The sequence below is a fragment of the Eulemur rufifrons genome, chromosome 30 (assembly GCF_041146395.1).
Source record: "Eulemur rufifrons isolate Redbay chromosome 30, OSU_ERuf_1, whole genome shotgun sequence".
NCBI classification, from domain to species: domain Eukaryota; kingdom Metazoa; phylum Chordata; class Mammalia; order Primates; family Lemuridae; genus Eulemur; species Eulemur rufifrons.
The window spans coordinates 128,277,408-128,421,586 of NC_091012.1; the positions used below are offsets into that span (position 1 = coordinate 128,277,408).

A 144,179-nucleotide genomic window follows, 5' to 3' on the forward strand; every position below is an offset into this window, starting at 1 on the left:
TCATTTTGGGTGGCCATCTTCTCAACAAAAGGTATGGAGAATGGTTAATAGGAATACCTTGAAGGGAGAGACACATGCATGATCTAAAAGAATCAATGCTTCTAATAGTCTGCCCAGAAATCTCACTCAATATTTATCAGTGGAGTTATCCACATCCACAAGGAGTTAAGACCTTTGCTATTTCAATTCACTTCAACAAATATTTGGTTGTTTCTCCTTGTTATTCAGTGAGCCAGGCTCTGAGGATACAAAAATAAATAAGACAGGATTAGTCCCATTTCTCATGGTACTTACATTAGAATGGGGAAGATCATAAATAAGTAATTATAAGTGTGATGATTGTTACAAATGAGAAAGAACAGGGTGCTTTTATATTTGTGACAATTTATCTGCCAATTCCTATAGATTCTCTGGATATGGGAAGAACATGATATCTATTAGCCATATTTTGTCACAAGGGGATCAACAAGAAATTTTCTAGAACATTAACTAGTTCCTAGCTCCCCTATCTCCTTTCCTCCTCTTTCTAACAATGCTGGGAAGTGGTCTGCGTTCACAAATTTTCCATGGAGCTCTGATAAATTACTGGCCAGTTTTTACCCTGAGAGTCCAGCATGTTAAAATCTGTGTTCATCTGAACATCTAAGAAGTAGTGAGAGAATAGCACCAGAGAAATTTATGAATGGGTTTTCTTGAGTTTATATTTATGGGAGGAAGAAGCCTTGGGAGAGATTGAATCAAGAACTTTATAACTGATTGGACATATTTGGGGAAATTATATTGTATTGAGAATCATTCTTTGTTAAATGCTATCCAATCAGGATTTTCCATTTCTGTTTTTGCTTTCTTTTAATATCATTTTTTTGAAACCTCATCAAATGTATGTTTGCCATTAATCATTCACTATGAATCAAGCTGTCTTCCACCTACAGTATTCATGCAGAACTTCATATATGTATATATACATGAGCATGAGCATTATACAGAGATATGCTCAATACTTATAATATATTCAGAGAAAAGAAAAGTAGCCCTCCAGAAATAAAGTGGGTTTAACAGAATGGTATGTATAGAAATGTGTTAAACACTTAAGTATTGGAGTATAATTTTTTAATAATGAATGAAGTTCATTACAATGTTCTTCATATCACTTGCCTTCAGACAGGTGATTGACTTTCCTTTAAAACAATTCTTTCTTTCCCATTAAGTTGCCATGGTCAAATAGACCTAGAAAGCATTTAACCACTGTATTGGTTGGAGAGTATCCTCTCAAACTTTGTGTCTACCCAGACCTCAGAATGTGACCTTATTTGGAAATAGGGTCTTTGCAGATGTAATTAGTTAAGATGGCCATGCAAAGACACAGAGACAAAACGGGGAGAATACCAGTGAATACAGAAGCATAAATTGGAGGTATGCATGTACAAACCAAGGCATGCCACAGATTGCCAACAACCACCAGAAGTTAGGAGAGAGGCATGGAACAGATTCTCCCTTAGAACCTTCAGAAGGAACCAACCATGCTGACACTTGATTTTGGACTTCTAGTTAACAGAACTATTACAGAATCAATTTCTGTTGTTTTAAACCACTCAGCTTGTGGTACTTTGTTATGCCAACCCTAGGAAACTAATAATACAACCACTATGCAAGTGCAAAGGATTCTCGGGAATTGCTGAGTCTATATATCTGTAGGATAGAGTAGTCTCCATGATAGGTCAGTGTATTCTGATGTGATCATTTTCTAGATTTTCTGAGGGACCATTCATAAAACCGAATACAATCAACTGATTCTGTGCTTCAACAATTTACTTAGTGCCTAAGATTGTGCTAGGCACTGTGGGAGGTTGCCATCTGGTAGAGCTGGGTCATGACCCTATAGCCCTCTCTCTCCCCTGCTCACCCCACAAACACTCTATATTCCTTCTCTTACCAGCTGGCCTGTGTTCAGCATAGGTGCCCTTATTGGCATCTGCTCCTGTGGTCGACACTATTGATTGTCCACCCAACAAAGAATTGCCTGTCCCCATCTTCTTCCTTGCCCATAGAATACAACTTCATTAATTCATTCATCAACAAATATCTGTTGAGTACCTGCCATGTAGCTGGTACTGTTGTATGTGTTAGAGGTACAGTAATGAACAAAAGAAACATGCCACTTTGTTCCAGTGGAACTGACAATCTAGTGAGAAAGACAAGCTCTCTCTCTCAGTCTCAAAAGATAGATAGATATATAGATAGATAGACAGAAGCTAGTGTTAAGTGCTATGGAAAATTAAATCAGGAAAGGGGGATAGAAAACAATGGAGGATGGATGTGACGGCTGCTATGTTAGATAGAGTGGTCTCTGCTCCTATGTCACCTGAAGGAAATGTGGGAGTAAGTCATGCAGATATCTGGAGAAAGAGCTGTCCAAACACCGGGAATAGTGTGTGCAAAGGCCCTGAAGTATGCATGACCTGCTGAAAGAACAGCAAAGCTGAAAGTGTGGCTGAAGCAGAGAGAGCAAGGGAGAGAGTGGTAGGAGATGAAGCTACAGAAAAGGAGGACTATATAGGGCCTTGATGATGCTCTAGGCCTTGAAGTCTACAACTGACAAATATTTGCTTTCCCAGCCTCCCTTGCAATTAGTGCATGAACATGTACCCCAAACCTGGCCAATGGGGAATGAGGGAAAATATACAGGTTGTGGGACTTATAAGAGGAATTTTCTCCTGAAGAGGAGAAATATCCCTACTCTTCCTCAGGCTACTATTTTGTCTACATATGATAGCTGGAACTGTTGTGCACATCTTGCAGCCATGATGGGACAAGCCAGAGGACCAAACCAATTCTCTGGGAATGGCAGGACAAACATATGGAAAAAACTCAGGTTCTCAGTCACATTGTCAAGCCACTAAATTAACTAACCTTGTAATCGCCCTACCCTTAGTCCTTTTGTTATATAAGAAAACAAATGCTTTTACTTCTTAAGTTACTTTAAGTTGAGTATTCGGCTCTTTGCAGTCAAAAACATCCTAATTGAGAAGGCTCCCCTAACACAAACACAAAAGGACAATACTTTAGCTTCATTTTACATTAGCTTTCACACACTACTCTAAAAGTTTAATCATCAAGATAAAAAGATGAATAGAATTGAAATCTTGTATGAGAAAGGGAAGATCTTTTCTACCAAATAACTTGAAGAGAGAAAAGATTATTCATCTTCAGTCAAATGGATTTGTACAGATAGCAATGACATCAATGGTCTTGAATTATTTAATACTTTGTTTCACACTGTCACTTATGAACAATGTCTTTTGCAGTTCAAGATTAGAAACATCTTAACTTTGCATTTGATTTACCTTGGTCACATAGTTTTTAATCATTATTTTTCCATGTTGGCTATGCTTCAATCTATTTTCAATTTATTGAAATCTTCTGGGTTGAACCTGTGCAAAATACAGCAGAATATACATAAAATACAAAAGCAGAGAAAATGGAAATAAGTAGACAATCACCTCAAATAAATAATTCACAATCTAAAACACTGATCTTGTTATACAAAGAGTTAATAAAGCAAGTAAAAAAAAAACTACAAATGACCAGAAAACTATTGCAATATAACTTGTGAATAGTTCTACTAGATGAAAATATATTAAAAAGTATGTCTCTCTGAGGTGAAGCTGTTATGACATTAATGGGTTTGGTGAACAAGTTTAGATACTGAGTAGAAGCTTGAAATAGTACCAGGAAAAAAGCATAGTTCAGCAGCAAGGGCTGGAAAACTAGAAAGAATAAGCAAAACAAAGCTGAGAAGGAAGATGAGATCATAAAAAGCAGTCTATTTAAGGTTCAGGTCTGAGATTTGTGTAATTAAAGTGAAAAGTTTTCCTTTTTAGGGACTGGAATTATGTTTAAATGGATTTTGATAAAACTCACCATTCAAACTTTATGAGTATGACCCCATAATTGCTATCTATCCATTATATAGAATCTACCCACGTAATTCTGCTGGCTGAATTAGTCATGACTCATTGACATGTTTTTATAACATTTAGATATATTGATTGTAAGGAGGTAGGAGTGGGAGCAGGAACACTTCTCAGGAAGCTACTGAAAGAGTCCAGGTGAAAGATCATAGTGACTTAAATTCTAATGGTAGCTAAGGGGGTAGATAGATTTGAGACCTAGTGTGAAGCTAGAGGCAAAAGGACTTCCTGATGTGGGGAAGTTCAGGAATTTAGATGACTCCTATGCTTTTGGCCTATAAATGGTATAACATTTAGTGAAATTGTGAAAGCCTGAAGAAAGAGTGGATTTGAGAGAAGAGATAAACAAGAATTCCAATTTGACCATGTTAGGTTTGAGATGTCTGTTGGACATTCAAGTGGCAATTACATATACAAAGCTGGAGCTCAATGGAGGCATAAGGGCTGAGGATATAAGTTTGTGAGCTGTTGGCAGATAGCGTTTAAAGCCATGGACCTGAATAAGATCAATAGGGAGAAAGAACTGATGACCTAGGACCAAGCCCTGGGGCACTTGAAAGATACATAATATTTTGATAGGCAGAGATGGAAAGGACATTTAACAGAAAGGAACAGAGTGAGCAAAAGCTCAGAGATAGGAAAGTGCGTAGCATAAGTGGCGAAGCAAGGGCAGTCCATTTAGGAAGGGTGCATAATAGATATCAAGTCCTAGATTTGGTCCACAGATTTCAATGGAGAATCATGGAAGATTTTTAATTTGTGTGATTCTGCTTCTGATAATGTATGAGTAGCTTCTATATGTGACCACCCTTTTCTAGATAACAACTATAAACATTGGATAAAATTGAAAAAAAAACCCTACCAAAAGGCACTGGAGAACAAACAAAAGCAGGCAGATACTGGAGGAGGTCAATACTTGAAAGAAAATGCCAGATCTTTGTGAGTTTCCCGTACTTATTTCACAACTTTTTGCCTGAAGGCAAGTCCCAGTCTTCACTAAGCAGGATAGTTAAAACTGACGGTCATGTTGGCTTAAAGAACCAGAGGACAGAGTTTGGGGCAGGGGTAGAAATTTATGAAAGAAGAGAGCCTAAAGGGAGGTCTTTTAAGTTCTGCGTTTAAACTTTGCCTAAATCTCTGGCTGATCCTGGAAGTACACATGTACAAGGCAGACTCCAAGCAGCCTAAGGCTAAAAAATTTGGACTAAGATTTTAGCGGCTGCCTACCACAGGGGAGACAGAGTTTGGAATTCGAGCTCAGTCAAGTTCACTGCCTGTAAAAACAAACAAAAAGATCAATATTCCTTTGAAGGAACAGAACAGAATCCAGAACCCCTAAAATGTGTCATTTACAATATCCAGTATATAATCCAAAATTATTAGACATATGAAGAAATAGAAAAACATGACCCATGCTCAAAAGAAAAGATAATCAATGAAGAGAATCAATGGAGATGACCCAGATGTTGGAATAAGCAGACATAAAGAAAATATGCTTGTAGTAAATAAAGCTGAGGAGTAAACTCATCATTCTGTATCTTAGAAGAATGAATCTTTAATCAGTAGGTAAGACTAATTTGAGGATGCAGAGGCCAGAGGTGAGAAAACAGTAGGGAATCTATTGATAGGTCAGTAGTTCTACAGCTACAAAAAGAGGAAAGTTGACAAAAAAGATATTTTGAAAGATATCATCTAACTATGGGAAAAAGAGAGAGGGAACAGAGATGACACTGAGGTTTTGAGTATGGTTGACTGAAAAAATGATAGTACCACCAATGGAAGTAGAAATGCTAATGGAGGACATAAGGCTTGAGTATAGGATAACAAATACAGTTTTGGAAATAATTGAGTTTGAAATATTAACATGGTATCCAGATGCAGTGCCTAACATGGAATTCCAAATTCAAGATGGAGCTATGTGAAAGGTCAGAGTCAAGGCTGTGGAGAATAATTTGGAGTCACTCAATATAGAAGTGATCATTGAAGTCCCTGTGAAATTAGATTAGATCTCCAGAGAAGAATGTATATAGCTAAAACAGAAGTAACATGGATTAGTTATCTATTGTCATGTAGCAATCACAAATGCTAAAGGCAACAACCACTTCTTTGGCTCATAATTCCACAGATTGGCAATTTGGGTTGGGTTCAGCTGGACATTTGTCCTGGTCTCTTGTGGGCTCACTCACACATCTGCAGTCAGCAATCAGGTCAGCTTTGCTGATCTTGGCTGGGCACTCTCACATCTTTCAGGCCTCATCTAAGATGGCTCATCTCTGCTCCATATACCCTCTCATTCTTTAATAGTCTAACCAGGGCTTGTTCACATGGATTCCAAGAGACCAAACAGAACTGTGCAAGACCTCTGAAGGCTCAGGCTTAGAACCAGTACCACATTGCTTCCATCACATTGTGTTGGCTAAAGCTAGTCATCAGGCTGTCCCGGATTCATGTAGTAGGAAAATAAACTCTATAGTTTGATGCGAGAAACTGCACAGCCACATTGCAAAGAGGCATGGATACACGAAGAGGAATAAATTGTGGCTATTTTGCAATCTACCATATAATCAAGGATAGAAATTTGGATTTGCACATCCATGTTCACAGCAGAATTATTTGCAGTATCCAAGAGGTGTAAGCAACCCAAGTATCCATCGACAGATGAATGGATAAACAAATGTGGTATATACATCCTGTTTATTATAAAGGATATTACAAAGGCTACAGATGAACAGTCAGATAAAGAGGCACATAGGGTGAGGTCCAGAAGGGTCCAGAGCACAGGAGCTTCTGTCCCTGTGGAGTTGTGGTGCATCACTTTCTTGGCTAATCATGGCTTGGTCTTTTTGGTGACCATTCCCCATTCAGGAGTCCACCAAGAGTCACCTCATTAGAACAAAAGACACTCCTTATCACTCAGGAAATTACAAGGGTTTTAGAAGCTCTGTTAGGAACTGGGGGCAGAGACCAAATATATATTTCTGATTATATCACAACATGCAATGGAATATTATTCAGCTTTAAAAAGGAAGGAAATCCTGTCACATTCTACAATAACATGGAAGAACCTTGAGGACATTATGCTAAATGAAATAGCCAGTCACAAAAAAACAAATACCATATGATTCTACTTATGTGAGGTATCTAGAATAGTCAAACTCATAGAGACAGAAAGTAGAATGGTGGTTGCCAGGGCCGAGGGGAAGGGGGAATGGGGAGTTGTTTAATGGGTACAGAGTTTCAGTTCTGCAAGCTGAAAAAGTTCTGGAGATTGGTTATGCAACAATGTGAAAATACTACTGAACTGTACACTTCTAAATGGATAAGATGGCAATTTTTCTTATGTATTTGTTTCCACAATTAAAAATAAAATATTTTAAAAGATACAACTTTAGACATAACCCATATTTTGGGGAGAATAGGAAAAAGAGAACAAAAGAAAAGATTTTCTCTGTCTGGATTAATGGAAACCAATCTAGCAAGTAGGGTTTGAAAATGGTTCTCTACTCTTCTGTCTTCTTCTCTACCACGGTCAGATAAAGGGTTTCAGAAGTTCACCGCTTCCTCGGTGGAGGAAAAAGGAGAGCCATCTTCTCATCTGGCCCTCATCTCCTCAGGATTCAAGGGTTCACATGATTTCTCCTATTTTCCAGGCTGATAATATCCTGGTGGAAATTCCAAACCCAGACCTGCCTCCCTTTCTCATTTTTGCAAGCCCCATCTCCTGACCCTGGACCTCAATTCTGGTCTCACTTCACATCAAGTTGATTATCCCCTATTAATGATGTGGTCTGCCTCTAAGCCTTCACAGAACCACAGCCCTATCTTGCTCCCAGAGAGCAGACGTTCCTGGGAGCATGATAAGTGCCCAGAGTGGTTCTAAAGTTCTGTCACACTCAGGGATTTGTTTGCTGTGGGCTGTACTTTTGCTGCTAGGGAAGGGACAACCTTTCTGACATCCCAGATGCCCACATTTGCCTGGTTCTTCCTTGCTCTCTGCTTGCTCACTCATTACACTCAGGATGTATTGTGGTCAGACCTAGAAATCTCCTTCTCACTTGAAGCTGCCACAGATGTTAAAGTTGGGGAATTGGGCAAATCTCGAGAGCTGAATGGGATACCAAATTGCAGTGACATTTAAAAACAACCAAAATTTTGTCCATGATCATATCTTCATGATTGTCTCAAAAATGTATTTACAATTGGTTTGTTCAAATCAGGATCCAAACAAGGTCCACACATTGTATCTGGTTGTCTCTTTTAATTTAAAGAGTTACCCTCTCCTCCTTTTCATTCATTGCATTGACTTGTTGCAGAAATCGAGTCAACTAAACCTGTAGAATGTATCGTATTCTGTATTTGTCTATTTACTTCTTTGTGTGTCATTTAACTTCTTTTTCTAGCTCTCTTCCCCCTTCCCCCCCTCCCCAAAAACGTGGAAGTTAGCTCTAGAGCAATGCTGTTCAATAGAACTCTGCCATGGTGGAAATGTTCTATAATATGTGCTGACATTATACAACACACTATGGGACTATGATACCATAGCCACTAGCCACAGGTGAAAATTGATACTTGAAATGTGGCTAGTGTGACTGAGGAACTGAATTTCTAAATTTTATTTGATCTTAATTAATTTTAATTTAAATAGCCACATGTGATGAATGTCTATCATTATTGGACAGTGCAGCTCTAGAGCCTTAATTGAATTCAGCTTCAGGTTTTCAGAAATCATACTTCAGAAGTAGTACTATGCACTTCTTATTGCATGACATTAGAGGCTTATAGTTTCTGGTTGTCTCACTTTCATTGTTGCTAAGATTGATCAGTGGGTCAGGTAGTGATAGCCTGATCCTTCCAATTTCAAGTTCCCCATCCACCTTTCATCTAATGGCTTTATTCATTTATGATTGTTGCTTGAATCACTATAGGTTTCAAAGTGGTGCTTTTCTAAGTCTATCATTCCTTCTACATTTGTAAGCCAGAATTCTTCTGTAAAGACCATTCTTTCATCAACTAATGTTATATAGTTGGCCTGAAATTCAGTTTATACAAGAAAAAGCAAGATAAATCCTTAATTGTTTCTTTTGAATTGCCATTAATGGCTGACAAAAAAGGCAGGCATCTTGCATCTAGGCAAAGGTGCTGGGGTTTTATCCTGAGCTATGGAAACCCACTGTGGGTTTTAAGTGGGAAATAAAATGAGATTTTCATTTTAGGCTACACCCTTTAGCTATAGTGTGGAGAAAGGGTGAAAGTCAGGAAGGCTCTGAAGGGAGCTGTCATAATTCAGGCCAGAGGTGATGATGGCCTAAATTCAGGCAGGAGTGGTGGAATGGGAGAGAGTTTGACAGAATCCAGATTAGAAAGTAGAATCAACAAAATCTAGCTGTCAAATAATGTGGGGCATGGGAGAAGAAGGAGAGATGGATTAGGGTAGGATGATATGATGAACCCTATATTTCTAATTTGTTAAACTAAATAGATGGTGATGCCACTAAATACCTTGAGAAATATAGGAAGAGAAGTAGAGAGGAGTTAGTTTCTAAATAAAAAACTAAATTTGCCCAAACATGGACCTCCCAGACAGAAGGAAAGATTTAAGAAATTACAGTACAATTTTTTTCACTTCAGTCTCAGAAATAACTGAGTAAGTGCATACTATACCTTACTAGGGGAAAACTCCTCATATAGAGTCATCTGTATTCCTGAGATTTATAAAGAAAAATCAGGGATGATTTTGTTAGCATTAAGTGTTTAACCTGAAGAAATTAAATTCTCGGCTCTATTCCTAATCCATTTTTAAACATATTGCACATTCCTCTCTACTGTTATTTCTTCCTTATTACTTACAGAGATATACCTACTATTTTTAGGAAATCCTTGATAGTAGATATAGTGTTTTCAGAAGTGAAAAATGCTTCGCAAGTGTATGAGCAAAAGTCTTCCCAGTGGTTGTGTTAGTTTCCTAGGGCTGTCACAACAAAGAACCCAAAACCGAGTGGCTTAAAACAACAGAAATTTATTGTCCCAGAGTTCTAGAGGCTCTAAGTCCAAAATCAAGGTGTTGGCAGGGCCATGCTTCCTCTGAGCCTCTGTGTAGAATCCTTCCTTGCCTATTCTTAGCTCCTTGCCACTTCCTAGCTTCTGGTGGTTTGTCAGCAATCTTTGGCATTCATGGGCTTATAGATGCATCATTCCAATCTTCAGTCTTCACATGGCATTCTCTCAGTGTCTCTATCTTCACATGACTGTCTTCTTATGCCTTCTTATAAGGACACCAGTTAAATGGATTAGGGGCCCACCCTACTCAAGTATGACCTCACTTTAACCAATTACATCTGCAAAGACCCATTTCCAAATAAGGTCACATTCTAAAGTACTGGGTATTAGGACTTCAATGTATCTTTTTTGGAGGGACATAACTCAACCCATAAAAATGGTCTAAAGACCCATGATAAACTATAGGAAAGAAAGTTTTCATTTGAAAATTATCTACTTTAACATACTTTCAAAAGCCTTATATTGCTCTTTGGAGAAGCTGAAACTTGTTTTCATTTTTTTTTTAATGAAATTTCACAGAATCTGTTTCTACCAAAGTGAAATAAAGAATAAGAGAGCAATATGGCATGTGGATATATTTAATAAACATATTCTTTTAAATACTTATTTAATTGTATTTTATGATGCATTTTTCCAAGCATTTTCCTGAAATTTTTTGAAAGAATTAATTACAGTGAAAATATCCATTCTTTATCAGAATTAAACACTAACTTTTGCTAACAATATATATTGTTTAAAATGAAACAAGAGAATGTATGTAAACCATTTAACAGTTTGTAAGTACTCAACAACAGTTAGCTGCCATTAATATATATTTAGTTTTCTTAGGATTGTAATGATTAAATTACATGTGAAGTGCTTATACTCTACCTGACATATAGTTAAGTGCTCAACAAATGTCTAGCTATTACTATCATTGTAACCATCATTATATTAAGATGGTAAAGTGTCCAAAACTGCCAATGCTACTTCTAATTGGCTTATTCTTGCTTAAACGTGAACTTACTATTTGCATATAGTTTTATTAGGAGAGGTTACTTAAAAGTTTAAATAAAGCTATTTAATCTATAGAATTCATCCCTTATCTAGTAGGTATTATAAGTTATTTAAATTCAGATTTCTTTTATTAAAAAAGAATTCCTTAATACTTAACCCCCCCATGTATTTATTTTTATTTTCCTAGTTACCAAAAACATGACTTGAAAATAAGATACTGAAATCATAATTGATCTGTTGTTTGATGAAAATGTACTTCATTTACAAATATGGCATTATTAATCCACAACCAGTTTTCCCAACAACAGACCTGATTTGACACTGCCTCAGTCACACAACTTTTGTGATTAAAGCTGTAGATTTCCAAGCACAGAGATTTGGAATTCATTTGGTAGCCAAAGACTAGAGTTTCATTTAATTCAATAGTGTTCCCCAAAGTCACTTCCAGCTGAGGTCTGGCTGTGGGCTACTTTTAAATACAAGTCACTAAAACAAGTCAGAATGTTTTTAAAAAGCATCTTTTCTAGCTGCAGACTCAAATCTACATTCAAAAGCACAAATATAAAGTTTGAAAAAACATAACCACAAAAACAGCCATGTTCTAAAGCAATAGTTCCATAAAATTTTGGTGTTCTTTTTTTTTCATGGTGATGAGTAGGAACTGGTGGTCCTTGGGTTTTGGCTTCAAAATGGTCTGTGGACTGAAAAAAATCTGAGAACCACTGTTCTAACCAACCAAAGTAAATTGATAGTTATAAAACAGGAATGTTTATCCTCTGAAGGAATACTTTATGCTGTGATTTTTGCTTAATGTTAAAGCAGCCGTTTTTAATATCAGTTTGAAAATGAAATTTTAATGTATTATCTCCCTCTTATGAGTTAGTATTTATAAACAAGAACATTTAGAAGGTCTTTTCTGTTCTAGTAAAATGAAATCTGAAGGAAAACAGTAGCTTATTAAAGCTCCAAGAATGGCTTCTCAGTTCCTTGTCAAGTATCAAAGCCCCATAATTCTTTCCCTTCAAAGGACTCTGAAACAAAATGACACCTCTAAGGATTAAACATTTTGGAAACCTATAAAAGAAGAAAACATTAAAACATGTCTGACTCAGGCCTCTCCTCCATACTTCCCTGTTTCTCCCATCCTCCCCACATGAGTCAGGTAATGTTAACTTTGAATCATACATTTGTTAGTTTCTTTCCAGCATTATATAAACAACGTTTTGATCATAGCCTATGAGGCAACTGACCTGTAATCATTTGCATTTCAACATATGTAGCTCAAAACACAGAACAGTAAGTTACTCTACATGCTCTTTTAGTTGAACTCCACAGGAAGTTAGTCATCATATCCTTTTTTTTTTTTTTTTATGAATGCCCTAAAGAAATAGATCATACTACAATAAAATGCTCACACAACAAATGGAAAGAGATAATCCTGGCAGCCAATGGCTTTGATTAAAAAAAAATGGAAAGAGATAACTTTCAAGAGTGAGGCATTTGAATTACATTATGTATGCAGGGATACTCCCTTTCTGAAGATGATAACAATAACTAGTTCCATTTATTGAATGCTTCATGTGGCAGGCACTGTGCTTAATGCTTTACAGACGTTATCTCCATTTACTCTTCCCACCAGTCCTACAAGGTGGATATTATTATCCCTATTTTCAGATGAGGAAAGCAAAGCTTATTCTGCAAATATTTGTTGAATAACTAGTATGTGCCAGTTCCTATCCTATGTAAAGTTGAAGTTTAGAGAGATGAAGAAACCTGGAGTTTGGACACAGGCCTGTCTCTGTTCTTATCATGACCCCATCCTGCCTTACTGGAAAGAATGTTTAAAGAAAACATTTCATATATTTGTGTCATAGAATGTCTTCACCTTAGTTCCCTATAGATTTTATTAATGTCTTTCATCACATGCAACTCTAAAATCATTAAGCTTTATACCTGGAGGGAAACCTAGAGAAGACCCTTATATTTTCTAAAATTTGAATTTTCTCAAATAAAATATTCAAATTGATGTCAAATGCCTGTTCTTTCTTAAGCTGTGTGTCAATCAGGCAAATATTCTTAATACTTCTAAGTAATTTCAAAGAAAAAACAAAATTCACACACAAAAAACATGTCACCATGTATTTTGTTAAACTATTATATGAGATAAAATTTGAGCCTAAATCTTACCTTTCTCTCTGGAAAGAAATAGTTAAATAGTCTCTAGTGACCACTTTTTCTTTTCTGTAAAAAATAAATATGCTTTAGATAATGAAAAAGGAAAAAACTGTTTCCTAGAGGTGATGATGATTACACTTTATGGGTTTTCTATAGTAGTGACAGATCTATATGTATAGAGCTGTGAATTTTGGATGTATGTGAGGTAGAGGTTGCACCATGAGCCATCGTTAGTCATCTTGCAACTTTTCCAGAGTGATGTAACTCCATTTTTGAACAAATGTTGAGTTAAATAAATGCCTATTTAAACTTGTATACAAAGGTTATAATTATAGCAGGAAATTGTTGGGGGCAGAGGAGGTTAAATCTAGTTGTCCTGTCATACATTAGGAATGATTTCTTGGAAACCTAGTTCAGATTTTCTACTGAGGTTTGCTGTTTCCCTCTACTGTAGTTTCAAGTAATAACGTTCCAATATTTTGGTTCTGACAGAGATTTGTTGGGCAGGCAGAGAGGGATCAGTAGGTAACTGAATCAGCCCTTTCTCCTGATTTTGCACTGAGGAGGTCAAAAAGATAGTAGAATCTGAAGATGTCACTTAATATTATAAAACTTGCTGGAATACATAAAAGTCTCAGTGTTAAAAGAAAGTTCTAGAGCAGTGCTGTCCTGTAGAATTATAGTGTGAGTCTTGATGAGTAAGCCACATATGTAAATATACATTTATAGTAGCCACATAAAAAGTTTTTAAAAGGTGAAATTAATTGTAATGAAATATTTTCTTTAACCCAATATATTCAAAATATCATTTCAACATTTAGTCATATAAAAGTTATGAATGAGATACTTTACATTCTTTTTTTTACTAAGTGTTTGAAATCTGGTATGAACTTTACACTGACAGTACATCTAAATTTGGACCAGCCAACTTCATTCTAAGCGCTCAGTAGCCATGTGGCTAGTGGCTACCATATTAGCCTGCACAGGGCTGGAGATCTGAGGAAGCTATTCTTTGAATAGCTACACTTAGAATTTTCCTTTGTTAAACAAGAGGGAAAAGGTAATCCTGCTCGGGGCAATAGCAGCTTCTATGTTTAAATAACTTTTTTGCTGCCACCTGCAAGAAAAATCCTCCAGCCTCATTTGATCTTCCCAAATTCACCCAACCAAAGAGAGTGGTTGCATTGCTCTTGGGTTTAACAAAAGGAATAAAAGGAAAAAGCTATTGTTAACCCCACAAAAATCATTTTCTTTTGGTGGCAAAAGGAAGTATAGTATTTTTCTAAATCAATTCACAAATACTTATCAAGTCGATCCTATGTGCGAGACATCTGGGGTTTTTTTTTAACCCATTATTAACAATTCATTTAATGCTTAATTCCCGAAATGTGATCACTGCTCACATTACTTTTACAGATCAGTTAACTTTGTTTTCAAAGTTATTCCTCTGGTTCTTGGGGTAAACAGAAATGAATAAAAGTTGATACTGAAAATGGCATACAATGTTTCATTTTTAAAAGGTTGGTTCATCCTTTGCGTGGAGTAATTAGCACTGGACAGTGTTAGACACATAATAACTGTCTCTTCAACTGTGTATATTTTTACTAAAGCAAGAATATTAACAGGAATAATTGATCACGAGGGGCTAATTTACCTTAAACCAAATTGACGAACTTCTTTTTGCTATAAGGAGTGGCAATGTGGTTCTGCAGTGTAAATGAAAGATAAATTAAACGTTTTGTACATAAATGCAAAATAATACACAACTCTGTATCTTCAAACTTCTGCAAGCACTTTTATCATCGGAAATTACACAGACGGTGCTGCCAGATTAGCTGAGCTTGGGCCCAGGCTGGATTTGCAGCACCTGAATCAAGCGTGTTGAGGGAAGTGACAAAAGCACGAGCCAAGTGGCCTCATCTGCTCCTTCCCCCAGACCATGCTGAGCCTGCCCAGATGTTGCCCAACCTGAGCTGTCCCCCTGAATCCAAGGCTGCGGGAGAGGGCGCGCAGCAAGGATTTCCGGCCGACTTCTCAGGCTCCCTAAACAGTTGGAGCTTCCCCAGATGGCCACGAGGCTTCCCGGCCTCAAGCTGGTGCCAAGGGAAGCGCTGACGAAGGCAGCAGAAAGAGCCCAACACCTGCCTCTCGCCGGCCCAGAGAGAAACCTCGCGCCACCCCGGCAGACCTGGCCGGCTGGGTGTGGGGCTCTAATCTCATCTTCCCACCTGCGATAAGGAGGCAGGTGAGGGCTCTCCAGGTGTCTGGGTCCGGAGATAAAGAAGGAAGCTGTTAATAGGCGTGCACTGGGAGCGCAGCAGGGGACGCGCTGTGGTAGCCAGACGTGGGAGGCCCGGGATGCCTGGGCCGCGGCCTGAGGGACTGAAGGGACAGGCCAGCCCGGAGATTTCCCTTTGCTTTTTTCCTTCCCCTTGCAGGGCGGTTAGCCAGGGGCTGCAGTAGCTTTCCACTCAGCCCGGCGACTTTTTTACACATTTCTGCCCTGGCGCACTGAGCGCGCAGCAGCACCTGGCGCGGTGTACGCGGGGTCGAGTCCTACTGGGACTCACTCCGGACACCCAGGCCTTTTCCCCTAAGGTCTCCTGGTCCTCTAGGGTTCTGTCGCCGTCGGGGCATTGGGTTTCCTTAACCCAGGGCTTCCCCATATTGGGCAGGAGGAGGAGTCAGAACCCCTCCCCTCCCTCCTCCTCCTCCGCCCACGGCCAGCCTGATTTTTTAATCTAATCTCTTATTTAAAGTCAACAGAGGAGTAGGAACCCCGCGCTCCTGCCTACAATATATATTTTAATAACTCTCCAACCTCTGCCGAGAGTGACAGCCTTAAGAAATCTGTTTTCCCCTTCTTGAAGAGTTAGGGTAGCAGGGTTGGGGGGTTTCGAGGGTCGGGGCTGAAGGCCGAGGGCTCTGCGCACTTGGGGAGGGGAATTGAGGGGGGCAACTCATGCAAGACGGATGAATCCCAAATATCAAAAATTTAACACAAGAGCGTCAACTGGGAGAGCCCTGAATCAAACCGGTAGCCGATCCCCCAGGGGGCTCCCGGACACTAAGCCTCCCTTGTCCCCGTCGGGGAGATGGGGGGGGCAGGTGAATGCCCAGCCTGTGACCCAGGAAAGGGAGACTCTTGGGCCATTAGGGGACGTGCCCGTAAAGTAGGTGCGCCCGCACGCATCCCTGGAGGAGACAGGCCAAAAAGACACTCCATACCCCCTCCCTTGGTCCTTGACACGGGAGTGCGCCCCCAGCGCCTTGCACATCTTCCTCCCCAGGGCGGGGACCACTGTTCTCCCATTCCCAAGGAGCCTCCTCCGATCTGCTTGGACCCTTGGTAGTTAAAGACTCCCAGACTTTCGCCCCTCCCGCCTTGCCCATTTCTTTCTCCCGCCTCCCGCCGACACCCCCAGATCTCTTGGGCTCGCCCTTCCTGAAAGTAGGCGAGGCCCAGCAGCCGAGGCTGGGGCGCAGAAGGAGACGGGTGGGAAGAGGGAGGAGCGGCGCGCGGCGGCCCGGGGGCGTGCCTTCCGCTAGCCCAGCCCCTGGGTGCGCGCGGCGGTGGCGGCGGCGGCCGTGCCTCGCTCTGAGAGACAGGTATCGCTTAGGCGCCATGTTGTGAGCGGAAGTGGGGGAGCGCGCGGCGGTCGCTGTTCTGCTGGGAGCGGGCGCGGGAACCGGCAGGGGGGGGGTGGGGGCGGAGCTGTGATCCGGGCGGCGGAAGGAGGAGAGGAAGAAAGGGGCGAGACCCGGTGCCCGGCGGCGGCGCGAGGCTCTTGCTGAGCGCGCGGGTGTCTCTGGCTAGGCGCGCGGTGTTCAGGCGGTCGGTGTCGGCGTCGAGCCTTCTCCAGGGCCGTCGTCGCTGCTGCTGCTGCTGCTGCCGCCGCCGCTGCCGCCGCTGCCGTGGGGCTCGGGCGGCGACGGAGCGGGGCCGGCCGCGGGGCGGGCGGGGAGGGAGGAGGCGGTGAAGGCGGCGGGCCGGGGGGGAAGATGCCGCTGGCGCAGCTGGCGGACCCGTGGCAGAAGATGGCTGTGGAGAGCCCGTCCGACAGCGCTGAGGTGAGTGCAGCAGGACGGCCGGGGCCGGCGCGCCTCCTCTCCGCGCCCCCGCCGGCTCTCACTCCTCCCCGGAGCTGGCCACTGGGCCCCTTTTTCTCCCGCTAGCGTCTACCCCCGGTTCAGGATTTCGGTTTGGGGTATTGGGGTTGATCTGTTTGCCTGTTTGGCTGTTCCTCCCACCCGCACCCTCACCTCCCTCCCTCGCTCGGGGGGCTGCCGGTGTGGTGGCGCGTGGGGTTTGGAGTGGGCGCTGGGGCTTTGCAAGAAGCCAATTTTAATCAACTTTGCGTGGGGAAAGCGGGAGGCGGAGCGGGGGCCGGCGGGGAGTTGGGAAGTTTGGCCCTGCTGGGTTGGGGGCTTCCCCGGACCTTGGCGACTTTGGAGGCTGAAGGAGGGGTATGGATTGGCTTCACCCGGGAGCAGGGACGCTCGAGTCCGGCCGAGGGAGGGGGCTGCTGCGGGGAGATGGGCGCGCGGAGGCAGGGGTGGCGACCTGTGGGGGTTTTGGGTAAGGGGTGTAGGACAGCTGAGGGTTTTGTCTCCCCCCATCTGCCTGCCGCAGCGGTTTCTGCTGCTGCAAAGGAGAAAGTGGAAGCCTGAAGTCCCCCACCCCCTACCCTCTCGCTCCTGAGGTCTCTGAGCTCCAGGACCCCGTCCCTGCGAGTTTAACTTGAGTTTCCTGTCCGTGGAGGTGAGAGGGTGATCTTCAAGGAGATCAGCGGCTGCCGTAAAGGGCTTTCTGGTTTTTCTCGCCCAGGATCTGGTGACCGTCCCTGAGACACCCACCCGAGTGCCCAAAACCCAAACAGTACACCTAAACAGGGCAAAACAGAATTTCCCCGGACACATCACTGCACCGAGCTTTTCGCAGCCGCCCCTGTCCCAGAACCAACTCGGGGTCTGCGAAAATAATCCAGACAAGACCCATTCCAGGGTATCAGCGCTCCTCTCCGGAGTGGAAAATCAATTCCTGATGGTGGCGCGTCTGTGATTCTTCCTTCTTGACTTTTTGCTGTCTTCTATCCCCGCAGCGGACTTTGGGGGGTTACAGGATGATGGGCTGCGTGTGTGTAATAGTTACTGAGTGAGTGACCCCATTTCTGGAAAGCATGACTGAAACGCGGGGGTGGAATGGGGCAGGCTCTGATGAGTGGTGTACTTGGCGGCAGCCGCTGCCCTGCCGGCCTCCGCAGTGTGCGAGGTGGATAGGGTTACTGGTTACGTCAGTAAAGCCGAGGCTCAGTTTGATCTGAGATGCGGGACACTTGCATTCTCGGGTATAATGGAGGGGGAGGGGGGATCAGTTCAAATCGCTTTTCAATTTTTTCCCAGTCACCTCCACTGCTGTATAAAAATGTTTACTTGTTCTTCTTAACGCAAGCAGGGTTGTAATAGTGCTTACGATTGGTGCTTAGTATTTTGCGACTTGGATCATACTTGTAAAACCTAAACTAAATGCTGCTCTTCAATAGAAAAGACATTGATATATGTTAAAAAAAGGGAGAAAGAAAAGAAAGAAAATCATGTTTTTGAGACTGGCAGAATCACAAGAATTTTATTTTAAATTGTTATCCAGTCTATAGTATGAATCTTTTATAAGGAAGTCAAATTTAGAATGTTTAATAATCCTTTGGTAGGATAGGGTGAAAAACAGTATGCAACGGGGCTCTTTTCATTTTTTTTCCCTTCAGAGATTTTTTGCATTAAATAATATAGCTAAACGGTTAATAAAATGTTCTCAAAGTGCTGAACTTATGGAAAGCAATTGAATTTGCTTTGAGCCTGATTTGTAGATAGAAACATTAACAATTGCAACTAAGGATCAGTCCACTTTTCTGCGTGGCATGTATCAATATGTAGAAAAAATATTTAAAATTCCACCTTATCCTTTTTCTATATGGAATACATTTGGATAAGGAAGGCACAAAACTGGCATTTATTTAGCACCTACTATGTGTCAGGTACTTTGCTACATGCCGGGTAGGGTTATGGTCCCCATTGTTACAGATTAGGAAACCAAATCTCAGAAGTTAAAGGCACAAAGATTATAAATAGTAAATGGCAGAGCCATAATTCAAAGCCAGGTGGATACAATTTATGTGCTTTGCTTTTATATTACGGTAGCTGCTTCAAATCTTTTGTGGAAAAATTCAGAGTATGAATAAATAAGCCAGTAGTTAGAGGTTATGTATTTTTCAGAAACAAATAGAGTATTATAAGAGGTCTCATTTGGTAAAGCCGTGTTATTTCAGTTGCCATCATGTTGTCTAGAACTTGGCAGATAGGATTCCACAATTTGCCATTTTCAAAGAATTTTCTTGCTATTCTGGCATAAGGTATGTCAAACAGAGCCAGTGTTGCCTAGATTTATTAAAACTAGATTTTAACAAATTGCCTTTAGATAGTTTCTTTCCTTTGGTTGTTAAGCTGTTTCAAGTAAATTACTTCTGATACAATTTGGCAATATTGAAGCCAATGAGAAGAGGGTTGAGAAGTTCCACTCAGAGGTCTAATATTGATACTATTGTGCTATTTCTTGCCTAGTAGGCCCCTATCAGATAATAATTATATTTTACCAGAGTAACATTTTTTTATTTAAAAAACATCAAATTTTTTTTCTCCAGGCCGAAGGATTTCAGGATTGGTCCGTATAGGAATTTACATTTACAGTCTCATCCCTAGTAGACTGTGAACTCTTGAAAGCAGATACTTTTTCTCTCTCTCTCTCTCAATCCTCAGCATTCAACACAGTGCCTGGCACTTACCTATTATGGACTCAATAAATGTCTGTTGAATGAATCATGAAGGTCAGGAATAGGATGATTATGAATCTTATCTCTTTTTTAACATTTTAATCTTACACTGGAAAGGGAACAATTTTAAAAGACCTGAGTGCCTCACTAAAAACACAGGCAGTTTTTTCAATTACTCCTTTACACCGACCTTCCTGCTTTAAGACCTCACACGAGTTTCATGGTGCTCAAAACAAAAAAACCCTTGTGGTTGAACTCAAACGTGGGTCAGAACATGATAGGCTAGAACTAGGTTGAATGTTTAAAGAAGCAAATTTAGGATTATAAAGGAAGTACTATGTAAGCAAAGTAAGGGTTGGTACAAGATAAAAAACAAAATAACTTCCTAAGTGGTCTGGGTAAATTCAGAACCCTTTAATGAGTTATTTAAAGATGATAGTATGCTTTTGAATATTTCACTGTTTAGGAGATGGATAGTAAGGAATTGTGGTTCTTCTGTTCTACAAATTACTTGCCACTGCTGTCAGGGACAGCATTTACTGGATCATAACGCTGACCTAGAGTGATACTTTTTTCTCAGTTGCAGTTGAGTAGATATAACTGATAGTAAATTTAAATATGAACAGTTTAGATTTTTAAAATAATAAAATAGAGGTTATTTTTGCTTTGTAGAAATGTGTTATATAAAAATGGTCGCAATACAATGTGTTGTGTACGATAACGTATACAGTGTTTTATACAATGTATTGTATGAAAATAGCCACCTTGACTTCCTTTAAACAAGTACCCATAATGCATTGAAAAATATTAACTATATAGATATTTTATTATAAAAAAAGAGACCCTTGTGTTGGAGATCAAATTTAGTGAATGTGCAGCCATTTTTAACCTCAAAGTTTGTATAATATTCTATAGTATATATATTATAGTATATAGGTTCTATAGTATTTCTACTACATCAATATTACATAGGTTTCTTATATTTTATCTATAGGGAAAATGTTCTATTGAAGTATGATCATTGATTTTGGGAAAAAAATGTTTTATTAAGTTTCCTTTTCCTGTTTCATTTTTACCACCTTTCAGGTTTTTTTCTTTCCCTCAAGTGAAGATCTGAGGAGAGGACAGGTATTGTTACATGTCAACTGTCAAGTAACTGTGACACATTACTGAACACTTTGTTGTTTTCAGTGATTATGATATAGGATGTCAGTTTTTTAAAATCTAGGAAAGTTTGCTTTATTTTGGCAGCTTGATCCTGTACTGATCAGGTAGATCCAAAATGTGAAACTTCCTGGGTGCATTTAAATTTTAAGATAAAGAGATAAAATTTATCTAATTAAAGAAACAAGTATAGGCAGACTTTGCCTTTTCTTTAAGTACTTTTCTGGAAATCACAATATGTATATCCTATTTTTATATAAGAAGGGTGGCATAATTGGGCTGTGTACTCCTGACCGAGGACTCGATGTTCAGTAAGTTATAGAATGATCAAAAATGTAGCAGATCATTTATCTAGAATTCTGAATTGCAGAAGAATTGTTCTAAAATTTTTTTTTAATTTATCATCCACTAAAAAAATCATACCCTTGTGATAATTAACAAGATTTGCTCTACAGTTCCGTGCTCAGGGACATGTGATCTGCCAGGCTGTGTATTATGGGTGAGGTCAGAGTGGCCCAATTCACCCAGTGCAGAATGGATGCTTTAGACCCAGTGGTTCAGATTATAACGAATGACTAACATGTTGGTGATCTCTCTGGTAATGCATGAGTGTGATAGTGCTCAGTTTATATGTCTTGGTGGATAAGAAATTTAAAGCATTGGAATGCAATTATGCAAATACATGTTACACACCCTATTCCCCAATTGACACAACAGAAAAAGCAAATAACTCCATTTTAATACCTAGCATTAGATGTCTCCCCTCATCAGTGTGTCCTTTTGGAGTTAATACAGTGACCTGTATCATGAATCTGGAACAAATATCAGATCTCAGATATTCTGGTTTATAAATTCAGTACCAAAAAGCATTAAAACAAAAAACAGTTGTAAATCATAATCATTAAGTAAATGTGTCAAAATTTAACAAAACAAACACAAATATACTTATATACATTTTATAAAACAAATTCAGGGTAAAATGTATCCGTGTGGCACAATCATTTAATACATTTTGTCTTTTTATTTTTTTGACAATTTTATCAAGCTGTACAATTAGAAAGCCAGTATTTATTAATCCCTAATGTACAGACCCATAGGAGAAGGTCATCTCTTAGGTTAAGCAAACTGTAAAGGATAAACTTTGACACATCAAAAAAAATTTTTAAGTTTTTTATTGGTACATAATCTTTATACATATTAATGGAGTACATGTGATGTTTTGTTACATGCATAAAATGTGTAATGATCAAGTCAGGGTATTTGGGGATGTCCATCACCTCGAGTATTTATCATTTCTATGTGTTGGGAACATTTCAAGTTCTCTCTTCTAGCTATTTTGAAATATACATTGTTGCCAACTGTGGTCACCCTACTCTGCTATTGAACATTGGAACTTCTTCCTTCCTTCTATCTATGTTTACACTCATTAACCAATCTCTGTTCATCTCCCCCTTTCCTATCCTCTGGTATCTATCATTCTACTTTCTACCTTCATGAGATCAACTTTCTTAGCTCTCCCACATATGAGTAAGAACAGGTGATATTTGTCTTTCTGTCATTTGTCCTATTTTAAGCAAATACGTTAGTTACTAGTAAATAAGCATTTCAATTTTGCTTTTCCTTAATATTTAGAAGGAACTTTGTAGGATAATTGAGATTAATGGCAAAGTGTTAACATAAGCTTTGGAACCATAAAGACCTGTGTTTGAATCCTGGCTCTGCCACTTAATAACTTTGTAAGCTATACAAGTTATTTACTGTCTCTATGCTTCAACATCCTAATCTGTAAATTAGAAATGAAAAAATTATCTACCTCATAGGATTGTGGTAAGGATTAAATGAAATGGTAATATATGTAAAGTACTTGGCTCAGTACGTGGTTTAAATGTTTAATAAATAATGATTCTAATGAATCATCTCTCTAAAAGAACTGCCCGAGAAAGTTCTTTGTTTTTCCTCTGGGATATTTTTTTAGAATCCAGCAGAACAATTAAAAATGATTTATTTGATTGATCTGTTTAAACAGAGTCATTGTAATATCTGAATATAATTGTAAGGTTAAGGTGAACAGATATCTCTTGAATCTTGTCCTTTTTGTATTGTTCCTTCTTCAATATTGTCCCCAAAGGGGAAATATAAATAAAGAACATTGTGAAGAATATGTGTGGAAGATGGAAGAAAGGAAAGTTTGTTCTCATTTAACATTGCTCAAATTGGAAGGCATCTCACAATCCATGGCATGTCATAGTTTAATTAGCAGTGGGTTTTTTCTTTGATGATATATAAAATAATACTGTATCTTACACTTGATTGTGTCTTATAATCGACGAAATATAGTGTCTCCTGTATGTCAACCTCTTGAAGGTACTGTTTCCCTGAAGAAATGGTTAAAGTCAATATGTAGCATCAACAGGTAAAATTTTAACTTTCTTTCTAAAACATACAAAAATAAAATGTGCATACCTTTTTATATTTTAGGATCAATCAGTTCTAATTTCATTTTTAGGGACAGAAATTAATATGTTACACCTCCTTCCCCATTACTGTAAAATACATTTGTTTTGGTTATTTGAATATGCCATAAATAATGGAGTTTTCCTATCTAGAAATGTAATCCTTTGGATTTTGTCTGTTATGTGGTGTTAGTACTTAAGGAACTCTAAATAGGACACATGGTATTTTTCAAATCAAGAAGTCTCTGGAGATGTGATGTTAAAAAAAGGTATTATCGTACCCCAACCATCATCCCCCATCCAACAACAACCAAAAAAAAGAAAGAAAGAAAAGGGAGCATGGCATAATAAGTTTGGGAAATGTAGAGTTAAACTAGATTTAACCAGTGTCCTTAATGCATAACTTAGAACTTTTAAGATGTTGTATATGATAAATCTGCAAAACAGATTTATAGCCCACAGCTTTTGAGACTTGATATCAGAACCCCTTTTTTATGAACCACCGATTGAAGTCTCAAAGGACACAAGGTGCTTTGCAGAACACAGTTTTGGATAGTCTCATAACTACAGTAGCATGATTCAATATTGCCTGGAAATAAGCTGTTATATTTAATTGACTCTATCAAAGCCTTTTATTTAAACTTAAGTTTTTGTTTCATTTTGAATTGAAATCTTTCAAAATTGTACAAAACTTTCCCATCTTAATAGTGAACTAAAATTTAAATATGATTTAAATAAAAGTTAAAAATTAAACCTTTTGATTCATTGTTCTGAAACTTGATCATATTCTACCTTAATATGAAGCTAATTGCTCCTACTAAAAATGGCCCCTACATTGACTTGCTCTGTAACTTATGTCTAATATTTATAGTTTTAAAAATTCTCTTATCATATGCCACTTCGTGCTACTGTTAATCTGCCCACCTCTCCCATTCTCCTTTTTTAATTGCTTCTAATTTGCAGTTACTAGGTTAATAATAATAATTTGCAGATAGTTAGGTTAATAATATTTTGATGCAGCCATTTTTAACTTGGGAGTACTTTTACTTCATCCTTTTTGATGAAGTTACAGCTTATCGAATAATGTAAAATAGCATCCTCACCCCTTTTTATTGTCTCTGCCCATCATATACAAATACCTCTAGAGTCAGGGGTATTTGCTGGACATATTACCTAATAATAAATGGTGATTTTGTGTTTTGATATACCATAACAGAATGGCTCCATCACTAGCATTACCTGCTCTGCATATTTACCTTCCTCTCTTGAAGATGTCAGCTAGAAAGTAGAATGTGAATGAACTAAAGAACAGAACGGGCAGCTATAATATGGAAAGCTAGCCTACTGCCCCACCCAGAGTCAGGTTTCCACATTGTGAGTACTTTTTTGTTCTCATGAAATAGTGCTGGTTTCCTAAATATTAGATATTCTACACTTAGGTGTAAATTTAAAAGTACTTTTAAATCTCTTGTCATTCTTCTCCCCTATCAGTATAAGTAGAATTACAACCATAGCATAAGTTAAATCAAATTTCCCTGTCTTAACTAATGTATCCATAGTCTTTTACATACCTTAAAAAGTAATTATGTTTTGTCTACCATATAAATTTATTTTTATAATCTTACCTATGATGATGATGATCTCATCTTCAAATCTGACCTGGTCATCTAGATTTCTGTGAGCTTGGCTCTAATTCTTTGGCCCACAAAGCTTGTTATGAGAAACTTGGTTCAGTCATTTGATATGTTTTAGAAGCAGATGTCAAATGATAGCCTAAAGCAAAAGACCATTTTGACATTAATAGATTGAAGTGCATCTCAAGTGCAATGGTTTAGGAGAAATCTTCACTTCAGAAATCCTGTAAAACCTATAGTAAAAACCTCAGCTATGTAGAATGTTAAGTCAGTTCTTCACATTGAACAGAGGCATCTATCTGAAAACAATATAATAATAATAGAGATTTATGCTAAAAACAAAATTTCTAGATCAGCACTGTTCAGTACAGTAGCCACTAACCACGTTTGCCTGTTGAAATGTGGCTAGTGTGACTGAGGAACTGAATTTTTTATTTAATTTTAATTAATTTAAATTTAATAGTCACCAATGGCTATTGGCTACCATGTTGAACAGTATAGTTCTAGATTATAGGATTAGTACAAATTGAACCCTTTTTCTACATCAGTGTTTTTTCAACTCTACCTTCTATTATTTGTATTTTGAAATTAGTAGGCTAAAGCTATTCTAAGAACATATATTTAGTATTATTTTTCAAATTATTATTATTAGGTTTGTTTTGTCCCTTTCCTTCCCTGAAGATTTTGGTAAACCCTACTAGGTGATGCATACCCCTCAAATCACTATTCCACTCCTTCTATGACTTTAGTAGTTTTACAGTGACATTTCTCCTTCAGGTGATAACACTGAAGCACTGGGGGAAATTTAAATATCAAAAAATGTAATTATAAGCTTCCTCTTGTGGGCTGAGCTTATGAACAGAGATATAAACAATAAGAATAATGTCTCAGGGTAGAAAAATATATAATTATCTTGTATACTATTGGATGAATAAATTACCGCGTGGTAATTTTTTTTTAAATATTACATTATGTTCAGTATGTTGTGCTAATTAAAACTGGAAAAGTAGATTGATACATCTTGGAACATGAAAGCATTTTAAAAACTTTTTAGCATAGAATTTTAAGGCTGAGAACAATTTAGCCCTATTCTATTTATATAAGGAAATTGAGGCCAGGCAAGGTGGTTCACGCTTCTCATCCCAGCACTTTGGGAGGCTGAGGCGGGAAGATAGCTTGAGGCCAGGAGTTTGAGGCTGCAGTGAGCTATGATCACCCCACCGCACTCCAGCCTGGGTGACAGAGTGGGACCCTGTCTCAGAAAAAAAAAAAAAAAAAAAAGGACGGATGCTGTGGCTCACTTCTGCAATCCTAGTGTTCTGTGAGGCCAAGGCAGGAGGATCGCTTGAGGCCAGGAGTTCAATACCAGCCTGGGCAACATAGTGAGACTCTGTCTCTACAAAAAAAAAATTTAGAAAAGAAAATTGAGGCTTACTCAGGCAAGCCTGCCCCAGGTTATATATGGACATAGTCAGAGCTAGGGTGTGCAGCACATTTCATTTCACAAAAATTGATTTTGCTGTCCACAATGTGTTAATATAACTTTAATTTTATCAAAACTATCTTAAGTACAAATCCTGAAAGAGCCACAATGTGTAAAATTTCAAATATTACTTTGTCTCTACCCTCTGCTAATTTCAACTCCTTATTTACTGTGTCAGAGTACTTAAATCCAAAATAAACTAATGTACAGCCTTGCCTTAGCCTTAATTTATAAGTCTGGAAAATACAGTCAGTCCTTAGTTTACAAAAACTTCAGAACAGTCCTGCCTACAAACAAATGGTTGGGGACGGGGGTGTGGTATGTCAAGATCTCTGCTCTTTCTTTCCCAAGTGAAGATGGAAGGAAACTCACATTTACTGAACGCCCCCTTTGACTAGACACTGTGTATATCAACTTGAATGAGGTAGACATAATTATCCTCAGCTTACAGTTGAGAAAACTGAAGCCTAGAGAGAGGTTAAGTAACATACTCATGGTTGCACAGCTAGTAACTGAAGGAGCCAGGATTCAAACCCAAGTCTCCCAGATTGGAATTCCTTTGACTTTCCACTAGACTGCCCAGCTTGAATTGAGAACAACATCTAGGTGAGTGACTCAGTCTAGATGAAATCTGCTATAGGAGAAAAAGAATCCGGGTGGTTTGTATGAGTACCTATTTTTGTGGGAATGTAGAGGATAATGACCTAGAGGGAGAGGTGCTTTCATACATACACATATATGTATGTATGTGGGAGTGTGTATATGTGTGTGTGTATACACCCCACACTTATGTTAAATGAAGCTCTCCTCTCACCAAAGGGACCTACAGAGAAGATGTCATCCTGGCATGAACTAGGAATGCTGTTCATAATAGTGGCAATGTTTAGTCAATAGGCACAGTTACAAAAATTAGTAAAATTGTTAGTACTTTCCAGATACAGAGTGGGTTAAATAGGCTTTTGTGGGCTGGCCTGAGAAACAGCATTTATAACATTGTATAGGAAAATGATTTGAGATTTTTAGATAGCTGTCTTGCAAATGAAACAAAATGTTTTATATTTGAAACAAAAATTACAGTATTTGGAAAAGGGGGGCTGCCTTAAACATTACTTAACAACTGTCCTTACAGAAGCCCCTAGGTTGAATGTGCTCTGTTCTTTGACTATAGCTTATTAATCATTACCTCTTTACATTTGCATCCTCTTTTCAAAAAAATCTATTTGACACTTCCTCAAAGTGCCAGAAAACAGGATCTGGCTCAACCCAAAAAAGTTAATTATCTTGCCATAGTATAAGAAAAGGAAATTTTAAAGAAAAGTTATACAATCATTGAGTTTTTTTTTCTTTAGACTTTTTAACTATTAGGTTAAACAGCCCTAATTCTTTTTTAAAATTGAGCTATTTACATACCATAAAATTCACCCTTGTAAAGCATACAATTCACTTTTCAATATATTCACAAAGTTGTACAACCATCACCACTATCTAATTCTAGAACATTTTCATTACCCCAAAAAGAAATTCCATACTCATTAGCAGTCACTCCCCATTCCCCACTTCCCTTGGCAACCACTAATCTACTTTCTGTCTCTAGATTTGCCTATTCTGGACCATTTCATGTTAACGGAATTCTACAGCATGCAGCCTTTGCATCTGGCTTTTTTCACTTATTGTTTTCATGGTTCATCCATGCTATAGCATGTATCAATATTTCATTCTTTTTATGGCTGAATAATATTTCACTGTATGGATATGCCACATTTTGTTTATCTGTTTATCAGTTGATGGACATTTGGGTTGTTTCTACTTTTTGGCTATTATGAATAATGCTGCTAAGAACATTTATTATTAAGTCTTTATATGAACATATGTTTTCAGTTCTCTTGGATATATACCTAGGAGTGGAATTGCTGAGTCATGGTAAGTCTACACTTAACATTTTGAGGAATCGCCAAACTGTTTTCCAACTGGCCTGCACTATTTTACATTCCCACCAGCAGTGTATGAGAGTTCCAGTGTCTCTACATCTTTGTCAACATGTATTGTCTTTTTTACTATAGCTATCCTAGTGGGTGTGACATGGTATCTCACTGTGGTTTTGATTTGCATTTCCCTAAAGACTAGTGATCTTAAGGATCTTTTCATGTGCTTATTGTCTGTATACATAATTCTTGTGCTTATTCTGTTACTGATTTGGGGACTTAAATGGAGTTTTGCTCTAATGTTGAAATAGAAGTTTCTTATTTATGTTATATATGTACTTCTCAGAAAACTTAGTTTCAATATGTGCTGCTAAAAGATTTTCCTTATTTTTAAATGTGATAAATACAAAGCTTTTCCTAGAACAGTATAAAGTCCTAGGTTCTATGAAAGTGCTTTTGGATGCCTCATCACCTGGGGCACCCCTTGTCTCAGCCAGAGCAGAATTCCTAGAGGAACACAATATGGAGTTAAATATTAGTTATAGACGTTTACAGAAAGAAAGCTAAGATTGAGGCAGTGACATTTTCCCTTAGAGTCTCCTCAGTCTTGTTATGCTATTCTGCAGTTTCTTATTTAAAGCAAAAGTACAGGAATTAATTGAAGGTTAATCAAAATAGAAGGTCTAGAATCTCTGAAATTAAATGTCAACAGATAAATGAATTCTTTTCAAGACTCCATCACAAATAAAGTGGAATATACAGGTGTTTTATTTGAAGAAGTAAAAACAGAACCCTATTTGTCTCCTTTCCACGAAGTTCCTGCTGACTATTAGTATAATTCAAGAAGAATAATTATCACAATGGATGCTGATATCAATAAGGGGGGTTACTCAGGGAAATGTCATAGACAAGTTAAAAAAAATAAGATTTGCCATGGATTAATAGAAGAACTCATAAATGAGTTTTAAAGTAATCTTTTCCTCCTGGCTCTTTTGAGTATGTATAGTATAGTACTAGGTGAAAATGAATTAAATGGAATTCTTTCCTTTTGAAATATTACAGTTTAAGAGTACTGGGGTAGACAGGCAGTTTAATAGCATGAAACAAGCTAAATTAGTAAGGACTAATATAAATAAATGTAGTTGGATTTTTAGGGGGAATTATGTTTTAGCAGTTTTCCATAGTGCATTTTTAACCATAATGTGGAAAACCAGATGTTATTTTCAACATAAAAATTAATCACTTGGTGGATATTTGTGATTCTACCAAGATGAGGGAACCGTATTCCTCCTGGGTCCTCCCTTACAACTGAAACACCTTACACACATACACAATAGACAAACACAGGAATACTCTAAAGGTGGAAAAAGAAGATAGACTGCCTGCAGACCTTGGGACTCAAAGAATAACACAAGTAGTGAGTTCCCTGGGTTTTCCTGTTGCCTCCCTTATGTACTAGACAGGGTGCTATAAAAGCCTCCAAATGATGAAACCACCAACAGGCACAGACAAAAAGAGCTCCAAGAAAAGCTTTGTTCTCTTTAACCAGATAACTGGCAAATGAGTAGCCAAACAAGACTAGACCTTTTTGGCAACACCCCCCCCCCACTCTGGCCAAACACCAACAGAAAAACCCCACCGCACCCCACCCCAAAGAGGCCAATAGCAGTGCTCTGACTCCCCAACCCAGTGGTGTTGGCTGGAGAAATTAGGGACCTAATTGCCCATTCCCTACCTAGCAAAAGCAGGCAGCACTTTGGTTCCCCCTGCTGGGTGGTTTTGGCAGACCATGCAGGGAGCTGATCTTCCCTCATTGCACTCTGTGCAAAAGGAGGTTGTGCTCTCACCAGGATGGTGTCAGTGAGATCTAGCAGCAAGTTGAGCCTCCACCCCAACCCAGAAGCAATGAGACTCAACAAGGTGAGTGAGGCAGAGCGAATCCACACTAAGCCTCTACCTCCACCTGACATCAACAAGGCAGAGCAAGATTTTGGAGGTGGGATTCTCAACACTTCTTACCTCCACTGATGTCAGTGGAGCCCATTGGAGAACTGAAGCTTCACCCTCATCTGGAAAGTGATGGGTGTCAGGGCTAGTTGGCACTCTGCTTCCCCCTTTCTACTCCCCTGTTGTCAGCTGGGTCCTTTGGGGGAGCTGAGCTTTTGGCTCTATGGTACAGCAACAAAGAAGTATGAGTCAGCCCTCTGCCTTCCCCCTTCCTGTCACCAGTGTGCCCAGCAGGCAGCTTGAGCTTACACCCCTACTCAGAAGCAATGAGGTGATGCTGGTTGGTGCCCTACTTTTGCTGGGACTGAGAATGGAGCTGAACTTCCATCCTACGTATCTGCAACAAAACAGTGTGAGTCATTGCTCTACTTTTGCCTGGGTGGTATTGGTAGGGCCCAGAAGGAAGCTGAACATACACACTCAGCTTGCCCTCATACTACACCTCAACAGGAGGACTACCTGCTAAAAAAGAAGATTTAATAGCATCCAGAGTCTTATAATCTCCAAAATGTCTATTAGTAAAAAATCACTTATACCAAGAACCAGAAAACTTACAACATAAATGAGAAAAGACAACCAACATGACACCAAAGATGTGATAATTCAGATGCTGGAATTATCTGACTAGAATTTTAAAATAGCCATTGTAAAAATGCTTCGGTGAGCAATCACAAACACACTTGAAACAAATGAAAAATTAATCTCAGGAAAGCAAGGTATAAAGAAGAACCAAACAGAAATTTTAGAACTAAAAGACATAACTGAAATACTTACTACATAGGCTAAAGAGGAGTGGAGATGACAGGAAAGAGTAATCATTGAAGATGGAATAGAAATGACCCAATATGAACAACAGAGAAAGCATAGACTGGGGAAAAAAATGAACAGGGCTTGAGAAACATTAACAAGAGTTAACATCTATCTTATCAGAGTACCAGAAAGAGGAGAAAGAAAGTGGATTTGAAGAAATAATGGCTGAAATTTTGCAGAAGACATAATCCTACAGGTTCAAGAAGCTGACTTAATCCCAAATAGGGTAAACCCAAAGTAATCCACTCCCAAACAAATCAAAATAAAAGTTTTGGAAGTGGGGAGTTATTGTTTAATAGGCATAGAGTTGTTTGTTTGTTTGTTTGTTTGTTTTTTGAGACAGAGTCTTACTCTGTTGCCCGGGCTAGAGTGCCGTGGCATCAGCCTAGCTCACAGCAACCTCAAACTCCTAGGCTCAAGCAATCCCTCTGCCTGAGCCTCCCTAGTAGCAGGGACTACAGGCATGTGCCACCATGCCTGGCTAATTTTTTCTATATATATATTTTAGTTGTCCAGATCATTTCTTTCTATTTTTAGTAGAGACGGGATCTCGCTCTTGCTCAGGTGGTCTCGAACTGCTGAGCTCAAACAAACCACCGGCCTCGGCCTCCTAGAGTGCTAGGATTACAGGCGTGAGCCACTGCACCCGGCCAAGGCATAGAGTTTTAATTTTGCAAGATGAAAAGTTTTGAAGGTTGGTTGCAAAAAATGTGAATATATTTAACACTACTGAACTGTATGCTTAATAGTTCAGTGAATTTTATGTATATTTTATGGCAATTAAAAATTTTTGAAAATTAATGACAAAGAATCTTTAAAGCAGCTGGAGAGAACTGAACTATTACCTATAGGGAGCAATTCACATGACAGCAGATTTCCCATCAGAATCTATGGAAGCCATATGGCACAGCATTTTACAAGTGCCTAAAGAACTGTCAACCCAGAACTCCATGCCCAGTGAAATTATCCTTCAAGAATGAAGGTGGAATCAAAGCAGTCTCAGATGCAAGAAAACTAAAAGAATTTGTCAGTAGCAGACCCTGAAAGAATGGCTAAAAGTAGTACTTCAAGCATAAAGGAAATGATAAAAGAAGGAAACTTGGAACATCAGAAATAAAGAAAGAATAATATGAATTCTGCATGGTCTCTTCCAGAAAATAAAGGGAGAGGGAACACATCACAGCTCATTTTATGAGGTCAGTATTACCCTGATACCAAAACCCAAACATAGTACAGAAAACTACAGGACAATATCCCTCAAGAACATAGACACAGAATCCTCAACAAAATATTAGCAAAACAAATCTAGCAGCAGATAAGAAGAATTATATACCCTGACCAAGTTGAGTTTATTCCATGTAAAACTTTCATTATTCAAAAATTGTTCAAGGTAGTCCAACATATTAAAAGGATAAAGAAGAAAAATCACATTAATGTAGAAATTGCATTTTTCTTTTTTTTTCTTTTTTTTTTTTTGTTTTTTTGTTGAGACAGAGTCTCACTTTGTTGCCCAGGCTAGAGTGAGTGCCGTGGCGTCAGCTTAGCTCACAGCAACCTCAAACTCCTGGGCTTTAAGCGATCCTACTGCCTCAGCCTCCCGAGTAGCTGGGACTACAGGCATGCGCCACTATGCCCGGCTAATTTTTTTCTATATAGATTTTTAGGTGTCCATATAATGTCTTTCTATTTTTAGTAGAGACGGGGTCTCGCTCAGGCTGGTCTCGAACTCCTGAGCTCAAACGATCCACCCGCCTCGGCCTCCCAGAGTGCTAGGATTACAGGCGTGAGCCACCGCGCCCGGCCGAAATTGCATTTTTCTAAATTAAACATTCATAATAAAAACTCAGCAAAGTAAGACTAGAGGGGAACTTTCTCAACTTGACAAACAACACTTACAGAAACCCTGTAGCTAACATCCATACTTAATGGTGAAAGACTATGCTTTCCTCTTAATATAAGGAACAAGGCAAAGATGTCCACTCTCACCATTGCTATTCAACGTAGTCCTGGAAGTTCTTACCAGTGTAATAGGCAAAAAAGGGAAATACAAGCATACACATTTAAAAAGGAAGAAATAAAACTGTCCCTCTGCAGGTGACATGTGGTCTCCAATGAAAATCCCATGGAATCTACAAATAATTGGAACTAATGAGTTTAGCAAGATTGTAAGATACAAGATCAGCATACAAGAATAAATTGTATATATACTAGCAATAAATTTGTGGAAACAAACAGTATCATTTATTATATAATTGCTCAAAAATACTTGGGTATACATCTAACAAAACATGTATAGGATTTGTATGCTGAAAAAAATGCTGACAAAAGAAATAAAGATCTAAATGGAGAGATGTATCATGTTCATATATTGGAAAACTCAACATAATAAAGATGTAGGTTCTCCCCAAATTCATCTATAGGTTTAGCACAAGCTTATTCTAAAAGTTATATGGAAAGGCAAAGGAACTAAAACATCTAAAATAAAATAAAAATAAAATGTGAGGAATTATTCCACCTGATTTTAAGATACTATATAGCTTCAGTAATCAAAATACTGTAGTACTGGCAAAGAGGTAAACACATAGATCAATGTAACAAAATAGAGAACCCAGAAATAGACCCACACAAGTACAGCCAACTGATTTTTGTCAAAGCTACAAAAGCAATGTGATAGAGGATGGATAGATAGCTTTTTCAACAATGGTGCATGGAGCAGTTGCACATCTATGGGTCAAACAATGAACCTCAACCCAAACCTCATGCTTTATACAAAAATTAATTTAAAATGGATCACGGATTTAAATGTGAAATGTGCAACTAGAAAACTTTTAGAATTTAGACATAGGAGAAAATCTTTGGGACTGTAGGCTAAGTGAAGTGGTCTTAGACCTGATTCCAAAAACACTCCATAAAAGGGGAAAAAATAAATTGGACTTCGTCAAAATTCAAAATTTTTTCTCTATGAAAAAGACCCTATGAAGGGGATGAAAAGACAAGCTACAGCCTGAGTGAGAATATTTGCAAACTTTTATCTGAGACAGGACTTGTATTTATAATATGTAACTCTCAAAACTAAACAGTAACAAAGACAGACAATCCAATTAGAAATTGGACAAAAGAAATGAACAGACACTTCACTGCAGAGAATATATGCATATCAAATAAGGATATGAAAAGATGTTCAACATGGTTAGTTATCAGGGAAGTGAAAATTAAAACCATGATGAGTTATCACTACCCACCTATTAGAACAGCCAAAATAAAAAATAGTGGCAAGACCAAATATTGGTGAGGATGCAGACAAATGATCTCTCATACATTGCTGGTGAGGTTGTAAAATGATACAGCGCCTCAGGAAAATAGTTTGGCCATTTCTTAATACACTACATATATTATATGATCCAGCAGTTGTACTCCTGGGCATTTACCCCAGAGAAATGAAAACTCATGTCCACATAAAAGTCTGTGCACAAGCGTTCATAGCAGCTTTATTTATAATATCCCAAACTTAGAAACCAAAAGTCCTTCAATGGGTAAATGTTTAAACAATCTGTGGTGCATCCACATCATGGAATACTTCTACTCAGTAACTAAAAAGGAATGAATTGTCAATATATGCAACTTGGATGAATATCAGGGGAATTATGCTGAGTGAAAAAAGGTTACATGCTATATGATTTAATTTATGTAACATTCTCAAAATGATAGAATTATAGAACTGGAGAAGATATTAGTGGTTGCCAGGGATTAGGAAGAGGGGAGGGATTAGGAAAAGGGAGGTGTGTTCATAAAGGGACAACAAGAGGGATCCTGGTGGTGAGAAATAAACTGCTTAGTATCTTCACTATGGTGGTGGATGTAGGGAACCTACACATGTGATAAAATGGCATAGAACACACACAGACACAAATGAATGCCTATAAAACCAGTGAAATCTAAGTAAAATCTGTACATTGTACCAGTATCAATTTCCTGGCTTTGACAGAAAGTTATGTAAGATGTTACCACTGGGGTAAACTGGGTTAAGGGTGTATGAGACCTATCTGTATTATTTTTGCAACTTCCTGGGACTCTATGTCATTTCTAAATAAAAGGTATGAAAAAAAAATAAAAAAATATTGTATAAAATTAAATGTCTATTCTCTTAAAAATTTATTCCTAATGATTTTACTAATAGGAATAGAAGGGTGTGTCCTTAATATTAAAAACTCATCTCAAACCAATAGCCAGCATCATGCTTGATGGGGACATATTAAAAGCATTCTCATTAAAACTATGACTGGTATTTTAACTTCTATTTTAAATTCTAAAAGAACTTGCTAATGCAATTAGAGAAGAAAAATCAAAGAGTATTCAAAGGAAGGATAAAAGATTACTATTCATATGATATAATCATCTACTTAGATAATCTAAGAAAATAGACTAAAGAGGTTTGTTAGAACTAATGATAGTCTAGTAAAGTGGTAAACAAAATATATTCAGAAATCAATAAATAGCTTTCTTATTCATCAGCCACAACCAATTAGAAGCTATAATGGAAAACAATCTCATTCGAAATAGCAATAAAAATATTGAATGTCTGGAAATAAACATAACAAGCAAAGGACAGGACCTAAATGAAGAAAAATTACTGAATTATATTAAAGAATAATTTGAAAAAATATGAGAGAAAAGCTTTGGTTCTTTGATGTAATTTAAATTACTTTCAGTAGGATTTGAGTGGTTTTTTTTTTCCTTATTATTTTTTAAGAATTGAGGGTAACTTTTCCTTTTGTCTTGGTGTTCCCAGAGTTTTAGTTTTTTTAAATTTCTTTAGGTTTCTCTAAATTATTTTATAGTTTATGTGAACAGTTAAAACTGTTTTTAGTAAAATGTTCTTATTAATACTATTTATGCTTAATAAATACACAGCTGGAATTAATCATGGAGCTCTAATTAGAAAATACATCTGTGGTTATCTCTTCAGAAATAAGTCTTGGTGGCTTTACTGCTAGATTGTGTTTTATACCTAGGGTGACTTTTAAATATATATGTATATATTAGAGTGAGTAGTTTGGATTGTTTCTTCCTAAGTAAATTCAACTTAAAATGTGTCTAAAACACTTTGTTTTGAGATATAGTTGATACACAAACAGGAATTCTGTTAAACAGGTTCTGATTTATTGTGTATTTGAGGAAATCTGTCTTGTTTCACTTACTTAAAAGCTATTAATTCTGTCTTTTTGTACATAAGGATGTTTGTAAGACTGTATAAGTTTAATTATTTTAAGTGATTTTTGTTAATTAACAGTTATGTTATCAATAATATATATTAGGTTCAGTTCAGTAGACATTTAAACATCACTTTTTTTTTTTTTTTACAAATGAAAAAAAACAAGTTCAGGTGATTTTGCCATAGTCATAGCATATAAAAGTTTAGACTTTGAAGCCCAGCATAATGGTGTATATGTTTTGGATAGGAGGGCTTCATTAAGCCTCTGGAAACCAGAATAAATCGTTAGACTTGTTCCTGAGACTCGTGACTTAGTCAACCCAAGTAATGTATTAAAGGGTTATCAAGAACTCAGATTTTTAGCCCTAGAAACAGAAGTGGACCCATTAGGGCTCAAAATCCCCTCAAATATTAGTATTTGTCATTTCCCCTAGCAAAATGAGCAGGAGGAAAGAGAAGCTGATACTTATGGAGCACCCAATGTGGCTGGGCATACTGCACTGTACCACAACCTTTGGTATAACTAATATCTGAATCTTATGGATTAGAAAATTGAGGTTCATGTTAGGTCACTTGCCCAAAGTCACATCTATAATAAAGGGCAAAGCAAGGTTTTGAAACTTGATATGTCAGACTCCAAAGCTCATGATCTTTTTACTACACTGTGACTTCCCAGACTTGTCTAATCACAGGAGACCTCTAAGGTACTCATTTAAAAAATAAAATACTGAACCATGGGATTTCTGGAAATTCTGATTCAGTTTCAGTCTGGGGTGGGGCCAGGTAATGTTTCTTTAACAGGAATCTTAGGTGATTCTGATCATCAGGCAGGTTTGGGAAATAGTACAAACTCTTATTGTGTACTAAGAGGTAAGGTTTGAAGGTATTGGGGAGGCAGGAATAGGATTAGGAGTAGATACAGAAGTTTTTATTTAAAAGTTGACAGCCAGGAGCAGTGCCTCACACCTGTAAACCCAGCACTTTGGGAGGCTGAGGCAGGATAGCTTGAGGCCAAGAGTTCAAGACCAGCCTGGGCAACATAGCGAGACCCCATCTTTAACAAAAAAATTAAATAATTAGCTGGGTATGGTGGCACACCTGTAGTCTCAGCTACTCGAGAACCTGAAGTGGGAGGATCGCTTGAGCCCAGGAGTTGGAGGCTTCGGGAACTATCATCACACCACTGTACTCTAGCCTAAGGGACAGAGCAAGCTCTGTCTCTTAAAAAAAAAAAAAAAAAAAAGTTAACACTATTAGTTTTCTCTACTAGTAAAAATAGTAAGATTGGATTGTGGAAATTATAAAATTGCTTTAAGTTCCCTAATCTGCATAAAAAGCAATATTTTGTTCTGTTCTTATTTTTCTTTTCGGTGACAACATTTGTACAATCAGTTCTTTGACATTGTCTTCGTTTACACTAGGAAACAAATGTGCCGCTGCTAGGTATAGAAAAAACTTTTGAATGCAGAAGAGAGAAGAAATTATACTAAGAAATAACATAAAAACAGCTTTAAATATAGAATCAGTAATTTCCTGAGGTATAAAACCCCACAATTTTAAATAACCTTAACCTAAAAACTTCAATCCTTAAAGTTTTATAAAGGATTATAAAATTTTCAAGCTGGGAGAGCTGTTATAACTGGGAGAGTTATGGATGAAGAAACCACAACTCATACAGGCTTAGGGGCTGCCCACAGTTGGTGGTAGACTTTCAAATCCATGCAGGCCAAAGTTCCGTAGAACTCTTATGGATTGCAGATAAATACCAGAAAAAAAAGTGACTTTTCCAAGGTCATACTGGTTTTTAGAAATAAATTTAGTGACAAATAATGTTTACCTTATATTCTCTACTTTATCTAATTTTATGTTTTCTTCCTTTTTTCATTGCCCTATTGAGAATGAATATATTTAAAGGAATCCATTTTAGGAGATTATATAATTCAAAATATTATATCTGATCTATGATATGTTAGAAAAATAAAACTTAGAATAGTGTTATTTAACAAATGGCTACTTTCAGAACATGTCGTGCTAAAGAAGAACTCTAGTTTTCTCCACTTTTCTTACAAAATTTTATTTTATGGGTAGAGAAAAATGGGCATATCTAGATGCCTATACATGACTTCTAACAGCAGTATAACAGCGTTTCTGTGTAAGTAGTAGGAGCTTTAGATTTGGACTTGGGTTCAATTGTCTCATCTGCAAACTTAATTCTGCAATCTTGGACAAGTTATTAACTCTCAGCCTAACTTTTTCTCTACATAATAACATACCTCATGGTTTTTAATGATTAATTGGGACTAAATGGGAGAATATGTATAACAGAGCTAGCACTGTAGCTTGAACAAAAAAGGCAATGAATAAATGATAGTTATTTCCTCAATCCAGTAATTATTTAGAAGACTTAATTTCTGAGTGCTTAGTTTATTTCCTTATTCAATTTTTTATTATAATCAGAAAACATCTGTATGATTCCTGCTTTTAAAAAATTTTAAATTTACTTTATGGCCTAGGCCGGGCGCGGTGGCTCACGCCTGTAATCCTAGCACTCTGGGAGGCCGAGGTGGGCGGATCGTTTGAGCTCAGGAGTTCGAGACCAGCCTGAGCAAGAGCGAGACCCCATCTCTACTAAAAATAGAAAGAAATTATATGGACAGCTAAAAATATATATATAGAAAAAATTAGCCGGGCATGGTGGTGCATGCCTGTAGTCCCAACTACTCGGGAGGCTGAGACAGGAGGATCCCTTGAGCTCAGGAGTTTGAGGTTGCTGTGAGCTAGGCAGACGCCACGGCACTCACTCTAGTCTGGGCAACAAAGTGAGACTCTGTCTCAAAAAAAAAAAAAATTTACTTTATGGCCTAGAACATGGTCAGTTTTTATAACTTTTCATAGATACTTGAAAAGAACCCATATTCTTTTAACATTATAAAATTCAATATCTACCCATTCTAATATAAATTATTTGAAATACTTTGTCCTAATTTTGTTCATTATGCTAGTTGATATTAGTGTGCTAAAATTTCCCCATCCATTATGTTTCAATTTATTTTACCTTATAGTCTCCAAAGCATCTGCTTTTGTGTTTTGTGGTTACTTTAGTCTGTGGTTAAATGTTCAGTACTATTATGCATTTACTATTTTTAATGATATTTTTGTTTTAAAAAATAACACATACAAATTGTAGGAAATCTGAAAAATAGAGAAACATACACAGAAGGAAATAAACATCTGCACTCTTATTATGAAATATCATTATTAAAAGATTTTTATATGATAAAGCGTGGGAGCTTTAGAATTATATCTGAGTTTGAATTTGGGCTCTACTTATTAGCTTTAGGTAGTATATTAGACTTTTTCATGTATTCAACAAATATGTATTGAGAACCATACTGTGTGCCACCATTTTGCTAGGAGCTGGGGATACAGTGCTGAAAACGATTGACATACCCATATTGGCTTAATTTCCTCATTTGTTAATTAGTGGTAATACCTCACAAAGTTGTTTAGAAGTACCAAAGATGATTAATAGTGCTTAGCATTTGCCTGGTGTGCAGTAAGAACTCAGTAAATGATAGTGATTATTATTACTATGTGTATTCAATAATAATTGTATCTTTGTCCAAATAAAATGACCTTTTTAATCAGCTTACTGTTTTTGCCTTACATTTGGTATCAATGTTACAAACACCTGCTTTCTTTATACTTTTCTATACTTATCTGTTTGGTTTTGGTTTCTCTTGAAAGCAGTAAATAGTTGTTTACTTTTTTAAAAATATAACCTGATTCTTAAAGTTTTTATAATCAAACATTTCAAACACATACCAGAGTGGAAAGAATATAATGACCACCATATTCCCCTAACTAAGCATCAAGGATTATCAACTTATGACCGATCTTGTTTCATTTCTACTTCTTCCTCCCATCCCTCTCCCCCCTACACATGCAATCACTCTTCTCCTCCCCAGATCCGGTGGATTGTTTTGAAGCTAATCCTAGATACGTCAATCCAGACATAAATATTTGCATTAATATTTCTTAAAAGGTAGACTTTTTAAAACACGTTTAACTGCCATACCCTTATCACTCATAAAAACATTAGTATTTAATAATTCTATAATAGCATCTAATATCTAGTAAGTCACTTCCTTTTGATGAGACAGTTTAAACTTTACATTTCTTACATTATTACTTTTGGAATGATTTCTGTCATCTTATTTTACACTTTCTATTCTTTCCTTGGGGGTTTTTATTCTTCTGCCATGTGGATTGTTTTGTTTGAGGAAATTGTGAAATATAGAAGAAAGAATTATGGAGCTGGAAAGACCTGGGTTTGAATCCTGCTTCTGCCATTCACTAATTAACTTTGCTGAACCTTGGTTTCCTTAACTGTAAAATAGGGGTAATTATACCTGCTTCATGTTCTTAGGGTTGAACGTGATGCCTGCATAAAGTACTATTAATAGCCTGTGCCTGTTATTATCTTCTTTAGTGATTTGGACTGTAATAAACATCTATTGTTGGTTATTGTGTGGTTTTACAAAATATTCCAAATTTTATATTTATTAGATAAATATTAAAAATAGAGGTTTTAAAATATCCTTTTAGGAAAAACAGAATTTAGAGTCTTTGCTTCTCCCATTACCTCTTTTGAGTTCACATTAATTTAGCCTGGGGTTACAAATCTTACCTTTAACTTTCTAAAGTATTTTTCCTTTTATATTGTTTATATACTTATATCATTTATTCTTCATTGTTAACCCTTTTTCCTTTAGTGAGATGATTTTATTCAGTTATTTCTCGATATTAAATTGATGTCAGTGTATTTCACCAGTTCTTTCCTACCTCAATATTCTTGATCTCTTTTTTTAAATTCTCTTGATGGTCTAGGATGTACCTTTGAACAATTTATTTTAAAAAAAGATACTACCAGGATGGTGAAATTTTATAAGCGTTTGCAGATCTAAGCATAAGCAGCATGAACTTTGTACATGAAAAACTAGAATGAGGTATAAAATTCTTAGATCATAACTTTTCCCTTTCAACTCTCTGTAAGTCATTACTTCATTGTCTTCTGGCATTTTATTGTTGCAGAGGAGAAATCTGAGGTCAATCTGATTTTAGTTCCTTTGAAATAACCTATTTTTTTCTGCTTGTATGCTTGTAGGATTATATCTTTATCCTTGAAATTTAGAGACATTTGCCAGGACATGTCTTGGTGTTGATGATCTCTGTTGAACCTTCTCAGTCTCCAGTCTCAGGTATTTTTTTTCAGAAGTGGAAATTTTTCTTATACTTTTGATTGATTAAAATGCTCTGTTTTTTTTTCTTAGGAACACCTGTTATTCATAGATTATTTCTATGTCTGTCTTCCATAGTTTTTTAATCTTTCCTTTTTTTTTTTTTTCATTTACTCAAGTTTGTCCTCTGTGGCATGGATTCCGTTTTCTGCAGTGTCAATTCTAATACTTGCTATTCACAATGCAGATTTAATTTTGGCTACTGTGTTTTCATTTCTTTATTCTTATCTCAACATACTCTTGTTTCATAAGCAAAATTCCCCTTAGGGGTACACTTCAAAAAACATGAGATGGATTCAGGCCTAAGACTTAGCTATTTCCTGAGGCCACAACCACAGGACCAGAAAAGCTTCTAAAAGGGTCCTCTTAAACTTAAAAATGTAGATATAACCAGAGGTTGTTCTTACCCTCATCTAGAAAATAGAACAGTATTGAGTACTAACAGGCCTTTAGTAGCTAGAAAGCAGGCACCTTAACTAGAAATAAACTGATTTTTCTAATTACATGTATTGTTTTTCTCTTTATAAAACTAATACATAATAAGTGCATATAATTTTGAAAACACAGTACAAAGAAGAAAATCCTATGACCCAGGTAACTACTGATAAGATTTTATATATGTTTTGCCAGTTACATGCACACATGTTGGGGGGGTGCAAAATTGGGGTCATACTATATAGTTTGTATCCTTTTTAATTTAATATATTGCAAGCATATTTTTTGCATCATTAATTTTTCTTTGAGGCCCTGATTTTAATCATTGCATAGTATTCCTACATATGAATAGATGTATTATGATTTATTTAACCAGTCCCCTGTTGGTCATTTAGATTGTTTTCTATTTTTCAGTATAATGAGTATGATGAATATCACTGTACATAAGTCTTTATGCACATCTCTGATATTTCCTTAGGATAAATGAGGAGCTGATTCTTAATCCTGTCACATTGGTAAGGATTATATACATTCCTTATTAAGAATATAAAATGCTTGTTTCTTATTGTTTCAATGTGATTGCGTAGAAGATTCTTTGGATTCTGAACAATTTGATGGTACCTTAACCAAAATTTGAGAGAGGTTTCTAATGCCTCACACTCAGCACCTTCATGATGGAATTCCTACTGCATAAGCTTTGAGCAGGAAAACCACTGCTGATATCAGAGAGTTTGGAAGACAGATATACTTGTGGAAACTTGAGGGTGGTTAAAAAAAACATTGTGGTCCTTGCTTATTCCTACAACCTTGGTACACTAGGGCTCTGAACCCTTTTTTTTCCTCTTCCCTTCCTGTTATTTCAGACTGTTATTTTCTCTGAGGACGGCTTTTCTCCTAATGTCCATATGTACATTTCATTTCTAGGTAGGAGAATGTCAGTATAATTGGTGGTATGTCCTGCTAAGTGTAAGGTAGCACTTTATCAATCACAGATCATTTTTTAGTCCTAGTATGCTGGTGTACATGATCTCTTGCTGAACTCCAAGTATTTTTTAACTTATTTTATATTTTCTTCAGGGGTATCAAACAGCAGCCTGGAAATTTACATTGTTGTAGCATGCCATTACAACAAAACAATCTGTCTAATAGAGTTGCTTAAAATAAATTTTTTAATTAATAAAATGTTTTTAACATGTCAGAGTTTTCCTTAAAATACTTGGGAATACTCTAGTAGTCCTGAAACCTTGGTTCAGAAATAGTGATTTGAATTGTTCCTCCTCTTTAAGCCTGGAAGATGATCTTAAGTGATGATTTTTTTTTTTGCAACAATATTGAAAGTTGTTTTGAAAACAATTCCTGCTGAAAGTCAAGGGAACAGTCTCCTTTATCTAATTTGCTCTGATGAGACCCATATTGTAGGTTATTCTAATTTGTGACTTTTTACACATTTCAGACTAACAAAGCATGATTAGCATTTCCTAACCTTTTCTAGTATTTCACATCACATTTGCATATATACAATCTGCCAAGCTCTGAAATTTTTTGGCTGGAAGGCATTATAGTGGAATGAGAGAGGATAAATACATTTGCCTCACTTTTAAACTTTTTTTTTCCATACTCATTCTTTAGCCACATTGTATAAAAACATAGTACACATATGAGTGATCTCTTCTGCCCAGCTTGGCAGGAAATTGGTTGTTAATAAGTGGTGAACCAGGCATCTGAACCCTCTCCTATACTTCTTCATTGCATTACATCTTTAGATGTTATGTGTAGAAATGTAAATATTGCAGTCAATTGAGGCGAAAGAGGGCAAGAGAAGTAGCATTTACTGAGCATCTACTGTCTCTTGGTGAATCCTTTTAATTATAACATCCCTGTGGGTAGAAATTATATATGCATCTTACAAATGAAGAAACTGAGACTCAAAATGTTAAGTAACTTACCCAAGTTCAGGTAACTATACCAGTAAGTGATAGAACTGGGGTTTAAACCTGGTGCTGGCCAGCCTCAGAACACATGTTTTTTCTATTTGTTTCTTAAAATTAGAGAAATATATTTTCTTGTTTAATAGGTACTATTCCTTGAACTTCAGGACCTATAGAAAGTACAATATTGAGTCAGACTGATGATCCATGTAGCCTAAACTCTAATGAAACTAAGGGTCATGTTTCAAAAGGGAAACTTCTTAACTGTAAAAGTAACTTTATGCTCATTTCTAATAGATAATATTTGGATCCTTGTTTTGATGAAATGATACAAAAGATTAATTGAAATAAAGGTGCTTTTTGGTAGAAAAAGCTTTGTAAAGTTTCACTGGTATGTAGGACAACATTGGCTTTCATATTTTCCTGCTTTTAAAATTAAGTTCAAAATTTTAAATCTTTGTTAAACTCAGAAAGAAAGTAGATATTTTTACAAAAAGTACAGCATAAAATGCTTTTTAGATTGTTTCACTTAATTTTTTTCTTAGATTGCTTTGTTAGTATATACTGTACTGTTAATTATCTGGGTGGGTAGTTCAGAAAAGAAAATATATTATAAAATTTGAGATGACATGTAACTGAAAATACTGAAGAGGCTGATTGACAGATTTGGAATCCAGTCTATAGAGACTGTACCAGTGGGTTAGAGCTGGAAAAAGATGAATTAAAAATTTTCTAACTTAAGAGATTTCAAAACTCCCTGAATAGTAATTGAGGATTTTTGTGCTTCTTGGAATAAATTATGTTCTTTTATTCTGAAAAAAAATTTAAATAAGGCCTTATTCATGGGACTAAGAGTAACAACAGGTACAGGATAGAGGATGCAGGGTTTGGTTGCAGTGTACGTAAAGAAGACAAGCATTAATCAGCAGAAAATTTTACATGAGTCAGCATTGTGTTGTGGGCATTCCAGAAATAATGCATATGCCCTTTACTCTGCATTGGTTGTTATCAGGATTGGAATGTTAATTGCATGCGATTCCATACACCACCCTTTAAGATGAATTGGAGTGTGCTCAGAAAATATGATGATGAGTCTCATCCATGTTAAAGGAATGTTTGAAGGAGTTATCTAGAAAAGATAAGACTGAGGGTGGTTTATAGTCATGGATGTAGATTTATTTTCTGTAACTTTGCAGGTAGTGTACAGGCAAGAGAATTTGTGGCTGAGGAAAATTACGATATAATGAAGAATTTTATATATGAGGCAGTACTTTTTCTGAGACAGTGTAGTAGGCTGCCAGGTGAGATAGTATTCTTGTCCTGGTAGTGTTCAAGTATAAGCAAGATCAAGGTAGAAAGGATTGACACATATGATATGTAATTGGAACAGAAGACTTTCAAGATCCCTTACCAGTCTTGAGCTGTTTTTATTACAAGATCAAAAGCACTTTATGGAGTATGATTTTGTCCTCATGAAGCTACCTCACCTAAGTAATAGTACTTTGCACTGGCACAGCTCTTTACAGTTTATATAATGCTTTCTTATGAGTTATCTTACTTTTGAGCCTAATAATAACCCTTTGGGTAGACAGGGCAGGTATCTCCATTTTGAACAGGTAAAGTAATAGGCTAAGAGAATCTGAATCATCCAATATCATAAAGCTTATAAGTGGAAGACTTAGGCTCTACCCTGGTCTATGAATTCCAAGTTAAGTGCTGTTTCTACTGTCGCAGTTTGCTTTAAAAGTAAGTTGTAAATTGTGATGCTTGCTTTCCATATATTGAAAATTGCAAGGAGCAGATGGTTCTTAAATTTTATTCCCATGGAAAATGTAAGTGTAGCTCAAGTTAGACTGAGGGTTCTAAAAGCTAACTAATGGAAAGTCATTGAGCAGATCTGTGTTATAGAAAGGTAACTGTTTACAATGAATGAGAAAATCTAGTTTGGACTACTAGATGAATAATGGTGCCATTCACTAAGATAGCAAATATAGGAGAGGGAGCAGCTTGGTGGGCCACAGGTGAGGTGATTGAATTTTGGACATAATAAAAATAGCTAATATTGTTTACTTAGAGCCAGGCACTATGCTTAGAATTTTATATCACTTATTTCATTTAGTCTTCACAACAACCCTGTGAAGATAAGACTTTTTAATGCTCATTTTCCGTATGATGAAACCGAGGCTTAGATAGTTAAAAAACCTGTCTAAGGCTTCATAATTAGTAGCGTAAGAGCAGGAATTTGAATCTCCATGTCTTAATTCCAAAGTCAGTGTTCTTAAGAACTAGTTTAAGGCTTTTTTGAAATGTTTGGATAAAAACAACCAGTAGTCAGTTGAATAAATGTAGCTTTTAGGAGAAAGAAGGATCATGGAGATATTCGAGTGTCCTTACCAAAGAAGTGGGCAGTATTGTCACCTCTGAACATGTCTCAGGAAAATAGAGATTTTATACCTGCTTCCCCCTTTTCCTGCATTTTGACACTGGTTCTATGCTTTTTGTAGTATTGTTGAGGCATCCCCTAATCTAGGAACATCCTCTATGAGTGAGTGAAATTGAAAGGTGCCCTTTGTATAAGGTCAGTAGACCTTCTAAGATGGGGGCCATGTTTTATTAATGTTTATCTCCAGGTCAGTACCTACTAGAACATAGCATGAATGGAATGAATGAATGAATGGATGGATGGCAAATAGGGATAGGAAGAGTAGAGAGAGGAGTTCATATTCAGAGCAGCTTCCTCATGTAGGGTATGGGGTGATAATGCTCCAAAGATGGTTAGAGACCCTTGTACACTTGTTGAATTAACAAGTAGTCAGGGGCTACTCCTTTTTCCAGTGAAGGAGTGAGAGAAGACACTATGTGTTCCTGACTTCTGGTTTTTGTTTGTTTTTTAAAATTACACAAATAATACATATTCAATTGTAGACACATTAGAATATTCAGATAAGCAAAAACAAACAAAATTTAAATTGTCTAAAATTCTACTACCCAGAGATAGCCACTGTTAACATTTTGGTGTATATCCTTCCAGAGTTTTTCCCATACAAATATATACATTGAAACATGTATATATTTATTTAAAATGGGATCATTACAATCCATATTGTTTTGTAAACTGCTTTTTCACTTATTACATGTGACTGTCTTTCCATGTCAACAAATTTACATCTTTATCATCATTTTTAATGGCCGTATAATATTCCATCATATGGATGTACAATAATATATTTAACTACTTCTCTATTGTTAGGAATGTAGGTTTCCAATTTGGAGTTCTTTTTGGGAAAAAAAAATTATGGTGAGCTTTCTTGTATGTACATCTTTGTACACTTGTCCATTTTAAAAAAAAAGTGGAATTGATGGGAAATTTCAAAATTTTATGGTGGTGGTTTTATTCTTAAACACTGACTCAAATTTCCTTCTGAAAGGTTGTGTTGATTTACACTTTCTCCAGCAGTGTATCCAGAGTGCTCTTTCCCTCATACCCACATTAGCACTGAGTGGTTTTTTGGGGTTTTTTTGTTTTTTGTTTTTTGTTTTTGGTTTGTTTTTGTTTTTTGTAAATCATTACCAGTTTGAAAGGCAAAAGATATCTTTGAGTTAAATGCATTTCTTTGATGAGTACTAAGGCTGAACTCTTTTTTCCCTTATTGCTCATTTCTGTTGAGGTTCATCGTTTTTTCTTACAGGTTTGTAAAACAAAGCTCTTTATGTATTGAGGATACCAACCCTTTGTCATATGTTGCTCTTTTTTTGTAATCAGTTTGTCTTTTATCTTTTTTGTGTCTGACAGAAAAAGTTTTAAAATTTATAGATTCCAATGTCCTTTTTTTATGATTTCAACCCTCCTTACCCCATGAGTATTATTCACCTATATTCTAATACTTGTATAATTTTATCTTTTTGACATTTAAATGTTTAATCCATTTGGAATTTATTTTGATGTAGAGATTGAGCTTGATTTTCTCTGAAATAATTAATCAGTTACCCTGATTAATTATCAGTGGAGTTGGAATTTAGAATGTCTTTTGTCATATAAAGTGTTGTAAATAATGTTTGATAAGGCTTAAATAAGACCATATGTAATGCATTTAACTATTAAACTCAAGGGCTCACCTGGAAAGGTAATCATCATTTATTACATTGTTTCCATGGAAAAATGTTTTTATAGTTTCAGATAATTAACTTATAGATTAACTTTTGAGGCACAACCTGTTGCAGATTTGCAACTGCATACTTATATGGTGGTTCTACTTCATTAGAGCCCTTTAGGGGTGAAAATATTCTTCAATGATTTTTTTTGGGGGGGTCTGCCTTCATTTAAATTTAACTGATGTGATGTCTGTTTTGGTAATTTTCTACTTGCTGTGCTTTTCACAGAATGGACAGCAAATTATGGATGAACCTATGGGAGAGGAGGAGATTAATCCACAAACTGTAAGTAAAATATTATATCACAAGGGTATAGACAAATCAGATACCATGAAATTATTTTTTTAAACTGAGCAAAGAACTCATTATATGATATTACACTTGTTGATGCTTTCACATAAATTTTACCAAAAATACATTCTTTTTTTTTTTTTTTTTTTTTTTTTTTTTGAGACAGAGTCTCACTCTGTTGCCCAGGCTAGAGTGAGTGCCGTGGCGTCAGCCTAGCTCACAGCAACCTCAAACTCCTGGGCTCAAGCGATCCTCCTGTCTCAGCCTCCCGAGTAGCTGGGACTATAGGCATGCCCCACCATGCCCGGCTAATTTTTTCTATATATATATATATTTTTTTAGCTGTCCATATAATTTCTTTCTATTTTTAGTAGAGATGGGGTCTCGCTCTTGCTCAGGCTGGTCTCGAACTCCTGAGCTCAAACGATCCGCCCACCTCGGCCTCCCAGAGTGCTAGGATTACAGGCGTGAGCCACCGCGCCCGGCCCAAAAATACATTCTTGAATATGCCAGGGACCTTGTTAAAAACTGTTTGATAAGAATTATTTTAAGAGAATGACAAAACAAATTGCTTTGTGTTGTTGAAAGTTTTTCATTAGTGCCTTGAAGCTTATGTTTTTAAAAAATCAAACTGACTATAAATTTACTAAACACAAAAATATAAAGGTCATACTTTACAGAAATATTTAACATAGAAAGTACACATTTGCCATTTCCTCATCATTTTTCTGTTCACTCCTGAATCCCCCCAGACCAATGTGCCTGGCACATAATAGATGCTCATTAAATATTACATAAATGAATTAATAAATTGTTCCCTATCCCCCACACAGAATAACTATTGTCAGCAGCTCGGTTATAGTCTTCTTGTTATTCTATACATAAGACAATTATTTATGTTTACAAAATGCATATATTCTGCAACTTTTTTTACTTAACATGTCTTGAACATCATTTTATGACAATACATGTAGATCTACCTCTTTTTAAAATAGTTACACAGTATTCTATTTTATGTGTATCCTATATTTAATGTAATTTTTCCCCTGTTTATTTTTGTGAACTTGTGTTTCAGTAGGATATAGTCTTAGAAAAGGCTGTGCTGGAGCAAAGGATATGAACACTTAAATATCAATAGATATTACCAAAGTGCCCTCTAGAAAGATTGTAAAAATTTCAATGTATGAGAATACCTGTTCAGTCACTTCCTATCCAACAGTGGATATTGTCAGAAAATATTTTTAATTTGAAATACTTTCCCATTTTAGTTTGCTTCTTATTTGATTATTAGTAAAGTATACATACATCATTGACCTTTGTTATTTTATGTTGCCCAATTTTCTTTTGGATTACTGGTTGTCTCCTTATTGGTCTGTATAATCTCTGCATATATTCTGGATATTAACTCCATGTCTATTATATACCTTGCAAATATTTTCTCCCTCTTAGTTTTTTAAACATGTGTCTCTCATTGTATTATACACAGAAGTTTTAATTTTTAAATGGTCCCATCTGGCTTTGGGGTTTCAAGTTTTGGTTAGAAAATCCTTCCCTGCACTAAAGTTATAAAAAATATCCTCTTACATTTTGACCTACTACTTTTATAGGTTTGGTTTTGTTTTGTTTGTATTTAGATCTGTGATCCACTTCGAATTTGAGTATCTCATATGAGGTAGAAATCTAACTTTTCTTTCTAAATCGATGGCCTGTAGTCCTAACCCCTACTTACTAAATAAATAAAATCTATTCTTTACCTACTCATTTAAGATACCTTTTATCATATATAAAATTGCCTTATACCCCTTGTATCAGTTTTCTAGGGCTGCCATAACAAAGTACTGCAAACTGCATGGTTTAAAACAACAGGTGGCTCTCGAGGCGGCTCCTTCCTTGCCTATTCTAGGTTCTTGTGTTTATTGGCATTCCTTGGCTTGTAGACACATCATTCCAATCTCTGCCTTAGTCATCATATGATGTTCTCCCTGTGTCTATTTGTCCAAATTTCCCTCTTATAAGGACACCAGTCATTGGATTAGGGGCCATCCTAATATGACCTCATCTTAATATCATTACATCTGCAGAGACCCTGTTTTCAAATAAGGTCTCTTTCACAGGTACCAGGGATTAGAACTTGAACACATCTTTTTAGAGGACATTATTCAACCTACAACCTCCCGAATGTTTTGACTTTACCTACTTTTTCAGTTACTGTAGTTTTATTATATGTTTTCATATGTGGCAAGGCAAACCCTTCCACCTTTTTACTTTTCAAACTTGTAGTCTTATACATTTTATCTTCCAGGTGAACTTGACAATGACTTTGTCGAGTATTCCTGAAAAATTTGTTGGGATCTTTATTAGAATTGCATTAAATTTTCAGATTAACATGAAAAAATTATTTTAATAATATTGAGTCTTCACATCCAGGAACATTCATTTATTCTGATATTCTTTTATATCCTTTATAAAAATGTTATACTTTCTTACATATAGTTCTTATACATTTCTTACTGAGATAACTTATAGGTATTTTATAGTTTTTGATATATTGTAAATGGAATTTTTTCTGCTATGTCTTCCATCTGGTTATTGCTAATATATATATGTATATTTTAAAGTTGTGTGTTTTTATATATTTTTAACATCTTGGGAAAGTTAAGTTTTCAGAAATCAAACAAATTGTCATAAACATTATATCAGTTATGGAAGAATCAGATCATTTTACTCTTCTGCTTAAAACACCTCAGTGGTTTTGTGCTTCCATTAAATAAATTCCAGACTCTGCAACATGACCTACCAGGCCCTGCATAATAAGGCCTTTACATACTTCTTTCTACCTCTCTGGCCACATACCTCTGCCTTCTACTGTAGAGTCCAGTCAAATGTGCCAGCTTCTCTTTCTCTTCTGGGCTTTCATGGGTGATGTTCCTTCTCTCAGAATTCTTTCCCTTACCACCTCCTTCCATTTAATTAGTGATCATCTTTCAGATCCAAGTTTAGATATTTCAACTGAGACATCTTCCTGACACAACTACCACTTAACACTTCTACCTCATGTTAAGCATTCCTCCTTTGTGTTGCCATAGCAGCCTATGCGTACCCTAAAGGACAACACCACACCAGATTCCATCGCATATTTATTTGTCTGTATTTCCTACTAAACTGTGAGCTGCGTGAGACAGTGATCAAGTCTGACTTACTCCTTGTTTTATATCTTGTGCCTAATACCCAGTTGGTATTCAATAAGTATTTGCTAATTAAATGAATGCATGGATTAAATTTTAGCTAGTACAAGGACCCAGGCATGGGGCCTAGTGCCTGGAGCTACGTTGAGATTTGGTCTAGATTCCTACTGTCTCCCAAACCATTTGAGGTAGTTTATTTCTTTAGTCTGTAGTATATAGATTTACATGTAAACAAATGTAAAAATGATCAGTGTTAATTATGTTTTTCCTACCATCAGCTACCTTTTTAATTTGTGTGAAAATTCCTTTGGAAGGAAAACCTTCAAATTTTTTTATTCTCTCTAGTCTAAAATTAAAGCATTTTCCATCATGATGTTACATGGCTTGTACTTGCTCTTACTCGTGACTTTAGTAGCATTTACATCTGGGAAAACTGCATTCTAGAGATAGATTGGAAAAGTGCAGGACTAAGATATTACCAGCAATGTGGGTGAGGTGCTTGAGCCGATCATTCCAGATTATATGAATTGGGTTTAGGTATCAGATAAAAGCCTAGTATTTAATATTTCTTTAATAGTGTTAAAATCCAACAGATTGTCAAAATATTTTTTAGCCTTATACTTTTAAATTGTATTGCTTTTAATATACAATTAAAAGTTTTCCTTTTGTCAACTAGTAATAATTTACATAGTGAAAGTTGAAATGTTGTGTTAGTTATCTATTTGATATGTTACAAATTACCCCCAAATTTCACGGCTTAAAACTACATACATTTATTATCTTCCAGTTTCAGTGGGCCAGCAGTCTGGGCAGAACTTAGCTGCATCCTTTGGTTCAGAAACACTCTCAGACTGCAATCAAGGTGTTGGCCAGGGATAGAGTCTCATCTGAAACTTGGCTGGGGAAGGATCAGCTTCCAGGCTCACATAGTTGTTGGCCCAGATTCCTGGCCCACAAAAACTGTGAAATAATAGATGTATGTATGGAGCTTGTCAACTGGTAGGCTTTCTTGCAGGTTGATTGGCCCCTTTTCTGTGCACTACAATGCAGAGTGTGATGATAAGCCAGTTTTAATTAGAACAAGGCAGTAGAGAAGGTGGAGTATAACAACAGAAGAAACCTGGGTCCCTTACTGGCCTAATGGTCTAGTGACAGCTCTTCACCCTAAACTGCCCTCTTTTTTATTATTGTTTTGTTGTTGTTGTTGTTGTTATTTGTAGAGACGGGGTCTCACCATGCTGCCCGTGTTGATCTCGAACTCCTGGCCTTGAGCAGTCCTCCCACCTTGGCCTCCTAAAGTGCTGGGCCTACAGGTGCAAGCCACTGCACCTGGCCTAAACTGCCCTCTTAACCTACAGATTGCTCTATAAGGAAAAAAAAAGGCACTTACCTTGTTTGAGTCATTGCATTTTGGGACCTTTTTCTTACAGCAGCTTAGTCTGTATTCTTACCATATCTATTAGGTGCCAAGTACTCTGTTACATTGTTAGATACACAAAAGCGTAGAAGGAAAACTTGCAGTTTTGAAATGGCAAAATAAAGCTGTTTTTGTCCTCCTCTCTGGGAAATTATCACCCAAAACAAGGAGAATAAGAAACAGAAACTTGGTCTTTGAAATCAGAAGACTTCTGTAATTTGAACCATAAGATATAAATATGAAAAGCAGATGAAAGAGTAGTAACAAGAGGAAATTAATAGAACCTAAGTGATTTTACAGAAGTATCACAGTGGGGAGCAAGTCTTATTCATGGCCTCCAGAACCTCAGAAGAACTCAAAAATGGGGCCACCAGTTATTATGGAAAGAGGAGGTATGGCATGGGACTGAAAACTGAAATTGTTGAATGTTGATATAAATACCTTCTAGATCCTGTCTCCTCTGGAGACAGAAGGTATTTCATAGCGAAAACCAGAGAAGCTCTAGATTTGGGCACCTTGGACACAGTAGGAAGTAGAGTGAGGCACTGGGCTGGAATCAGGGAGGTCAAGTGAAAACCTGCTACTGAATGGAGATATGGCCCCATTCTACCTACCAGGAGCATATCCTCCCACAGTAGAGTGGGGCATCCTTGACTGAAGAAATGTCAGATGTTGACCTTTGGGAGATCTTATAGTGTAAAAGCTGCCAGTTGACAAGCCCTAGAACTTCCAGGCCACTTTTTAGGGCCTCGTTCTTAAATATTTGTGAAAAGCCAAATATCACCAGACATTTGAGGAAGGCTATCAACATGAAAGAATGAGATCTTAGAGAAACAAACAATTCAGGGAAAAGGAAAAAGAAAAGTTAAAGTAATGTCTTCTGAGTATTGAGACAAAATTAATTCCCTAAAACAAAAATAGGTTGTTATTAAAAAAAGAATAATCATAAAAAGAAAAAACTCTTAGAAGTTAAAACTGTGCTAGGAATGTTTTACATTTCAGTAGAATATTTACAAGCAAAAATTGAGGAAAACTCTCAAAAAGTAGAGCAATAAGACAAAGAAAGAAAATAGGACAGAGAAGGAAATAAGGGCAATCTAACTAATAGGAATTCCAGAAAGAGACAATAGGGGAAATGAAGGAAAGAAAGTAGGAAAGAAAGAACATAAGAAACATATTTTTCCCACATTTTAATATCTCTGAAATCAGAATGCTTGTTATAATTGATGATGTGACACATTTTAATTCACAGCGTTTTTTCTTTCATAGCAGTATAGTGATAATCATTATCTAAGATTAGGCAGAATACTGTAATACCCAAAATATTTTTTCCCAAAACGAGAACCACAAGTCTCCAGATTTAAAAATCCCACTGAAAGTCTATTAATGGGAGAAAGAAAAAAAAAAAACTCCTACTCTCAAAAAGGCTAATTTTTACGAAATATCAAAATGCCAGCAATAAAGGGAAGGCCCTAAAAGCTTTTGGAGATTTTAAAAATCATATATAAAGGATTGGGTATAAGAGTAATAAAGGACTTTTCAACACTGGAAGTTTGAAGATGGGAGCAATGCCTCTAAAATGCTTAGTGAAAATGATTTTCAACCAAGATATTTTCAGACATGTACTTATTTTAGGAATTTGCTGGAAAATGGGCTCTGCCAACACTAGAGAGTTGTTAACTAAGAAAAAGACATGGGATTCAGGAAACAAAGGATCCAATACTATAAGCATGATGAAGAAAGTTCCTTCCCATTATGATGAATAAAGGAAGCTTTAGAAGACTAGTTCATTTAGTAGGCTTAGAGGGTACTCAATCCAGATTGAAGTAGACAGGCAGATAATTACAGGAATGTTGTCTCCAGGGACAGGGGCTGGGGATAGGGGACTAGAAGTGATGAATTATCCAATAAGTTTGAATATTGGAAATTCATGGCCACGTGTGGTGGCTCATGCCTATAATTCCAGCACTTTGGGAGGCTGAGGTGGGAGGATCGCTTGAGGCCAGGAGTTCGAGACCAGACAGAACAAAATAGTGAGACTCTGTCCAAAAAAAAGTATCTGGGCAGGTGGCATGCTCCTGTAGTCCTAGCTACTTGGGAGGCTGAGGTGGAAGGAGGATCGCTTGAGCCTAGAAGTTTAAGGCTGCAGTGAGTTAATGATTGTGCCACTGCACTCCAGCCTGAGTGACAGCGAGACTTGGACTCTTAAAAAAGAAAAGATAATTCACTTAATAGGCTGTTGCAGAGCGGGAAGAATTTGACATAGATACAAAGAAAAGAAAGCAAATTAAAAAACAAAGCAACTGTAAACTTAAGGAAAAACAAAAGATGTACATAAGAAATGTTGTAACTAGAGTATATTCCTTACCTCGACAGTGAACAACGTTTACGTAATCATAATAATTGTAAAGACTAAACATTGGTTTAACCAAAATTTGTGCTACGAATGCTAAGTCATCTATAATTAGACATCCAGAGGTAATATCTGAAATCGATGAATCAAGATTAAAGTAGAATAAGGTTATTATTTATCATATAGAGATATATAACAAAAGGAACAATGAAAAAAGCTAAAAGGGTACAAGAGTGCAGGATACTGCTGCTTTTTCATTATAAGCTTTGCAGCACTTTTTGACCCTTTAACTTTTGATAAAAATTTAAAATTTAGAAAGTAGTTCTAAGTGGTGTGATCAGATAAAAATTTGCAGAAGACATGGAATTTAACCTGAGTTTTGAAGAATAGGTATGGGATTTTGAGAATTAAATGTCAATATTTGGGTGAACACTTTCTCATGGGAAAATGGTGTAAACAAAAGCCAAAGTGGGGAAAAAGTGAGATGTGTTGGAGGTAGCTAAATCGGTCTGACTAAAAGGATAGTCATAAAGGAGAGCCTGATTTCTCCTGAACACAAAATACCTTCATTCAGACCTTCCTAACGTACTGAGTTAGTCCTGTGATGTCTCAAAAAAATCCCCTAGGTACCTATTTGTGGTAGAGCCATTTCGTTCTGGCTAGATTTTTCCTTTCTTCACACCTCATCTTTTCCTCTCTTCCCTTTGTTCTTTGCCCTGCTATCTGCCTCTCTCTCATGTCTTATTAATAGAGCTGCTTCTCCTCCATCTTCTGGAATTTTAATGCTGTTATCCTTTCTTCTGGCTTTCTAAAGATTCACCCCTTTCCTGTCTTTATTCACATGAAGTAGAAAAACACTATTATTTCCTCCATGTATTTCTCACACAAAGCTGCCTTAAAATTTTCATTTGAAACCCAAAATGATACTCATAGCCATGAGCCCGGCACATACTTGCACACCTCTTGCAGTCACTGTGGTTCAAACACAAAATAAACTACAGAAAGAGAAGCCCTAGCAGAGTAGACAATAGGCAGTGAATTACTCACTCAACACAGGAAAATACAATTGAGTGCTCATTGGAAGGGAAAATTTATGGTGTGGTGCATCAATAGCACTTATTGACTAATTGTGTAGAGTATTGTCTGCCATTCTAACTCTCATTGGCTGAGAGTGTATTTCAGCACTCAGAGCTTGGGGGAAAATACTGTAGTAGATTTAAGTATATACCACTTAGGAAAATATTTCTGAGATTAATAGCTTTATAATTAGCACTGCATGGTGGCATTAAATAGAGTATGTATACACCAGGCAAAATTTCCAAGTATGTAAAATTTCCCTTTGCTACATTTTTGGCTCTCTTTCAGGGCTATTTTTTTAATTACTAGTGTCCCTTTCCTCCACCCCTAAGAGCTTTAAAAAAAAAAGGACAACTCCCCTTTTTATCGTAGCTTGCCTCCCTCATGTGGTGCCTCTGATCTAAAATTGCTTCTCCTCTGCTCTCATCTATTCATCACAATACCCATTTCTTCAGTTTGAGTGATCTCATCCATATTTGGAAAGAAATTAAAGTGACTTAATTAAGGTATGTTCAAGTATAAATGATTGTTGGTTGAGTCAACCTGAAATACTGGCATATGGAAAGTTGTAACCCCTTTACCTAAATGAGTATTTTAATTTAACTATTTTAGATAAGCATGACTAAGTAAAAATAATTTAAGGCTAATAAGCAGGGGGAAAAAAATGTGTGGACAAGGAAAGGAGCAATACCACCTAGGATATGTTGCTGCTTAGTGCAAGATTCAGACCTGGGGCAATGGTGCTGCTGCCCCTCGCCTTCTCTTTATACCCATGGGAGAGTCTGTGAAGTTACTACCATTTGGTTCAAGTTGATCATTTTCATGAAACTTCTTTTCCCTCTCTGATTTAAAATCTTAGCATTTTATAACACTATCTATTGATGAATGTGTACTAAAAAAATAATTCTCCTACACTTAAATAGAAATCTTTAGAAAGAAAACCGTTTAGTGTCTGAAAAATTTAATGATACACATACACAAAATTGTGTCCAAAGGAATCAATTAAGAACATGTTGATTTTAAGTTTTTACCATATGGGTTGATTTCTTTCTAACAGGGTTCAGTCATGGTGGGGTCATAAAGATGACTGGTAAATGGGTTTGACCTGGTTGAGGCTTTGCCAGATAAGTGTAATGTGTGGTATAGGAAAGTTTTTAGGAACTCTGCTATGGACCCCATACTGAGGTATTATCAAAAAGTGTAGTACTTCCTGATTTTTGACCTAAGTCAGCCACCAGCCATTCATATGCACTCTTCTTCCCCAGACCACATTGCCTGGTTATGCTTCCACCAATATCATGACCCTTTCTACTTCCAAGCTATAAGAACTTGAGCAACAGCTTATTTAACTTTAAGCCTCAGTCTCTTCATCTGTAGTACGGATAATAGTACCTACCTCGTTGTGGTAAGAATTAACTGAGAGATTTATGTACAGCACAGTGCCTAAAATATAGTAGTATATTAAATATTATTCTAATTGTTACACTCAAAAGAAAACTTTATTAACAAATGAGAGTATTCAAATAAAACAATTAAGGACTCAGTGACAGAAACTAGAAAAAAGAACTACAAAGTGAACCTATAAAAAGCAAGAGGAAGGAATTAAACATAAATTCCAAAATCAGTGAATTAGAAAATGGGGGAAGAAAACAAAAGCAAATGCACAACATTAGGAAAGCAAAACAGGATATAACCACAGATAGGAAGGAGATTAAAACATCATAACAACTGAAATATTTACAGATGAAATGATACAATGTCTGGGACTTGCTTCAAAATAATTATGGGAGTGGGAGGAAGTGTATATGAAACAAGATTGGCTGTGAGTTGAAAATTATTAAAGCTGAGTGATGGGCACTTGAGGGTTTGTTATAGTATTCTTGTCTAGTTTTGGATATGCTTGAAATTTTCCTTAAGTATAATTTCAAAAAATTAATTTAAGTATAATAATATACTAATATGAAAGTCTTACTGAATATGGGTTTTGAGGAAAATCCAAATTATTTGGGAAGGGAGAGAAAAACTGAGTATACCAATAGCCATGAGCGAAATTTAGCTCATTAAAAAACAAGCACTGGCCGGGCGCGGTGGCTCACGCCTGTAATCCTAGCACTCTGGGAGGCCGAGGTGGGCGGATCGCTTGAGCTCAGGAGTTCGAGACCAGCCTGAGCAAGAGCGAGACCCCATCTCTACTAAAAATAGAAAAAAATTATATGGACAGCTAAAAATATATAGAAAAAATTAGCCGGGCATGGTGGTGCATGCCTGTAGTCCCAGCTACTCGGGAGGCTGAGATAGGAGGATCCCTTGAGCTCAGGAGATTGAGGTTGCTGTGAGCTAGGCAGACGCCACGGCACTCACTCTAGCCTGGGCAACAGAGCGAGACTCTGTCTCAAAAAAAAAAAAAAAAAAAAAAACAAGCACTAACACACACACACACACACACACACACCCCATTACAGTGACAGGCTCCAGTGATTTCCTTTTTTGTTCCCAATGATTTATTAAAAGAGAAATCTTTGAAACTTTCAAGAAATAGATCACTCCTGTAGTTGTCCTAAAACAGAAAAAATCTACATTGCCTTCTAGTTTGTTTTATAAAGTTAGCATAGCCCTGAAAATGAAAGTTGGCACAGAAAAGGAAACCATGTGCCAATTTAGTTTATGAATATAAATGTAAAAATCCTAAATAAAATATTTACAAATTAAGTACAGAATTATATTAAAACAGTGGCTTTTTCCCAGATATAAAAACATAGGTCAATATTAGAAAATCTATTTATCTGAATTATCAAATCAGTAGGTCAAAGGAGGAAAAACTAAGTGACCATATTAATAGATAATGAAGACATTTTATAAAATAGGACATTCATTCCTCTTTTCATAAAGAGAAAATAGTCTGACCTTAACATAAGAAGATATGTCTAAAACCAAATGTTGACATCATATCTGAATGATTTAGTGAGTATATTCACAAGTCAGGATCAAGGTACAATTTATTAGTGCTTACTTTAAGCTCCATTGACTATGAGAAGTTTGGGTTTTGTTCTGTGATAGGAAGCCATTGAAAAATTTGAGGTAGAGTTATAATCTGGTCTGATTTGTTTTAAGATTATTCTGACTGCTGTGAAGAGAAAGGATTGCACAGGGAAAATTTGGAAGCAGGAAAACCAGTTTGATGGCAATAGATGATGATGCTTTGTATGGAGAGTGGTAGAGGAAATAGAAATAGATTTGAGGTTTTATTTTAGAGATAAAATCATTAGAATTTGTTGAGGAGTTAAATATGAGGGGAAGGAACTTAGATAAGAAAGGAAAGAGCCAAAAAGGACTTACAGGTTTTTGAGATGGGTAATGATGTCCTAGCCTAAAATGGGGAAGATTGCCTTCCCACTACACTTGAAATAAAATCCAAACCCAAACTTCTTGAGTCTGTAAGGCCCTACTTAATATGACACCATGCTACGTCTCCATCTCTTTTCTCTTTCCTTGGTGTTCATCGCATTCTAGCCACCATGGTCTTTCCTTTGTGTCTTGAGTTCATTAAGCTAATTCCTATCTCCGGGCTTTTGCATTTGCTGATTATTCTGTTTGAGGGCTCTAGACCATGGGTCAGCAAACTTTGTTTATAAAGGGCCAGATAGTAAATAAATATCTTAGGCTTTGTGGGCCATATGGTCTCTGTTACAACTGCTCAACTCAGCAGTAGCCATTGTAGGACAAAAACAGCCAGAGATAATATGTAAACAGAGATGGGTGTGACTGGTTGGCCAGGCCTGGCTGTAGTTTGTCCCTGCCTGAGGTCTTGATGTGGTTCCCTCCTTATTATTCAGGTTCTTCCTGGAAGACAGCTTGGCAAGAAAGTTAAGATCAAAAACCTTAATGCTGCATGCTCTTGACCATGCAATTCTACTTCTAGAAATTATTCCTGAAAAATTGTGAACATGTGCAAAGGATGGAACATCACAGTGTCATAAAAGATCAAATACCCAGTAACAGGGAATTTGTATAGTAGAATTTTTGGCAGTCATTAATAACGCATTGAAGGTTATTTAATGATAGAGAACAGGGGTCAGCAAACTATACCCATGGGCCTGCCACCTGTTTTTGTAAATGAAGTTTTATTGGAACACAGCCTCACCCGTTCATTTTCCTACTGCATTGGCAGAGTTGACAGAAACCAACATGTCCTGCAAAGCCAAAAATATTTACTGTCTACCCCTTTACAGGAGTAGTGATAATATGTGTAGTATGGTTCAAGTGTGTACCTGTGTGTGTATAGAAAAAGACTGGAAAGGAAATCACCAAAATAGCAATTTTTTTTCTTTTTCATTTTTTTCCATTTTGTTCATTGTTACTATCTAAGCTTTCTATAATGGACATGCGTTATTTTTATAATAAAAGTTACTTTTAAAATAAGGTGAATGATAAAACCAGTAAGATTAAAAATGAAGAAAAATTAGCTGAAAATTTAATAAGATAAATTTTTAAGAAATTTTAAAGTTAGAGGTGGAAAAAAAGTACGAACAGTGTCTGATTTAATGTGCACAGCCACATAAGTATCATCCATTTCAGATTTCAGCATATGATACTTATTCAGGCAGCCATTATTTGAGTTCTTACCATGTGATATTTGCTATGGGAATACTATGCAAAGTATGGTGCCTGTTCTCAAGATAAATCTGGTAGGAGCAATGGAATGTGCTTAAACGGTAATAAATATTGTAAAAGGTGAACCAAAGGACTTTAAGAGCTCACATTCTGGTAAGGAGATAGATAACCCCTGAATAAAGCAATTGTTCAGTGAAGAGCTGTAATGTGATTATAAGGAATTCCAATCACATAAGCTGGTCTTTAGCTTTGTTTATAGTGCCTTTTGGTGTAAAGAACTTTTTAAATTTTATACTCAAATCTGTATTAATACTTTCCTTTATGGTTTCTGTATTCTCCACATAGCCATATATCCTAACATCTCCATCTGATGTAAAGTGCCACATTTATTCTTTTCTGTCACTCTCTTTGTCTTTTATACAGCAGTACCACACTGTTTTAACTCAGGGAGATTTATTTCAGATTTTGGTGTCAGTTATATTGCTTCATTTTCTTGGTGCTTAATATTAAAAATCGTAACACACAGCAAAATGTGAATTATTAACCTGAGCACTAGTAGTAATTAAAGCCAATTTAGACTAATCCTTTAAGTTTAAAAAAGGGTATTTGGTTGCTCCTATTCAAAAGTATTACATGAATAAAGCTGATGACTGCTTTCTACAGAAGTACTCCTATTTCATTGGTTGTGCAGTAAGCACGATGTTTGCTCCTTCCTGACATAGTCTCAAGAGCCACCTCATGTTCATACTGCAGTTCTGTGATAGGTGGTTGTCTTAGCCTTGCTGCCCTTTTGGAGCATTGTAAGGAGATTTAAGTAATTCGTTTTTGGAAGATGGGAAAGTTCTGGATGGAAAACTTTCTAAGTGCTTTCCTTGCTGAAAAACCGAGGCATGCATTTTTAATTGAGGGAAGTCCACAGTTTTCCAGGCAAAATTCAAAGTTCTATCGTGGATATTTATTTACATACCAGTTTGATTCTAATGTATTTGGTTTTACATAGGATAAATTTGTTTTGTTTTGATAGATTTAGAGGGGACAAGTGGTTTTTTGTTACATGGATGAATTGTATGTATAGCAGCAAAGTCAGCGCCTTTAGTATACTCATCTCCAGATTAGTATACATTGTTCTCGATAGGTAGTTTTTGCCCCCTCCCCCCTTTCCCACCCTCCTCCCTTCTCAGTCTCCCAAGTCTATTATATCACGCTGTATGACCATGTGTACCCACCGTTTAGCTCCCCCTTACAAGTGAGTACATGCGGTATTTGTTTTTCCTTTCTGGAGATACTTCGCTTAGGATAATGGTTTCCCGTTCCGTCCAAATTGCTGCAAAAGACATCATTTCATTCTTTTTTATGGCTGAATAGTATGCCATGGTATGTACATACCACATTTTCTTTATCTGCTCATCAGCTGATGGGCACTTAGGTTGATTCCGTATCTTTTCAATTGTGAATTGTGCTGCAGTAAACATGCACGTGTATGTGTCTTTTTGATATACTGACTTCTTTTTAATTGAGCAGTTTTTTTTTTAGTTATTCTTTAACTTCTATTAGGTCATTTATAGAATATTTTAATAAAAATTCTATATAGCAGGAAGAGCCCTGGCTTTTCATATAGTACCTGTAGCACATAGTGGACACTCTTGACGTTTGCTCAGTAAATGAGTGCTGAACTGAGTTTCCATTTTAGATAGCTCCGTTACCAGATATGTGCCTACCTTGACCATATTTTCTTCATCCGGGAAGTGAGCTGATTGTTCTTGGTGTTTTCTAGAATCTCTTCAGGTTTTGAAAATTCAGTGATTTTGTTCAATTCTTAAAGGCTATGTAGATTAACACTTGAGGTTTTTTCTGGTTCCACATAGATTAAATGTACATTAAGTAGAGCATTTTCCTACAGCTCTTGAAGCTGCTGTCCTTTGGTTGTTTTATTTAAGTGCCACTATTACAGTGATTATGTTCTGAATATTGGCATATTTTAAAAAATATTTTTTAAAGTAAAAATATCTTAGAACTTCCCTGTAAGGTACTAGAGGATGAAATGGAGTAAGGGATTCTATTATATGGTAGCTTGACCCCTCCTTCTTTTCCAAGTTGGCTTCTGAAGTGTTCCGTTTTGCTCACTAATAACCCAAGGATTGGACTGTTTGTTTTTTTTTTCATTTAGATTTTATCAATTAGGAATGTGAGTTTTAGCTATGGGCCTTGAAGTCTTTAACCTGGTTGATAATTAATGTTTATAACCAACATAGATTTAAACATAATTTACTTTCATTTAAGATGGGAAGAATTTGTCCTTACATCACAATAAAAAAGTTTCTTACATGTGGTCTTCATTTTATACCTGTAGTTATGAAACTCTTTCTCATTCACAGGGAGCATCCATGACATGTCTATATATAACCTTAAAATCATCTTGAGACCATGGCCTGAGTGTGTGTATAACCAAGTACATCAGTTCATCAACTTTTATTATTTTAATAGTGGTGACTAATTTCAGTTGCTTTTAAAGGGTTATATAGTTAAGAAATACTGGCATTTCTCAGGATTCTAAAATAATAATATTCATTTCACTGGTTGTGAAAATTGTCTGGATTGCTGGGAACCAGGAGAAAAGAACATTTCAACAGGATTTGGCTATCAGCAAATCTGTTTTGGTTTCCTGTTCTGGCCTCCCTACCTATCAGCTACATTAGTGCCCCTGCCGTCAGGTTTCTCCTTTCTTTTACCACAGGAAAATTGTCCCGGCCTCTTTTTCTAGCATTTTCAGGGCCCGCCTGACAGGAAATTTTCTAATTGCCGGAACAGCTGGTAGGAGAAAACTTTGCAGGGGCTTGGTCTTCCCTTTCTAACTTAAGTTTTACTGTCAGAAATTCCTTTATCACCATCATGGTTTTTCATAGCCATGTTTAAATTTTTGTCTTTTCGTGTTCGCTCTATACAGGTAAGATTTGTTCAACTTCTTTTAAAGAATAAAATGTTTTAGATGGAGCTAATTATAATTGTAATAATTACATATTCCATTTTATATGTTCTTTTAAGAAGCATTTCAAAATTCAAAAACAGTTTTGATAGAACTTTTAAAGGATAATACTTCTATTTACTAAAAGTAAACCAATTATGTATATTATACATTTCAACTCTGTGTATTTTGTCTTATGTTGGCTTTTTAGTGCTTGAATAATTTTTATCTTGCTAGTGTTTGTAATTTTGTATAACAAAACGAATGATTTGAACTCTCAGTGTCAAACCAGGCATGAACAGAATTGCAAACTTACTAATATTTAGGAGATTACTATAATGTAAGCAATATTTTGGCAGGTAAGAGAGTGTGTTATTTTAAGCAGTCAGGAACTTAAAATCAGATTTTTGTTGACGTTGGTTCCTGTAAAAACTTGAAAGTTTTTAAGCAACTCCATATTTCAGTAACTTTAAGCAAGTAATTTTGTCTTAGAGTGGGCACAATTTTCAAAGAACTACTCTGTTAAAATGGGCTTAGTGGATGATAATTTGCATTATATTTAATCTAAAATCCTGCCAAAATCAACCTGATATCTTGCCACGAGAATTGTGCTATCCTGCTTCTCTTTAAAAAGAATTAAATTTGCTGATCGGGATTCCCGATTGGGAGAAAACTCTGTACTCTTTGCGGCTGTGATTGAAAATATTAGTCTGGAGAACCAGAATTGCTGTTTTCTCAAACATAGATATAAGAAGCTGACTTATGAATTTTGTTAAATGAAAAATGCTGAGAATATTTACCATTCCATTAGCAAATGAAGTAAATTAGATGTGGTCAAATTGTAATCTAGAACAAATTAAGATGTAGTTTCTCACTGTGGCTCCAGCCAAATTTTGTATCACAGCCAAATAATTTTTATGTATCTTGATCATCTAAAAAAAGAAAGTTAACATATCTTAATAAATAGAACCATAAGTATCTATAGAGAGTTACTTTAATTTAGAAGTTCTTTTAAGGGGTAAATAAAGTATACCTTCTTTCATTTGTAAGGTCTTTTTTATGTTGTGCCCAAAATGGTTACACATCCATGGTTAGAAAATACTTATTTATTAACTTTTACTAAGGAACATTTAAATATTTTACTTCAAGCTTCAATAATGTTTTCTGGCGTTCAAAACAATTTAGAAAATACAAATGCCTCAAGAACACACTTCCTGACTCAAGGGAGGGGAGGAAAAAGGAAATTATGTATACAAGGCAGGGCATAATGCCAAATGTTGAATCATTCTTTAAAATCAGTTAATATTGCCCAGTTTGTTTTCTTAATGTTAACATGTTACAATATTAAGTTTCCTATAACTCAGATAGCATTAATTTCAGTTTCTTTTCTTTAATCCTTTTCACATTTTAGGATCAAAATTATGTTTTCCCCTTGAAACTTGAAAGGGAAACATTAGGTTAATTTTTTTTCCCACTAAAGAGTGGGCTTTAAAGACCATTTAAGAATAAACCTAAGGATCTTTTGTTGGTCCTGAGAAACAAACTGGGTGGCTTTCTGTGTGACTGGGGAAAGACCAGGAGATCCACCTGCCCATGAATTTTCTTCTGCCACATCTTCTGTGATGTCTAAAATGACACTCTTTACAGAATTCCTAAAATTATATATTTTTAACTGAACTGACTTTGTTTATCTATTGGGGTCATATCTCAACAGGTATTTATCTAATAATAAGTCTTTGAAATCCAAGTAAATTTTCTTTTCTTAGTGTCTCTAACACCTAGCACAATATCTGGCCCATCATTTGAATTGCCTTCTAACAAAAAGGAATGGTCCTAACAGAATATGTCATAGGTCAAGAAACATTTTCACTGGGACCAGGCAATCAGGAAAAAGCAAAAGCAGGAGAGCCACCTGAATTTTAGTTCCCTCTCTGACCTCATTCTTCCCTTCCTCTCTTTCTCATTCTCTGATCCAAGTGCTGGTCTCCAGATATGCTCCCATGCTGGTGTTTGCACTGGCTTGTCCCTCTGCTGGGAATGCTTTTCCCCCAGATGGTTGATTCCCTCACCTCCTTCAGATCTTTGCTCAAATAGCACCTTTTTAAAAAGCCTGCCCTGACTCCTTTATTGAAAATTGAAAAACCCCGCTTTCCATGTCTGCTCTTCTGATTCCCTTGCCCAACTCAGTATCTTTTCTTCTTAGTATTGATCATGTTCTAACACTAATTTACCTATTATTATTTGATGTCTCCCCAAAAAGGCAGGAGTTTTGGTCTGTTTGATTTATTGTATATCTCAGGCATTTAGAAGAGTGACTAGCATGTATTAGATACTCAAAAATAAATGTTTAAATGTATGGATGAAGGGATCAATGCATAAATTCATTATAACTTTTTTTAAATGTACAAAGTAGGTTTTATGGTAATAAATGTACAGGTATCCATGTATTGTTTGAAATACAACTGAGGAGCTCGGCATGGTGGCACATGCCTGTAATCCCAGCTACTTGGGGGGCTGAGGTGGGAGAATAACTTGAACCAGGGAATTCAAGGCCAGCCTAGGCAACATAGTGAGACCCCCCCATCTCTTAAAAAATATAAATAAATAAAGCATGGTTATACCAGAGACTGTAAAAATATGCGAGCCTCACAGAGTAATTATATATAATTTATATCTATGCTCTACTTTATTGACAAAATTCCTTTTCCATAAAATTATAGCTGTTTCACCATGTACTTATAGGCAAAAACACAATTTTACAAACTGTCAACCTGTAGTTTTATGTTTTTGTGTGACAGATTTATTTCCGTAACAGGTGATTTAGTGACATAAGATATATTTGTCACATGCACATCTCAGTCTGTTCTTGCCTTATGAGTACCTTCAGAAATTTGATATTCCCCTCTGCATCCATTCATTGGAGTCTAGGTATGAGATAGGAAAGTACATTGTTGCTTTCCTACCTGTTGTCCAAGATAGCCCAAGCATTAGTATTATGTCCTAGTTGAATCTCAGATTCATTTCTAAAATAGTCATGGTCCCATGACTTGGTGACATCAAGCACAATATGGCATTGGGATATCAACCAAAGATACGCTGCCTATTATATACTACTATAACTTTGCATATATGTAAAAGAAGGTATAAAATAGTTTGCTGATGTGATTAGTATATTTCTTATAAATTTCTCATAAAATTTAAACTAGAAGGAACAGAAGAACATGTTCAAGATAAAACAATGGCAAGTTTTGGTAACTTGCCTAATGTCAAACTTGCCACAGGCATTGATCTTTTCTCTCCACTCCCAAGAAAGTTTTCTGTCTTCTCTAAGCCCCAATTTAGAAAAATATTTTTAAAATTCTAGTTTGTATCCTCAAAGACATTTGAAATGATTGCATTCATTTTGGGGGAGAGGATAGGGAGTGGAAGAAGATGCTCTTTAAAAAAAAAACATTAAAGTAAACACTTGAAATTTTATTTTAAAATAAGATTTGCCAGAATAAACAATTCAGTATGAGAGTAGGAAGATAAAGTCAAGGAAGTCTCTCAGAAGGTAGAGACAGAAAATAGGAGGAAAAAAGTAATGTAAAGGATTCAATTCCAGACATACAGGATTCAGCCAGTAGAGGAGTTGCAAACAGAGAAACCCTGAAAAACTGATGGAAGGAAATTATCAGAGAAATGTTAGAATTCCCCATAGAAAAAAGGATTCAGGTCTCTAGATTATAAAGGTTCACCAAACATCTAGCATTCTGAAGGAAAGAAGACCCATATTTATCTCACTAGTGTGGAATTTCAGAAATACAAGGACAGAGAAAATCCATAAAGCTTCCAGAAAGACAAACCAGGTCACCTACCAAAAAGTGTGCCCAGGCTAGCATCACCCATCTCATTGGCAGCACCAGGTGCTGGAAGGTAATGGACCAACGGCGTCAAAGTTCTGAGGCAAGATTATTTTTATTCTAGAATTTGATACCAAGCCAACCTATACAAATGTGAAGATAAAATAAAGACATTTACAGATGTGCAAGGTTCAGAAAGTTTTCTTTCACATCGCCTTTCTTAGGAAGTTACAAGGGGGTAATCTAAGAAAGAGACAGACGTAGGAAACTGAAAATAGTGATTTCAACCAGAAAAGTATTAAATAAGAGCTATTCCAAGATAATAGCTGTGCAGCAGGCCTAGAGAACCACCAATGCTGATGGGAGGATAAGAGAGGTTTCTAGGATAGAAAGGGGCTCTCAGAAGAATGGAAAATATGGTTAAGAGCTAAGCAAAGAATAAGAATAATGGTCAAACTCTTCCTTTCCCCAAGAATGGGGGCAGAGGCTGTTAGAAACAGGAAAAATGAAAAACTGCATAAGAAATTCATGGTCCAAATAGGAATCGAACTAGAATTTATTGGCTGGGCACAGTGGCTCATGCCTGTAATCCTAGCACTTTGGGAGGCTGAGGCAGGAGGATTGCTTTAGGTCAGGAGTTTGAGACCAGACTGAGCAAGTGTGAGACCCCATCTTTACTAAAAATAGAAAAATTAGCTGGGCTGGGCTGGCAGGCACCTGTAGTCCCAGCTACTTGGGAGGCTGAGGCAGGAGGTTTGCTTGAACCCAGGAGTTTCAGGTTGTAGTGAGCTATGACACTACTGCACTCTAGGTGGTGCAAGAAATCAGGACCCTGTCTCATAAAACAAAAATAAAAAAAAAAAAAGTAGAATTTATCATGAATTTAAGCATTGGATGAAATATAGTTGTTTTTTTAAGTCCCTTTGGATTGGCCCAGGAGTCATTGTTATGGACTCATATAAAAGGAAATTTAATATACTACTTAGCCTGCGTTTGAACAATATATTGTTATGAAATTGTGGATGTTATTGTGTAGGCTTTCGATGTTGGAATCAGGCTATGGAGAGAGCATTAAGGATTTGGTTGTGGTTGCAGGAGGGAATGTTAATTTTCTTAAAATTAATAGCCTTAATAAAAATTTTAAAATACAGTTAGTAGCAGGTGGGGGGAAGTTTGAGAGAAAGAATGTATAGGCACTATTAGCCTCCTTTTTATAAAGTAAGAACTTAGGATTCTGTCCAAAACTGAGAGAAGATACGATTTATGTAAAAGTAATATAATTACCAAACAATAGAGAGGATGATGATGGAAGGGAAGGGCATAATGTAAGTGAGCTCCTCATCTTTCTTATTTTTAAGTCAGTACACATTGTATGAAAGTAAATGCAGAGCTATTTTTGTTTTAAGTCTAGGCATGGGGTAAGAAGAGAGTTTATTTTTATCATAAGCTATTCTGCTGCTGCTTATTTGTTACCAATGTGCATGTATTACTTTGATTTTAAAAACAAAAAGTTTAGGGAACAGAAAACAACCCAGGCCAACACAAGGCTATGGGTAAGGGAATGTTGGGAGATAATACCAGAAAGGTAGATTAAGGCCATTTTGTGGAGGGCCTCGAATGCTGAGGTGAAGCAGTGCCTTTAATATGGGGAAACTTGGAGGAGTTTTTGAACAGCCTGGTCATATAACTGGAGCTGTATGTATACTTTCAGAAAATGAATTTTTCAAGAAGATGAATTGGAGTGGACACAGGCTAGCTTCAGTTTTCTACATGAAAGCTGATGAAGGCTTGTACCCAGATGATACCATTGGAAATAGTGCCCCCATAATATTCTGAAATTTAAAAAAAGAGAAGAAATAAATAAATTGGAAAAAAAGAAAGAATGAAAGGTATTCCCAACACCATGCTTGATACATAGTAGGTGTTTCAGTATATGTTTGTTAAATGAAGGGATCAAAAAGAGACTCTACATTTTTTAGTAACTTATTGACATGGGAGTAAAGAAAGGGTATTCATCAAAGATGAGAATAGTTGTGAGTTTACCTACCCCAACCCCCCAATCCCTGTAGACTATTACTCCCATGTGATCAGTTAGTGCCAATTTGATGGTGAGTACATGTGGAGCCTATTCTTCCATTCTTGTGATACCTCACTTCGGAGGATGGGCTCAATTTCTATCCAGGAAAATATAAGAGTGTTATAGGGGGGAAAAGGCACACCTCAAATCAGGGTTTGGGTGTGGCAAAGTCAAAACATGTAACCAAAATGTTTGTACCCCCATAATATCCTGAAATAAATAAATTAATTAATTAAAAGGGGAAAAAAAGATGAGAATAGTAAATGCTATTTATTTTGTGATCCATGTCCTGATTGTAGCTCACTGTGTAAAGAGTAAGGCTTGATCCTGTATGCCTGCATTTTGTAAAATGCAACGTGTTTATAATTCAGTGATTGTTCTTCCGTGCCCATGTTGCATCTTTACTTGTGTCAGGCAATTGTTGTAGGTATTTGCTATGAAATAAATATAAGGTGAAAAAAATATTATAACCTGATGAATCATATCCCACTTACCCAAGAAAGAAAAGTGGTAAATTATATAAAACATTGCGGAGTATAGTTCTTCATGGCCTCATGATTTAAGAGCATACCTGGCTGCTAGATTCCAGTTAGACTCTTGAACAGTTAGTTTTCTTCCATATGATGCTAATTGACACATGCTGGAATCCAGCCCGTGAACTTGGCCCCATGAGTTTAAGTCTGTAATCCATTAGTCTTCAGAGTGCAAGGTGACGGCACTTTGGGGTATAGAAAAGAAAGAGGATAACTTCTTTATAAATTTATAAATCAATATGTAATTTATAAATCAGTATGTAATTTATAAATCAGTAAGTATACAAATATTGGGTATATGCTAATTTTTTTACACTGCTAAGGATGTGCTACCAAAAGTTCAAAGTCCACTGCTCTAATCAGCTGAGCCCTTGGTCTCATATTGAGAGAAGGGTGTCTGAAGCCCTTGTACCTTGGTTTTATTTGAAGGAAGGAGGTAGCATCTTAGAGTCAGCTAATGCTTGGTTCTACCCTAATACCTACTGCACAGGATTGTTGTGAGAATTAAAGGAGATAGTGCATGTGAAAATTACAAAATAAAGGACTAAACCGACATTAGGAGATTGTTCTATTATTGTTGCCAAAGTTCAGAGAGAATCCAAAATGATTCACCTGCCTGAGTAGTAGGATAACCTGCAAACTATAGCCTCTGTCTTAGAAAGTAAAATGATGGGCCTGGATTCCTTTTTATCTTCTTCTGGGAGCTTTTGTTTTTTATTTTTTAGTTTTTGGGTCCCACCCCCCGCTTTACTACTCATTTTCAAAAGATACCACATTAGGATAGCTTCATATATCTTTTTGAGAAATTTTTGTCATTCCTTATGTTGCCATCATTCTAAAGGTATCTCAGAAAGTGTTAATTGAGCTCAAACGTTTGTATGGAATACAATAGTAATAAAAATAATGAATTATTTATGTTTATATAACACATTGAGATTCTACCAATAGTACTTATGCTCCTAGAAAAAAAAATAACATAGTCAACAAAATATAATAGAAATTGTCTGTATTTGAAAGGCTTATATTTCTGATTTTGTTAGCTTTTGTTTTATTGTTGTAGTTTTTGGCTGTCGCAGTATGAGTCTTGATTAAATAAGGTGTGCTTAATCTGCCGATCTTAACATAAATAATTGAAATCCTGTGTACATTTACATACATTTTCTCCTTGTTCTAGCACCTCCCCTCATATACAGAAGTGTCCGCTATCTTTAAAAAAATCCTTCTCTTGGCCTGGCACAGTGGTTTATGCCTATAATCCTAGCACTTTGGGGGACTGAGGTGGGAGGATTACTTGAGGCTAGGAGTTTGAAACCAACCTGTGCAACAAAACAAGACTTCAGCTCTACAAACAATGTTTAAAAATAGCCAGGCATGGTGGCACATGCCTGTGGTCCCAGATACTTGGGAGGCTGAGGTGGGAGGATCATTTGAGCCCAGGAGTTCGAGGCTACAGTGAGCTATGATGGCACCACTGCACTCCAGTCTGGGCTACAGAGTGAGACCCTGCCTCAAAAAAACAAAACAAAACAAAAAAATCCTTCTCTTAACCCAAAGACCTTTCACTGTTCCATCATGCTGAAGTCATTTTTTTCATACCTTATTCTCCATCTAAATTTTAAATATTTTCTGATTTTGTATTTTAGAGTTATTCCTTTCTCCTCTCTCAGATCCCAGGTTATTCTAGAATCAGAAAGTAACTCTTAACACCAATTGGACATCAGACTGAGGTGGGGGGTGGGGGAGGGGATGGGGATATGCCTACACAATGAGTGCATTGCGCACCGTTTGGGGAGTGGTAACACTTGAAGGTGCTGACTCGGGAAAGGGGGGGTGGGGAAAAAAAATATGAAACTGTTGTTTTTAACTTGCATTGTTCACTTAATAATTTATCATGAATATTTCCCATATTATTTCATATCATTGTACAAGAAATAATGTATACATTATGAGGACATACTGTATCTAACAAGAAAAAAAAAAGTTGAGATATTTAAAAAAATAATAATAATAATTTAAAAAAAAAAAAAGAAAGTAACTCTTAGATATTTCAAACAGATAAAACATCAGTGTACTTACTTTAAACAACCATACTGAGGGTAGACATTTCCATATTTACCCTGGAATATTTTTCAATCCCTCTCCCCAATAAACATTTTTTTAAATATAGCACTGGTTCTGCCTAGTATAACTACAGGCCAGAGCACAGCAGATTACTCTAATCTGTTATTTTCAGACTTCTTTACACCCTCTTTCCCCCACGATAAAACTATTTATTCTAATTGTCTCCAATAGGGAGAAAGAAGACTTGGAAATACTGAGTGCTAATGTCATGTAAAAGTTAAATTGGCCTATGTAATGGGCTGTTATAGTACTGTCTCTGACATTTAACTTGAAAGCATATTGGCGTGGTATGTGTTTTCTTTTTACTTGGTGGGTCAGTAAAGGGTGGTTTTTGTATATTAATTTGAAGATTTCTAATTTACACTTCATTAATATTGCTTTATTTTTAGTGGGAGAAAGTGGCTCTAACTCTGTTTCCTCCCCTTATATTTACCTCAACAGGAAGAAGGCAGTATCAAAGAAATTGCAATCACACATCATGTAAAGGAAGGACATGAAAAGGCAGATCCTTCCCAGTTTGAACTTTTAAAAGTATTAGGGCAGGGATCGTTTGGAAAGGTAAGTCATGTATGTGTGCTTTTTAAAAAGTTGTTTTTGGAATTCATATATATTTTATATATATGGGGAAATGGAAATGTTTGGTGAAATGCTCCCTACCAGCAGTGTTTTCTGTGTTTTTACATCTCTATCAGTAAATGTGGGAAAGTGAATAAAGTCATTCAAAAGTACATTGGAAACTTTAGTATTAATAAATTGGTAGTATTCACTTCATACTCATTTTATTTTCAAGACCACATGACCTCTCTAGTTGTGCTTCTTAAATGGTTAAAAATCACAAGCTATTCCTTTGATACACTGGCCTCTTTTTTGAGTCCTTGTATAGGATTGGAAGGTGATCTTGTAATAGAATGTAACAGTACATCTCGGACTCCCTTCCACTGTACCCTAATACTAACATAAAGGTAAGTACTCTCAAGGAAATAGGGTTGGGAATTACTGCTACAGATATGAAAATTTTAGACTCATGACTTGTCTTTAAAATGAATGCAGAGTTTTCATTCTATTCAATAACATTGTGTTCGTTTTTAATATCAAAAAGGGGAACTGGCCAAACACAGTGGTTTACGCCTGTTATCCTAGCACTTTGGGAGGCCAAGGCAGCAAGATCACTTGAGGCCAGGAGTTCGAGACCAGCCTCAACAACATAGCAAGACCCTGTCTCTACAAAAAATTTTCAAAAAATTAGCTGAGCATGGTGGCACATGCCTGTACTCCCAGCTACTTGGGAGGCTGAGGCAGGAGAATCTCTTGAGCCCAAGTGTAGGAGGTTGCAGTGAACTATGATGATGCCACTGCACTCTAGCCTGGACAACAGAGCAAGACCCCATCTCAAAAAAAAGAAAATCAAAAGTGTTTCCCCAAGCCACCAAGTAAAATTGCTCCAGAAGATGCAACATCTTTATCAGTTTTCTTCAAGTAGTCCTTGTCCCCCTGCTGCACACCTCAGGGGCACTTCCTGTACTCCATTTTGAGAAGTACAGCATTATAATTACTACTATGTGATCTATCTACACCATTTCTTGGCTAGAGGAAAATTCAGATACTGCACTCGATGTTCATAATGCAGTGATTCCTTACCACCTCTGTGTAAGGAAACATTTGAAGATATTGTGCTTGCGAGTTTCAAAACAGCACCGGTTTAGCTCTCATGTGTATTTTAGCGAGACTATGTAGAAATTCTTGGCTAACATAGGTAATTTGTTACAGTTGGTAACCTCTTTCAAACCCAAAAGTATGCTTTTAATCCTAAGTAGCCAGCAGAGCATAATAGTTGCAATTTTTTTTCCTTCTATTTATTCACTGTGTGTGCTTGAGCAAGTGACTTAACCTCTTGGAGCCCCATTTCCCTCTTCTAGCCAGTCATTAAATATTGAAGTTCTTCAAGGTTCAATTCTAGGCTGCCTTCTCCTCTACACATACTCCCTTCCAATTGATTTTGTCTATGCCCACTGTCTTAATCGTAACTAACATACAGCTGACCTAACAGATTTATATCTCCAACCTAGATTTTGTCTCATTCTGTTGCCGGGGCTAGAGTGCCGTGGCGTCAGCCTAGCTCACAGCACCCTCAAACTCCTGGGCTCAAGCAATCCTTCTGCCTCAGCCTCCCGAGTAGCTGGGACTACAGGCATGACCACCATGCCTGGTTAATTTTTTCTATATATTGTTAGTTGTCCAGCTAATTTCTTTCTAATTTTTTTTAGTAGAAATGGGGTCTCGCTCTTGCTCAGGCTGGTCTCGAACTCCTGAGCTCAAACGATCCTCCCGGGCGTGAGCCACTGCGCCCAGCCTCCAACCTAGATTACTCCTCCAAGCTCTGAACTCTTTATGCACAGCTGCTTGTTTTTTTTTTTTTTTCATTTGCATGTCTCAAAGGAACTTTAAACTCAACATGTCTGAGACCAAACTCATGATCTTCCCCTACCCCTCAAATCTGTCCCATTTCATTTTTCTCTAACACTATGAATGGCATCCAGTTAAGCAAGCCAGAAACTTGGGAGCATTCTTGACATATCTTTCTAGTTCCTACCGTTCCCTATCCCACTCCTGCCCCAGCCAATCTGACCTGTCACCAAGTCCTGTTAATTTAGTAAAGATTTCTCAAAGCATGCCCATCTCTCCACTGCCTCCTCTCCAGAACATGCTGCCACCTTTCTACCTGGTCTATTGAAAGAGTCTCCTAACTGGGTCTTCCCAAATGTATTCTTGCCTCAATCCATTATTTGCATGACAGCCAGCATGAACTAATATTTTACTCTAACTCCTTAACCCTTCAGTAGCCTCCCTTAGATTTTATGATAAGGACAGAGTCTTAAGATGGCTGAGGAGCTCCTCAGTCTGGCCCCTAGCTATCTCTCCAACATCAGTTTACATACTTTTCACTCTCTGTGTTCTGGCCACATTGCCTTATTTTTGGTCCTTAAACAGAGTCCTTAAGCTTCATCCCGCTAGAAAGCCTTTCCCTATCCTATTCCTTCTGCCTGAAACACTGTCCCACCCCTTCTTCAGCTGGCTAGCTGCTCTGTGCCTTTGATCTCAAAGAAGCCTTCCCTGCCATTCAGCGCAGGTCATGTTGCTTGGTTATACCCTCTCAGAACATTATATACCTCATCTTCATGGCACTTGGCACAATTGCAGTTTTTCATTTATTTATTGGCTATCTCCCCCACTAGACTGTATGTTCCATGAATACGAGGGCCATGCCTTGTAGCCAGTCTCAGCATTGAACCAGTAGCACAGTGCCTAGCATATAATTCTGGAAAGAATTAATGAGTAATAGTCCCGACCCTGTAGTAGTGAGAATTAAATGGTATAAGGTCATTAAGTGATATAATAGCTGGTATTAAATTGTATTATGCCACTTGATAAACCCAAATAGATGGGTTTATTTTTATACATTAGATTTTCAGGGAACACAATATTTAAGTTCCTAGGAATTAGCATGCTTCTCCCTTTACATCTTTAAAAGTAACTTAAATACCTTACTATAAATATCAAACGTTAAAAATAGGATATCTCCTTTCTTACTCATCCTAAAAGGCCACGGTAAGCCAAGGAAACAGGGATGACCTGTCAGAGCCTAGAATAGCTTCATGGGGGAGTGAGAAAGGTCAGAAATGCTCGTGTGGAGGAAGCAGTGGCAGCTGGGACTGCTGCTGCTCCTGCTGGGCTTGGCTGGTTACCAGCCAAAGGGAACAGAAAAAGAGCACCCTGAGCAGAAGCATAGGACTGGGTGGCTGACCCGGATCTTGTTCCAATACCTCCACTGTGACACTGGGAAAATTATTTAACCACTCTAAGCCCTGATTCAGACAGCTATAAAATAAGCATTGCTCAGTAGGCCTGCCTACCAAAATTGTCATGATAATATATTACAGTGCTTGTGAAAGTACTAAGAGGTACTGAAAAGTGTTAAGAAGGTCCATTCAAAGAATAGTTGAAGAAAATTTGGAATCCACCAAGAAAATTTTTTCTTATAGAATAAAACAAAGAAGTTTTATTAGGAAATCTTAAGGATGAAGAAATATCAAATAAATCCTAATTATCTCCACCTAATTAGAATTTATTTCTGTTCAAGAATATTAATAATCTATGATTACTTTTAACATTTGAACATCATTCCACCTTAGAACCACCCTGTTTAAGAATGCTTTTCTCTCCCTAGGTTGACTCCCCAATAACTGGCTGAAAGGAGCTAAAGGGTGGGGCATGGTGAAAGAGGAGAGGGAGTGATTATAGGAGAGCAACACATTCTGCATCAGGGTTTCTTTGCAAGTCATGGTTCTCTTCACTTGATTTCGGTTCATTGCCCATTGCCTTGACACAATTTCTCAAAGTGAGAAACTCTGCCTTGTCCTAGAATCAGTGCAATGAATCATTTATTGATTTTGTGTTAATAGCATGACGTGCTAATTCAGGTAATTGAGAGCTAATCCTAAAGTTAATTCTTGATTGTACTTGATTCTCTTCTTCCCACCTGTGGCAACTTAAGAACACTACTATTAATGTAAAAGAATGGGTAGGGAAGAAGACTTGAAATTCAGGTCCATTTAGCAGGTCTGTTTAAAGGTTTGGTGGAAAAGATCATGAACCTAATGGTCAAAATGAGTATAAGAGATTTATTGATAGTCTTGTATTGGCCATGTTATAGCATGACCCTGAGTTATTTAGAGCAGACTTTATTCATTTAGCACAAATCACACATTGTATTTTGAGAGCAGCCAAAAATATTTGAAAAGTCAAGATGCTCAATAACAAACTTGGGAATTGTGTTCTTCATATTTAGGTATATGTGATAATTTGATTGTAAAAAGGTGGGGAGGTGGGGTTCTGACTTAGGTCACATTAAATATTTGTGAATAGAATTCTTCAGTGTAAGTGTTTTAAATTGTTCTGCCAAGCAGTGAGATGTACGTGCATTTTTCATATACAGAAAAGACCCTTCATCTGTATGAACAGGAAATTGTGGTCAAGAGGAACCCCTGTATAACAGTTTTGATAGGCTCAAAACAATTTTTGTTTTGTGAAAAGCAGAGCCATCACCACCTTTGTTATACTTTAAATGTGCTGGGCTTTTCTCCATCTAATTCCTACATAGGTAGTTTAAAGATTTTTTTTTCTGTCCTAACATGTTACATGCTCTTTGGGAATTGGCAAACAACAAAATGAAAAAATGTATTCACTTATATTGACACCACAAGTTATAACTACTATTTACAATTCATATTTAGTTAGAACTGATACATTTTAGGAGATATACTCGATCTGTAATGTATGAGAATCTATATAATAAAAATAAACTGTATTATAGCAGGAGTCTTATTTTAACAGAAGTATAGTTTGTGAGACTTTGTAACATTTATTTTCTCTTATTTAAATGCAGGTTTTCTTAGTTAAAAAAATCTCAGGCTCTGATGCTAGACAGCTTTATGCCATGAAGGTATTAAAGAAGGCCACACTGAAAGGTAAGTGCTGCCCCTGTTTGTAATGTTCGTGTAGTCTAAACAAACTGAAAGGTCTCAATAGAGCTCATGGGACTCTGAGGCTGGTTACTTACATTCTGAATCAGTTCCTGTTACTGGCTTTAAATTTAGACTGACTTTTAGTGAATTTTTCCTACTGGGCTAGGAATCATACAACTAGTCAAAACAGGAGTTGCCACGTTACAAAAGAAGTATTATAAATTCATATTGGGCTTTAGGCAAGTAGAAGTTGTATAAGATTAAAACTGGGTTTGATTCATCTTCAAATTAATGTAATTATATTTAATATTTTGAAAAACTTACTGATTTACTTGATGTAAAATAGCTTTTATTCTAAAGGACTTTATCATCTTGACTTCTGGTCTCAAATAAGTTTTTATTCTGAGCCTGTGATTTTGAAAACTCTAATATAGGATTTGACTCTCATAGGTAAAAAGTCATATAGAAGAAATTGTGCATAGATTTTTAAAATACTTTAGTCTTCCTTTGATTTAGTAATATCATTTATTTTACCACATAATGTCTAGATATTTTATTTATTGATTCCTAATGTCAATTTTTTTCTCTTCAATTTACATGTAATTTATAAAGCTTTTTAAATATTCTAGAAGGAATATTTGCAATGATCACTTATTATTTCTGATATTGTTCTCAATTAGGTACCCACCATGGATACTATCATCGTCCCAAGAAATTTTACCTCTCTTTATAAACACTGTCCTTCATTTCCATTCCCTTGCTCCCTTCCTGAATGTATTTTCTTTCCTATTCAGTCTCTACCCTGTGGCATTACCACTTACTTGATTCTTGCTAAGACTGGAGAATTAAATTATATCCTCGGTGCCCTACCTTTATATTTATATCACTGTTTTTATTTTTTCTTTCTTTTTTTTCTTTTTTTTTTAAGAGAGAGTCTCACTCTGTCGCCCCAGGTAGAGTACAGTGGCGGCATTGTAGCTCACTGCAACCTACAACTCCTAGGTTCAAGGGATCCTCCTGCCTCGGCCTCCTGAGTTGCTGGGACTACAGGCACCACAACACCCAGCTAAATTTTCTGTTTTTTGTAGAGATGGGGTGTCGTTCTTGCTAAGGCTGGTTTCGAACTCCTGAGCTCAAGCGATCCTCCCACCTCAGCCTCCCAGAGTGCTAGGATTACAGGCATGAGCCACAGCACCCGGCTTATTTTTATTTCCTTTTTTTTTTTTTTTTTTTTTTGAGACGGGATCTTGCTCTGTTGCCTGGGCTGGAGTGCAGTGTCACAATCTCAGTTCTGTGCAGCCTCCGACTGCTGGACTCAAGCTATCTTCCTGCCTCAGCTTTCTGAATAGCTGGGACTACAGGCCTGCACCACTACACCTGGCTAAATTTTAATTTTTTTGTAGAGACAGGGTCTCACTATGTTGCCAAGGCTGATCTCGAACTCCTGGGCTCAAGCAATCCTCCCGCCTTGGCCTCCCAAAGTGCTGGGACTACAGGCACGAGCCACCGTGCCTGGCCTATTACTACTTTTATAGCTTTATTGTCATGAATTCCATGTTACAAAACTGCATAAATAGAACTTATTTCATTCACGAAAGTAGTTTGTTTTTATGTATTGGATAGCATTTGTGTTATGTGTAATATATGTAAGGCAAACTACAAAATTCTGAGAAACCTAAAAGGCATCAGGAAAAGAAATAAATCCCCAAGTCCTATTAGAGGAGGCTAACTGTTAAGAATCTCAGGCCAGGAGTGGTGGCTCACACCTGTAATCCTAGTACTTTGGAAGGCCAAGACGGGAGGATCGCTTGAGGCCAGGAGTTGAAGACCAGCCGGAGCAAGAGTGAGACCCCATCTCTACAAAAAGTTAAAAAGAAAAAAATTAGCCAGGCATAGTGGCACATACCTATAGTCTCAGCTACTTGGGAGGCTGAGGCAAAAGGATCGCTTGAGCCCAGGAGTTTGAGTTTGCAGTGAGCCACTGCACTCCAAGCCTGAGCAACAGAGCGAGACCCTGTCTCAAAAAAAAAAAAAAAAAAAAAAACCACAGAGAAAAGAATCTCAGTACTCCTCTAGCCATCCAATTAGCTCAATATCAGTTAAGATTCCATTGCATTTTCCTTGAAACTTAAAAAAATGATTCAGAATTTCATTTCTGAATCCAGAGTATTTTGGAAAAGAAGAATAATAAGAAGGGAACAAGCTCTGTCAAGTGCTAAAACTGTTTAAATCAGCAGTCATTCAGAGTGTTATTGGGGGGGGGAATAATACAGGCATAGAAATCAGTGGAACAAAATAGTACAAAATATATATTACATTTTAATATATTTGTTACAAAAATATTTAGTACCTGTTGCACTGTATGACAAAGCAGGTATACAGAACAATGGGAAATTAAATAATGATTTCTTAAATTGTTTTTAAATACCCCTGAGCAACCTGGAAAACATTTAGAGTCTTCTCTTAAACCGTACACCATAACAAACTCCAACCTAACTGAATTTTGCAACTTAACACATCTAGGAAACTTATGAAGAGATATTGAGCAAATTACAAACAAATTGACAGTACAAAAATTTTTTAAGTTTCATACAGTAAAAAATAGTATAAATAGGAAAATTTTTGTCTCAAATGTTAATATAAGGAGTTGATTAAGGGGCTACTACTGGCCAATTCTGGGACAATTTGAACATGACAATAATGAATGATAGTGATACATTAAGCCCATTGAATAAAACAAGAATCCATGAGTTAATTCATAAATTAATTAATGGAGGAGAAGGGAAAGCTTTTCCTTGCAATAGAATTTCAACTAATGTAAGAAGAATGATGGAGTTAGAAGTCAGTAAGAAATATCATTGTACCCTCCACCTAAAAGGATTTTAGAATAAAGTTTACACAAGGAGATAAAATAAATAATCTTTGGGGAATTGCACGGTTTTGCTGAAAATGAAAGAAATGCATATTAAATAATGAGTTATTTCATATGATGGCAGCATAAATTGGAAAGCAGTTTTGCAATAAATACAAAGAGCCATTATTGCTGCTAAATTGACCTGAGGAAAGAACCTCAGAAAGGAATTCATATGCTTGAAAATTCTCATTACAACATTTACAGTAGCAAGAATTTAGAAATCACATACACATTGAAAAATAGAGGAATGTGTAGAAAGTTATGGTTTACCACTTAATAGGATATTATCAAAGTGAAATATTTTTAAATGTAATTACAAAAATGAACTTAATGAAAATATGTAAGTGAAAAATTATAACAAATTGAGCCACTACAATTATGTAAAATTTTACAGATATAAGCTATGGGAGGGATCATAGGAAAGTAAAAATATTTGACTTATTGGAATTACAGGCTGCTGGATAATTCTGAATGTGTTTTTTTTTTTTTTTTTTTTTTTTTTTGTTTTTTGGGTTTTTTTTGAGACAAGGTCTCACTCTGTTGCCCAGGCTGTTGTATAGTGGCATCATGATAGCTCACTGCGCCCTCCAACTCCTGGGCTCAAGCAATCCTGCTGCCTTAGCCTCCCTAGTGGCTGGGACTACAGGCATGCACCGCCCCCCAACCCCTACCACCAGATAACTCTTTTATTTTTTGTAGAGATGGGGTCTTGATATTGCCAGGGCTGGTTTTGAACTCCTGGCCTAAAGTGATCCTCCCACCTTGGCCTCCCAAAGTGCTAGGATTACAGGCTTGAGCCACCGTGCCTGGCCCCTGAGTGTGTTCTTAAATGTAATTTTTATTTTTATCAAAGTAATATCTGTACAGAGTATTGTCCTGTAAGATAGCAGTGCTTTACCCACCCTCCTGCCTGTCCAAATTCTTGACCCCCAGAGACAATGACTTTCAACTCTTTACTGCTGGTTCTGCCATTTGCCTTCATATTTACTACTCTTATATTGCAGTTATTTGATTGTTTTCATTTGAAGACATAATCTATTGATTTCCTAACATGGAAGATTAGGATTTAGTTCTCTCACACTGCCACCCACACACAATTTCCCTTTTCACGTCTTCCCAGTAATGTTTTCATTTTTACAGCTTTATAAAAATTGTTCCTGGTTAAACCAAATGATCTACTCTCCAGTAGATCTCACATTTCCTTCACATCTTTGCTGTACTCCATCTCTTTTCCTGAATTTGATATCTACCATAATTTTCTCAGTTTACTTTCTAGTTTTGGTAGAACATACCTTCTAGTAGCTACCTCCGAAAAGGTTAATGGATGGTGTATTTTTATGACCCTGCATGTCTGAAAATGCCTTTATTTTACCCCCTCACTTAATTTATAATTTGGCTGAACATAAAATTCTAGATCAGAAATAATTTTCCCCCAGGTATTAGAAGGCATTGTTTCCATTGTCTTCTAGTTTCCTGTGTTGCAATGATGAAGTTTATTGCCATTCTGACTCCCGGTCCTTTGTGTGTAAGCTGCTTTTCCTCTTTGGAAATCTTTAGAATCTACTCTTCATCCCTGGTGTTCTCAAATTTATACAGTGGTATTCTTTAGTATGGGTTTTTAAAAATTCATCATATCAGATATGAGATGGTCTCTTTCAACCTAGAAATGCATTTCAGTATTGGGAAAGTTTTTTGTTGTTTGTTAATTTTGTAACTGCTACTCTTTGAATATATTGGGCCTCTTCTTTTTTTATCCCCCTCCTATTTTCCATTTTTGTCTATTTCCCGTGTTTGTTCTGTCTTCTGGGAAATTTCATCAACTATCTTCCAACACTTCTATTGACCTTCTTGTTTTGTTTTGTTTTTGAGACAGGGTGTCACTCTGTCACACAGGCTGGGGTACAATGGCGTGATCATAGCTCACTGCAACCTCAAACTCCTGGGCTCAAGTGATTCTCCTGCCTAAGCCTCCTGAGTAGAGTAGCTAGGACTATGGGCACATACCACTACACTCAGCTGACTTAAAAAAAAAAATTTGTAGAAATGGGGTCTCGCTATGTTGCCCAGTCTGGTCTTGAACTCCTGGGTTCAAGTGATCCTCCTGTCTTGGCCTTCCAAAGAGTTGGAACCACAGGCATGGGTTATCATGCCCAGCCTCTAGTGACCTTTTTTATCTATATTCTCCTCCTTCCCCTCTTGATATTTTGAAGCAAATCCCAGACATTGTATAATTTCTTACATAAATAATTTAGTATATATCCTTAAAAAGTAAATACTCCTAAAAGAAATAATACATCTCTGTTATTATACCTAAAAATTAACATGCAGATATCCAGTCAGTGTTCAAATTTCTACTCATGCCTACTGTTACAGTTCATTTGCCTTCATGCAATTTGTTTAAAGCAGGATTCATACATACTAGGTCTATACTTTGCAATTGGTGGGTATCTCTTTAAGTCTTTTTATCTGTGAGCTCTGTCTCCATTTCTTGTCTTTTCCTTATAGTTCATTTGCTGAAGATATGTATTTCTTCTCCTACCCCACCCTTTTTAAAGTTTCTTGTTCTTGTTTCATGGGTAGCATACCATCTTTGCTCTCTCAATGGATATAAATTACAAGGTTGAATTTTGTTTTGTTGTGTTCTTCTGTTTCTCACCTTGTCTTCATTTCCCTTTATTCCTTTTTTTCTGTTTATTTTGATGTTTTCACTTTTCTCAAATGCCTACGGATCCTTTGCTATCTATTCCTTCTTTAATAGTGAGGTACTAAAAAGCAGATTGGAAAGGGTTCTGTGGCAAGAATTTGCTTATTTCTCATTGGCTTCCTTTCTTTAGGCTTCGATTTAAGCTTTCTCTAGTCTTCTTTGTTAGTTACCGCTTACCCATCTTCTTCTGCTATTGCTTCCTCTCCTGTTGCTTCCTGTCCTTGTGAGTTAATGCATAATTTTTCCATTATTGTCATTTGAATGGGGTTTTGGAAGAAAGTAGAGAGTAAAACATCCATGTTTAATCAAAAGTCTCTTTCCATTTTAAAGTTCCTGTTACTACAATAAATGGGATCAGATAGAAGTCAGTGGCATTAGGTCAAGTTAATGGGGACTTTTGTCTTTAATAAAAGTGATCTGTTGGCCTAAAAGGTTTTGTAAACCACTGCTTAAAACGGTTTCTTCCATATATTCACATAAGTGTTAATCAATTAGTACCAATTTAATTGTGACTACATGTACTCCGTGAGTACCGAGACTTGGCTCGATACATGTGGTGCTTGTTTTTCCATTCTTGTGATACTTAACTTAGAAGGATAGAGCTTATCTGTCAATTAAAATAATAATAATAAACTTCTATATTTCAAAAAATATATAAATAAATAAAATTAGTTAACCCCTCCCCCCAAAAAAACAAATAGTTTCCTAATACATAGTCCTAGAAACAGAACAGCATTTCTTCTTGTTCACGCTCGTGTTTAAGTCAAGGAAGATTTACATCTAATAACTACTATATTAAAAAATCATTTCAGAGGAATCTAGTTGCTTTGCCAGCATGAGTCAGTATTAACAAATTCTATTTTAGGATTTAGAAGTTGACCGATATAAAACACGCCTTCTTCTGAACTAGTATATGCTAATCAAAATTCCTGATTGTAGGAGGGTTTATATTTGTTACTGGGTCTTGACATAAGCAAAAGAAACCAGAATTACAATTATTACACAGGTCCCACCTCAGACAAAATGAAAAAATTTTGTGGGTACAATGGAAAAAGGACAAATTTAGGCTAGACTGGAACAGAAGTATTAGCAAGCCTTGGTGATGAACTTCATTCACATGAAAAATAGAAAGGGCCTGTCAGATATTACGAGGAAGACACCAGAGTTGTAGTGATAGGAGAAGATAATGAAATCAGTGATTGATATTGAATTTGATATACTAGCTGGACAAGCCAGCTTAGGTGCTTATACATGTTAAAACCAACACCTAATGTGTTTTCTGTATTTTTTTCAACTTTAAAACATGGATTGAATAAATATACATGACTTCTTTTGGTTATATAATGTAGTGAAAGATATATTTGTTAATTTTTTAAATTCAAGAGCAATAAAATAAAAGTTCACATTTTTATACACATAAGCAAAATTTTATTTAACACGGGCACCAGAAAGAATTTGTTTTAAAGATTACCTTTGAAAGATATTGCAATGTAGCATATGTACACTGTTTTATAGTTCGAGACCGTGTTCGGACAAAAATGGAACGTGATATCTTGGTAGAAGTTAATCATCCTTTTATTGTCAAGTTGCATTATGGTAAGTTGTGAACCACCTCCCACCTCATCCTCCACTCCCTGAGTGCATTCAGCTATACTAATGTATATAAATATATATTTGTGTTTAGCAAGTCATAGAAATTAAACCATTACTTCTTAGACAAACTTTAGAAACTTGTAATGCATTTAGCTTATGTTTTTTTTTAAACATTATAAAGTTAGTTTCTGAGTGTTAACCATAGGAACAGTTAATGATAATCATTGCTTTTTATTATTATAATAATTAATAATAATGTGCCAGCATTTTATAGTCTATCTGTATTAGCCCAACCTAAAGGCAAGAAAGATCCCTAATCAAGGTCCTAAAACTGTTATCACCATTCTTTCTCCCGAAGCTGTGTGCTTTTCCTCAGTGGGTAAAGATGTGGTAATTCTTATCATGTGTCATTAAATCTAATCAATTCACATTTGTTCTGTAGTTAGTGGCATGGTTTTTGTACTTTTAAGTGAGTCTTTTTTCTGTTGTGAGTTTTTCTTACGGATCACATGTTTAGAACTATATTGTATTCCTGAGAGACTTTTGGCTGTAGAAAATCTAGTGGTTCCATAATAAGAAATGCATTTAGCATTTCCATATCAAAACTAAGAGAAATCAGTGGTTTTCTTCTCAGTTAAAATAAGTTTAGATCTATGATATAATTATTAATTTACTAAAAATATTCATTTGTGAATGACCTAATGTAAGCCTAAAAAAATAAATTACAGTGTATTAAATGGAAATTTTCATTTCTTCATTCAGCGTTTCAAACTGAAGGGAAGTTGTATCTTATTTTGGATTTTCTCAGGGGAGGAGATTTGTTTACACGCTTATCCAAAGAGGTATATAATTAATCTCTATTTTAATCTATTTATATGCGTCCTGTTTCAAGTAAAGCTTTGTTATAGTTCAGTATTATGCTTATTATATTTTCTCTAGTGGCACAAGATTCTTACAGTGAAGAATCCGAGCCAAAAAGAGTTCTTTTCCAATGTTTTGAATTTATTCTGAAAGCAGGGCTTTAAATTGACGAGTAAACTATATTTGTCTTAAAACCCTGCTTCTTTTATAGTTTTTTTCAGAAGCAGTAATATGTTGACAAGGTATCTTTAAATAATTAGTATTGGAAATTCAACGTGTATTTTAAAGATCATTTTTCATTTCTAAAATGTTACTGTGGTGAGACAACAGTGGCACAACCTAAATATAATTGTTTCTTAACAGAATGTAAGATTATTTCTCCCACAGTATATAGTTAGTATTTAGTAAGTGATTGGTTGACTGATTAGATAATTTTGCAAATTCCTTTCATGAGCAAATTGTGGATAAAGCTATGTATAATTAGCATATTTATAAATTTTTTGAATATTTAAACTCTAGAGTGGGACTTTAAAAAACACAGACAAAATAAAGACAGAAAATTATTGTTTTATTTTAGGTGATGTTCACAGAAGAAGATGTCAAATTCTACTTGGCTGAACTTGCACTTGCTTTAGACCACCTACATAGCCTGGGAATAATCTATAGAGACTTAAAACCAGAAAAGTAAGGAATCATGCTACTAAGTTTAATACAATGTAATATAATTATTTAGTAGGTTATAAAAAATCAGGTGATTTCATAAAACTCCCACAGCATTGCATCAGAGGGCCTGTGCTACACATCTCTGCTAACACTATGTTATTTTCATACTTTTTAAATCTAAATTAACCAAAAAATATTATATTCTTTCTATGGGCATCCTTTGATTTTTAATAAGGTTGAAATCTACTGGCAATTTGTATTTTTGTGTGAATTTTCTGTTCGTGAGCCACCACAACTGGACCATTTTTCTTTTAGAATGTTATTTTTTCTCAGTGATTGATAAGAGGACTTTACAAATTAAGAATTTTAACCATTTGACATATGTTACAAATATATTTTATATATTTTTTTAGTCTATCTTTTAAATTTAACTTTATTTATATTATTTAACATACACATTATTTCCCACAGATCTACCAATCTTTTTTCTTTTATGATTTCTTCCATTACTTTTATTCTTAGAAAGGCTTTTCCCAATCCCATAGTCAGGTATTTTTCTTTTAATTTTATGGTCTCTATTTTTTACTTTTAACTCCATCTAGAAATTTTTTTGTATGAAGGCTGATATGGAGGTAACCCTTTCCCCAAATATCATTTATTGAAAATGTTTTTCTACATGTATTTTCAAATTTTAAGTGTGAGTTGAGCAAATTTCCCACAGCTTTTATAGCAAGAATTTTGAATATTACTTTGAAATATTATGTGCAAAATCTAAATTATATATTGAGACAGGAAATAGAGGAAATGCTCCACTGGAACTCTTAAGTGATCATTTAGAAGTTGTCATACTTTTACATTTTATGTTTGTTTTTCATACATTTTATTTTTTGCATGTTTCATATGGTTTTGCTTTTTTTTTTTCTGCCTGGTTTTGCTTTTGTTCCCCAAATACTGCATTTTTCTCTTTATTGTCCCAACTTTTAACTATTATGACACAAAATATAATTCTTGGTGAGAATAAATATTTAAGTATATAGTCCTTAGAAGAAAAAATTAACATAAGATTAAATATTCATAAGAAAAAATGTATTGCTGTTTTATGCCATTTAATTGAATATATTTATTGTAGACTATTGTATTAGCATAAAAAGGTATATATAAAGCATGGGCCCTGTCTCAAGGCTTGAATAAGATCAAATGTAGGTAAGATTGCCCATAGATCACATAGGTGTCTAAACGATGCTATTAAATTGGACTAACATTTAATTGGTAAATGATCCAAGTAAATATCATCACACAGAACTTGGAAGAAATTTAAATTTTTAGGCCAAACGTTTTATGACCTGTTAGTCGTTTTATAGATTCTTTTAAGCTAGAACTCTGTTATAATAAATAGGACTAAAAATAATTATTAATACTTGAAAAGGAACTTTGTTTATTGAGAGTGATGCAGTCAACTTTTTCTTTCAAAGACAAAGTATAGGCATGGTTATCTTAAAAGAATGTATTTGCCATAGAAGGCATAAGTAATGCCCTATTGCCTAGATTCTCTTTTATGCTTTCAAAACTGCCAAGAATGACTTGAGGTTTGTTTTGCTTTTAGAGCTGTCTTGTATTTATTAGACAGAAGGAGGGATGATTTCTACCATACCTAACAATATCCATTATATTCTTTAAATGTGTTAGTCTGCTTCACAATCAAGCATAGTCAAGATTAATATTTGTTTCATAACAAGTACCTTATTATAAAAGAAACTTGAAAAGTATGTCCCTACTGATTTACCCTCAGTGGTAAATTTTGTTGTAATTATGTTTGAATTGATGAAGTAGGAAGGTTGCTAATCTTTTTGTCATAGTAAAATTTTATTATAACAAAATTTGACTTGCACATAGTTAGAATTAAAAGTAAGGAAATGCCTATGTTGTGGGATAGCTTTAAATATAAGTGAAACAGTTTATTACTTGACCTTTCAAGTTAGTATACTAAAATACCTGTACAGAAATACAATTATTGGCCTACAGCTTAGTACTCACTCTTTTCTGTAGCTCCTTAATGACATTATTTTCCACTCAAGTACCTGCTCAAGCCAGAAACCTGAGTGTCATTCTCCAGTTGTTCTTTATCGTAACAAACTCACTAAATGCCATTTATGTTCTCTCTAAATTGTTTTCTAAAGTTGCAGATCTGATTATCTCTACCTTAAATGCATTTACACCTTTTATGGTCTCCATTGTCCTTGGGAAGAAGCCTATACTATTTTGAATGCCTTGTAGGCCCTTTGCAGTCTGGCCTCATTCATTCAACAAACATTTCTTATTTGTACTGTGCTCTGCCAGACACTGAGCTATAAAGATGAATAAGGTCAAACCTTCTAGGGGCTCACAGTTACTTAGAAAGAGAGAAAACACTGAAGAATGTATACAATGAAGGGATGGGTCAGTGGAAAACAAGAAGTATGGGGAAGGTAGTGTGTTGAGGAGAAGAGGATTGTATAGGTCGTGTCAGGAAAAAATTTAGGAAAGAATGATTGAGTCAGATACTTTAAAAATGACCAAGAGAATGGTAAGTCTAATGCTTATGACTTAGACATGTGGACCCTCTGTCTATTATGCAAGCTCCCAGGGGGTTTAGTCAGGCCACCTCTGCAGAAAAGCATTAGAAAAAGCAGATTAGAAGAGTATGGATTGTTTGGTTCTTTTCCTAATAGTTTTAAAGCACCCCTGGCTCATTAATACAAGTTTAAGGCATTGCCTTTGGGAGTTGTTATAAATGTATATCCAAAAACATAATTATTCCTCCTTTACCTTTGCCTTCTTATTCACAACCTAAAGTAATGTTTTAGAATAAATGTGGTGATTTGATGCTTAAGGAAGTAATTTCAGTTTTAGCTTCTATAAATCTCTATTGAGTGGTTTAAGAAGATTTTCTCACTTTATTTTCTTTCAGCATACTTCTTGATGAAGAAGGTCACATCAAGTTAACAGGTAAAAATCCTCATTTTAAAATACTCTCTTCTCTATATCATTTCATTTAAGGTTGATTATGGTACAAATATTAAGTAATAAATTGTGTTAAAAACTTGGGTTCAAATTTTTTCATAATTAACATAAATGTTGGAACTCGAAATTTAAAATTTACATGTGCAAATTACTGTAGGATATTTATGAATTTAATATTTATTTTGGCAGATTTTGGCCTAAGTAAAGAGTCTATTGACCATGAAAAGAAGGCATATTCTTTTTGTGGAACTGTGGAATATATGGCTCCAGAAGTAGTTAATCGTCGAGGTCATACTCAGAGTGCTGACTGGTGGTCTTTTGGTGTGTTAATGGTAAGGTTTGGGTTTGGGGGGTTTTGGGGGGAAAGAGATTATTTTGTTTGTTAAATGAGAATCAGAAGTAAATGTTCTAAGAGAAAAGCTGGTATATTTATTTTCTGTATGTTATAGTATATGCAATAAATAACCAAGAAAAATTATTACTTGCAGTGTAGAAGGACTATGCAATCCATTAGTTGCTTCCATCTCATCCTAATTTGAAAGGGAAAAATATATTACCATTGATTTTCTGCTAATAATAACAATCTAAAGCATTAATGGTGTTTACTCTTTGGGAGAACCTGGTCCAGAAATCTATTAGTGACCCTAAAAAATAAAATAAGTTCTTATGAAATTGGCACATCTGTCAAATTTTTCACATATCTATACTTTAAAATTGCTATATAAAATGTGATTAATTTCTGCAAAAGAACTATATAGCTCAATTGTCTTAGTAATTATCAAGAAGTTCTGTAATAAATATGGTAGAAATATGAATCACTTGTTTTATTATGTAGCAATTTTAGATGATTTGGTTATAATTAAGATGGTGCTTTTTTAAAAATCTTTTGGCCTTAAGATTTTATACTTACTGGCTAAAACTGCTGATTATTTTGCCTTTCTATAGTTTGAGATGCTCACTGGTACACTACCTTTCCAAGGAAAAGATCGAAAAGAAACAATGACTATGATTCTTAAGTAAGTACTCCCTGATGTAGATGTTTTGATGAGATTTTAAAATATATGCTTCAAACTAAAAAATGAGATTTTAGAGTGTTGGCTGTAGTATAAGAAATAACTAAGAAATTCATCAATATTACATGTTTTTAATATGAACAAGCTACATGGATTTAGAGTACTCATATTATCTTCATGTTAATGGTGGAATACTGAAAGCTTTACCTTTGAGATTTGAAATTTAACAAGGATGCCCATTATTCCACTTCTGTCCACATTGTCCTGGAGGTCCTGGCCAGTATGGTAAGACAAGCAGAAAAGTAAAGTATAAGATTTAAAAAGAAGAGATAAAATTATCATTATTTAGATAACATGATTGTGTCCATAGAAAAACCAGTCATCATATAAATTCTTGGGATTAATAAGAGTTTAGCAAAATTCAGATACAAAGTCAATAAACAGCAACCTATTTCATGTCTGTATATGAGCAAAAAGAAAATGGAATTTTAAAAGAGGATACTATTTACAGTGGTATAAAAAATTATCAAATACCTAAGGATAAATCTAGCAGACATCTATGGAGAAAACTAGAAAATTTTGTTTAAAGAAAATCTTAGAAGACCAAAACAACTTGGAAGGATATGCCATGTTCACATTAATACAGACCCAGCATTGTAAAGATGTTGATTCTATAGATCAATAGGAATATAATGTGAGTCACATATATAATTTTGTTTTCTAGTAGCTACATTAAAAAAGTAAAGGGGGCCAGGCTCGGTGGCTCACGCCTGTAATCCTAGCACTCTGGGAGGCCGAGGCGGGTGGATCACTCAAGGTCAGGAGTTCGAGACCAGCCTGAGCAAGAGCGAGACCCCATCTCTACTAAAAATAGAAAGAAATTATCTGGCCAACTAAAATATATATAGAAAAAAATTAGCCAGGCATGGTGGCGCATGCCTGTAGTCCCAGCTACTCGGGAGGCTGAGGCAGGAGGATCACTTGAGCTCAGGAGTTTGAGGTTGCTGTGAGCTAGGCTGATGCCACGGCACTCACTCTAGCCCGGGCAACAAAGCGAGACTCTGTCTCAAAAAAAAAAAAAAAAAGTAAAGGGAAACAATTAAAGTTAATTGTAATAATGTTTTATTTAAGCCAACGTATCCAAGATGTTATTTCAACATGTAACCAATGTTAAAACATGATTAATGAAATATTGTAAATTATTTTTTTCATACTCATTTGAGCTTCACTGTATATTTTACACTTATAATTTGGACTGCCCACATTTCAAGTGCTCAGTAGTCATATGTAGCTAGTGGCTACCATACTGGATGACAAAACTATAGTTTCAATGCAAATCAAATAAAAATTCTAACAACTTTCTTTGTGTGGGACTTGATAAACTGATTCTAATATGATAATACAAAAGACTAAGTAGAGCTCAAACACTCTTGAAGAAGAACAAGATGGGAATATTTGCTTTACCAGGGATCAAGTCTTATTATAATTGTAATTAGGACAATATGGCACTGAAATAAGTATGGAAAATAAACCTGTGCGATAGAACAGAGAGCCCAGAAACAGACCTACACATATATGGACACTTAATTTACAACCATTGGGAATTGTAGAGCAGTAGGGAAAGAACAGCCATTTCTTAATAAATCATGCATGAAAAGTTGAATATTTGTATAGAAAAAATAAAACAATTCCTATCTTACATCATACTTATAAAAATCATCTCCACTGTGTCAAAAACTTCAATCAATCGATAAGAAAATGACAACTCAATAAAAACATGGGCAAGAGACTTAGGGATCTCATAAAAGAGGATATTCAGTGGCCAAAAAACTTGTGAAAAGATTTTCAACCTCATTAATCAGAAAATGCAAATTAAAACCACAATGAGTTATCACTGCATACTCACCAGAATGGCTAAAATTAAAAAGACTGACAATACAAAATGTTGGTGGGAGGTGGAACAGGGGCAACTTTCATACATAGCTGGAAGGAATATAAATACTTGTATAACCACCTTATAAAGCAGTTTTTGTCATTATCTTCTAAAGACAAATATATGTATACACTCATCTACTTATCCCACTTTCAGGCATGTACCCAATTTATAAGAATCTATTTAGTAGGTACTCGCACATCAAGAAACTACAAAGCTGTTCACAGCAGCATTATTTGTAATAGCCAAAAAGTGGAAACTGGATCATTAACAGTGGAATGGTTTAATAAATGATGGTATAATCATACAGTCAAATACAGCAGTTATTGCATTTGCTAATCTGTAAATATTTTAGGCTTTGCAGGCCACACACAGTCTCTGTCACATAATCATCTTTGTATTTTTTTCCAATCCTCTAAAAACATAAAACAGTTCCTAACTCAAGAGCTGTATAAAAACAGTCTGAGCCCTTTGGCCCGTGGACGTAGTATGCGATACAGCGAAGAAAATGAACAAACCACAGTTACATGCAACAACTTGGATAAATCTCACAAGAATGTTGAGGAAAGGAAGTTCAGACACAAAAGAATAAATACTGTATGATTCTATTTATAAAGTTTACAAAGCAAGCAAAACTAAAACATAGTTTTTAGGGTCCATATTTAGATGGTCAAAGCCCAAGGCAAAATAAGGAAAGTGGTTAGTTACATTGAATGAGGAGTTCTGGCAATGTTATATTTTTTGGCTAGATGACTATTCACTTTGTGGTAAATCATTGAACTGTGTACTTTGAGTGTTTTCTTTTTGTTTGTTCGGGGCTTTTTTTGACATGTTATGTTATTCTACACAATAAAGTTTTTAAAATATGTGCTGCATAAATGAATGTTCACTGAACTTTCATTACTGAACCTTTATCGCTCAATCTACTTTGGTCCCTTCCTTTCAGCTAACAAACACTTCTAGTGTTGAAAAAACCAAACCCTTTCTTTGACCTGGCCTTTCTTTCAAGTCACTACACCATCTTCCTGCATCCTTTCAACACAAAGCCTCTTTAAAGAGTAGTCTATGCTTTCTCTTACTACTTTTTTGGTTTCTTTTATTACACAGCCTGTTTGTCATTCATCCCCACCACTCTACTGAAAGCGCTCTCATTACAGTTATCTGTAGTCTTCTGGTTGCTAAAACCAGTGGCAGGTTGTCAGAAAAGTGACTCCTTACCATTCATTAATACAATTCATTTAACAGATGATCAAGTTCTTGGTATGCATACTTGGGATACAGTGTGAATAAGACGTAGAAGATTTTCAGTGATCTCACAGTGGTTACATTCTAGTGGGAGAGACAAGGAATTAATATTTAAACAAATATGATAAATTCACATAGTAACAGGACCTATAGGGATAATAAACCAAGGTACTCTGTTCTAATAGTGACCCCTTAATGTATGAGGGAAGGAGCAGAGGAAAGGAGCCATTTTAGATAGGACAGTTAAAAAAGGTGTCTGAGAAATATTTGACATTGTTGGCCATTCCCTCCCTCCTTAGTTTTTCCTACTCTCATCTGCTCTGCCTCTCTAGCCGTTCTGCTCTGGGTCTCTTTTGCTTGACCATTTCTTTCTGCCCGTTTTTCTTTTTTTAATTATAAAATTTTCCAATGTAAATTCTCAGAAATAGAATAATACAATGAACTCACATACCCATCAACCAGATTTAAGAGTTATCAAAATTTTGCCATATTTGCTTCATCTATTCCTCTTTTTCCTTTTTCTTTTTTACTGAAATACTTTACGCATTCCAGATATGTCATTTCTCACCTACTTAATTCAGTTTGCCTTGCTACAAATATGGATATTTTCTTACATAACCACATCTAACAAAACCAGTAATAATGCTTAGGTATCATCATCTAATACCAATCCTTAACCAAATTTTTCATATTTTCTCTAAAACTGTGTCTTTATAGTTGGATCCAAATCAAGTCTACACACTCCATTTGGTTGTATTTCTTAAGCTTCTATTAATCTAGAACAGTCTGCCCCTGTTTTCCCCGTGCCATTTACCTGTAGAAAACAGGTCAGTTGTTTTCAAGAATTCTGCTTTCTGAATTTATCTTGTCAGAGGAGAAGACCACCTCTCAATATCTGGGTCAGGGTGGAAGCAGAAAGCTGATTTTATTGCTTACCATGGTAAAGGAGAGAGATGCTGATTCAGTAGAGTCTCTCTAATCAGAGTAGACCACTGATCTTGCACACGGTTTTGGGGAAGGGTGGAGTTCAACAACTGGCAGATTTTCAGGTCCATAAGTGGGGTTGACATCATCTGTAAGAATGTGATTATTTGGATTATTTGGGTGGGACTATTGATCATTTGGCACTCAGGTGTGTTTATTGGAGTGAGTCCATTCCTGTTTGGCTAATTTTCAGAAACAAATAGCAGTCACTGAATGGTTGGTTTGCAAAAGTGTTCACCAGGCAAGTTGTCATTGACTAGTTGAATGGATTTAAAACCAACTGAAAGGATTTAAGACAAATTCTGGTGCTTCTCTTGTTACCATAGTTACATAACAATTAGTATTTTCCTAGGAGTGTGGAAACTTTTTTATTCTCCTTGTGTTAGTAACTTGCTCCCCTGTTCGATTTTTGGTTAAACTTTTTTGGCAGATTATTTCATAGCTTGTACTGTGTGCTCCCTATCACATTATATCAGGAGCCTTACAATACCTGGTTGCCCCCGCTTTAAGTGATAAGTTTCAGTGGTTGCAGCTCATTTCCTCATTGTACATTCCTTGTCAGTCTTTTATCTAATGGTTTCATCCATTGATAATCATTACTTGAAAAAATTATTGTATAAGGAATTCAAAAATGGTGCTTTTCTGTTACTATTATTCCTTCCTCATTTATTAGCTGTTGTTTTCTGAGACAATGAACTTTCCCTCATCAACTAGGGCCAGTTACTTGAAATAAGGCTCATCCAAGAAAGACAGAATAAATACTTAATTCTTTTCTTAATTGTTTCCAATTGTCAGAGCCCTAGTTACTTCCAGCGGGGGTGGTGTCCAAGGAGTTGAGTTTTTATGTTAGTTTTAACTTTACTTTTTCTTGCTGTACTATAAAGAACTCATGGGATTTGGTAATCAGTGTGATTCAGCCAACTACATTCATTATTTTTAATGCCCAAATTATTCTTTTTCTGACAACCTTTTAAATGCTCTTCTACCTAGATTTCCATTTACTCACCTGCCCAGCTCTCCCAAAACATATCTCATACATGACTTTATATCTTTAAACTAAATTTATCTTTATTTGCTGTTCTTATCCTCATCTTATATTCCCAATTAGCAGCTCTTCCATGTACCCTCTTTCCAAGCCAGAAACCTGGAAATCCTTCTTGATTTCTTCCTCTCTCTTGCATAACCAAGTATTCCCCAAATTTTATCTCAGAACTATTCACTGTTCGGCCCTTACTCTGAATTGTACTGAATTGTGCTCAGGCCATGGTGACCTCTTACCCACACTTTTGGGTCATGCTCCTACATACAATGCCTACCAACTCTTTCGCTCCACATTGTTGTCTACTACCCTTGGAGTTACCTTCTTGAAAATAAATCTGGTCGTGTTAGTCCACTGTTTCAAGACCTGTGCTACGTCCCTGTTACTTAATATAGCAGTGTTTCCTCAGTTTTGTTCAACAGAATCCTAATTGTACAAAATGTTACAGATATTCTCTGAAAAAGAGGTGCTGGAAACAAATGTTTAGAAAATACTGACTTCTTTACTCTGGATTTCTCAGCCTTTTATATGCAGCAAATTTTATTCTATGTGTCCAACAAGTAAGTAGATAGCATTCTACAAACTTATTGGGCCATGAAATATTTTTTATTGTTGTTGCTAAATATCTCGAGGGATTAATGTTATTCACTAAAATTTGAGGGAGCACTGGCCAAATAATTTAGCCTTTTTTTTTTTTTGAGACAGAGTCTCACTCTGTTGCCTGGGCTAGAGTGAGTGCCGTGGCGTCAGCCTAGCTCACAACAACCTCAAACTCCTGGGCTCAGGTGATCCTTCTGCCTCAGCCTCCCGAGTAGCTGGGACTACAGACATGCGCCACCATGCCCGGCTAATGTTTTGTATATATTTTTAGTTGTCTGGCTAATTTCTTTCTATTTTTTCAGTAGAGACAGGGTCTCACTCTTGCTCAGGCTGGTCTCGAACTCCTGAGCTCAAACGATCTGCCCGCCTCGGCCTCCCAGAGTGCTAGGATTACAGGTGTGAGCCACCGCACCCGCCTAATTTAGCCTTTAGATAGCATTTTTAAGGCCTTTCACAATCTCCTGTGTTAAATTAGATATCCCCTACTGTTCCCTTAGCACTCTTTGCATATGTTCTTTTGAATTTGTCTCCTAATGTACTAGGGTATCTCTGTCCATCTTCCCCACTGACCATGGGGATCTATCTTTATCTCTGTATCCTCAGCACTTAGCAGTGTCTGGCACATAGAAATTCAGTAACAACTCACTGAATAATAAATGGATCTATTTCTGAAATAGGAATTTCTCTGCTAGCCATTTTCCCCAGCTCTATTATTATTGTCATACTTACGGGATCATTGGTTTCTTTAATTTGTAGGTTTGGAAAAACAATAAAATTATATATTAGAGCTGAAGCAAACCTTCAAGCTCACCCAGGCCAGTGGTTTTCAGACTGTGTGCCACGGAGTCTTTGATATTTCACAAACCTCTTTCTCACCCATTCCCCTTCCCTACAGTTAAAGGGAATGGGAAGGAAAAAGTGGCATATGAAGCACATGTTCTCTTAACAGTTTTAAATGTTGGGTTTCCTAAATTCCTTTTGAGAAAGGGTTCCAAGGTTACAGTTTGGGAGCATCCAATCCCCTTGCTTATGAAGAAGTGGTAACAGGCCCAAAGAGTTTGACTTTCCCAAGGTCTCAAAGTTCTTAGTAACAGAGCCAGAACTAAGACTCAGATGATCTCACACTAGCATTCTTGCAAAATTCTGAAAAATGAAAAAGTTCATTAGAAGATTATGGACTAAAATTCAATTATGTGTTCACACAAAAACCTATACATGAATGTTCACGGTAGTTTTGTTCATAATAGCCCGAAACTAGACACAATCAAGATGTCCTCAACAGATTAATGGCTAAGCAAACTGTGGTACATTCATACAGGAGCCCATACATGTGATAAAATGGCATAGAACTAAACACACAAATAAGTGCAAGTAAAACCAGAGCCATCTAAATGACAGTGAATTGTCTCAATGTCAATATCCTTGTTGTGGTATTGCATTATAGTTTTGTAAGATGTTACCATTGGGGGGAAACTGGGTGAATGGCATAGGGGATCTCTCTGTATTATGTATTACAACTGAATGTGAATCCACAAGTATCCAAAATTTAAAAAATTAATTTAAAAATATTTAAAAATAAAAGTACAGATGCTTCCAAAAAATAAAATATTATTATGTGGTTTATTATTTAGAGCCAAACTTGGGATGCCACAGTTTTTGAGTCCTGAAGCCCAGAGTCTTTTACGAATGCTTTTCAAACGAAATCCTGCAAACAGATTAGGTAAAAAATTTTAATTAATTTGTCTTCTTGTGTGTGTTTGTTGGTGTTTGATTTTGGGGGGAGGGTGGATATTTGTTTTTGTGATGGCATTATTAAATATTTTGACAAGTATTAAAAGCAAAGACTAAACAATATATATACACACATTTCCCTTGAAATAAAATTACCAACCAATTTTTGATAGGTGCAGGACCAGATGGAGTTGAAGAAATCAAAAGACATTCATTTTTCTCAACAATAGACTGGAATGTAAGTATAGAATGAAAACTTACTTGAAATATATTTTTATAATTAACCCATGCCTAAGTCTTTTTTTTTTTTTTTCCTCCTCCAGAAACTGTATAGAAGAGAAATTCATCCACCTTTTAAACCTGCAACTGGCAGGCCTGAAGATACATTCTATTTTGATCCTGAGTTTACTGCAAAAACTCCCAAAGGTAAGGAGAAAATGTGAAACCCTAAATATGTAAGACAATGAGTACATTCTTTTCCTTGTTCAATCAGAAAATCTTTTTCAGGATAACTCTTTATGTTATCTTCTAATCTCCTGAATTTGCTATAGTTCAACCTTGTATCTCCCTCCCAACTAGGAGGCATAACGTTAGGTTATCACTTAGGGCTGCTCTGTCCCATATGTGGCAAATGAAATTTTAATTAATTAAAACTAAAGATTCAGTTTCTCAGTCACACTGGGCACATTTCAAATGCTCAGTAGTTGTATGTGGCTAGTGCTATCATATTAGACAGCACAGGTAAAGAAAATTTCCGTCATTCCAGGAAGTTCTTTGGGACAGTGCTAATTTCAAATACCATTATCCCAGTAATTCATGGATTTATTATATTCTTCAAATGAATGAGCTATTTTCTAGGCTCTGAGGGACTAGGATGTTAGAGTTGTGGTGGCAGTGAGTGATCAGGACAGATCCAATACGGTGACTCACTGAAATAGCCTAAACAGCCAAGAGGTATATACTGAGTACCGGAGAAATAGAATTCCAGAATAAGTGAGAAAAGTCATAATGTCAACATTTATTCCTTAATTACCTTTCAAAGGAATCTTCTTAGTAATTTCTTATTCTTTTCAGATTCACCTGGCATTCCACCTAGTGCTAATGCACATCAGCTTTTTCGGGGGTTTAGTTTTGTTGCTATTACCTCAGATGATGAAAGCCAAGCTATGCAGACAGTTGGTGTACATTCAATTGTTCAGGTGAGTGGATGTCTAAATAATTTTAAATTTGAAATATTTTAAGATACAATTCATTATGTGAATAATTAGATTTTTTCTGCTGACTCCAAGCAGTTTAAAATACATTTTATATCATTAATGTTACTCTTAGAAATTTCTTCCATATATTATTGAAAAGGTTCTAAGAACCAAAATCCTGGATACCTATGTGACTTGAAAGTAGAATTCTAAGGGAGTTGAGACAACTATCACTGTCTTGTCTCTCTTCTTTCCTGGGCCTCAAAATGTTTATCGTGCCTAGTTTGTTTCATCTCCTGCCTCTCTCAGGTCAGTTATGATGAATTGAGGTCTCCTGGTTTCTTGATGCCTTAGAACAAGGATTAGCAGACTCTCTGCAAAGGGTCAAATAATAAATATTTGAGGCTTTATGGGCTATGTGATCTCTGTCACAATTACTCAACTCTGCTTTTGCGGTACAAAAGCAGCCTTATATAATACATAAACAAATGGGCATGGCTGTGTCCAGTAATACTTTATTTACAAAAACAGATTTGGCTTACAGGCCATAGTGTGGCAACCTCTGCCTTAGAAAGATATAAGAAATAAACTCAAATCTTAAGTTTTCCAAGTTTTGTGTTCTTATTCTTCTGGAGCCCCTTTCATCATTAGGAAGAAATGGTTATGGGTGCTGCCTTAGGGTACCCCTTACCTCTTTATCCCATCTGTTCATCAGAGTTGGAGAAAAAGTAGGTAAAGGCCATAGAAGAAGCAGGTTTCTAGGGGGGTGTGGGTGTATGTTTGTAACAGGAGACTGGACTAGTAAATTGAATATTGTTAGAGGAACGCAAGTAGTAGAAACCATTGGATTTCTTTCTTCTCATACTAATATCATAGAAAGATAAATTTAATTCACGTTTGTAATTATAGAGGGAACTAGATATATCTTTTGAAGCAGTGAATTGTTTTTAGGGTATCATTAGTGCTTGAATTTACTTGCTGATTAAGTTGCTTTTGCTCTAAAGTTCTTTTTCATGAGTCAGTCATCTTGCTTTCCACTTTCTAGAAGACCAATTTAAACTCTGATTTTCAAACAAAGCTCATGTTGAAAAAGACTGTCCCTTTTACTATGCAAGCACATGAATGTATGGCAAGTTTTTAAATTATAAATTCTGTACATAACGTAGAAACTACAAACTTAATGACAGAATTCAAGTTTTAACCCCTTCCAAGCTCATAGACATGGAGATCTCATATCAGTATAGCCATGGGCAACACAACTTACCTCAGCCTGTTTAAAGAACCAGTAATTTGCTGTTCATCAATCCATGAACAGCTTCTTTAGCAGAAGTTGTATAAAGCTGTGACTTGAAGGTGAAGAAAGGAGGGCATGGCTACTAAAAGTCCAAAATAATAACAGATACTGCTTGCAACGTATACATTGTTTTTATTTAATCCTCACCATTACCCTCTGAGAAAACACGGGCTCAAAGTTACATGGCCTATAAGTAGTGCATCTGAGACAAGAATCCAGATGTTCTAATACTGAATCCTCCTAAATCTTTTCCTTCTATACCAGAGGTTTCCAATTTCTCCTCATTTGCAAAGGTGCTTCAAAAACCTGTAGCTGGTTGGGGAGTGAAATGGAGCTAAATCACAAAGTTATAGGTTCTTTATCCAATAGCTCTGCTTTTTCTGCTATACATATTCAGTTTGTCTTTTTAACATAAGCTTTTTTGAAAGGCGTATTTCTTACTGCACATTTTATTGCAAACACTTCTAAAATACATACTTGTAGAAGAATAGGTGCTATAAAGACTCATTTTTATTCTTGCTGATATTCATTTATATTTATAGTTAACATCAACGATGCATGCTGAATAACAGGTTCCCCTATTATGAAACGCACTAAAGGCACTGCAGAACTCTTCATCAATTTATAATTTTGTTTGTAGCAGTTGCACAGGAACAGTATTCAGTTTACTGATGGATATGAAGTAAAAGAAGATATTGGAGTTGGCTCCTACTCTGTTTGCAAGAGATGTATACATAAGGCCACAAATATGGAGTTTGCAGTGAAGGTAAATATTTTTAAATTTAAAATGCAGCTTGAACAGTTCTTATTCATGCATGTCAGTACCAGATAAAAATTACATTCTTCTCTTTGATAAAAGTGCCTTTTGTTATAAAAAGTTAAGGTAAATTTAAATATCTGGCTAGTTATCTTGAGAGATCTTAATCTAGAACCATGGATTTCCCTGTGGGTTAAAGGTAAGGTGATTATACATCCAGTTTGTCCAGGGCAGTACAAGTTTGCACCTCGCATGATTTTTAAAGCACCTCTTTTACTCTCAAAAGTCCCCATTTTATGATCAGGGCGTCAGGAAATTCCTCAAAATTGTGTGCCAAGATTTGTATGTTTACCTTTTTTCTGGAAAAAATGTTCATACCTTTCTTCACATCTAAAAGGATCTGGGAACCAATAAAGGAGCAAAAACTGCTATCATAAAATTTATTAACATTAGCTGTTTTAATTTCATCAGATATTCTAAGACAGACTTTTCTAAGCCAAAATCAAGGCACCTCACTCTGTGATGAAGTTTGAATTTCAAACCTTTAGTTATACGTGAACAAATACTATATTGAAGTCTCTGCCTTTTCACTCCTTGGAATAAAAACCTATGCTTTCCAATCTCAAGCAATTCAAGTAATATCTAAAGGTTTCAACTTACCTTGAACCTTAGAACTAGTTAATAAATATAGGCAGCTCATGTTTAGCTAGTGAGAGAGTGACATTAATTGTTATCACTATTCTATACTTGGATGTAATTGCTTTAAAAAAAAGTCATCAGTGTCTATAAGGCTTTCTGTTAGATACAAGGATGAGCCATGGCAATACATTTAATTTGCTATTCTCCTATTCATTGCTCTTGTTGAAATTTGGGACACATAGAAATTTTCAAATTGCTTACACAAAAGGAGAAAAAAGGAATAATGTATTTGGTGGGCAGTTTAAGGATGTATCTTGCCTCCGTAAACACATCAAAAAAAAGCAGAAATGTCCTGAAGCCTCCTTTGAATTACAGGAACCAGGAGCAGTAAACCCAAAGCCTTGAGAATATCTCTAAGGTTATTTGTTGATTCTTGTGACTTTAATTAGAACCATAAAACCAATATCAACACAGCTGGATTCTACTGAAATTACTACATATTTGAGGTCCACAAGTACAAGTATAGATATAATATAAGTTGGGCTCAGATTAACAGATCAATGTTGTCAAAAATAACACCTCCCAGTGTGTTCTGGTTTTCGAAAGACTAGTCTCAGATCATCTCTAGAATTGGCATGTCTATTCCATATACCTCTCCTCTAAATTACCCTTTTGCCTAATTCCACACTATCATTTGCAGTTGATTACATTGAGCACCTATATATTTGTCTTCCCTGTTCTCCAAATACAGAACTGCTTTACAACTATAGTCAACTGTTAAACAACACAGAGATTAGGGGCACTGACCCCCATGCAGTCAAATCCACATATAACTTTTGACTCCCCAAACACTTAATTACTAATACCCTACTGTTGACCAGAAACCTTACTGGTAACATAATTAACACATATTTTTTATGTTGTATGTATTTTATACTGTATTCTTACAATAAAGTAAGCTAGAGAAAAGAAAATGTTATTAAGAAAATCATAAGGAAGAGAACATATATTCACCGTTCACTAAGTGGAAGTGAATCATCATGAAGGTCTTCATCCTCATCATCCTCACATTGAGTAGGCTGAGGAGGAGAAGGGAGAGGAGGGATTGGTCTTGCTCTCTCACAGATGGCAGAGGTGGAAGAAAGTCCATGTATAAGTGGACCTGTGCAGTTCAAACCCATGTTGTTAAAGGATCAACTGTAAATCCATTTCAGATAGAAGGCTGAGCTCATACTGAGAGTTGTAACCTCTTTCCTAGGTTGCTAGAGTGTTTAGGTATTTATTGCAATACATTAATTACTGAGTTGTTTTAAAATTGAATATACAAAGGCCAATAGATTTGTTTCAGACCACCTTTTGAATGAATTGAAAGCAAAATTTGTCTTTTTAATATAATATTACTTTAACAGATTAAAATATTAAGAGAAGTATTTTTAAGAAGCAGCTGACATAAAAGGGTTAGAAAGCTACATTAGTATTTTAAAGAGCTTTATTATAATAATTAAACTTAATTCCTGCCAAGTAAAATTCTTGCTGTGGTTTTCTGTGTAGCTTTCTGCCTAGCTTCAAAATAAACATGTTCTACTTAACTGGTAATTAATTTTCATAAGTAGCTTGCAACTAATGGGATATTCCATTGAAGCCTTTTATTAAAGGAAGTCAGATGCTAGTGGTGGTGTTGTAGATACATCTAGCTCTTAATTATCTCTATTGATAGGGGTTAGAAGTTGACTGAGTTCCCAAATGTTTAACACATGCAGGGATAGAAAAAAAGATATGTTAACTGTGTTCTTGGTATCTTTTCTCAAGGCTTTTGAATTTTTAACAAGCCCTAAACTTACTAAAAACTTGGAGAGACCTGGTGGGAATGTGACTCATGGATTAGAATTTACAGCCTTGCCATCTATATCAAGACTGGCTCTGGCTGGGCACAGTGGTTCACGCCTGTAATCTTAGCACTCCAGGAGGCTGAGGCGGGAGGATCACTTGAGCTCAGGAGTTCGAGACCAGCCTGAGCAAGAGTGAGACTCTATCTCTACTAAAAATAGAAAAAATTAGCCAGATATGGTGGTGCACGTCTGTAGTCCTAGCTACTGGGGAGGCTGAGGCAGGAGGATCGCATGAGCACAGGAGTTTGAGGTTGCTGTGAGCTAGGCTGATGCCACGGTACTCTAGTCCAGGCAACAGAGCGAGACTCTGTCTCAGGAAAAAAAAAAAAAAAGTCAGGCTCTCTAATTAAACAAACAGTCTGGCCAGGTAGTTGAATAAAACTGATTGATAAAAGCTTATCAGTATATGTAGTATATATTATACATATGGTAATACCTAAGATCTGTAGCTGTAAATAATTAAGGTTTATAACTGTATAGTTGATGAAATTTTATGATAAATGTCTGCCTTTTAGATTATTGATAAAAGCAAGAGAGACCCAACAGAAGAAATTGAAATTCTTCTTCGTTATGGACAGCATCCAAACATTATTACTCTAAAGGATGTAAGTAGATTCTTTAACATGGATCATTTGAATCACTTGTCTTAACTTACATTTGGAATACTGTATTTTCAAAGATCATATGGTAGACAACTCAATATAGTAAGTTTGAAAGTTATATTTGAGAACAGTGTATATAGCATAATTCCATTTATCAAGAAAAATGTTTAAATAGTTAATTTTTCTACTTTTGCTTTCAGAAGAAAAGTATTTTTGACATTATTGCTGTTAATATCTGCATTTATTTGAACATTTACCCAAATGTTCAATATTAATATTATTGTTAATTAATATTCAGGATTGACTAGTCTCACCCTCCATAGAGTCCCCAAACTATTTTCTACGTTACTGCCAGAGATCTAACACCCGTATCTACCCATGTAACTTCACTGCGTACAATTCATACTCCCTAGCCCCTTAAGCTAGGGAGTTTTCTCACTTCTTCACACACACTTCCTCACACACCTTATGCTTTGTGCTCTAGTATGTACAATTTTTTGAGTGTGCCTCGTTTTCTCATGCTTCTCTTTGAATTATGGTTCCCTCAGTTGTGAACACCATTTCCCTTCTTCTTTGCCTGACTAACTACCACACATCTAAGATTTTGCTAGGGCCCTACTTCCTCCGGGAAGCCAGCCCTGCGTTGCCCATCACCACCCCCAGGATAAGTGAGATATCCTTTCCCTAGGCTGTCCTGATACCCTGCTACGTGTGTCTCTCCCGGCATTTATTATAGCAGAGTATTGGCAAAGGCTGTGAACTCCCTATGCAGTGTTAAGTCCTCTCTTGCTATTGAATATCTTCATGCACAAGGGATGCTCACGTAGGTTCAAAGGCCATATCTGGGTGTTGTCAAAACTCCAGTTTCCTCAGATTAATTTATCACCGCTCATTGTTAGATGGAGAATGTTAACTTAGTCACATTAAAATGTGGAGCTGTTTAATTTAAGTGACTCTTTAAGTAACATAATCTCCAAGAATACAACCAAGAAAATGAAAAAGGAAGTGTAGAAAATACTTTCTGAGCCTTGCCTTGGAAACTCCCTAAACTGTCACTATTTTTTTTTTTTTTACATCTTTGCTCCTTCCTTCATTTCAAATTCCAAAGTCTCTAAAATTTTCCTGACTTTTGTTACAGCATGTCCAACACATTTTTTACTCTTAATTTATTTCTGTTTCTCCCTTCTACAGTAAAAAAAATTGAGGGTAGGTACCTTGTTCTTTCCATATTTGGGGCCCTGGCACATACCTGTACAGTACCTGGTACCTCTTACGGAGTTAAATAAAGATTTTCAGTAACTCTATGGTGAGGGGGAAATAAAAAGGACTGAAATTTAATAAAGAAATTATTTTAGTTAGAGATTACCCGGAGTACAAATCCAAAATATCAGTGAGCTTTCTGTTTCTATATTAGGAGTTCACTGGTATGCTTCTGTGTATTTGGGTGGGATTTCTCTTTGCTCCTTAATCTTCCTACTTAATTGTTGTCTACAACTTGTCTTTCAATGTAATCAAAACCAGAATTCATTCATTCTGTGTATATAAAATACAGAAGTTCTGCCATTGCAGAAATTCCAGGAAAATCACAGGAACGTACCAGTTCCACCTTCATCAATAGATTAAAAAAAAAAAGATCAAGAAGAGGAACGAACCCTAAGAGCAAAAGTTCAACGCCCCTTCATATACTATGACTTCGATGGCTCTGAATTAAGTTCCACAGAAGGAAATTATTGGATATTTTTCTGATATTCAATCCCATCAACTCCTATTTTAATATTCTTACATGTATAAAATTGAAAATTTTATATCCTCCATTGGTTGTGACAAGTAAAATTTTTCATGAATATAAAATGAATTTTAATTTATCTTTAATATGCTAAACTTTGTTTTGGGCACACGTAAAAAGTTTTTACATTTTGATGTTGAATTTTATAGGTATATGATGATGGAAAATATGTGTATGTAGTAACAGAACTTATGAAAGGGGGTGAATTGCTGGATAAAATTCTGAGACAGAAGTTTTTCTCTGAACGAGAGGCCAGTGCTGTCCTGTTCACTATAACCAAAACTGTTGAATATCTTCATGCACAAGGGGTAAGTCTTTTTAACATTTAATGTGTATGTGTGTATGCATACCTTTTTTCTTTTTCTTTTTCAATGTTTAAGCTAAAATTACAAAGGTAGAGGTAGAAGTTACTTTATACATATAATGGAGAGTAACTACTATTAGCTTAACACGTTGACTGCCATGTAAGTTGTATTAACTCACACTAGTTTTGAGCCCAGGGCCTCGTGAAGCAAAATGCTGCAGTTGGTTCGTGAAAATCTTGTTGATGTTCTTATTGTTACAATTAATATTGACAATTTAATTCTAAAAACGTGGATTGCGTTGCATATAACTCATGCACAGAAAACAATAAAAAAATAACAAATTTTTCATTAAATTAGAAAGGATCATTTTGTTTTTGAAGTTTTTATTCTATTTTTGTAATAAAACACCATGGCCGCAAGGAAAAAAAATTTTTTTTTCTAGTGTGGCATTGTGTTAATTATCCTACTGGTCCTCCTTTACATATTGAGCCTGAAGTGCTACCTTGAAATTCTAGCTTATTTATATCATACTCTTAGGCTTTCTAAGAAAAAGTGAGTGAGATCCTCTTACCTGGAGAACATAATATCATTTCTGCTAGGTCACCTTGTAGCGTTGAAAAGCAGGCCCACTTGAAGTTAGAAGCAGAACCAGGGAATCCTGTATTCACATATAAAAGGAAATCCTTAAAACAAATGAGGCCAAGTAGGCACCTGGCTTCTAGCTGGTAGATGCTTTCTTCATTTCTTCCTGCATACAGATTTTTAGTAAACAGCAAAAGAATAATAATTTTAAAAGACGGGAAGTCTGGAATGGAAAGGGGAGAAAGGAGAAAATGAGGGGTGAGAGGGAAGAAAGAACAGCAGAGGAGTAAAGAGGGATGGAAAGCCAGAAAAAAAAATAAAAGATTGCTTCTTTTTAAAAATTTCTTTTAGTGGACAAATAAAAATTAGATATATTTATGGTATACAATATGATGTTTTGATATGTATACAAAAGATTACTTCTTAAGTTCAATTTCAGTGCATTCTTCGCAGTTTGTCTTTGCCCCTAAAACAAATAGAATGTGTTAATTCTGTCAAATCACACCTTTTTAAGAAGAAAGAAAAAATATTAAAAAGAGAAATTTTTTAAAAAGAGGAATGTGTTAATTCTAGAGCTTCCTGACTTCTGGCTTGTCAAGATTTGCCTAGTATTGTACCTTGAAATTATTAGAACTCAGTATTCACTGAAGAATTTATGCAGTCATCTTCCATGTTCTTTTCATAATCCTTCATCAGTAATTAGTCCTTAAAATAGTCTGGGAAACTATTTTAGGAGAAATAATGGAGAAGTAATGTGCTGGATGTTGGGAACTATAATTTGATTGATTGGAATATAGACTTAGAATTTGGTGATGGAAGAAACACTTAAGTCTAAAAACGAGTGTTAGAGAAGCTTATGATAAAAGAAGTTTAATAGTCCCCCCCCTTATCTGCAGTTTCGCTTTCTGTGGTTTCAGTTACCCATGGTCAACCATGGTCTGAAAATGTTACAGTATTTTGAAAGCAAGAGAGAGACCACATTCACACAACTTTTATTATTGTTCTAATTTACTATTAGTCATTGTTAATCTCTTACTGTACCTAATTTATAAATTAAACCATAGGTATGTGTAGGAAAAAACATAGTGTATATAGAATTTGGTACTATCCTCAGTTTCAGGCATTCACTGGGGGTCTTGGAACACATCCTCCACAGATAAGCTCTCAATAAATATTGTTAGATGAGTGGATAACCTGGAGGGAGAGGTTATTTCTCCTTAAACCTATTACTCAATTGGACAAAGAGGGGGAAGGTAAACACTGTTCTTTCTTCCTCCTTCTCCTTGCTCCAGGTCTCTGTTAGAGAATTATGCTTTACATTATCAGCATTTTATAATGTTGGGATAACTTAAGGTCAGCACTCATCATCTTGTTAAGTACATTGCTTGACAGTTTGTGAATAAAGAACTTTTGGTAATAGAAATGTATTGTTAATGTTAACTCTTTAATTTGTATTTCAATTAGGTGGTTCACAGAGACTTGAAACCTAGCAACATTCTTTATGTGGATGAATCTGGTAATCCAGAATCTATTCGAATTTGTGATTTTGGCTTTGCAAAACAGCTGAGAGCAGAAAACGGTCTTCTCATGACTCCTTGTTATACTGCAAATTTTGTTGCACCAGAGGTAATTTTGAGAGAGTTTACTTGCAGCATTTCAATATGTTTAAAAACTCATTTGCTACGTTTAATATAAAATAGTTTATAACATGATTTAATTGAAGACTTACTGAACAAATAATTAGGATAAAATGCCTGCTCTTTATTTTCCTGTTTCATGCTTCAATGACATCCAATTGCCTACAAGAGAAGAATCTAAATTACTTAACAAGATATCATAAAAGCCCTTCAATCTCTCTAGTATCCCATACCTTAAGTTCTGGCCACACCGAACTTCTTGCCTATCACTAAGCCTGCTGTGCTCTCTTGCCTCTGCCCTTTGAATGTCCTCTGCCCTCCCCCATCTCCTCACTTTGCCTACTAAGCTCTTACTTATAGGTCCAATACAAGCCAGCCAGCCTCTATCCTTCCCTCTCTCCCCATATCAAGAATAAAGTGCTTCCTCATTTTTATACCCACAGCACTTCAGACACAATTTTGTTACAATACTTACGTTGAATTGTTAACCATTTATGTTTCTTTCTCCTGCCAGCTTCTGATTTTTTTAAGGAAATTAAGGGGGTTTTTTGTATCTATCATAGCTCATACTTGATAATACTTGGTTATTATTAATGCTTGAGTGAATCAAATTATATGTATAAAAGTAATCATTTGTGCTAGGTTATGTGTGTTCTTAAAAACATTGTTTTTTTGTAACCATTTCTGTAGTCCCATGCAAAATATAAATTCATTAAAATAAGAAACTTCATTTTGTTTTATATTCCTCTGTGTGCTCTAATACTCAATAAATATTCATTTGAATACCAAAATTAAATTTTTATATTTGTGAATTAGTAGTAGAATGTTCTAGAATAAGATTAATATATTGCCTTATTTATTAATCATATTCTGTTGAAGTTTTTCTTATAGGCATTTGATTTGAGAGATAGAATTCAGTTCACAGCCTATCGAAATATGCATAAAAGACAATGGTATGGTAATACTAATTTTTCACTTTTTCTAGGTTTTGAAGCGACAAGGCTATGATGCTGCTTGTGATATATGGAGTCTTGGTGTCCTCCTCTATACAATGCTTACCGGGTGAGTATGTACCATGTGTTGTAAGCATTTATTCATCAATATTTTGCTTAAATTATATAGGTATTTTTCTTAATCCATATGTTGTCATATATTTCCATGTTTTCTCATCTAATATATACAATCCTATATTCCACATTTATAGCTATATCATTACTGATTTTTTTATAATATATACCAGTTATTAATGTCTTGAAGTCTTAAATTGATTTTTTCCATACCTTTTTTATACTCTTGTTATGTCAAAAACATACACTAGTTTTTAATACTTTATTCTAGAATGTGTCATATCTTAAAATATTTATATTACTGTATATTAAGTCTAATGTTTTATAACCTAAACCTTGACCTGGTGCTTTATGGAACTTCATTTTATTGATATTTTTTTCTCTTTGGTAGATTTGAATAAAGCATTGCATAAACTAAATTACTCAGAGTACTTTTGGACAGTGTGAATAAATATAAAGATTAGCAACTAAATAAGAAATTTTGCTCACTAACATTTTAATTTTATTACAAATTAGTTACACTCCATTTGCAAATGGTCCCGATGATACACCGGAGGAAATATTGGCACGAATAGGTAGTGGAAAATTCTCACTCAGTGGTGGTTACTGGAATTCTGTTTCAGACACAGCAAAGGTAAGAATGGCTTCTAATTACTAGCTTTTGAGAAAATAATTTTTCATAATCCATAGTGAGAAGAAATACTATCAGTTAAAAACTTTTGTTTAAAACTTAGTATGTTGGCCGGGCGCGGTGGCTCACGCCTGTAATCCTAGCACTCTGGGAGGCCGAGGCGGGTGGATCGCTCGAGGTCAGGAGTTCGAGACCAGCCTGAGCAAGAGTGAGACCCCGTCTCTACTAAAAATAGAAAGAAATTATATGGACAACTAAAATATATATATACAAAAAATTAGCCGGGCATGGTGGCGCATGTCTGTAGTCCCAGCTATTCGGGAGGCTGAGGCAGTAGGATCGCTTAAGCCCAGGAGTTTGAGGTTGCTGTGAGCTAGACTGACGCCACGGCACTCACTCTAGCCCGGGCAACAGAGTGAGACTCTGTCTCAAAAAAAAAAAAAAAACTTAGTATGTTGAAGTGATGTTACCAAATAACTTGAATTCGAAAATAGACCAATTATTTTGTTTCTTTCCCAGATGACATTGGTTTGGCCTTGTTATCTATCTACATCTAAAGCTATTTCTTACTGATGAACATGATGAACAATAATAGTGATAGTCTTCATGATTTGTCTGTCTATTGTGTGCCTCACACTGCGCTTTACCTAAATTAGCTCATGTGGTCCTCATAACACCCTATGAAGTAGGTAGTAGTATCCCCATTTCACAGAAAGAAACCAAAGCCCAGAATTTCAGTATGAACTTTTCCATGGTAACATACCAGTTACATGTGGGTGCTTCAAACTAAATATCTGATTTCAAAACCCTCATTCTCTAGAATAATTACACCATGTTCTATTTTTGATTCATGCTCTAAAGAAAGGGATCTCATCTTTTTCACAGTAAACAGTGGCATAGTTTTATAGCATCTGCTTGAAATCAATTTGAAGAGCCCTTCTCACTGGAAGATCTGCCATCCCCTGAATAGCACTGACTTGCTTTCCAACTCTGCTCTACTTTCACTTTATTCATAGAAAATTCTTTTTTTTAAAAAAAGTACAGTTTTCCACTTTAAAATAAGAAAAACATAAAGGAGATAAAGAAGATGCATATTAGTAAAAATGCTTACTGATTTTTCTTAGGGGTGGAAGCTTAGTTGAGGTGATTGTATAAGCAAATAGAACATGTCAAAAATGTATATAGATTCTGTTGGCATAGAGCATGAAGCTTCAGTTGACCAGTTTAATGTCTGTGTAGATAATATTTCGTTTTATAACTGCATTTAGAGTGAAATGTTAATCTTTACCTTTTTCTAATAAAATTTCTTAAACCAGATAATTCATTTTTCTGGGTACCTGCTTCCTTTGTACTTCCCTTATTGAGCACCTACAATGTACTTAATACATGAAGACCCTGGAGATTAAAGATGTGACAAACATAGAATTCCTGATCTCAGGAAGCTCACAGCTTTCCAGAAGCAGTGAAGGAGTTTGCCAGGCAGATTTGGGGAGCAGGAGGATGTAGTTCATCCCAAGCTGAGGGAGCAGCACATGTATACAGGTGGTGATGATAGCATGAGAGTAGCAGAGTGCCTCTAGGTGGGTCCTTCCATGTGACCAGTGCAGGGTGCACAGGAAAGGGTAGCTGATGAACCCAGATCGTGAAAGGCTTTGTGGCTCATGCTCAGGATTGTGGGCTTACTCTGGGTCTTGTGGAACTGTTAAAACATTAAGCAGTGCAGTGATCAGACTTTCCTTTTTAAAGTGCACTCCATGGAGCAGTGATTCTCATCCATAGAGTCTGCCATAAATTTAGTAATGATCGGTTATAAGGTATATTAAGTAATGTTACTAATAATAAAGTATCATAGCTTATACATTACTTGTTTTTTTTAATAAGTTAAAGCAAGCTGAGGTTATCTCTATAATTTTATTCTCATTCACTTGCATCCCAGTATGCTTTTTTTGGTGAGAGAGAAAGGGATGAGTGAGGATGGAGATACAAATAGAGCACAAAAAATTACATCCAACTCACAGCCTGTCTTATAAATTCCATGCTATTAATAGCAACTTTTGCTATGTACAGTTAAGACTTGTGATTACAAGCATGATGTAATACCAGGACTAGCCACAAAATGGAAGGGAGCGCTCTATCAGTCTGGGTGTGTCCCCTAAAGAGCAACTTACACATGTGAATGTTACCGGTCATGTGGGCCATACATGTCAAATGTAGCTTTGAGAAGAACATTACCATAGCTGCCATTTACTGAGCATTTATGTACCAAGGACTATGCTAACACTTTTACCTACATTGTTTCATGTGGTCCTCACTGACCTAATATTAGGAACATTACTTGTAAGGTTTTGCAATATTTCAGGTCAGGAATGATAAGAACCTAAACTAGAGCAGTTGTAATGGAATTTGAGCGAAATGGAAGAGAAATTTAGGAGGCAGAATAGACTTAGTGGTTTATTAGACATAAGAAATGACAGAGAAGCAAGTATCAAGCATGCAGTCCCTATTTCTGCCTCGGGCAAATGGGCATGGAGTGGTGTTCTTCAGAGAGATATAGAGTACAAAAGTAGTTTTGGAAGGAGCAATGGTTGCAGATTTGGACATTATAAATTTGAAATGCTTAAGTGATATAATTAGGAGATGTATGTCCATTTGGCAACTGGCTATATAGGCATAGGTTTTAGGAGAGAAGTCTGGGGTGAAGCTTGAAGTTAAGAGTTATCATCCATAGTAGCTAAAGTCGTGAGTATGAATGAGATTATCTGAGCAGAGTGGTACGAGAGCTAAGGAAGGAGTTTGGGGGAGCACCACCATTAAAGGAATAGCTGTAGAAGGAGAAGTTGTTCCAAGTGACTTGGCCAAAAGTGCATTGGTTAACACACAGATTTGATTAAAATTATAATAGAGTTTTGTCATAGCCCTGGGAAGTTTTACAACTTTTTATACATTTTAAGCACTTTTGCCCATTTTCAGAATTTTAAAGGGGAGCTTCCTAGTTTTTTTAGCTTTTTAACTTCTAGTTTGGTTCAGTAGCTTATTCCTGTTCTTAGCTGTTAATGATAACTAAAAATAAGAAACTGTAAATGTCTAATAGCAGAGGAGTACTTGGAACAACATCGCCCCAATTCCCAATATCTAGTCAACCACCAGATTCTGTCAGTTCTTTCTCCTAAATACCTCAGTTCCATGCATTTCTCACTATCTTTTATACTTCTCCCTGAACCTGTCATCTTTCACCAATCTCCAAATTGGAGTCTCCAGGCTTGTCCCCACAAATCCATTTTCCTCTACATTTAGTGGGGGTGATCTCTCTATTTGACCACATCACTTCCTTACTTTAACACGTGGACTGCCACACTAGAAAAAAATTTTTTTTGCTTTGGGGCCATGGTGTTTTATTACTAAAATAGAATAAAAACTTTGAAAACAAAATGATCCTTTCTAATTTAACACAAAATGTGTTATTTTTATTGTTTTCTGTGCGTGGGTTATATGCAACTTGAAAAATAGTTCACACAGCTCCCAAGGTGAAGAGACATGAGAGTTACATATGCTTCACGATGACCTGGGCTCAAAACTAGCGTGAGTTAACTCACATGGCAGTTTATGTGTTAAATGCTTTATTGCCTTCAGAATAAGTGCACATTTGCTAATACGGCTTACAAGGGCCTTCCTGGTCTGGTTCCTTCTCACCTCTCCCACTTTATCCGCGGCTGCGTTCTTGACAGTAAATTTATGCTGCAGCCACGTTGCACTCCTGTTGGTTCCTTAACTGTGGCATCTTCTCTCACACCTGAGGGCTTCCTCCAAATGCACTCTCCTCTGTCTACTGTACCTATAAAATGCTGTTTCCCCTTTCCCTTCTCTGATCTAGCTCCTGCTTATCCTTCAGGTCTCACATTCCTCTTAAGAAGTCACTTTTAAGCCACCCCACCCAGTTCAGGTCAGGTGTCTCTTTATGTTCCTCTAGCTGCACCTGGTATTTCTTCATCCTGTCAAAGAACTTCTTACTCGCTTTGTGATTGATTCTTTTCTCTTCCTCGCTGGACTGAAAGCTTCACGAGGCCAGAGTTGAATTTCCGTTGTGTTCACCACTAACTACCCAATGCCTAGCAGAATGCCTGGCCTTTAACGCATATTCATAGATATATTTTGAGTGAAAAATTACACAAATGGTAGATGGCTTTTATAAATGACAGTTGTGCCCCATAAATATATATAGCTATTATGTACCCTATTAATAATTAAAAATTTAAAATAAAATAAATGACAATTGTGTTATCATTTTGAAGAGTGTAAAACCCTGTAGTGATTGTATGCATCTATATTCCATGCATAGGAAAGGTGTTTGGATAGATAGTGTTAACAGTGATTTTCTCTAGAAGAGTAGAATTATGGGTGTTCTTCATGTGCTGTTACTTCTCTGTATTTTCTGAGTTTTCAGTAATGCCCATGAGTTGCTTTTGAAGTAGAAAAAAAAAATAAAAAGAACTCTATAATCTTTTTGAGAGGCATTTAGAGCCCTCCAATTAAATTCCCATTATTAGACATTTATGTTCTGCTTTTCAGTCTTACCAGCAGCACAAAAAAAAATCTTAAAATCTGAACATTACTTAAATATACCTACAGAAGTATAGGAAACTCAGAAAACCAGAGGGGGGAAAAAAAGCCACAGTACTGAAAGATACATAAAATGTGGTAAATTGATACTTTATAATACACTGAAATTACTGTTACTCAAGGGTGAGAAAACAGACTGGAGTATTTTTTTGGTCCAAACTGTCGTGTAGACCAAATTGCTTTGAGCCCAAAGGGCCGCTACAGGAAAAAAGTGTCATGGAAGCTAAGGAAGAATGCTCACCATTATCAAGTACCATAGGAAAAGAAGCAAAAAAAAAGTTTAAGCTTGTTTTATTATTACTCTTCCTGTGGCAGGACCTGGTCTCAAAGATGCTTCATGTAGACCCTCATCAGAGACTGACTGCTGCTCTTGTGCTCAGACATCCTTGGATTGTCCACTGGGACCAACTGCCACAATACCAACTAAACAGACAGGACGCACCACATCTGGTAAAGGTGAGTGGCCCCATTCAGTCACTATTTTCTGCACATCCTCCAAGAAACTCTCTCCGTGCCCCCAGCACCTTTCCCCTTCAGCCTGCATCCAGTTCTGGTGTGGGGTTCTCTTAGAGTGGGTGACTTAGAAAAAACCAAGACATGTCAAAATATCAGTAATAGAACTAGTTTAAAAGCAACTTGAATTTCTCTCAGTCTACATAAGTAGGTATTCACTATCAATAAGGGCATGCCTCTAAACCTCACTTGGGTGAGGCAAAGTCATAAGATATAACCAGAAGATATTCGCACTTCAGTGTTTATTGCAGCATTATTCACAATGGCTAAATTGTGGAATTAGCTTAAGAGTTTATCAAGGGATGAATGGATAAAAATGATGTGTATGTACACAAAGGAATATTATTTAGCCATGAAAAAGAAGGAATTTTGTCATTTGCAGAAACATGGATAGATCTGGAGGACATTATTTTAAGTGAAATAAACCAGGCACAGAAAGACAAATATTTCATTTTCACGCTTATATATGGGACCTAAAAAAAAATTGATCTCAAAGAGGTAGTGAATAGAATGGTGGCTACTAGAGATTGGTCAGGGTGGTGGGATGGGGTAATGATGAGATGTTGGTGAAGGGGTAATTCTGTTTAATAGAAGGAAGAAGTTCTGATGTTCACTGGTACAATGGGGCAACTATAGTTGACAATAGTTTATTATATTTCAGAATAGCTAGAAGTTTTCAAATGCTCCCAACATAAAGCAATGATGAATGTTTTAGGTGAATCTTGTCCCAGTTACCCTGATTTGATCATTGTTTGTTGTGTGCTTGTATCAAGATGTAACATGTAATCTATGAATATGTATAATTATTATGTATCAATAAAAAAATTAAAAATAAATAAGGACAGATAAGCTTATGATTTCCTAACTTAAAGAGGGTGCCTTGCTGCCTCTCATATTAAAGTAGTGTAAGGGAAAAAAAGTTAAATAGTCCTGAGAGAAATAAGGACTAGCCCATCCCTGACCTCTCTCATACATAATTTCAACTTCCCACATTGGCCTCTCCAGTTTAGTTAAATCAGAGGGTTTGACCAGTGTGGTGGTGATTTTCATTGTGAACCTAATAAAATCTATATACATTTGCATCTGAAAAAAAACCTTCATTTCATATTTGTGTACATATTACTATCCACTGTCATTTTTGTTACTCCCTTTCTTTCCTTTTTTCAGGGTGCCATGGCAGCTACATATTCTGCTTTAAACCGTAATCAGTCACCAGTTTTGGAACCAGTAGGCCGCTCTACTCTTGCTCAGCGGAGAGGTATTAAAAAAATCACCTCTACAGCCCTGTGAAGTGACCTCAGTGAGATATTTGGTACCATGGTGTAAGCTGATAGCACAAGTTCTGGTGACAGGTAGCACATATCTGAGAGACACCTGCAAGCACACACTGTCCCAGCTGGTACCCATAATGCTGCTGCTCCTGCTGCTGCTCCTGCTTTCGTCTCTTCTCGCTTTAAATGATTGTTAGCAAGTTAGATTTTCCTGGAGCTTCGGATGAAATGAAAATGAAACATGATGAAGATATATTCACTGAATCAACAAGAAAAATAATGAACATATGAATACCACCTAAAAATACACTGAATAAAGTACTCTACACCATATAGCATTATTTTTATAGGAAATATTTCATGTCCCTTAAATATTCTTTGTTAGTTATAGGGATGGACAGTTTATGTTAAGCACTTAGCTTAATCCGTTTATATTAGCACTGTATCCCTTGTGCCATCCAACATTTTGTATGTTTTTGTAAACAGTTCATATACAGTACATTTCTGTACTGCTTTCTTTAATGTATACATGCCTTGTTTAACTTGGAATCTATTATTATTAATCAATTGACGATTAAATCTGGTTAAATAGTTCACCTGGATTAACAGTATTGTTGGACAGCCCTAAAAATGGCCAGATTGTGGAACAGCTGTTGAATGTAATTCTTTCAAAATGTACATATCTTTCCCCATGTCTGTTTCGCTGGTTCATTCATTTGTTTCTTAAAGTCAGGTGCTCTGTCAGACTAACCTAGAGAGCTGTTGTGATAAAGAAAGTGATATGTGTGTGGCGTGAAATCAAGAATACACCTATGAAGTTACTCCATATACTTTGCAACTCCTTAGGGTTCTTTTTTCCTGAATTAAGGAAGTAGTCCTTGCACTTTCAATCTTACGTAGCATCCATACTTAGTATTTGGCGTATCATTTGGGATTTTGCCAATATACATCAAAGGCCTTTAAGAGTCATGGTAAAGAGATTGGTGAAGGAAAACTTAGCAACAGGTAGTTGAAGTCCTATGGGATATTTCATGTTTAAATAGATATTCTATATTAAACACTAATTTGAATGTAATAAAGGCCACAGGCCTCTATATGAAATTGGATTTAAAAGTTCTTATTCTAGGGAATAAAACTTTCTTGCTCAAACAATATCTGTCCTAACCTGAAATCAAAGCTAAGGTAGGCTAAGTGAATGTTCAGCATTGAGTCTTTTCTGAATCCCTCATGATTTATAGCCCCATAGTACTTCCTTTAACTTCAGAAATGATCAGTTTTCATAATGGCCACTGGGTCTGCTTAGATTGCAGTATTCATCATCTACATTTAATTTGGTAGTTTCCCCAATTTTATTTGATGAAAGAAACTTCTGTACCCATTATTATCTATATCTTTGCCAAGCTACCTAGCATACATCAATATGTAATATAAAAGACATATGAGCAAGGAAAAAGTGATTTAACTTCCCTCACCAAGAATGTGCCCAAACAGATCTTTCTTAGTCATGTACTAAGCCATTGATATCAGAAATCTTTTTTCCTGCCAGAAAAATTTTCCCCTATGAGTATGAAGCCAAGAGAGTGTGGTTTATCTCAATGTCTTGAAAGCCACATGTCATTTGTTAATTTTTGCTCTATGCAATTAAAGAGAAAGGGGAAATCTATAACATTCCTTTTGCCCAAGTGATACAATGTTTATTGCATAGAAATCAAACGTAAATTTATCTTCTAAATGAAAAATATATAGAGGGGATATCAGAAGATCTAGATAGAGAAAATTTTTTAAAGTTCTTGAGTATATGGATACTAACTATTAAAAGCTGCTTTCCATTGCCGGCAAAGAAAGCTTTTTTTCCCTCCTCTATTCAGTGTTTCAAAGCATGGGCATCCCCAATTCTTGTCACTTTTAAAATGTAATGTAACTCTGAGCAGAAAAAAAAAGATTTATTTTCAGATTTTTGACACTGATGCTACTCCGTATTGCTTAGGTGTATTGTCCATCATAGTCTTTGGAACTAGAAGTAAACATATAAATCCTTATAAATTACCTGGTCCAACTTTTTCATATTGCATGTAAAGAACTCAAGACCCAAATCAAAGTCTAGAATCCTTAACTTCGCCTCATTTAGGTTTTTTTCCCCCTCATAACACCATGCTGCCTTTCCTTCATATTATCACCTGATCAGTGGCTTAGTTCAAAAACTACATATTTCTTGGGGCAGTCCTCTACTGATATATAAGGCTAAGTTTCTTTCTTTCAAAGATAATTGCCTTCTTTGCCTAGTCAAGCTGCCAGTTTTGTTGGAGAAGAGCAAGTTGGATATTCACAGAACTGAAGGCATGCTACCTAAAAAGCAGTTTATGAGCATAATTTCATCTGTAGTCCTGGTGTTCTCATTGCTTTCAACATACAGTGGACAAACTTGGCCAACAATGTGCTCTAAATGTAGTGCTTGTGCTGGATTAACCTCTCAAAGTCCAGTTCTTCCAGGCCTCTACATTTGTGGTATTGAGGCCTCTGAGGGCTTCTGCCTTTTCACCAGTTAGTGCTGCCAGTTACCGGGACTTCTCCTAAGTAAGAGGTGTCAATCCAGTCTTAAAGATATTTCACTGTGAAAGAAGGAACTAAAGTATCAGGCCTCCTCTTAGTTTATAATCCAAAATGATAGATTGAATTTAACATTGCCAAGCACAGACTGGAAAGCATGAATTACACTACCATGTGTTTTGTATCTTCCCTTTCGAGTGATGATGTTAAGGTAAGTTTTTTGCCCTTTTTTATTTTTGTTTTTTATAAATCTTTTCAGCTCGTTCCAGTTTATAGAGATGTCTTCTAAGTACAGTAGACCCTTGACTTTAATAGATTTGATATGGATGCATTTATTCACAAGCAACCCCAAAAGTTCAAAAATGTAATAATTTTGACAAGGCACAAAGTCAAGATGCTGTGAGGTTGGTGTGTGGGAAAAGTCACTTGTGAGTGTCTGGAGAGAGAGTGGTGTGTGTGTGTGTGTGTGGTAGAGTTTCCATATTTCACATGCAGTGCGCTCCAAAGAGCGGGTTTGGGTCAATCATTTCCCATCTGGTTTTAAGAAGTGGCTGCTATTGGGGCCAGGGGACATCATGGAAGATGGGGCTTTCCAGTTAGCTGTGCCCTGCACCCTCAGCCCAGGAAAGATTTGAACAGAGTGGGTGGGTACAGAGTCTTCAGGAGAAGGCAGAATGTTTGATAGGAAAAGGACGGGGGCGGGGGGTAGGCCCAGTCTGGGATGAGAGCAGAAAAGCATTCAAACTTTGGGGGCCTTGGTACAGATGTGCTTAATCACCATGAAGGCAGTAATACACATCTCAACATGGCTTTGATGATCTCTACTTCCTGGCCTTTATAAATGACATAAAAGTTTTCAACTTGCTTTACTGTATTTTACAGAGAAAATCCTACCTTACGATGGTATTGAACATTTGAGACTTAGGGCATTAGGACAGATAGCTCAGGAATGTAAAGGTTCAGAAAGAGTCTATTTTCTCTGATTAACAAATACTATGGATTCCATGCCTGACCTTGGTGCTTAAACCAGGAGGTTCCAATCTAGTCCTAGAGTTCTGTCCTCTGAAAGGCCCAACTCCGTGTGACTAAACTGGATATATACTTTGAGCCTTATTTAATTCACAGATAAGTTGACTTAACTTAGTATTTTTATGTCAGTTAATGAAAATAGTCCTCTTTTCAACCCCAGGTTGCTTACATTTTGCTGGTCTCCCCAAGTGACCATTGGTGGGGACCAATTAATGAAGGAATGAAATTCACTTTCTTGAGACTGTGGTATTCTACAGAGCCACACTTAACCACTTTTTCCAGTGAAGAATCTACAGAATCATAATACCCAAATATGGATGGCCAAGAAGAATTTGTATCTACAGTGTGCTTTGTGTATTTTTGACACTGCTGTATTCTGTGTGATCAAATGACTTGTAACTGGTTCCAATGTGACTGAGTGTTCTCAAAGAATTCTAGTAATTAAGTCAACTTAATTTTCTTAAGCCTGGTATTACTATCAGTCTCACATTTACCACTTTGATTCCAGTCTTTTAACTGTTCATAACAGGGCATACCGAGGGTTGGGATGAGAGCCTACTTCCTACCTCTTAAGGCACTTTCCTCATTATTTTGCCATATAACCTTGAACTGCATGATAAGCTGTTTAAATGTCCATGACTGCTCCCAGAGCAACTAGCAAAGTATATGACATTTTGAATAGAGATTAGTGGAAAGGAAAATTTAGAGATTTAAGTTCAGTGGTGAAGACCTCAAGAAAACCTCTGTAGAGCACATACCATGAGTACAGTATATGTAAACGTATATGAGAAGAGAGTCGCTATAATAGTCCTAAGTAGATTAGTTCAATATCTAATGGAAGTGAACATCTTTACTCCTATTATCACTATAGTACTGAATGAACTGTATACTGAGTTTTTAAAACAAGTATTTAAAATAGAACTTTTAAATACAAAGCAAGGGCATAAGGATAAGGATTTTGGTTTGTGTTTCTGTAAGTGTAGTTTACCATCTAAAGCTTTGTTTTTTTAATTTAAAAAAAAAGCTTCAAGATATTGCCATTCCTTAGCATTCTTCATGATTATGGATGATGAGTTCTTAACTCTTAAAATTATATACATGTATTAGTTTATCTTAACTGTTGCCCTAAACAAAAGGGAAAGTATACACCTAAGGGATGTAATTATTTTACATTTTTGGCCATGGGTGGGAAGGGGGTGAGTATCTACAAACAGTTTTTAAAAAAGAAAAAAATCACAAATATTTTTCTACTGTTATATATGATCTTACTTTATACTAGTTTCTCTCTAGTAAGGCATGCCAGAAGCCCAAGGTACCATATCATGAGTTCTTATGTATTGTACCTTTTATTGGTGGTTAAATCGCATCAGATGCTTGGCACTGCTGCCATAATTATGAAACGCTTGTAAAGGATCAAATATCAGTGAATACATTAAATTGTTTTACTTAAGAGTCTAATCTGGGAAGTTTTCGAATCATACTATTAATGTGTAATCTAAGCTCTTTCAGATGTATCCATGAATAATCCTGGAACAATATTGCTTGTATTCCTGTCATCGAACAGGTTTTGTAATCTTTAAAAGAAATGAAAATTTATATAATAAAGTTTCAAATAAATGCATGTATGTCCCTTTTATCAGCATTTTTGATTATATAATTAATCTTTTATAATATTCTATCCAAAGTATATTTATGAAATTTGATTGATAGAACTTTAAAAAAAACAGAAATGTTTTTGTTTGTTTGTTTTTGAGATAGGGTCTAGCTCTGTTATCTTGGCTATGGTGCAGTGGTGTCATGATAACTCACTGCAACCTCAAACTCCTGGGCTCAAGCCATCCTCCCAAGTAGCTTGGACTACAGGCGTGCATCACCATGCTGGCTAAGTTTTCCATTTTTTGTACAGATGGAGTCTTGAACTCCTGGCATCAAGTGATCCTCCTGCCTCGACCTCCCAGTGTGCTAGGATTACAGGCGTGAGCCACTGCACGCAGCCCAGAAATGTTTCTGAGTTAAGAAGTGCAAAATAATTTTTCTGTGCATAGTCTTGTTTCACTCAAAGGATTTGTCAAGTCACATAAATCATAGATTTTATCCAGTACCAAACTTGATAATGAACTGAAGGATATGCAGTGATCACGAGGCACACATGAAACATTCTTTTCTTAGGGAAGTCCAAAACTACCAAACTCAGCTCTAAAATTGTCCCTTTTCTTCCTCATTATGCTGCGTTTGGATTAAAAAAAAAAATTTATTTTTTTTTTTGAGACAGAGTCTTACTCTGTTGCCTGGGCTAGAGTGCCATGGCGTCAGCCCAGCTCACAGTAACCTCAAACTTCTGAGCTCAAGAGATCCTACTGCCTCAGCCTCCCAAGTAGCTGGGACTACAGGCATGAGCCACCATGCCTGGCTAACTTTATATATATATATATATATATATATATGTGTGTGTGTGTGTGTGTGTGTATATATATATATTATTTTTTTTAGTTGTCCAGCTAATTTCTTTCTATTTTTAGTAGAGATGGGGTCTTGCTCTTGCTCAGGCTGGTCTCGAACTGCTGAGCTCAAACAATCCGCCCACCTCGGCCCCCCAGAGTGCTAGGATTACAGGCGTGAGCCACCGCGCCTGGCCTGGATTCAAAATTAAATGACAAGTTTCCTTCTGAGCACTGTATGTGGAGACTGTTCAAACAGAGTTATTTGGTTTTGCAACATCTTTTTATACTTAATTATGCAATTTAAATGACATTTCCAGCCAGACGTCTCATAAATCCACAAATTCCATATTTTACAATAAACCATTGGTAAAGACCACATATATCTTGCCAAAAGCATCTTAGAAATAACGACTTTTCATTTTCTTTCTGCTAGTATCATTAGCACATTTGAGAGGAAATTTGATTGAGGTCACTGGTTCCTAGCAGAGAGGGGATGAGTTACATAGGCCTGAAGTTAGCCCTTTCTTTATCAGTTCATATTTTTAAAGTAGTTTTATATTATGAAATACCATGGACTGGGTGGCTTAAACAGCAAAAATTTATATTTTCTCACAGTTCTGGAGACTAGAAGTCCAAGATCAAGGTGACTACAGGGTTGGGTTCTTCTGAGACCTTTCTCTTTGGCTTCCAGTCGGCTGCCCTCTTGCTGCCTCTTCTTGTGGTTGGTCCTCTGCATGTGCACCCCTGGTGTTCCCCTTTTTATAAGGACACCAGTCATTGCATTAGAGCCTCACTCTAATGGCCTCATTTTAATTCAGTCATCTCTTTGAAGACCTTATCTCCAAATACTGTTACATTCTGAGGTACAAGGGATTGAAACTTCAACATATGGATTTGGGGAGGACACAATTCAGCCCATACCAGCTAGTTTAGGGACTATCCTCTTGTCTTAATTTGGGTATACAAGATAAACGGTGAGCTTCAAGGTCTACTTGGCATTCTACTGTGGCAGTGTAGGAATGTTGACTGTATTTTTCTACCATTTTTTTTAACAAATCACAATTTAGTGGCTTAACACAATGCAAATTTATTTTCTTACAATTCTGGAGATCAGAAGTCCAATACAGGTCGTGACTAAAATCAAGATGTTAGCAGGGCTGCATTCCTTTCTGAAGGTTCTAGGGGAGAATTGTTTCCTTGCCTTTTCCAGTTTCTGAAGGCTGCCCCCATCTTCACAACCAGCAACGGTAGAGTGAGACCTCTTCAAATGTTCTCTCTCTCCCTCTTGCCTCTTCTTCCAGTTTTAAGGACTGTGTGATTAGATTTTGCTCACCCAGGTAATCTAGGATAATCTCCCCATCTCAAGGTCAACTGATAGCAACATTAATTGCATCTGCAACCTAAATTCCCTTTTCCCACTTGAGATAACACACTCACAGATTCCAGGGATTCGGACCTGGACATCTTTGGGGTTCATTAGTCTGCCTATCATGATTATCTAGAGAAAAACCTGCTCCTCAGGCTGACACAGAGCAGCAATATTTGCCACGGTCGCGCCTACTGCAGCTCTGTGTTAATGCACCCTGAATTGATAGAATTCAGAGAGAGAGAGAGAGAGAGAGAGAGAGAGAGAAGCTAGGTAAAGGAAGTGCAGGATGCTGTAGGAAACTATAGCAGGGTTTCCTAGGAATCGGAGCGGACCTTGTAATGAAACAATGATTTAAGATGAGACCTAAAAGGGCAAGGGGGAAGGGTAGAATAGAATGTACAGAGATTCAGGCAGAGTTAGAGGCATTCAAGAAAATTAAAACTTTTGTATGACTGGAGCTTAAAATGTAAGAAAAGGTGCATGACAGGAGGCTCGAACCCCAAAGTTGATCATCTGAACTTCTCTCTCAAAAACACCCTCAACTTCCTTACCTTTCTGCCTTAAACTACACCCACTAAGCAAACTTCCATCCTGGATCATTTTGGTTAATTCTGTATGTATGGTTCTGAATATGTTGAAAGAAACCATATAATTATGCAAATCAATGCCACTGCAATCTTACGTTTTCTAAGCTCAGCTAAACCTTCAGTACCATTTGCCAATTCTTTTATTTTTTTCCTTGGTCAGGTCCATTCTCCCATTTCTTTTTTTTTTAACAGCTTTATTGAGATATAATTTATATGCCATAAAGTTCACCGATTTAAAGTGTCCTTTTTAATGTTTTTTAGTGTAGTATTTACAGAGTCGTGAAACCATTATCATAATCTGATTTTAGAACATTCTCACTATCCCAAAAGAAACCTTGTACCCTAGTCCAAGCTACTATTGTCTTTTGTTTGGACTATTACAGCAGTCTCCTGCATGGTTTCTGTTTTTACCCTTTTAACTCTACAGTCTATTCTTAACACAGAAGCCAAAATGATCTGTTTAAAACCTAAAGATTACAAGTGATCTGGTCTCCCTACCTCTCTGATCTCATCTCCCCACACTCTTCCACTGGCTTGATGCATTGTAGCCACACTGGCCTATTTGCTGTTCTTGAATATGGCAAGCATGCTCTCGCTCAGGGCCTTTGTCCTTGCTATTCTCTCTGCCTCATACACATTTTCTCCAGATGTCCACATGACTCACTTTCTTCCAAGAGATTCTGATGATCAGTCAGATGTCGAACTATGCCATAGTAGAGAAATGAAGCCTGATTTTTTTTTCTCTGTTGAAGTTTTGTACTAGGTAATTGACAGAGACTTTGGATTTTTAAACATTTGGACTTCCAAACACTTGGAGTCTCACTGATTGCTTCTCATGTACTAGGCACAATTGCCAAACACTGAATGCATTGTATCAATCTAATTCCTGCAATAACCTAATGTGGTAAGTACTATTCCTAGACCCAATGTACAGGTGAGAAAAATGAGGCTTATAAGAGATTAAATAACTTGTCCAAGATCATAGAGCAATAAATTGCTATAGAGCCTGGATTTGAACCAAGGTCTCTCTAACTCTAAAGCCCAAGTTCATAATCATTTGGCCTTGAAGCAAAATTTAAACAAATTTCATAAAGACCTCCTTTCGTTCTCGGTTGTGTAAACTGTAAAATATTGCAAATGGAAAGAGAAACCCTGAACTTTGAGTCTTTTATCATCTTTCAGTTTCCCTCTGAAAAGCTGCATCTGTCGTTGGGTTTGTCAGTCTCAGCTCTATTGATGTTTTGGGATAGATAATCCTTAGCTTGCTGGGGAACGGGGCGAAGGGGGGTTGTACTGTGTACTGTAGGATGTATAGCAGCATCCCTGGCATCTGCCCACTAGATGCAAGCATCACTGCCCGCCTCCCCCAGGTTGTGACAACACGAAATGTCTCCAGACACTGCCAAATGTTCCCAGTAGAGAATCACTGCGTTAGATGATTATATTTTATTTCTCTATCATCTAAGTATGTCCATTTCCCTAGAGAGATGATGTTAAAACCCTGATGTTTGAAGAAAGGTGATTTAATTAAAATAAGTTTACTTTAGAAATAAAGCTATTTGCCCAGCATAGACAGCTGTATTGGTTTGCCAAGGCTGGCATAACAAAGTACCACAGACTGAGTGGCTTAAACAACATACATTTATTTTCTCGCTGTTCTAGAGGCTAGAAGTCTGAGATGAAAGTGTCATCAGGGTTGATTTCTTCTGAGGCCTCTCTCCTTGGCTTATAGATGGCCACCTTCTTGTTCACATGGGTTCTCCCTCTGTGCCTATGTCCTAATTTTATAAGGACACAATTGCATACTGGATTAGGACCCACCCTAATGCCCTCATTTCAACTTAATCACCTCTTTAAAGGCCCCATTTCCAAATACAGTCACATTCTGAGGTACTAGGGGTTAGAACTTCAACATGTGAATTTTAGTCATCTCCCCTCCCTTCCTTCCTTTCTTCCTGTGTGTATTGAGCACCTACTATGTGCCAAACATTCTTCTACGTGTGGGTAAATGGTAAGCAAAAAAACGTCTCTGCCTGGGAAGGTTTACAGTGAGGTAGGGACGACAGATATTTAGAAAGTAATAACAAGTGTCATGCAAATATTATGCTTTGGAAATGGTTGACAGGAAGGCTCCCAAACTGGCTGGGCGGGTGAAAGGGCCGCGTTAAAACTGAGCCAACTATGAGGTTAATGAGTCAGTAACTTGTCAAACCGGGAGACACGGGTTTCTTACAAAGCAGCAGACGTCAGCGGATAGCCAGCAGCGGGCGCTACCTCAATCCACCCTTTACTATGACACAGGGCCCCGCCCCTTCCCGCCCTGACTCCGCCCCCTCCCCCCCCACCCCCGTGTGCTCCCCGGCTTGCCGCGAACCCTCCCAGAACGTATCACCCTCGGCTCTAACAATAGGGGTTTGTCGGTCACGCCTGCGCCATGGAGCTTCGGAGGGCGGGCCCAGCCGGCGGCGGGAGGCGTGGACCAGTGACGCAAGCAGCCGCGACGCCATTTGCTGCTGCCGAGCGTGGGCGCAGGCACATCTCGGAAGAGCTGGGTCGCGAGACTATCCCGCGCACGCTACCCGGCCTCCAGTACCTGCTTAGTCCCGCGCGCTCCCTCGTGTCACCTCTCGGAGGGGTTGCCGCCGCCGCCGCCGCCACCGCCACCGCCACCGCCCCCCGGAAAGAAATCAGAGACTCCGCGAGGCCGCCGTTTCCGCCATGCCCAAGAATAAAGGTAATGCCGCCCGGACCCCAGGACCACGACTCTTGTTCGGCCGGGTCTCCCCAGCCCTACCCGGGGCCTGCGGGTCGACCCGGCCGCAGTGACCTTTTTTCCTTCCCGCTCTGCCTTCTCGCGGCTGGGCGTCCCGCACGCCATTCTGAGCCCGGGAGAGGAGCTGGGAAGTTAACTCTTTCCCAGTTTGGTCACATTGGGGTGGAGCCGACGCCATTTTTGTAGGGCCTCCTGCGGGAGAATGTGGGCTTTTGCTCCTGATTCGCGCCAGACTGACCGCGGCTCGGTGGAGGGGGGGAGACCTTCCCCGGGGCGGCCATGGATTCGTAGATAGGCCCGTTTGACCTTTCCCAGGCATGAGGAGTTAAACTCTGAAAGCAGTGCTGAACTTTAAAAGGGTGATGTCTGCTTTCCTGACCACCAGGTACTCCTGTATGGGTTTCTTTATGGACATTTCAGTATTGTTGGGGCTACTCCCTGTCCTTTGTAAACAGTGGGCAAAACCTTGATGCATTTTTTAAGGCTCAGCTCTAGAAATTGACTCTTTTCCATCCCTCTTCAGGGTTTAGCTTATTTGTTTTTCTAGAAGACTTGTTCCATATTTAGCCAAGTTTTCTACTTTCACTTCAGATCATGCCTATATTGTGGTGGGAATAAAGTTTCTTCCGTTCTGAGACTAAACATTCACAAATTATCAGACTTGGGGATAAGTTTATTTGGAATTTTCAAAATGGAAAAAGCAATACACTCCTAAAGAAATTCTCCTTTTAACAGATTTACAGTTTCTGTCACTTTTGATGTCCTTGTAATTTCTCAAAGAAATTGTTCAAGTAGAAATAAGGAGAACATTGTATTTCCTACAGAAGAGGAGTATATTTCACAGTGCATGAGAAGTCTCCTTTGATTATTCATCCTGAGGACCTTCTTCCCTGACCCTGGCCCACTTGTGTTCTCTCTTCTCCTTAACAGCTGGCTCCAGGGATTCTATCATATTTCCTCTTTGTAGCTGTCACTACCCACTTTATTCCTCGGGGTACTTGGTCAAAGTTATGTGCACAGTTTGGTGCAGTCCTCAGGGCACTCCACCATGCTACCCTCAGAAATCAAGCTTGCAGGTCCTTTTAGTAGCAAGGATTTTTACCTGGGAAAGATAGAATGATAAAGGATTTTAAAAGTCTTATAGTTTTTTTCTAATCTGGTAGAATTCTTTTTTATTTATTTATTTATTTATTTTTTGAGACAGAGTCTTACTCTGTTGCCCCGCTAGAGTGCCATGGCATCAGCCTAGGTCACAGCAACCTCAAACTCCTGGGCTCAAGTGATCCTCCTGCCTCAGCCTCCTGAGTAGCTGGGACTACAGGCATGTGCCACCATGCCTGGCTAATTCTTTCTATATATTTTTAGTTGTCCAGCTAATTGCTTTCTTTTTTTTTTTTTTTTTTTTTTTTTTTTTTTTTTTTTTTTTTTTTTTTTTTTTTTTTTTAGTAGAGACGGGGTCTCGCTCTTGCTCAGGCTGGTCTCGAACTCCTGAGCTCAAACGATCCACCCACCTCGGCCTCCCAGAGTGCTAGGATTACAGGCATGAGCCACCATGCCTGGCCCTGCTATAATTCTTTATTCCCTCTGAGATAGTAACTGGATTACTTCAATAGGTATCTTATTCTCACCTTTAGTAATGATATTTGCAGTTCCCTCACTAGGCTGTAAGCTCTAAAGGACAGGAATAGTATCTGTCCTAATCAAATTGGATTGCTACCACTTGACACTTAGTAGATGCTCAATAAATATTTGTTGTATTTAGTCACCTCCCTTCTGTTGACTCCACCCTTAGGTGAATAGTAGGTTCCCCTTTGGTTTGAAGGGGACAAGACTTTTACACTAAATCACATCTAGTTCATTAGCCTCATGTCTTGCTTAAGAAAGGTCCCCTCTGGGAATTTCTCCAAAACACTTCTGATTGGTTTAAAGAAGGAATTTGAGAATTTTGCTTTAGTTTAGAGGCTACCTGTTCTTTTAGAAAGAAAGCACGGTAAAAAGTTAGAATGTTTATCTTTAATTGTACACTCAGACCTGGTCTCATTCATTCAAAAGAGAATTTAAAGTGCATTCCCTTACATGACAATAAAATAGAGAGGGGAAAGATCATGGTATGGCTAATTCTGGTATGTTGTCAAGTAATGAATCATTTTTCTTAATAAGTAGCATTTGGGACATATAAAAAATATAGATGATATAATGAACACCTGGAAATGGATTATTCTGAACTTAAGAATTACCACACAGATTGAAGTAAAGCCCTCTGTGGACCCCTTCCCAATCCCCTTTTGCTCTCTTCTTCTCTTCCTGAAGGTAACCAACCACTATGCTGAGTTTGGTGTTTATCATTCCTGTACATGTAAAACAAATTGGTTCTCTCAGTTATCTGTTCTTTTACTTAAAGGAAGAATATTTTTCAAGACTCCTGAATCTTATGAAATGGGGTTTAACAATGAACTCATGTTTAGTTTTCTGGGGTTCCCCCCCTGCCCATTGGAAAATCCAGAAGCCCTGTGAGTATAGTCTTGTGATGGTTACACAAGTAATGATAAAAATTGCCATGAACTATGTTGACTTTTGCTTTGAACTAATTCTTAACAGCTTGTATCCTCTAGAAGTTATTAGAAACCCATCCTCAAATCAGGAAAAAAGGCATCTTTTGGCTCATTCATGAAGAGCATTTGGAGTGAAGTGTTCCCACACTTTGAAGAGGTTACTACCTATGATTTTAAAATTACCACTCCTTTAGAAATGTATGGACTACTCTTGACTGATTAATTGGAAGAATTGCTAAACTCAGGTATTTAACTCAGTAAACAGAGCAGATATAATCCTTGCCGTAATGGAGCTTGCACTCTGTTTTGCAGATCTGGCATGATTAATAGCTTGAAATACTTTTCTCTTTCTAGGAAATTAGTTTCAGTGTGCCCTAAGAAATGCCTCAAATACTGAACTGTAAGGACTCTAGGTGGGTCGGGAAATTGTAGAGACCCACCTAACAATAGCGCAGAGCAGTCGGAGACTGCCCCAGGAGAGAGTAAGTCACTTGATTCAAGAAGTTTCATGTCTGTCTTTGCATTGGCCAGGTGCACATTCTTGATTATTTTTGGGCTGTGAACTTTTTCCTGCTCCCAAGCTCTTCCCATGAGTCCCTTAGTAACACTGCCACTGATAGCCTTTCCTCCCACCTTTTAGAAATGGCTGCCAGTGTGGTTTATGTTCTGGAATGGGAACAAGATGCTATGGAGGTGTAGCCTAATGTGGATGGGGGCTAGGATTAGGTGTGAATCTGTTTGCCCTGATCACTGACTCTGAAGTAATGAGTTACTTCTCTGAGCTTCAGCAAACTCATTGGCAAACTGGGAGTAAATGACTATTATTACCTGATTGGGTTATTGTAACAAGTAAATGTGTGGCATTATTACATAGTAGTTAAGAGCATGGTCACTGGGGTCATATAGAAAGAAGGGTGTCGATTAAGGAGCAGCTTTGTATAATAAAAGAAAGCAAATTGAGTTTTGAATAAAATTGAGCTCGAGATGACAGTAGCCCTTTCACTGGAGATGTACTGAGCCATTAGAGATAAAAGACCAGTGCTAAGTTGAAATAGTGGCACGGAGATGTAAAATTACTAGCATAGAAGTGATAGGTGAGAGAAAAATAAATCTCCTTAGAAAGCAGATGCACAGAAGGTCGGAAGTTAAAGAATGAAGAACAAGGATGGGAAGGGGGAGAATTAGGGATTTTTAGGGATACCAGTGAGATAGAATTCTAGCGTCCTAAATGGTAGAAAGAGTATAGAGGTAATTGAATCTTCTTCCTTTTCATACATGTATGTAGCCTTTATGGGTTGGCTTCTTTCACTTATCCATATGCATTTAAGGTTCCTCCGTGTCTTTTCAGTGTTTGATGGTTCTAGGCTAGGCCTGCTTCATTGTACCTGTAATAAGAACGGTGACCTTACCAGTTTCCCGCTCAGAGGCTCATGTCACACCTCTGCCTTTTATTAAAGGAATTTTTATTTAAAATTTTTGAGTAGTAAATGTATTCACATGATTCAAATTTTAAAGTGTATAAAAAGTGAAATCTCTTTCCTAAATATGTCCCATTGCCACCTATTTCTTCTCATAGGCAGTCATTGCTGACTTTTTTATATGTCCTTCCAGAAGTAGTTTGTATATATGTAAACAAATATGAACGTATTTCCTTTTTGCACCAGTGGTAGTTTTGTACTCTTCTTCTCTTGCTTTTTTATTTTAAAACTTATATTATGAAGAATTTTGAATATATACAAAAGTAGATTAGTGTAATGAACCTCTGTGTACCCGTCTCCTAGCCCTCAATTTATGGCTAATCTTGCACCATCTTCATCAAATCAGGATCCAGAGTTAGTCTGGGTGTTGCAATTGACTGATAGATCTTTTCAGTCTCTTTAATCTTTAGGCTCCTCTTCTGTCTGGTTTTTAAAATTTTCTTCATAATATATCTATTTGAAGAAACCAGATTGTCTTATAGAATTGCTACAGAATTGTAGGATTGGATTTTGCTGATTACATCCCTATGCCCCTTGCTTTTTAATAGGCTTTACTTTTTAGAGCAGTTTCTGGTTTATAGAAAAATGAGCAGAGAGTTCCCATATACCCTCTTCTCTTCCCTCCTACCCGCAGTTTCCCTCATTATTAACATCTTGCATTGGGGTTGTACGTTTGTTACAATTAATGAGCCAAGATAGATACATTGTTATTAGCCAAAATCTATAGTTTGCATTAGGGTTAGCTCTTCATGTTGTACATTGCATAGGTTTTGACCCATGTATAGTGATATGTATCCACCATTGCAGTGTCATGAAGAATAGTTTCACTGCCCTGAAGATCCCCTGTGGTCCAAATATTCATTGCCTCCTCCCCACTTGCTGGCAACCACTGATTTTTCTCCCTGTCTCCATAGTTTTACCTTTTCTAGAATGTCATATGTACTTGGAATCATACTATATATGTAGCCTTTACAGGTTGACTTCTTTCACTTATTTTTGATACGCATTTAACTTTCCTCCATGTCTTTTCAGTGTTTGATAGCTCATTTCTTTTTATCACTGAATAACATTCCATTGTATAGATGTACCAGAGTTTATCCATCCATTTGCCTATTGAAGGACATCTTCAGTGCTTCCAAGTTTAGGCAATTATTAGCACCTTTTTAACTTCAAATGTCTTGCTTAATGTATGCTACAGCTTATAGGATGAAATTCAAATTCTTGGGGTTGCCAGAGTTGCTCCCCTCCCTCTACCACCACAAAATCAGTGTGTCCCATTCCAGTAGCTATAACTTTGCCTTTCCCCCCCAGTCATTTCCTACTCATACTCCTTTCATGAGGTGTCAAGTATGAGAGGGACAGGGCATTTTTATAAAATTTATCAGGAACCAATGTAGTTTAGGTTCTTGAATTGGAACAAAATGCTGTGGATGTACCCTAATGTGGGGGCTGAGAGTGAAAAGAGAGTAGGTGTGAATATGGTCACCCTGATTCAATGACTATAATTTTAAGTGAGTTCTCTGAGCTTCAGTGGACTCATTGGTAAACTGTGAGTAGATGACTGTTGTTACCTCATGGGGTGATTGTGACAAGGAAATGGATGGCACTATAGCATGGCCACCGGGGTTGTATAACAGAAACAAGGTGTTGATTAAGGACCAGCTTTGTTAAAAAAGTAAATTGAGTTTTGAATGGAGATTTCAATATTTATCGGGATCTGCTGCCAAAAGGTTGAAAAACCACAGTTCTCTGTCTAGACACTCTCCTCATTTCATTTTAAAAATAATCAGGTTCCTTGCATAGGACCTGGCTTCAGAAGGCATCATAAGATTTCAGCTTAGAAGAACATCTATGGAATTGCATTTTTATTTGGAAAGGATGGGTGCTAAAGTGAAATGTTTTTCTAAATACTTGTATTAATATATAATATCTGCTATTTGTATTTTATATCAGAAAAATCCCAAAAGGAAATTCCAAGAAGGGTTGGGGGATAATAATATGTTAATATTGTGATCAGAGATTGCAAGTTTAACATGAGTAATTTAGTTTTTTTTCATACTGTTTGGCAGATGATTAATGTTTCTTTTCTTTTTTAAAAACCATTAGGTAAAGGAGGTAAAAATAGACGTAGAGGTAAGAATGAGAATGAATCTGAGAAAAGAGAGCTGGTGTTCAAAGAAGATGGACAAGGTAAGTGTTTTCATAAGTTAGGCTTTTGTTAGTAACATCTTTTCTTTTTTAAAGATCGAATTTCAGGCTCTAAATTAATTAATTAATTAATTTTTTTGACAGAGTCTCACTCTGTTGCCCGGGCTAGAGTGCCATGGCATCAGCCTAGCTCACAGCAACCTCAAACTCCTGGGTTCAAGCGATCCTCCTTCCTCAGCCTCCCCAGTAGCTGGGACTACAGGCATGTGCCACCATGCCTGGCTAATTTTTTTTCTGTATATATTTTTAGCTGTCCAGATCAGTTCTTTCTATTTTTAGTAGAGACGGGGTTTCCCTCTTGCTCAGGCTGGTCTCGAACTCCTGAGCTCAAACGATCCGCCCACCTTGGCCTCCCAGAGTGCTAGGATTACAGGTGTGAGCCACCGCGCCCGGCCCCTTGTTTTGTTTTTGTGACAGGATCTCTCTCTGTTGCCCAGGCTAGAGTGCAGTGGCATCATCATAGCTCACTGCAGCCTCCAACTCCTGGTCTCAAGCGATCCTCCTGCCTCAGCCTTCTGAGTAGCTGAGACTACAGGCTCACACTACGATGCCCGGCTAAGTTTTCTAATTTTTGTAGAGATGAGGGTCTCACTGTGTTGTCCAGGCTGGTCTCAATCTCCTGGCCTCCCAGAATGCTCGGATTATAGTTGTGAGCCACCACACCTACCCGATTTCTAGCACTTTAACAAAGAACGTTTTTTGATTGTCTTTTTATAGAACTTTTGGTGGATTTATTTATGCCATACATACAAGCCACTAGAAATGAAACTTGTTTTCTGGCTAAAAGACCTTTTGCTTCCTAGTCTTAGTCATTCTTACCTCCATTAGCAGTTGACATTACTTGGGCAGATGTTCCCCCTCCCGGTATTTTCCCCCCACTTTGGAAGAAAGGGTGCCTCTGAGTTGATTAACCATCTTGAGGCACTGGGTGGGCCTTTCAGAATTATGTCTTGGTGTGTTTACAAATTGGTGATACCCTCTTTGGGGGTTAGTCTTATGTACAACTTGAGTGATCTAAAACTGTAGTCCCCAACCCCCGGGCCGTGACCCAGAACAGCTCTGTGGCCTATTAGGAACCTCCTCTCCCAACCCATAACACCCAACTCTCAGTCCATGGAAAATTTGTCTTCCATGAAACCAGTCCCTGGTGCCAAAAAGGTTGGGGACTGCTGGTTTAAAGGATTTGAAGTGATGTGCCACCCCACCCTCCATGTCTCATAATCTCCTTGTCACAGGTTTGTAAGTGGCAGTAAAATCAGGTTGCTTCCTGGGTACCCTTTTGGAAAGATTTTGGTTACAAGTTTGGCATTTTACCTGGGAGTATCTTTCTGGCTTTACGAGAACTCTAGAATAATCACCAAGATATTCTAATTTAACAAAGATATTGTTAACATTTCACCTGCTTGTATTTGCCAGATGTGCTCAAAATTCTATGAGATTTGCGTCTGAAGGTTCTCAGGGAAAGGAGAGCCAAAATTGGGCAAGAATCTGAATGAGAGAGATTGATTGGGTGTAGTATGTACGCATTTTCGGAGAAGCCGCCTTTGATCTCCAAAAGTAGAGTATACAGTCATGAATACTTACTAGTCAATATACTTACTCACAATGAGCAATTAAAACATAGCAGAGACAGTTTGTTATAGAATTGTCATTGCATAGTTTTTGTTCTGGCTCTGCCATTAGGTAGTTTGGTGCTCATCACCCCCTTGTATTTATTTATACTTTTACTGCATATATTTATTCCCAACCAATACAACTGTGTGTATTTACTTCTCAATTTTGTGTAGACTTTAATAAGTTGCTTATATCAAAAGTTGAACCTTTTCATACCCTTTTCTTTTTTCCTCCCTAGAGTACGCTCAGGTTATCAAAATGCTGGGAAATGGAAGGTTAGAGGCGATGTGTTTTGATGGTGTAAAGAGGTTATGTCACATCAGAGGGAAATTGAGAAAAAAGGTAGGTATGGGAGATTTATTTTACTTTAATATAAACTTGATTAAGATGGGAAAATGCCTGTACAGTTTTTATTAGCCAAGGACTTCGTTTTTGGAAATTCCCAAAAGATTTGCCTGGGTAAATAATGATTTACCTATAAGTCAAATAGCAAGGATTCTTAGTGGTAATTTTCTACAGATTCTACTTGCTTAAAGAATCATTTGTATCACCTGTGTTGTATTCCTGTGCAAAATATGTAACCTCAATCTGAATCCTGAGGAAGCAATCAACAAATCCAAGTTAAAGGACATTCTGCAAAACAAATGGCCTGGCTCTTAATGAGATGTTAGTGTCATGAAAGTAAGAAAGATTGGGGAACTATTCCAGTTTCAAGGACACTTGAAGTGACCCATGCCATGTGGAATGCAGCCCTTGTTTGTATTCTGGTTTAGGGATTGGGGGAATAACTGTAAAGGGTACATTTTAAGAAAATATGAATTATGTTAAATAAGTATTCATGTTGCATTTTGAGAATATGATCATGAATGGACTGCCTTGAAAAGTAATGATTAATTCACCATTTAGTAGGTGTTCAGGCAGATTTATTAATCAGGGTGGTTAAAAGTCTCAACTCTGATTTGTGGGTTTTTGTTTGTTTCTTTGTTTTGATATGTTAATCCTTCCGTTCCCAAACTAAAGAAGTTTGGGGAGCTGTAAATATGTGTGTGGGTGGAAGGCCGGGAAGAAGGAGAAGGAGATAAAACAACGTAATTTTCTATTCTCATATTTTTAAATATATATATATTTATATATATGACAGTATCTTGCTCTGTTACCCAGGCTAGAGTACAGTGACATGATTATAGCTCATTGCAGCCTTGAACTCCTGGGCTCAAGTAATCCTCCTGCCTCAGCCTCCCAAGTAGCTAGGTCTACAGGTGCACGCCCACCACACCTAGCTCATTTTTTTTTTTTTCTAATGAGACTGGGGTCTTGCTATGTTGCCCAGGCTAGTCTTGAACTCCTGGCCTTCAGCGATCCCTAAGCTCTGGGATTACAAGCATTCTCATATAATAATAAATAACTAACCACTTGGAGTGGTTCACAAATCTCTTAATTTCTAAACTGTTAATCTGGAATTTCTTGATTTTTCCTTTTTATTTTAAATATGACATATGGTAACTTCTCTTTTATAGGTTTGGATAAATACTTCAGACATTATATTGGTTGGTCTCCGAGACTACCAGGTAAAAATTACATTTAAATATTTCATTGTTTACTGGCTTAAATTTGATGAGCCACTCCTTAAAAGCCAGTTGTGTTTTAGCCATTGTGCTAAATACCCCAGGGATTATGGTTCCCAAATGCCAGTTTGTGGAGTCAACATGTGAACTTTTCATGAAGCTAAATGGTCTCTTTATTTTATAGGTCCTTAAATCAAAACCTGGGAACCATTACTCTAGGGGATACAGCTGAGTGAGTCAAGCTCTCATCCCACAAAAGGCTTATAGCCTGGTAGTAGAGAAAATAAGATAGGCACACAATTAATTACAATGCACACCATAACAAAAGTATGTGTGATAAATTTAAATGAGCACTTGGGAAAGAAAATATTAGTTGCCCTTCATATTCTTAACCTTGACTATATGCTCATTGTGGGTTTGTCAAATCCATTTGATTTCCACATATTGGAACTCATCCCTGTGTGATATTATTAATATTTTTATAGCCTTGATTATACTTTGATTTTTAAAAAGTATTTCAGAATAAAGAATTAAAATGTTCACTTTAAATCATTGGTTCTCAATTGTGGGCAGTTTTGCCCTCCAGGGGACATTGACAGTGACTGGAGACATTTCTGGTTGCCACAACTTGCCTAGTGGTGCAGTGCTGCTGTCCTGTATCACATAGAAGCCAGGGGTGATGCTAAACATCCTACAATGCATGGGACGTCATCCCCCAACAAATAATTATCTAGTTCAGAATAATCAATAGTGCCAAGGTTGAGAAAGGCTTTTTTAAATCCATACCATTTTAATGTCCATTTTCTTCTTTGGATCTTAACAGTAACCCCAGAAGAAGAAAGAATAATCAATTCCCTTTTTGATAGATAAGGACACCAGGGGTCCGAAAGCAGTAACTTCCTATTTGTAAAGTGACAGCCAGGACCAGCTCTTATGATTCGAAATCTCCTGTGATTCTCCTCCTATGCTCCTGCCGCTTACAGGGTGGTCCAGGAATTAGCAGCATCATTGTCTTCTGGGAGCATGTTATTACAGAAAGGCAGATCCTTGGACTCCACCCCACGCCTCCTCAATCAGAGCATGCATTTTAACAAGATCCCCATAAGCTTCTATACACTTTACATTTTAAGAAGTACTGGTCTTAATCACACTGCCCTTGAAGTTGAAGCAATCAATTTTCTCTCAGTTCTTTTGAAATGGGGAAATATAAACATTCTAAGGCTTTATTTCTCAATGGGACATTTGCATCAGAGCACCCAAAGAACTTGTAAAAATACAAATTCTTGGGCTTCGTATCTACTAAGCTGTCTTCAGGAGATGTAAAAATTGCACAGGATATTCTGATTGATACGTACCCTGAGAAACAAGACTTCTCTATTCAAAGGGTAATAGTAAATAATCTATCCAAAAGATGGGGTCTCCACAGTTCTATTAAAAGGCAGATCTGTAAATATATTTCCTAAGCTTGTTAATCGTTAGTCAGTCATGCATGTACGCTTCCTACTGGGTTAAACCCAAGGATGTTTTTAGGGGTTTGGGGAAAACTTTAAAATTTTAAAAAAAGAGTTTCTAGCAGAACAGTGAGATTAGACTTTTTAATTCAATTTGAAAATAATTTGTGAAAGAACTGAATATTTTGGCATAATTAGTTTTAAAACTTACTTGTCTCTATTGAAGGATAACAAAGCTGATGTAATTTTAAAATACAATGCAGATGAAGCTAGAAGTCTGAAGGCATACGGCGAGCTTCCAGAGCATGGTAATGTTCTTTTAACCTGTTACATGGTATTTAGGTTATTTGTTGGTGTTGAGGTGAAGGGATTTTGGTAGAATTTTGTGGATTTTGCATATTTTGCATATTTGCTTTTGCGCTTACACGATTAGGTGGTGTTTGTTTTTGTTTTTGTTTTTGACAGGGTCTCACTCTGTTGCCTGGGCTAGACTGCCATGGCGTCAGCCTAGCTCACAGCAACCTCAGACTCCTGGGCTCAAGCAATCCTCCTGCCTCAGCCTCCCAAGTAGCTGGGACTACAGGCATGCGCCACCATGCCCGGCTAATTTTTCTATATATATTTTTAGTTGTCCAGATAATTTCTGTCTATTTTTGGTAGAGACGGGGTCTCGCTCTTGCTCAGGCTCGTCTCGAACTCCTGACCTTGAGTGACCCTCCCGCCTCGGCCTCCCAGAGTGCTAGGATTACAGGCATGAGCCACCGCCACCGGCCCACTAATGCATTCTTAATGCAGAAAACCTAAAACAAAAATAAGTCCCTCGGAACGTCATCAAAGGGGAAACATACTTTGCATACTATTTTGTAAGCCTACTTTTTTCATTTCTGGCTCTGTTCTCTGTTGTATTTTATTATGAATAACAATCTAATTTTACTTAAGTGTGAAAGTCCTGCCAAAATTATTTACTTGGCATTTCCAATTTAGGAAATGCTAATACATCTAGGGATGAGTAGAGTTAACACTTCCTGGTTCATTTTCATTGCTTAGGGATAAGCATGATTTGACCAAATCTTTCTAATTGATGACTCTATCTCATGGTGAACCACTATTATTATCTCAAGGAAATAAGTTGTTAGCATGTGCTCAACCTTTTTTGAAGCATACCTGGAAGTTAAAATAGCTTCAGAATTAGTGTAATTAGAGCCTGTCTTACTAAAAATACCTTGGTGAACAAAAGAAAATTATAACACAAATACTCTCCTTCTTGATATAGCAGTGACCTTGCAGGGAATTTTGTTGTATTAAATATTCTGTATAGTAGTAGTAGTAGGTTTGTTATATAGAAGTTAGGAAGACTTTTCTTATAATGAAACTTAAATTACAAGGCTGACTTGTGAAAGTCTCCTTTTGTGGTTCAACATTTGATATCAGACCCACTTCTTTTAGTGGGTAGTTATTCATTTTAATAACATTTTGGTTTTATTACATGAGTATATTTGTTATTGTGTCTTTAGCTAAAATCAATGAAACTGATACGTTTGGTCCTGGAGATGATGATGAGATTCAGTTTGATGACATTGGAGATGATGATGAAGACATTGATGATGTAAGTTGATGCACCTTGCATTTTCTGGTTGTTCCATTACTGTCCACAGAGAAATAAACTCTTTCCCCCTAACTTCCTTTAATTTTAAGAATATGGAACACTTAAATGAGGGTATGTTTGGTATATTTTGAGACTAAATTATACTCAGTATTATTTAGAAGACAACTAGTCAAACAGTTTATACTTTGAGAATTCTTCAATATTCCTGAAAAGATCAGTGTTTGTTTTGGCAAACACTAGGCACTCTAATCGTAAAACTTGTTTAATGAAGAATGTCTAAAGAGGTAGCTATTTAGTATGTTTAAAGAAAAATCTTGTTTGAACCAGCATTGGGATTACAATATATACCGAAAGCCTAGTTAAGATGGAGGCCTGTTGCCAATTACATTATTTTATCTGTTTGGTATGTGCTATTGGCACTCTTGGTTTGCAGTTGGTATGTTTATTTTGAGGAAAATGTATTGTTTTTCCTGATAATAAAGCAGTAATCCCCATACAAATAAATGCTTTGGTGCACTTCTGTTACTATATTTGAATGAAATTCAAACTTAGTCTTTTGGCAACATAAATTTATTCAGTAAAATTACAGTTAATTTTATAGGGGTGGTATCATAAGTTACTCTTAAATCTGGTTTGGGCTGTTCTTTTCAACTCCTTTTACGTAAAATGTAGTTCAGAGACCACCTTTCTATATAAATCCAAAATAATAATAAGCCAGGCATGGTGTCATGTGCCTGTAGTCCTAGCTGTTCTGGAGGCTGAGGCAGAAAGTCAAGGTGTAGTACATGATGATCTCACCTGTGAGTAGCCACTGCACTCCAGCCTGGGCAACATAGCAAGATGCCGTCTCTAAAAAAAATTGATGTTTAACTTCATTCAGAGATGGAATTTCAGAGTACTTAGAACAGTTGTTCCTGACCCAAGATTATGCAATAGAATCGCCAGAGATTTTCAAAGGTATGGGGGCCAGTTTTGGGGAAATCTAATTTAGGCATCACAACCTATGCTTACCACAGATTCTTCAGTTATCATTTTTCTGTACTTGATTTATCACATATCCATCCATCCCTCTACTCATCCTTCAGTCCATTTTATATTTTGATGTATCTCCAAACCATTTAAAATACACCATGAATTAAAGAAAATTTGTGTACATACCTTACAATGTGTATGTGCATTTGAGTTTTTAAACACAAGAATACTATTCTGAGGTTACATGCATTTTAGTACATACCCAAAAATAGAAAGTGAGAAATAAATATGTTGTTTTATTATTTTCTTAGTGTACCTCTCTTTGGAGACCCTGAACCAAGAGAATTCTTGTGACTAAACTGCTACTAATACTTTGACCATAGAATTAACAATTCTATTCTATGGTAAGAACCTGACATGCAGCTGACTTGTGGATTAAGGGCCCATCCAAACATTTTTGCAGCTGAGCTGGAGTAGAAGCCCTCTTTAGAAAATTAAGGAACTTAACCAGAGAGTATGCATGAATATGAAACCACATACAACGAAATGATAGGTTGAAGATTTATAGTTAAGATTTCTCAGAAAAAATGTTCTGAATCTGTGCCAATGCCGCCTCAGAACTGGACCCAGCTGGCCAGCTGGAAAAGACAAGGTAAAGACAGTGGTTATTAAAGGAATTTGAGTTCTCTTGAACGTTTTGTAAGGGTTTGCTCTCTATCACCTGAGAACTCTACTTTTCCGAGACATTTATCCATATGGTTTATAGGTGTTCTAGCCATCACTCCTATAACAAGATTGACTCAGAGGAGGATTAGGTCAGTATCGCACTTGTCCTGTTCTTAAAGAGATCATGTTCCTCCATATCTGCTCCTCCCACAAAACATGAAATCTCTTATCACTAGCACAAAAAGAAGAAAGGAGACACTAACATTACAAAAGAGATTTACTAACCGGTATGTGGAATTTGCTCTTCAAATTGGATTTATTTCCCAGATAGCCTAAAGAGGTGAAAGTCTCCCTCATATGTATGTGTAGGGAGTCTCCCTTATATGTAGGCTGTTGGAATATAAAGAATTCTTTTTTCCTTTGGCCTGATGTTCTTTTTCTCTTCCAGATCTAAATCGAACTCAACATTTTACATTCCAATTTTTCCGAGGATTGTCCTACAGTTTGGATTTTGGCCATGCCCCTTAAAGATGATTAAAATTTCATTAGCATGAGTACAATTTGTTAAAGCAAACTGATTTGTTTCTATAAAATATTTGTGTTTCTTTAAAAACTGGTAATGATGGATTATGTTAAGTGAGATGTTAAGCCCACTTTGTTCTTTTGATGTAATGGAGCTTATGGGTAGAAGACCATGTCTCCTATTTTAAAAAAGAAAAAAATGCATTGCTGCCTTTCCTACTTTGACCACTTCCAGTAAGTAAATGGATGTTTTGAATAAACCATTTGCCTTGTACTCATTATGGATTGTAATTAAGCCCCAGTTTTGACTAGCCTGTTGACTGTACAGAATCTATGTGTATATTCCAGTTACCTAGATGTTCCTTTGAGATTTTGATAAAATTTGAGGGAGGCAGAAATCTGCATTTGAAGTAAAAAACGATAAGTCTGTTTTACATATTTAAGTAGCATGTGGCTATTTTTATACTAATTTTGATATCATGTACATTCTTTTCATGATCTCATTTTGCCATCATAAACTTATCAAAAAAAGCATTTCTAAAATGTACTTTTTAAAACCTGGGTTTTAATAGCAATTTTGAATTTGTAAGCTTGGGAGTTACAGAAATTGAACACTAGGTGGCACCCAGTTATAACATTGGAAATGCTGATATAATTCTTGACTTTTTTTTTTCTGTGCAGAAAAAATTTCCCAAACATGAAAAGATTGTTTTGATCGTGTGCATGTATGTAGAATATTTTTACAGAACAGAAAGATTATGTTAAAAGTGTTATTTTATTTTCAGAAGTCATATACATGTAAGCTACAATTTTGAGTGCTTTATGAACACTTAAAATGTATATGAGTGAAAATTTAATTTCAGAACAACTGTACAAATCAGGCAGTTTTCAACATATCCCTAAGCTGGGGAAAGAGGAGGGAATAACAATGAAAAAATGGTCTCCAATTTCTGAATGGAAGAACTACAGCTGAGAAATACAATAAAATATCATGCTGCAGAGTATATTATACCCTTACTTTGTGTTAAGGATGTATTTTATTATGTGGAGAGGTTTTTTTTTCCCCTTGTGTTGGGAACTAAATTTACCCTTCCTTATTTTGTTTTTAGTTATTCACTCTAATGAAATTAGGGCTGAGCTAGTTAGATCTCACTAGCCACATTGAAATCACATGCAACTTGAAAATACAGGATCCATCATACAGCTTGTGACACTTTTT

The 144,179-nt window shown here is 36.7% G+C and overlaps 2 protein-coding genes across 2 annotated transcripts in view; both read left to right on the forward strand.

Annotated features, from left to right (window-relative positions):
• Positions 1-17,160: 17,160 nt before the first annotated feature.
• Positions 17,161-117,863, forward strand: RPS6KA3 (ribosomal protein S6 kinase A3). The gene is made up of 22 exons (XM_069464116.1): positions 17,161-17,270; positions 48,752-48,808; positions 73,434-73,550; positions 78,436-78,517; positions 85,648-85,728; positions 86,488-86,567; positions 87,164-87,270; positions 90,197-90,234; positions 90,439-90,581; positions 91,195-91,265; positions 98,695-98,783; positions 98,968-99,032; positions 99,118-99,220; positions 99,869-99,993; positions 101,925-102,050; positions 105,085-105,174; positions 107,107-107,265; positions 109,309-109,470; positions 110,467-110,543; positions 111,065-111,182; positions 116,112-116,252; positions 117,477-117,863. Exons 1-22 carry the CDS (start codon positions 17,202-17,204, stop codon positions 117,597-117,599), a joined length of 2,223 nt encoding a protein of 740 aa, XP_069320217.1. The 5' UTR covers positions 17,161-17,201; the 3' UTR covers positions 117,600-117,863.
• A 10,218-nt stretch (positions 117,864-128,081) lies between these two features.
• Positions 128,082-144,179, forward strand: part of EIF1AX (eukaryotic translation initiation factor 1A X-linked) — an 18,538-nt gene continuing 2,440 nt past the window's right edge. The window contains exons 1-7 of the mRNA XM_069464433.1: positions 128,082-128,287; positions 134,463-134,546; positions 136,417-136,520; positions 137,696-137,746; positions 139,421-139,502; positions 140,709-140,800; positions 142,887-144,179. The exon at positions 142,887-144,179 is cut by the window's right edge and continues 2,440 nt beyond it. Of these exons, the coding sequence (XP_069320534.1) occupies positions 128,272-128,287; positions 134,463-134,546; positions 136,417-136,520; positions 137,696-137,746; positions 139,421-139,502; positions 140,709-140,800; positions 142,887-142,892 (435 nt within the window). The 5' untranslated portion in view covers positions 128,082-128,271 and the 3' untranslated portion in view covers positions 142,893-144,179. The remainder of the gene's footprint in view (positions 128,288-134,462; positions 134,547-136,416; positions 136,521-137,695; positions 137,747-139,420; positions 139,503-140,708; positions 140,801-142,886) is intronic.

Coding starts and splice junctions, on each gene's coding strand:
- RPS6KA3 (XM_069464116.1), top strand. CDS start 17,202: ATGCCGCTGGCGCAGCTGGCGGACCCGTGGCAGAAGATGGCTGTGGAG. Junction 85,729..86,487: donor TATTGTCAAGTTGCATTATG/GTAAGTTGTGAA, acceptor TTCTTCATTCAG/CGTTTCAAACTGAAGGGAAG. Junction 87,271..90,196: donor AGAGACTTAAAACCAGAAAA/GTAAGGAATCAT, acceptor ATTTTCTTTCAG/CATACTTCTTGATGAAGAAG.